Here is a 144,179-nt window from a genome sequence, read left to right on the forward strand (position 1 = left end):
TATACATGATTCTTACATGGTTAAATAAATATAGGAGTTGGAACCCACTTGTTTTGAGCAAGCACTTGGAAATAAAAAATGTGAAGATGCCATGGATGAGGAGATGGTAGCATTGGATGCAAATGCAACATGGCAATTAGTGCCATTACCTAAATAAAATAAGCCAATTAGATGCAAGTGGTTGTATAAGGTTAAGCATAATTTGGATGGAGAAGTGATATAAGGAAATATTGGTTTGCGAAGGGTTATGGCACATATCTATGGGATTGACTATGAGGAGACATCTTGCTAGGAGCTATCATTGTTATATGGTTGCAAGAAAAGAGTTTGGTCTTTACATTAGATGGATGTAAAGAATTATTTCTTGCATGGTGATTTACAAGAAGAAGTATATGTGAAGCAGCCCATCGGGTTATGAGAGTGATGCATACCTAGATTTTATGTGCAGGTTACATAACGCCTTGTATGGCTTGAAGCAAGCACCCAAACATGGTTAAACAGGATTGGGAAGTATCTTGTTAGCATTAGATTTCAAATATCCAATGCGAGATTTTTCACTTTATGTGTAAAAGGAAGATAGAGGAATCATGCCATTAGTAATTTATGTGGATGACTTGATTATCACGAGTGATAGTGATGCTAATATACATGATGTTAGGATGATTTTGAAGTAGAAGTTTGAGATGAAGGATTTGGGTGAGCTCCAGTATTCCTTGCCATATAGAGGTGGTGAGATCACCTCATGGCATTTTGTTATACAATAGCAGTATGGCTTGGACATGTTGTCCAAGTATGGTGTGATAGGTTATACTTTTTTAGTGCCATTGGAGTAGCACACAAAGCGTTTTGCAGATCCAAGTGAGATTTCGGAGAGGATCCCACTATGTATAGGTGTATAGTGGGTAGCTTGATCTACATAACTATTACTAGGCTAGACTTGAGCTATGATATTGGACTTGAGTCAATTTATGCACGTTCCCAAGAAGCTACACTTGGATGTGGCTAGAGTGATTCTTAGGTACATAAAGTCCACCCTTTATTATGGACTCTGCTATGAGGTTAGCATAGAGATACAGCTACATGGGTATCTTGATTGGGTTGGTAGAGTTGCAGACAGGAGATCTACCCCAACATTGGTAGATTTATGTTTCCTTTTGGGAGCGCTTGCTATGAGTTGTAGAAATAAGAAACAACCAACAACTTCCTTATCAAGTTTGGAGGTAGAGTACAGGGACACTGCTATGGCAACTTGTGAGAGGTAACTTGGTTTTAGAAGCTATGGATGAGCCTGTGGGTAGGGCTGCTTATTCATTGTGACAACATGAGTAGCATACATTTTGGCCAATAATCCACTATACCATTATACTAGGACCAAACATATTAAGGTGCATTATTACTTTATGAGAAAGAAGGGCAACGTGATGCAAATCTGGTATATGTCAACATAGAGGATAAGGTGGCTAGCATCTTCACAAAGGCATTGGGTATACAGAGAAGCTCCACATGTTTAGAAACTTACTTGGAGTATAGTGTGTGGAGTTGAGCTCGAGGAGGAGTGTTGAGATATCGAGCTCAACTAGTACTACTACGGACATTGATTGATCAGGTGGCTGTAGCTTACTTGGAGCTTAATTTTGTGTGGAGTTAAGATTGAGGAGGAGTGTTGAGATATCAAGCTCAACTAATACTGCGAGTATTGATTGATCAAGTGGCTAGCATCTTCACAAAGGCATTGGGTATAGAGAAGCTCCATAGGTTTAGAATCTTACTTGGAGTATAGTGTGTGGAGTTGAGAGCTCGAGGAGGAGTGTTGAGATATCAAGCTCAACTAGTGCTATGGACATTAACCCGCCTGGGTGATAGCTTCCACACTTATGCCACTGTCATGGTTGGTGAGACTATGGTGGCTGATATGCCACTAGGTGGACGACATGCTAGCATGGTTGGTGGTTGATATGCCACTAGCATGGCTGGTGAGATTATGGTGGTTGATATGCCATTAGCATGGTTGGTGAGATTATGGTGGTTGATATGCCAAGGTGGACCACAGGCTCTGTAATAGCCATATTTGGATTACTAGAGTATGGCATAGTTATAATACCATCTCATTTAGTTGGGTTCACACTATGGACAGACCATTCTACGTTATAGTAGGAAAGTAATATAGTATGTACTCTTATGTCTTTAGTTTATGGTTATAGAGAAGAAAAGAAGATATAGGAAAATTTAACCATCCATCCCTCTCTTCTGTCTTGCTCTCTCTTATGTGTGTGTGTTTTGCTTTTACAAAGGAACTCAAGATCTCCCTCCCCCCCACATTCCCTTTTACCTCCCCCCCCCTGTGGTCCCCTTTTACCTCCCCCCCGTGGTCCCCCTTGCACATTGAGGTTAAAATAGAGGAAAAATAATAAAATTACTATTAAGAAAATAAAATAAAAGTAAATAAAAAGAATTATTTTTACATTAATTAATTAATAAGAATTATCTATAAAAATATGCAATGGGATATTTATGCATTAGCCTTGGCAAAGGATGTGAAGTGTGCACATTTCGACCAAAGACCTCTAATTGGTCTAACCTTTATCCCTTTTTTTAAATTAATGCATAGACCTTAGTAGAACCTTAAAATTTTAAGAAACTCTCTTGGTGTTTTGAACCTTAGAAAATTAAATATTGAAATAGTCTATTCCCAACTATAGAACAATTGATCAATTTACCTAAATTATGAGGATAAGCTTAGAATAGATTAATTTCTAGAGAGGTGGTTGCAAAGAATACATGTCACAAAGCAATCACAGTCATTAAGTGGACCAAGAGAGTCCTCTAGTAGTGGGTTTGGAGTGGCAAGCTATGTTAGAAAATTAGTCATGCAGGTTTTGAAAGTGCATCACATAAAGGTGAAGATAAAATTGATAAGTCTCTTGGTATGTCTAACATTTCAGTAGGGCATTCATATGTTGATGGAGAGTCTAGTGGTCAGAGGGCAGAGCCTCGATGAGGAGTTTGGGATTCCATCTTCTTTCAGGGCACTTGGTTCAAGAAGGAAGGCTAAGGCAACCATTTGCAAAGACACTAAGGATAGATCCAGGACCACGCAAGTTGGGTGGGGTCAAAAACCATGTTCGTAGATTGATATATAATGGTTATATAGCTCACCATTATGTATACATGGCAAAGGTTGTGCAGGAGGTTGAACCCACATGTTTTGAGAATGTTGTTGGGCATGTATATTGGGAGAAAGCCATGGATAAAGAAATGGGTGCATTGCATGCAAATAAGACATGAGAATTGGTGCCTTTTGCCTGAGGGTAAAAAGGCTATTGGATTTAAGTGGGTCTACAAAGTGAAGCACAACTCAGATGAAAGCATTAGAAGAAACAAGGGAAGATTTGTTTGCCAAAGGTTGTGCTCAGACCTATGGCAATGATCATGGGAGACTTTCAGCCTTGTTTGCAACTTGTTAGAGTTGTTATTAATAGGTGGCTACATCAAAAGGTTGGGTTTTACATTAGATGGATGTAAAGAATGTGTTCTTGCATGGTGAGTTGCAAGAAGAAGTGTATTTGGACCAGTCACTTGGTTATGGGATTTGAATCACCCAAATTATGTGTGCAAGCTACATAAAGCCTTGTATACCTTGAAGTAGGCATCGAGAGCATGGCATGATAAGATTACATGTTTGGTAGCCTTGTATAGGTTGATTCTACAGGTGGACTACACCTACCTAGTCCAATCGAGTTATGGCATACTTATCTTCCAACTCACCTATTTAGTGTGTTCACAGTATGGATCACTTGTAGGTAGTACTCTAGTACTTATATTGGTTTCACTTATCTTTTCTAGACCACTTTTGAGACCAACAAGAAGAAGGGATTCCAGCCTTCCATCTTGGTGTGTCTTATTGTATGAGTGTGTGTGTGCCTGCAAGAGCTCAAGCTCTCTCTCCTCCCCCAATATTTTTATGGATTGAAAGGGGCTAGGTTGAGCCTACTATGGATCTAGTTTAAGAAGAAAAAGAATTAAACATTAGAAAGTGGGCACTCAGGTGGGCTTGAGTTATGGGTACTTCCAAAAACAAAACAAATTTGTGTTTTTAGAATAAGGAAACCTGGGATGAGTAATTTAAGTTGGCAAATCATGAATAAGGATAGAATAATTGCATTTATCAAGGAGTAAAGACATCTTGTTGAGCCCAAAGAAGCAACTCTTGATGTGACCTACTTGTGACAATTGTGAAGGGAATACACATGGATGAATCATTCACCCTTCTTGTATAAGAATTGTTCTAGTTTGATAGTCGAGGAGATGACAAAATAGACAAGCATTAGGGCATGGTGATATGAGGCCCCGAGGAGCGAGTCTCTCTATCCCGCCGCCAGAGTTAGAAGGATAGGGGTCTCACATGGAACAACAACTGACATAAAAACAAGAGCTACAAACCATTGATGATGAAAAACTAGATGAAAAGAGGAAGTAGCTCAGGGAGCATGCTTCACAGTTAGCCTCCTTGCCATAGTAATTCCAAGGGCCCCACCCCAAACCGTCACCTTGTTCTTTTTATCACCAACACTCACTCTCTCTTACAGTATGATATAGACATCAATACGGATATAACAAGGGGAGGTATAGGACTAATACAACAAAATTTAGATAGGGATGTAGACCCCACTATAAGTATGGCTATCCTTAATAATGGTATTTATCTTGATGTAACTATACAACCATGTACACATATATGCCTTGCATCCCATAGGCATCCTTAATTATGGTATTTATCATGATGACTATACAACCATCTACACATGTATGCCATGCATCCCATAGTCCTTAACTTCAGATCTTGGTGTTGACTCCTTATGAACTCCACCATATTAGATGAGAGGGAAGAAATTCTAAAACTGTTTATTCCACCCAACCTCCCATCTACATGTGCTAATTTTGAAACCACCAGTAACAATTTTGCCTTGTTTGGAAGCCTATGATACACATAAATGCTTGCCAAATTATATGGAAGCACTCTGTATCATCTATAGCATTCTAAAGCTCTATCAAAATATATAAACACATCACATCTAGATCAAGCCCTTCTATACCTTGTTTCAAACATGAGGATGGTTGGAAGCCTATGATACTCATAAATGCATGTCAAATTACATGGAAGCACTTTGTATCATCTATAGCATTTTAAAGCTCTATCAAAAAATATATAAACACATCTAGAGAAAGTCCTTCTCTCAGGGTTAAAGTTGTACTTGGGGTTAATTAGTCTTGTTTAGTGGGGTTAGCAGTGGGGTTAGCAGTGGTAGTGGCTTCTTTGATGTTGGCTTGAGCAGTAGAGCTTGGCATCGATGAGATTTGGTGAGGCAATGGGGTATTCACTATGGGGAGAACCCTCTTTTTGGGTGGCATGGTTTTGTGTTGGTCCGTGAGCATAGTGATGGTGGTTAGTGTGGAAGGAAGTGATCGACTTGCGGTCGGTGATTGGATGACAAGGGTTCTTCATCTATCATCAAGATTGTAACTTGGCCAGAGGCCAATTGTAGGGTTGTTGTCCTTGCATCCCACCGGTTGTGTCCCATCCATCCACTCCCTAGAAGGATCTCTTCGCTCATTTTTCATGTAGGCATCACATAAAACTTCCCTTCCAAGGGGTTATTGCCAATGTGAAACAAATTTGTAATTGTGCCTAAAAATTGGACCAATTGTGAAGCAACAGTAGTGACCATGGTCGGGGTGTTCAGTAATGGTGGCCTCTCGAGGGAGTGCCATATGTCATAGGATATTGAATTCTGATTAGCTCTTGTATCAATGAGAGCCAATTTTTGTTTGAAACTCATCGGGGTGGTTATTCCTAACCACAACCACACGGGTTTCACCTCCCAGTCCTCTTCTTTAAGGTCCACTACTTGGGCTATGTTTACCACGACGTTTTTGTCCCTAAGTTTTGCTTGTCGCTCTTTTTCGTTGTGTTGGGCCGTTTCTTTCATTTCCTTGTGCTATTTATTTTGTTGTTTTTTGGCATGAATGGCCCTTAATGTGGTTTTAGTGAGTGGGCCATAGTATCGTTTTAGTTTGCTACCATTGAAATATCCCTCCATCTCGACGCCGTTAAGTGTTTCTATGCACACTACACCCTACAGGGTTGTTTTAGTGACTACTAGGAAAGGTCCTAATCCTCTATATTTAAGTTTCTTTTTGTGGTTTTTCATGCCATAGAGAAGGGCCATATTGCCCTCACTAATTTCCTTATCTTTGAGTTGGTCGTCAAACCACTATTTACACCACTATTTCCTTATCTTTGAGTTGGTCGTCAAACCACTATTTACACCTTAGCTTTTCCACAATCATACTGTACATAGCTAGAAGGCGTGTCTCATCAAGCCTTTCAAGTTTAAAAAGGCGACAAATCAAGAGGTGGCCCATGAGTTTCTCTTGTATCGCAACTCTTAAGTTGGGTACTAAGAACTCTATAGGCATGACCGCTCTTCATTACCATAGGTTAAACTGAAGGGTGTTGCCTTTGTGGTTGTCTTGTATGTTGTGCGATATGCCCAAAGTGCAACGGGTAACTTCTATTCCCAATCATTTCTGCTAGCCTCGGCTATTTTGGTTAGGATGACATAAAGGACTTTATTTGTGCTTTTAGCTTGGCCATTAGGGAGTATTTTCTATGGGTGACTAGGAATTCTTGTAACAAGAATTGTATCACTTCATTGATGAAGTGTGTGCCATTGTGCTCACTAGCTCAAGAGGGCACCCAAAGCGAGTGATCTCATTGATTTATAAAGGAATTTTGATGTGGATATTGCGTCAGCCTAATAGATTGCATTTACGTATTTCAAAATGGGAGAAGTTAAAAAATAGAATAACTTGATGTAGACATCACATTTTTTGAATTTCTTTTATCCACGCCTACCTCTATGCTCTAAGAGTGTGATTGTTAATTTTCATCATTTTTCACTAAGTATATAGGGGTTTATGAATTTTTTCTTCATTTAGAGACCTCTAGATTTTTTAGAATAAGAAAAGTAGGGTTTTTAGTTTAGGGCGATTTTAGTTTACTTTGATTAGATATTGCTTTAGGTTTTTCACTTTTCCTCCTTTGTATAAGGAAAATTCAAATCTATGTTTGTTTTCTTAGTAGCTATGCTCAAAAGCTTTCTTTCCCTCCTAAATCACATCAATGAGTTTATATCTTCTCAATCATGGGGTTTCTTCTCTTCTGAACAGGGAATTGAAGGGTATGTTGATTATTTGGGTGCCATATAGTTGGAACCACATATTCATCTTCCCCTTCAATCATCTTTTTGTTCATTAATCTCTGCAAAAGAATCAAATAACAAGAGAGCAATAGAGGTATGTCCATCTTGTTATCTATTATGTTGTTTTCTTATGGTTTAATTTTGTCTGAGTTATTATGTTTTCTTTTCTGTTTTGACCATCTTATTGTTCTAAATGTAATTTAGTCATATGTGAAATAGAAGATAATAGTTGAGTTTGATGATGTTATTTCTGTGTTATTTGGATTGTTCATTATATTGATTTTCTAAGTGTAACAAGTGTGTGAAATATAATTGTTGATTAATAGTATTTATTTAGTTTTGAAAACAAGAGAGTAAAAGAATCAAAGAACAAGAGAGCAATGGAGGTATGTCCATCTTGTTATCTGTTATGTTGTTTTGTTATGGTTTAATATTGTCTAAGTTATTTTGTTTTCTTTTCTATTTTGACCATCTTATTGTTCTAAATGTGATTTAGTCATGTGTGAAATAGAAGATAATAGTTGAGTTTAAGGATGCTATTTATGTGTTATTTAGATTGTTTATTATTAGTGATTTTTTGAGTGAAACAAGTGTATGAAATATAATTATTGATTAATAGTCATGATTTAGTTTTAGGATATATTGAAGTCTATATATTATGTTCAATAATGTTATTTCTCATTTATGATATTATTTCTGTGTTATTTGGGTGAAACAAGTGTGTTATTTTGATTACAAGTTATGATTTAGTTCTATATTATATTGAAGTTATATTTGGTTAAAGTTGTATTCAATAATGTTATTTTTTGTTAAATTTTTGAGTTGTACACAAATGTATAAAAGCTACTTTTTTGTTAATAGTTGTATTTTGTCCAGAGTTAATTTTTGGTTAATAGCTGTGTCAAATGCTAATTTTAGAATTTTTGAGTTGTACACAAATGTATAAAAGCTACTTTTTTGTTAATAGTTGTATTTTGTCCAAAGTTAATTTTTGGTTAATAGCTGTGTCAAATGCTAATTTTAGGATGTAGGCCAGAACAAGAAGATAGACATTCACTTCCAATTGGAGGTCGAGCATGCACCGCTAGACAAGAGAACGGCAACAAGTAAAAAGTAACCAGAGATAATGTCACAAGACAGAAATGCAGGGAAAAAACATATCAATCTTTGGATTGAGGGGTGTATTTATCCACCTAATCTAATTACCCAAAGACCTCCACAATTTAGTGGGCTTACATCTTTCATTAAGTATGTGTGTGAAGGTAATGCAGGGTTATTGGGATACACTAGGAGGTTAGCAATGCAAGCTCATAGTGTTTACACATCTGTTCAACGCACCATGATGGGCATGGATGCAAGGATTAAGGAGCTCACAAAATAACTAAGTGAAAAAGAGAGAGAGTATCAAAGTCTACAAGATGCGATGCATGTTATGGAAAATGTGGTACATGTTGTCGAGGTAGACAATGCAGAACTGGATGACAAAATGCAGGGTTTGGAGAAGGACAACAAAAAGATGGTATAGCAATGCTTGCAACAAAGATTGTTGTTGTTAGACCCTCAATGAAAACCAAACAAGCACATAAGCATGTGAGGTTGCTTAAACCACTTCATGAGTTGACCAGAGAGAGTGGGCAACATAATTGGCAAGTCTATGCACAATGTGCAAACATGAAGAATATGTTTTCCATCCAAGTGAAGAGGTTGATGATACAATTGCAAAGGTCTTAAACAAAGGTATGGTGGAGTATGCATTGGAAAACCCCAAATTCAAAACCATTGGTGATGATACTGCAAGAGTATGCTTGAAGGAGGTAAGCAATACCTTCATAGCTACATATGCTCAAGGCATATGTGACAAGGTAGGGATTAGCTTCGAATTCTAGGCTATGATGTATAAGCAATTGGATGCAGGGTTTAAGGTTGTTCTTAACAAGAGACGGGTGGTGCCCATCCCTAAACCGTTCCATGTGAAGCAAGCACGAAAAGATCTTAATGCTAAAGTCTTAGACACAATTGGTGAGCCAATGCATTTGGAACATACACAGATGCTTAAGTCTCGATTAAAGGAAATACCCTTCAAATTGCATGTAGACAATAACTTTGTATTGAATGTATGCAAGCTACAAGTAGCAATGGGTGGTAAATTTCTACAACATGTCTGTCGAAGAGTGTAGAGGTAAGCTTCAATTTGTTTTGAAGCTTAATAAGAGTGAAGTCGTTAAGGGCCAAAAGCTTGAACGTGTTAGCTTGACACTAATGAATAGGGCGTTGGATCCCAGCATGAATTCAAAACATCCAAAATATTTCAGTGTGCAATCGAAGAATGAAATATAGTGGCTTGCTGTATTTGAGGCACCAAAGGAGGACCATGAAGTACTTAAGATTTTTTTTAACTTAACAGAGATGCCAGATATTGTACGACGGCAAAACAATGATAAAGTTTTACATGTCGATAGATTTGGTGAATACAAGGTAGAATGGCATCTTGTTGGCGATTTGAAAACATTGAAATGTATGTTTGGTGTTTCAAATTCAACATCAGCTGAGTTCCCTTGCTTATATTATTGCATGCAATCCAAAAAGAAAGGCAAGGATGGGAAGAAACAATGGATTGCAAGGACAGGACAACGTGGTGCTCCAACACGTGACCAGTGTGTTCAAAGGAATGGAATGTTAGTGCCATTAGATCCTAAGTGGGATCCTATTTTAGAAATATCCTTAAGAAGGGTTCACTTTTGCACCTTGCATTGCATAGTAAGGATAATAGTAGAGAAGTTGGTGTTTGAGTACGTGTGTTTTGCCTACAAGATGCAACCTGCTTTAGATGCTGATGCAACATGCAAGAAGGTGGAACAAGTCTTATCTGATGTTGGATTGCACCGGGGCCAAGTAGAAATAAAAAAGGACGAGAAAAAGTAAAAAAAAGTGGAAATTTGCAATGCAAATCGTGTTTTGGGGGAGAGAAGGCTAGTAAATTCTTATCTCCACCACGAGATGAAGATGGTAAGTTGCTTGTAAAACAACCAGAGAAGTACGAAGCATGGAAAAAACTACACATGGCTGTCCCTAATTGGAGCAATGGCGGATGGACGCGGATAGCAAAGGTAAATGTGTGGATTACACTTGATAAATTGGCACCACTTTTACAAAAGATGACATTCAATTCTCATGATGCAAATGCATTTAAAGAGACAGTAAACTTTCATAACTCAATAATAGAGGCATGGACTTCAAATTGTATTACACACTATATGGTCAAAGTGGTCTCCATTTTCATTTTTACAATTAAATTGTGGATGTAATATTTTGAGTTTAATTGTGGATCCTATGTTTTTGAATGCAGCACATACTTGAGGCTCATGGTCCATATTTTCCTGAACAAGGAAGTTTGGCGATATGGTCCACACAAGGCATGGAGCGATCTCATTAGCAAGCTTGATGCAAATTCCAAAAAGCAACGGCACATGGAGGTGGAATCAATGATTCCAGTCCTATGAGATAGTTACTCCAATGGTGGTATAGGAGAATAGAGATAAGATATGAGGACAAATTAATAAAGTCCAAATCCAATGATACAGAAGCTGTTCGTTGGCAGGGCAATATATGAAGTGAGGAAAGCAAGATATGAAAATAGCATGGCCAAAGAACATCATGCAGAATGGTTGACAACCCAAGAGAGAATCGGTAGCAAATGGAAATATCGATAGAATTGTAATTATAAAATAACACTTTATGTTTATGAGAGTATTGGAGCAATCCAATGTTTTAAAGAAATAGGTGTTTGCTAAAGTCAACATGGATAACTTTTTCAAAATAAGTGTTTACTAAAGTCAACATGGATTAACTTTTTGATAGTATTGATATTTTTTTAAAGTAAGTGTCAATAACTTATAGTAAGTTCCATTTATAAATAAAGGCACTTCTTTCATTTCTTTCCATTCCTCCATTTATCTCCATTCCTTCTAGCTTGTGAGTATGGCACGTACTAAGCAAAGAGCAAACAAGATGCCTTCCAAGACACCAGTTCATTCATCCGGATCTAGTGAACGTACTGACACTAACAATGATGAAGATCAAGCTCCTCCCGCTCCTCCAGCTGGAAATGCTCATCCACCTATGCATAAGAAGAGAAGATGGAGACCAGGCACCGCCGCTCTTCGTGAAATTAGAAGGTTCCAGAATAGTCCTGAGTTGATTATACCCAAGGCACCTTTCTCAAGGTTGGTGCGAGAAATACTACAAGATCTACAAAGGGAAAATCACTACAAGTACTTTTCACGACGAGATCAAGCATGTAATGTGGAGTGATGGTCAACCCAAGCGTTGCTTGCTCTTCAAGAGGTGGTTGAAAGTTACTTGGTGGATCTCATGCATGATGGTCAGGTGCTGCTGTTAGCCATCCATGCCCAGCGCATCACACTCAAGCCCTCGGATCTCACTCTTGTTTGTCGGATTTGTAACAATAGTGATGCATTCAACCTTAACCATGACATGGTTTGAAGAGCTGTGTAAATGCTCGTGTATCGTTTTGTGTTTTCATATTTTCCTTCAGTTCTACTCAACTAGTTGTACTTTATGCGATGTACCGGGTTAAAGGATATTTTAAGGTTCCTTGTTTCCAATGTTGTGTATCGGACTTGCCCATTGATTTGAATATTTTAAGTTTTCTTCATTTCTAATGTCAGTGTATATTTTTATATTTTCGTAGAAAAAAATGTGCACGTGCACGTGCATGTGCATGTGCATGTGCATGTGTAGGTGTATATTCTTAAATTTTTCGAGAAAAATTGACGCATGGTGTGTATAGATCATAATGGGCTGAAATTTGTTATGTGCATAGATCATGCGGCTTACATCATGAGCATGCATGTGCATGTGTAAGCAAGTCCATGTGCATGTGCAAGTGCTATTTTATACGATAATATTTTTTTTCTTAGAAAAAATTGATGCATGGTGTGCAATGATCAGAATGGGTTAAAATTTATTCTGTGCATAGATCATATAGTTTACATATCTTAGATAAAATCTCAACTCTATCAAAGGCCTGTAGGGCCCTTGTTCGAAGGCTCGCTTGTAGAGGCCTTCTTTTTTTAATAGCATGTCTATACATGCGAGCCTTCGGACAAGGGCCCTACAGACCTCTGATGGGGTTGATATTTTATCTAGGAGGTGTTTCATGATACTTATATGTACACATAAAATTAGAGCTCATTCTGATAAGGAAAACTATTTTTAAAAATTAAAAAGTATCAAATTTATGTATTGAGCTAATTTAGAAAATATATAAACTTTCATCTATAAGTATGGAAGCAGCCCTCATTTCTCATCTTTCATTTCTCTCTCTCACCTCCAAGAGTATGGCTGGCACTAAGAAAACTTCTAGGAGAGTCTGGCACTAAGCAAACTTCTAGGAGAGTCTGGCCCCCCAAGGTGGGACGTGGAGTATCCCCCGTCCAACTACCACAGTAGCAACATCGCAAGCATAGGTGGAGGCCTAGCATTGTGGCTCTCCGTGAGATTAAGAAATATCAAAAGACGGTGAACCTGCTCATACCGAAGCTCTCCTTCCAACGTCTGGTGTGAGAGATCATGCAGGATCTACAAGATCATTGTGATAAGAGTTTCTGGGTTCACACAGCATCAAGCCCACTACCTACACGGTGGACAGGCAAATCTTTTGAGGCACTCCAAGAGGCTGCGGAGGCATACCTAGTGGACATTTTTGGTGACACGGTGTTTGCAGTTATCCATGTGAAGAGGGTCACCATCAGTGAAAAGGACATGCAGTTGGTGGTGCGACACATGTGACACTCGAGAGATCCTCCGGGCCAGGATCTTTAGTTTTATTTTTGTATATCTTGCATGAATGTAATTTTGAAAAGCTATGTAAAGCTTGACGTATATCTTTAAAAAAAATCTCTTATCTTATGTTACAAATAAGTCTCTTTTAATTTGAGTTTATATAATTTGTTGATTTATATACATCTTTGAATGGATAAAATTTTTATTTGAGTTATGTGTGTAATTTGATTTTATTAACTTGAGTCAACAAATCCATTACAAGACATGTATTAAACAAAAAAACTCTACAACTCAAATTTCCATTCATAGCATAAAAAATTACAAAGTCATCAAAGTTACATAATCATCATAGCTATATCCTAGGCTTCTTACTACTAGGCTCTCCAGACTCCGAAGCCTCCTTGATGGCTAGAATCAAAACATGAAACCCTTCAAGCTCTGTCCTAATGGCGGTGGGATCCTATAGCCCCATAACAATGCCACAGGCCACCACAGAATGTAAAGGCCTTGACCTTTGAGTCGAGAACAAGCAAAGTAACTTTGAGCATCGAAGTAGAACAACTTTTTCCAAACTTGATTTAGTTGGAATAAGTTTGAATGCAGCATCGTTTGTAAGTGCTTTAATCTTCAAAAAGTTCTCCGTATACCCCAGAGAGCAAGTCTTGTGGAAGACTATCAGTACATTGGCAAGTTTGCCAATGTACTCCTTGAGTGCAGAGTCTTGAACCCTTCCTTGGTTAACTACTTCACATGATCCAAACAAATGTGCAAACAAACCAAAATTGTACAAACCAACTTAGATACACATCTCTAGATCCTATGGATGGTTTTATGGCAACATGAACATCGGTTTTTATCTTTACTCTACATGCTTCTAACATGTCTAAGCTAGGATTATACCATTCCTGGCTGGACAACGGTGGTCTCTCCACATCATTCTGAGATTCCAATTCACTTGCACTCTTGTTGTCATGAGATCAAGGCACCTATCTCTGCATATAAAACACTTAGCTTTCCACTAAAACATTCTACATTCTACCATTCATGCAGAGTGGATGGATATAAAGTTGCAAGCAATAAATATGCTTGTATTAAAACTCTATATAATAACCATGGACTCAAAGCACAAGAACACAAAGCACAGAGATATAAACTTACTGTTGGGCTTATGTCTTTCACTGAAGTTATCATGATGCACTCTAATCTCTTTGTGCATATAAACATGTTGAATAAAAGCATGTGTTATTATACTCATACCATTTGTGCGTCTCCTGAACTCTATGATTCTACCTTTCCATTGCTTGTTGGGGTCTATGATATCTTTGAGCTTGACCTTGAAATTGCCACACAAGTACTTGGTCACATTAAAATCCAATTTAACTTACTATACTAATCAGGGATCCAGTTAGCTTCATCATCTCTCTTGTTAAACACCTCCACTGTGTGAATATTATTGATATTCCTCCTCCTTGAAGACATCTAAATTAATAAAGCTAGACTGCATGATTAATAAATATATATGTTAGATTATAAGCAACAAATAAAGATTAAAACAACAAGAAATAAACAGCAACTTACTGCTTTGATTTAAATAACCTTGTTGCTTTGATTTACACAACCTTATTGCTCCTATGAAAATAAACATAAACACATCAAGACAAAACATAAACAAATCCTAAACCTATGATCATTACTCACATTAAGACAAAACATAGACAAACCCTAAACCTATGATCATAAACATAAACATAAACACATCAAGACAAAACATTAACAAATCCTAAACCTATGATCATTACTCACATTAAGACAAAACATAGACAAACCCTAAACCTATGATCATTACTGTTGTGTTTTATGCCACTTGAAATCATAACTGTGCAGAGAAGATTGTAATCAACAAATAAAGAGTAAAACAACAAGAAATAAATAGCAACTTATTGCTCACAACCTTGTTGTTCTTGTGAAAATAAACAGCAACACATCAAGACAAAACATAAACAAATCCTGAACCTATGATCATTACTGTGGTATTTTATGTCACTTCAAATCATTACTATTCAAAGAAGATTGTTAAGCACCAAATAAAGATTAAAACAACAAGAAATAAATAGCAACTTACTACTTTGATTTACACAACCTTGTTGTTGTGAAAATAAATAGCAACACATCAAGATAAAACATAAACAAATCCTAAACCTATGATCATTACTCACATCAAGATAAAACATAAACAAATCTTAAACCTATGATCATTACTCACATCAAAGACCAAACATAGACAAACCCTAAACATATGATAATTACTCTAAGAATTTGATGCCACTTCACATCAAGATAGCTATCTGTGAGATCCCTATTCCCACCGAGCAACGGATTCGGGGTACTAGCAGCGGAAGTAGCACTTCTCGCGCGGGACAAGGGTCCCACACTCGGGGCCTCGCCCACGGATATCCGGACAAGAGACTAATCCGTCGGTTTGTCCAAAACCGAAACCGGAAAAAACTTCCTTTACCCGGAAAGCACGAGCGTTTCCACCAGGATAACTCTTTACTCTAACGTAGTCAAGATCATTACTGATCAAACTGATCTGACTGCACCTTTAACGGTACTTGGTCAATTCAAGGAAGAACTTGCACTTGGATCATTGGGATCAACGCTTTTTTCCCCATCAAGAGGCACAGCCGTTGATTCCTATCCATAGAACAATTTCTATCCGGGATTTACTTCATCTATCGTAATAATAGAAATTAAATCTCGATTTACGGATCCATCAGTCCAGCCTAACCCCATCCGATCCCATGGGTTAGCCAACCGCCCAACCACTATAGTGATGGGATCCAATTTGGAATTTGGTTAGGTTTTGTCCCGGGTACCAAGGAAAAGAGTTCCAAGGCCCCCTAGCCGGAAGTTCATGCAAACATAAAACTAGTCATACCACTTACACACCCAATATGAAATTGCCTTTTTCTTAGCATCAACTAGCTTTAAAACAATCCTTTAATAAAACCATTATGTCACTGATGACAATCCTCAAAGTCTCTGGTTGAATCCTTATTTCCAGTCATTCTTTCATCGGTATACTTATGGCATCATTGGCAACCAAAACGCTCACCACCTGTTCTCTCAGGGGCCTTTTCCATGGTTCGTAGCTCATAGTAACCGGCAATATATTCATATAATAGAATGGAGTCTCCGTGGAAGATCAGCAAGATCAACCCACAGATCCATATAAAAGAGCCATGGACTCATCTGTTGAGGACCAGCAAGGTCAATCAACCAGATCCATGCCCGGTTTCAGAAAACAACTCTTACTCCTTATTCCAATATCTTCCACGACGCACGTGTGGGTATCTTCGGCGACCCAGAGCCCGAGCACCGTATGGTCAGCACCCTCTAGGATCCTTCGCAGGTGACCTAGCGCTTCACTCATAGGCCGCTTCCTTGGTCCCTCATCCACCGTACCGGAAGCTCACCATTTAAATCGAGCCGAGGCTGGTCAAGACCTCGATCGACCTTGCTACGCGAGACGTCCTCCATTGACTCTCCGTCAACAGTTGCAACTTTATCAGTTCAGTCTTCATGATCTTAATCCTCAAGACGGTCAAAATGCTTCTCCAGCATTCTTGACATAAAACAGTCATTTACAAACAGTCACAAATACAGTTTCTATAACGAACTCTTGTCTTTCCATATTATCCACTCTCGGACCACATTACTTATTCCACATTCCATTCAGTGTGTACTCGTTCTCATCCATTCACTCATATAGACTACATTATCTCACATACATCTTCATATTCATTATTCTATATACATATCCATGTTCGTACGTCCACATCATACATCCAATTTCACATTCATACATACGCATCTATATGCATACATCCACATCTACATTCATACATCCATACCTCCATTTCCACATCCACACATCCACATTCATATTCATACATCCACATTCACATGCATACATCCATTTTCACATCCTCATTCATACATCCACATTCACATACATACATCCACATCCGTATCTACATCCATACATCCACATCCACCTCTTCATTCACAATCACATCCATACATCCACATCTACATACATACATCCATTTTCACATCCTCATTCATACATACACATCCACATACATACATACACATCCATACATCCACATCCACATCAACATTCACATTCATACATATACATCTACATGTATACATCCACATCCAATTCATACAACCATATTACACCCATTCTCGTCCTAACACATCCCATATACATCTTAACACATCCTAACTCATCTTAACACATTCTATCACATCTCATACACATCTTATCACATCTTTTTACATCTCATACACCTCTTATCACATCCTCTCACTTTCCATACGCATCTTATCAAATCTTATCACATCTCATACACATCTTATCACATCTTTTTACATCTCATACACCTCTTATCACATCCTATCACTTTTCATACGCATCTTATCAATTCTTATCACATCTCATACACCTTTTATCACATCCTATTACTTTCCATACGCATCTTATCAATTCTTATCACATCTCATACACCTCTTATCACATATTATCACATTTCATATCTTATAAAAAAAAAAAAAGAGAATTCTTATATTTGATATAAGATTTCTCTACACATTTATTTATACATAAATTCCATTTAAGGAGACTAACACTTTCGAAATTAAAATCAATCTTTTATGCATCTTCTTATGCATAAATTTAATTTGGTAGAAAATTACACTTTTAGAATAAAAGAATTTCTCTTATGCATCTAAGTCAAGCATAAAATCCATTTATGAGGAAAATCACACTTTTAGTATAAAAAGAATATCTTTTATGCATACCTATATGCATGAAATCCAATATGATAAAAGTAACACTCTTACAATAAAATAATCAACTTTTATGCATACCTCTATGCATGAAATTCAATTATGATAAAAGTCACACTTTTATAATAAAATAATCAACTTTTATGCATACCTCTATGTATGAAATCCAATATGATAAAAGTAACACTTTTGATATAAAAAATTTTCCTTTATGCATACTTCTATGCATGAAAATTAAAAATGATAAAAGTAACACTTTTGATATAAAAAATTTTCCTTTATGCATACTTCTATGCATGAAAATTAAAAATGATAAAAGTAACACTTTTGATATAAAAAAATTTCCTTTATGCATACTTCTATGCATGAAAATTAAAAATGATAAAAGTAATACTTTTGATATAAAAAATTTTCCTTTATGCATAAAAATTAAAAATGATAAAAGTAACACTTTTGATATAAAAATTTTTCCTTTATGCATACTTCTATGCATGAAAATTAAAAATGATAAAAGTAACACTTTTTATATAAAAATTTATCCATTATGCATACTTCTATGCATGAAAATAAAAATGGTAAAAATAACACTTTTTATATAAAAATTTATCCATTATGCATACTTCTATGCATGAAAATAAAAATGGTAAAAATAACACTTTTGATATAAAAATTTATCCATTATGCATACTTCTATGCATGAAAATAAAAATGGTAAAAATAACACTTTTAAAATTTATCCATTATGCATACTTCTATGCATGAAAATAAAAATGGTAAAAATAACACTTTTGATATAAAAACTTATCCTTTATGCATGATATTAAAATTCAATTTCTCCATGATTATAATGAAATTCTTTCAATTAATCTAGGATGATAATTCCTAGAATATGGTAGGAAGTCCTCTTTTTATGCTTTGAATGAAATTATTTTATGCATAATTTTTATAAAAATTTTGCCATAGCTCCGCTGCTATGACTGATAAATCTCAATTTTTTCTAAGGGATAATACTTATCATTAAGGAAATAATTAAAATGATCTCTAATTGGATTATTAATCCATAATGGATTGAATCATCAATATACATAAACTAAAAGCATAGAAAATAGCCATTAATTTGGCCTCAAGTATAGCTTAATCTTGGGTTAAGGAAAAGCTTTATGAAAAGCTTGATTTGGATTGAGAATGGGTCATGAGTATGACCATTTCTTGAGTGAGAGAGAGAAATTACATAAAAATCATTAGAATTTAAACATAAATGGAAATTAACTTCAATAGCATTTATTAAATTATGTAACTCTTCACTACTATTCACCAATTAACTTCAATAGCATTTAAAAAACCATACCAATTAAGCTTCTCAAGCTTGAGAGGGGTTGAGAAGAGAGAAACATTGAGAAATTATAGAAAAGATCAATATTCACTAATTACCTTACAAATAGCTTGATTCTTTGTTCACGGTAGAGGCCCCCAACCAATCAATTGGTTAAGTATGTTGATGGAGCCACTAATTGGGATTGAAGAAAGAGGGAAGCTCCAAAAACTAGTGAATTATTAAATGAATTCACAGTTCTTGGCTTAGGTGGAGTAGAGTAACGATGCATAAACACTATCTATTTTTCAACAAGGGGGAGGCTTCTATTTATAGGAAAAATTGAGCTCCTAACCAAACAAACTGATTCTAGAATTTTCTAAATCAGTTTGGTCAATATTTGACCATTTTTAGGTCAGTTAAGCTAACTTTTTGGAACTAGACTTGAATGAGGAGAGAGGAGAGATGAAATATCTCAATTTTTATGAGTTTAAAACTCATTCAAGCATGTGAAATATGCACCTCCTTTAAAGAACTCCCCTTCCTTACATATGTGTCATAATGGAATCATTTTAATATTGCTCATAGTTTTTTACTAATAAACCTTGTACATTTTCAACTCTTCATCTTATGTGAAATATGCACCTCCTTTAAAGAATTCCCCTTCCTTACATATGTGTCATAATGGAATCATTTTAATATTGCTCATAGTTTTTTACTAATAAACCTTGTACATTTTCAACTCTTCATCTTATGTGAAATATGCACCTCCTTTAAAGAATTCCCCTTCCTTACATATGTGTCATAATGGAATCATTTTAATATTGCTCATAGTTTTTTACTAATAAACCTTGTACATTTTCAACTCTTCATCTTATGTGAAATATGCACCTCCTTTAAAGAATTCCCCTTCCTTACGTATGTGTCATAATGGAATCATTTTAATATTGCTCATAGTTTTTTACTAATAAACCTTGTACATTTTCAACTCTTCATCTTATGTGAGCATTTACTCATTTTTGGATATCTTCTTTTTACAAATTTGGATTTATCTCTTCCCTACACATGGATTGATGCTATTGGCCCATAGGAACCTTAATTGGACCATAGTCTTAAGATTTCTGAAAATCTAGACCCTTAGACTAAGGTTCTTTATACCTATTTCCAATTAATTCCAATTGCACATTGGAAAATTCTTTTTGAATTTCTGTTTCAGGGGAACTCATCTGAATTATAAGAGATATTTTTCTATCCAAAAATATTCAAAATCTGAATATTCTCTCTCTAGAATAATTTTCCTCTCTCTAGGCTAAAATAGTTAGCAACAGGGTCTTTATATTTCTGAAGAGGGTTGATTACAGGGGAAGATACTAGACATCAAAAAGGGGTTGGGAGAGGAATCTTACATTCTACCCCACTTAAAAAACGCGAGATGTCCTCATCTCGCAACTTGTGATAATTTCGCAAGATTCACGAATATGAGACTTAGAGAAAAAATTTAATCAAGATTAACCACCAAGATAAGTCTTAAAGAGAGCAAGATTCAAAATACGAACAAGATTTAAACTTTATTCATTCTCGGAACTTATACAGTAAAGATAGAGGAACTCTTTACACTTCCATAAGCCCGTCCATCATATGGTCACAAAAGCAGTCCTCACAAGCTGCACAAGTATAAGGTAACTCATCTATGGGAATGATTCTATGGGTTATTGCTGCGCCTATCTCAGTGGTATGAGGTGTTCTAACAAAAGGACCTCTGAGAGGCAAGCCAAAAACGGGGTAAAGGCATATCTTCTCATGAGGAAGAAAACACGCCAGTAAGAAGACCCGCTCAGAAAACCCAAGATGTCTTGATCTCATGACGCAGTAGTATCGAGGACCCAAACCCAAGGCTTCGATAACCATGGCCAAGCGGACATTGTTACGAAAGTGCTGCTGACCCCAGGGTGTTACCCTAGTTATGTCTTGATAGGTCCGCCATTTGGTCTGCGCTACAGAAGTTCCTAGGTGAGGAAAAAGTGAGTGCTCATACTATTCTATAAAATCCTTCTTCACAGACTCACTTGCGTCTTGAAGGTGAGGAATCATTATGGATAAAACTAATTCTTGTTGCCAAGCCATGAAGGAGATTAAGAAAGAAAGGAGATCGATGGGAGTAAGATTACTGTGAACGACAAGTAAAAGTTACGACTTATATAAAGGAAGGAGCTAGCGTAACTTAGAAGCCAACGGTAACTTGCCACTGAAGTTTTACCGTCTTTCCATGATTTGGGTTTGGCATATTTTTCTATAGAAGGCATTTAGAACTTTGAGATGAGGAGATAAAAGAAGTTCGTAAGCTAAATCACCTACTTTCTTTGGTCCACAATATCTGGGAGATAACTTCTTATACTTCCCAAGAGATAAAGAACTTCTTTTGGGCCGTACTCGAATGAAGACCAAAACCTTGATATCCAAAACATCGATTCTCACTTCTGAACTCATTGTTCTGAATCTTAAAACAAGTGGGACTCTTGAGAAGTATTCAGGGAAAAGGTTCTTCCTTTTTTAAACAGAATCTTTCTTTTATTTTAGAGAGAGAATAATTATAAGATCAGAAAGGGAGATTCTTACTCCTGTATACCTCGAAGGCTGGGGGAGAATTTTACATTCTACCCCACTTGAAAAGTGCGAGATGTCCTCATCTCGCAAGGTAGAGGACAACTCTTTTTCTTAAGATCCAATTTATTCTGGGGTTCCTTATATTCTGGTCAACCCAACAGAATACGGGGATAATTATCCCTTATATAGAACTCATCATTAAATAACAATTCATTCAGATCATATCATTCATATCTTTAACACGATAATGGTCCATTAGACTGAAAATTTTCCTTCTGAACATTCCTCCACAGGAATTTTAGTTAAGCAAGTTCTCAATTTGTCATCCCTTAACTTAATCTACCGTCTCAAGTGTTAACAGTAGCAATCTGACAGCACAATCCACTAATCTCATAGTGATTTGCTGAATCATTTTCATCATTTATCACTACAGGGACTCATCCCAATCATCCACATTATGGTTTCGCTCAGCTTATTACATTTCAACCCATTTTCAGGAATCATCAATTTTTCAATCAGAATCCAAATTTCATCAGTTCTCAAACAGAATTAAAAATCATATCAACCACATTCGAAATCATCATCTGGATAGCATTAACGCTTATAATTTCAAGTCTTAGATTTACTCGTATATACTGTCGATAAAGAGCTACAGTTATACCCTCGGTATATACGGATAGTCATGATACTCGAAACTATAAGGTAGATACCATCATGTCTAGGTCTCAAGCAAGTCAGGATTCCATACAATTGCGGTACTTCCAATTGAAGACCCAATTACTAATTTACAAATTTCAATTTGAATTAACAATTTGTATGAATTATATCAAACAATTACAATCTTTTTGTGCGTCTTGATAAACTTTTGACATAATTGGCTCCTCAGTTGATCTTATTGGAGATCTATGACTTAAGTCTGATAAATAGATTTTTCTTTATCTGATCGTCCGTAAAAAAAACATTTGTATATTTATATACAAGTTGCAATAATTACATAGAGTGGCTCGGCTCCAAAATTCAAAATCTCCTCGAGAGACGCATAAGACGACGGTACTGGGCCATAGTCATGCCCTGTTACATAAGTTCTCTAACTGCGAAGGGAGTTATTATTTTCTCCTTAGGGATAAATCGACTAAGGAGTCTATAAATTCGACATGAAAGTCTGAAATTTCGAGGTGTCGAATGATATAGAATGACACCACGCACCATTTTCAGCTTTAACAGGATCATAGTCAATGAGAGATTCTGCCACAGCATTGTACGGCGGTTGCAATGGGGCGTGGACATATTGCCCTGCAAACCACTTATGTTGTATTCTCTCCGCTGGGGTAGGAACATATATAAATCCGCGAAATGGCGTGTGAGTCTTGCTCGGCTTGTTTGAGTTGAAGCGGAAGAGATGAGATGCTCGAAGGCAAATGCAATCATATCTTGAGACTGGGTGAGGTCGGGAATACCAGATAAATGTGGAACTTCCATCTATAAAAACAATTTCTTTGATTAAAATTTCTTCATTAAAGAAGCTTACGGAATGAAAATACATTATGAAAATGCTGTATCTGAATTCTTATTACCAATTTCAGATAAGAATTTAATTATCTTTATTAGCTTTCAAAACCTGCTCTGATACCAACTGTGAGATCCCTATTCCCACCGAGCAACGGATTCGGGGTACTAGCAGCGGAAGTAGCACTTCTCGCGCGGGACAAGGGTCCCACACTCGGGGCCTCGCCCACGGATATCCGGACAAGAGACTAATCCGTCGGTTTGTCCAAAACCGAAACCGAAAAAAACTTCCTTTACCCGGAAAGCACGAGCGATTCCACCAGGATAACTCTTTACTCTAACGTAGTCAAGATCATTACTGATCAAACTGATCTGACTGCACCTTTAACGGTGCTTGGTCAATTCAAGGAAGAACTTGCACTTGGATCATTGGGATCAACGCTTTTTTCCCCATCAAGAGGCACAGCCGTTGATTCCTATCCATAGAACAATTTCTATCCGGGATTTACTTCATCTATCGTAATAATAGAAATTAAATCTCGATTTACGGATCCATCAGTCCAGCCTAACCCCATCCGATCCCATGGGTTAGCCAACCGCCCAACCACTGTAGTGATGGGATCCAATTTGGAATTTGGTTAGGTTTTGTCCCGGGTACCAAGGAAAAGAGTTCCAAGGCCCCCTAGCCGGAAGTTCATGCAAACATAAAACTAGTCATACCACTTACACACCCAATATGAAATTGCCTTTTTCTTAGCATCAACTAGCTTTAAAACAATCCTTTAATAAAACCATTATGTCACTGATGACAATCCTCAAAGTCTCTGGTTGAATCCTTATTTCCAGTCATTCTTTCATCGGTATACTTATGGCATCATTGGCAACCAAAACGCTCACCACCTGTTCTCTCAGGGGCCTTTTCCATGGTTCGTAGCTCATAGTAACCGGCAATATATTCATATAATAGAATGGAGTCTCCGTGGAAGATCAGCAAGATCAACCCACAGATCCATATAAAAGAGCCATGGACTCATCTGTTGAGGACCAGCAAGGTCAATCAACCAGATCCATGCCCGGTTTCAGAAAACAACTCTTACTCCTTATTCCAATATCTTCCACGACGCACGTGTGGGTATCTTCGGCGACCCAGAGCCCGAGCACCGTATGGTCAGCACCCTCTAGGATCCTTCGCAGGTGACCTAGCGCTTCACTCATAGGCCGCTTCCTTGGTCCCTCATCCACCGTACCGGAAGCTCACCATTTAAATCGAGCCGAGGCTGGTCAAGACCTCGATCGACCTTGCTACGCGAGACGTCCTCCATTGACTCTCCGTCAGCAGTTGCAACTTTATCAGTTCAGTCTTCATGACCTTAATCCTCAAGACGGTCAAAATGCTTCTCCAGCATTCTTGACATAAAACAGTCATTTACAAACAGTCACAAATACAGTTTCTATAACGAACTCTTGTCTTTCCATATTATCCACTCTCGGACCACATTACTTATTCCACATTCCATTCAGTGTGTACTCGTTCTCATCCATTCACTCATATAGACTACATTATCTCACATACATCTTCATATTCATTATTCTACATACATATCCATGTTCGTACGTCCACATCATACATCCAATTTCACATTCATACATACGCATCTATATGCATACATCCACATCTACATTCATACATCCATACCTCCATTTCCACATCCACACATCCACATTCATATTCATACATCCACATTCACATGCATACATCCATTTTCACATCCTCATTCATACATCCACATTCACATACATACATCCACATCCGTATCTACATCCATACATCCACATCCACCTCTTCATTCACAATCACATCCATACATCCACATCTACATACATACATCCATTTTCACATCCTCATTCATACATACACATCCACATACATACATACACATCCATACATCCACATCCACATCAACATTCACATTCATACATATACATCTACATGTATACATCCACATCACATTCATACAACCATATTACACCCATTCTCGTCCTAACACATCCCATATACATCTTAACACATCCTAACTCATCTTAACACATTCTATCACATCTCATACACATCTTATCACATCTTTTTACATCTCATACACCTCTTATCACATCCTATCACTTTCCATACGCATCTTATCAAATCTTATCACATCTCATACACATCTTATCACATCTTTTTACATCTCATACACCTCTTATCACATCCTATCACTTTTCATACGCATCTTATCAATTCTTATCACATCTCATACACCTTTTATCACATCCTATTACTTTTCATACGCATCTTATCAATTCTTATCACATCTCATACACCTCTTATCACATATTATCACATTTCATATCTTATAAAAAAAAAAAGAGAATTCTTATATTTGATATAAGATTTCTCTACACATTTATTTATACATAAATTCCATTTAAGGAGACTAACACTTTCGAAATTAAAATCAATCTTTTATGCATCTTCTTATGCATAAATTTAATTTGGTAGAAAATTACACTTTTAGAATAAAAGAATTTCTCTTATGCATCTAAGTCAAGCATAAAATCCATTTATGAGGAAAATCACACTTTTAGTATAAAAAGAATATCTTTTATGCATACCTATATGCATGAAATCCAATATGATAAAAGTAACACTCTTACAATAAAATAATCAACTTTTATGCATACCTCTATGCATGAAATTCAATTATGATAAAAGTCACACTTTTATAATAAAATAATCAACTTTTATGCATACCTCTATGTATGAAATCCAATATGATAAAAGTAACACTTTTGATATAAAAAATTTTCCTTTATGCATACTTCTATGCATGAAAATTAAAAATGATAAAAGTAACACTTTTGATATAAAAAATTTTCCTTTATGCATACTTCTATGCATGAAAATTAAAAATGATAAAAGTAACACTTTTGATATAAAAAAATTTCCTTTATGCATACTTCTATGCATGAAAATTAAAAATGATAAAAGTAATACTTTTGATATAAAAAATTTTCCTTTATGCATAAAAATTAAAAATGATAAAAGTAACACTTTTGATATAAAAATTTTTCCTTTATGCATACTTCTATGCATGAAAATTAAAAATGATAAAAGTAACACTTTTTATATAAAAATTTATCCATTATGCATACTTCTATGCATGAAAATAAAAATGGTAAAAATAACACTTTTTATATAAAAATTTATCCATTATGCATACTTCTATGCATGAAAATAAAAATGGTAAAAATAACACTTTTGATATAAAAATTTATCCATTATGCATACTTCTATGCATGAAAATAAAAATGGTAAAAATAACACTTTTAAAATTTATCCATTATGCATACTTCTATGCATGAAAATAAAAATGATAAAAATAACACTTTTGATATAAAAACTTATCCTTTATGCATGATATTAAAATTCAATTTCTCCATGATTATAATGAAATTCTTTCAATTAATCTAGGATGATAATTCCTAGAATATGGTAGGAAGTCCTCTTTTTATGCTTTGAATGAAATTATTTTATGCATAATTTTTATAAAAATTTTGCCATAGCTCCGCTACTATGACTGATAAATCTCAATTTTTTCTAAGGGATAATACTTATCATTAAGGAAATAATTAAACTGATCTCTAATTGGATTATTAATCCATAATGGATTGAATCATCAATATACATAAACTAAAAGCATAGAAAATAGCCATTAATTTGGCCTCAAGTATAGCTTAATCTTGGGTTAAGGAAAAGCTTTATGAAAAGCTTGATTTGGATTGAGAATGGGTCATGAGTATGACCATTTCTTGAGTGAGAGAGAGAAATTACATAAAAATCATTAGAATTTAAACATAAATGGAAATTAACTTCAATAGCATTTATTAAATTATGTAACTCTTCACTACTATTCACCAATTAACTTCAATAGCATTTAAAAAACCATACCAATTAAGCTTCTCAAGCTTGAGAGGGGTTGAGAAGAGAGAAACATTGAGAAATTATAGAAAAGATCAATATTCACTAATTACCTTACAAATAGCTTGATTCTTTGTTCACGGTAGAGGCCCCCAACCAATCAATTGGTTAAGTATGTTGATGGAGCCACTAATTGGGATTGAAGAAAGAGGGAAGCTCCAAAAACTAGTGAATTATTAAATGAATTCACAGTTCTTGGCTTAGGTGGAGTAGAGTAACGATGCATAAACACTATCTATTTTTCAACAAGGGGGAGGCTTCTATTTATAGGAAAAATTGAGCTCCTAACCAAACAAACTGATTCTAGAATTTTCTAAATCAGTTTGGTCAATATTTGACCATTTTTAGGTCAGTTAAGCTAACTTTTTGGAACTAGACTTGAATGAGGAGAGAGGAGAGATGAAATATCTCAATTTTTATGAGTTTAAAACTCATTCAAGCATGTGAAATATGCACCTCCTTTAAAGAACTCCCCTTCCTTACATATGTGTCATAATGGAATCATTTTAATATTGCTCATAGTTTTTTACTAATAAACCTTGTACATTTTCAACTCTTCATCTTATGTGAAATATGCACCTCCTTTAAAGAATTCCCCTTCCTTACATATGTGTCATAATGGAATCATTTTAATATTGCTCATAGTTTTTTACTAATAAACCTTGTACATTTTCAACTCTTCATCTTATGTGAAATATGCACCTCCTTTAAAGAATTCCCCTTCCTTACATATGTGTCATAATGGAATCATTTTAATATTGCTCATAGTTTTTTACTAATAAACCTTGTACATTTTCAACTCTTCATCTTATGTGAAATATGCACCTCCTTTAAAGAATTCCCCTTCCTTACGTATGTGTCATAATGGAATCATTTTAATATTGCTCATAGTTTTTTACTAATAAACTTTGTACATTTTCAACTCTTCATCTTATGTGAGCATTTACTCATTTTTGGATATCTTCTTTTTACAAATTTGGATTTATCTCTTCCCTACACATGGATTGATGCTATTGGCCCATAGGAACCTTAATTGGACCATAGTCTTAAGATTTCTGAAAATCTAGACCCTTAGACTAAGGTTCTTTATACCTATTTCCAATTAATTCCAATTGCACATTGGAAAATTCTTTTTGAATTTCTGTTTCAGGGGAACTCATCTGAATTATAAGAGATATTTTTCTATCCAAAAATATTCAAAATCTGAATATTCTCTCTCTAGAATAATTTTCCTCTCTCTAGGCTAAAATAGTTAGCAACAGGGTCTTTATATTTCTGAAGAGGGTTGATTACAGGGGAAGATACTAGACATCAAAAAGGGGTTGGGGGAGGAATCTTACATTCTACCCCACTTAAAAAACGCGAGATGTCCTCATCTCGCAACTTGTGATAATTTCGCAAGATTCACGAATATGAGACTTAGAGAAAAATTTTAATCAAGATTAACCACCAAGATAAGTCTTAAAGAGAGCAAGATTCAAAATACGAACAAGATTTAAACTTTATTCATTCTCGGAACTTATACAATAAAGATAGAGGAACTCTTTACACTTCCATAAGCACGTCCATCATATGGTCACAAAAGCAGTCCTCACAAGCTGCACAAGTATAAGGTAACTCATCTATGGGAATGATTCTGTGGGTTATTGCTGCGCCTATCTCAGTGGTATGAGGTGTTCTAACAAAAGGACCTCTGAGAGGCAAGCCAAAAACGGGGTAAAGGCATATCTTCTCATGAGGAAGAAAACACGCCAGTAAGAAGACCCGCTCAGAAAACCCAAGATGTCTTGATCTCATGACGCAGTAGTATCGAGGACCCAAACCCAAGGCTTCGATAACCATGGCCAAGCGGACATTGTTACGAAAGTGCTGCTGACCCCAGGGTGTTACCCTAGTTATGTCTTGATAGGTCCGCCATTTGGTCTGCGCTACAGAAGTTCCTAGGTGAGGAAAAAGTGAGCGCTCATACTGTTCTATAAAATCCTTCTTCACAGACTCACTTGCGTCTTGAAGGTGAGGAATCATTATGGATAAAACTAATTCTTGTTGCCAAGCCATGAAGGAGATTAAGAAAGAAAGGAGATCGATGGGAGTAAGATTACTGTGAACGACAAGTAAAAGTTACGACTTATATAAAGGAAGGAGCTAGCGTAACTTAGAAGCCAACGGTAACTTGCCACTGAAGTTTTACCGTCTTTCCATGATTTGGGTTTGGCATATTTTTCTATAGAAGGCATTTAGAACTTTGAGATGAGGAGATAAAAGTTCGTAAGCTAAATCACCTACTTTCTTTGGTCCACAATATCTGGGAGATAACTTCTTATACTTCCCAAGAGATAAAGAACTTCTTTTGGGCCGTACTCGAATGAAGACCAAAACCTTGATATCCAAAACATCGATTCTCACTTCTGAACTCATTGTTCTGAATCTTAAAACAAGTGGGACTCTTGAGAAGTATTCAGGGAAAAGGTTCTTCCTTTTTTAAACAGAATCTTTCTTTTATTTTAGAGAGAGAATAATTATAAGATCAGAAAGGGAGATTCTTACTCCTGTATACCTCGAAGGCTGGGGGAGAATCTTACATTCTACCCCACTTGAAAAGTGCGAGATGTCCTCATCTCGCAAGGTAGAGGACAACTCTTTTTCTTAAGATCCAATTTATTTTGGGGTTCCTTATATTCTGGTCAACCCAACAGAATACGGGGATAATTATCCCTTATATAGAACTCATCATTAAATAACAATTCATTCAGATCATATCATTCATATCTTTAACACGATAATGGTCCATTAGACTGAAAATTTTCCTTCTGAACATTCCTCCACAGGAATTTTAGTTAAGCAAGTTCTCAATTTGTCATCCCTTAACTTAATCTACCGTCTCAAGTGTTAACAGTAGCAATCTGACAGCACAATCCACTAATCTCATAGTGATTTGCTGAATCATTTTCATCATTTATCACTACAGGGACTCATCCCAATCATCCACATTATGGTTTCGCTCAGCTTATTACATTTCAACCCATTTTCAGGGATCATCATTTTTCAATTAGAATCCAAATTTCATCAGTTCTCAAACAGAATTAAAAATCATATCAACCACATTCGAAATCATCATCTGGATAGCATTAACGCTTATAATTTCAAGTCTTAGATTTACTCGTATATACTGTCGATAAAGAGCTGCAGTTATACCCTCGCTATATACGGATAGTCATGATACTCGAAACTATAAGGTAGATACCATCATGTCTAGGTCTCAAGCAAGTCAGGATTCCATACAATTGCGGTACTTCCAATTGAAGACCCAATTACTAATTTACGAATTTCAATTTGAATTAACAATTTGTATGAATTTAATCAAACAATTACAATCTTTTTGTGCGTCTTGATAAACTTTTGACATAATTGGCTCCTCAGTTGATCTTATTGGAGATCTATGACTTAAGTCTGATAAATAGATTTTTCTTTATCCGATCGTCCGTAAAAAAAACATTTGTATATTTATATACAAGTTGCAATAATTACATAGAGTGGCTCGGCTCCAAAATTCAAAATCTCCTCGAGAGACGCATAAGACGACGGTACTGGGCCATAGTCATGCCCTGTTACATAAGTTCTCTAACTGCGAAGGGAGTTATTATTTTCTCCTTAGGGATAAATCGACTAAGGAGTCTATAAATTCGACATGAAAGTCTGAAATTTCGAGGTGTCGAATGATATAGAATGACACCACGCACCATTTTCAGCTTTAACAGGATCATAGTCAATGAGAGATTCTGCCACAGCATTGTACGGCGGTTGCAATGGGGCGTGGACATATTGCCCTGCAAACCACTTATGTTGTATTCTCTCCGCTGGGGTAGGAACATATATAAATCCGCGAAATGGCGTGTGAGTCTTGCTCGGCTTGTTTGAGTTGAAGCGGAAGAGATGAGATGCTCGAAGGCAAATGCAATCATATCTTGAGACTGGGTGAGGTCGGGAATACCAGATAAATGTGAAACTTCCATCTATAAAAACAATTTCTTTGATTAAAATTTCTTCATTAAAGAAGCTTACGGAATGAAAATACATTATGAAAATGCTGTATCTGAATTCTTATTACCAATTTCAGATAAGAATTTAATTATCTTTATTAGCTTTCAAAACCTGCTCTGATACCAACTGTGAGATCCCTATTCCCACCGAGCAACGGATTCGGGGTACTAGCAGCGGAAGTAGCACTTCTCGCGCGGGACAAGGGTCCCACACTCGGGGCCTCGCCCACGGATATCCGGACAAGAGACTAATCCGTCGGTTTGTCCAAAACCGAAACCGGAAAAAACTTCCTTTACCCGGAAAGCACGAGCGATTCCACCAGGATAACTCTTTACTCTAACGTAGTCAAGATCATTACTGATCAAGATCCATCAGTCCAGCCTAACCCCATCCGATCCCATGGGTTAGCCAACCGCCCAACCACTGTAGTGATGGGATCCAATTTGGAATTTGGTTAGGTTTTGTCCCGGGTACCAAGGAAAAGAGTTCCAAGGCCCCCTAGCCGGAAGTTCATGCAAACATAAAACTAGTCATACCACTTACACACCCAATATGAAATTGCCTTTTTCTTAGCATCAACTAGCTTTAAAACAATCCTTTAATAAAACCATTATGTCACTGATGACAATCCTCAAAGTCTCTGGTTGAATCCTTATTTCCAGTCATTCTTTCATCGGTATACTTATGGCATCATTGGCAACCAAAACGCTCACCACCTGTTCTCTCAGGGGCCTTTTCCATGGTTCCTAGCTCATAGTAACCGGCAATATATTCATATAATAGAATGGAGTCTCCGTGGAAGATCAGCAAGATCAACCCACAGATCCATATAAAAGAGCCATGGACTCATCTGTTGAGGACCAGCAAGGTCAATCAACCAGATCCATGCCCGGTTTCAGAAAACAACTCTTACTCCTTATTCCAATATCTTCCACGACGCACGTGTGGGTATCTTCGGCGACCCAGAGCCCGAGCACCGTATGGTCAGCACCCTCTAGGATCCTTCGCAGGTGACCTAGCGCTTCACTCATAGGCCGCTTCCTTGGTCCCTCATCCACCGTACCGGAAGCTCACCATTTAAATCGAGCCGAGGCTGGTCAAGACCTCGATCGACCTTGCTACGCGAGACGTCCTCCATTGACTCTCCGTCAGCAGTTGCAACTTTATCAGTTCAGTCTTCATGACCTTAATCCTCAAGACGGTCAAAATGCTTCTCCAGCATTCTTGACATAAAACAGTCATTTACAAACAGTCACAAATACAGTTTCTATAACGAACTCTTGTCTTTCCATATTATCCACTCTCGGACCACATTACTTATTCCACATTCCATTCAGTGTGTACTCGTTCTCATCCATTCACTCATATAGACTACATTATCTCACATACATCTTCATATTCATTATTCTACATACATATCCATGTTCGTATGTCCACATCATACATCCAATTTCACATTCATACATACGCATCTATATGCATACATCCACATCTACATTCATACATCCATACCTCCATTTCCACATCCACACATCCACATTCATATTCATACATCCACATTCACATGCATACATCCATTTTCACATCCTCATTCATACATCCACATTCACATACATACATCCACATCCGTATCTACATCCATACATCCACATCCACCTCTTCATTCACAATCACATCCATACATCCACATCTACATACATACATCCATTTTCACATCCTCATTCATACATACACATCCACATACATACATACACATCCATACATCCACATCCACATCAACATTCACATTCATACATATACATCTACATGTATACATCCACATCACATTCATACAACCATATTACACCCATTCTCGTCCTAACACATCCCATATACATCTTAACACATCCTAACTCATCTTAACACATTCTATCACATCTCATACACATCTTATCACATCTTTTTACATCTCATACACCTCTTATCACATCCTATCACTTTCCATACGCATCTTATCAAATCTTATCACATCTCATACACATCTTATTACATCTTTTTACATCTCATACACCTCTTATCACATCCTATCACTTTTCATACGCATCTTATCAATTCTTATCACATCTCATACACCTTTTATCACATCCTATTACTTTCCATACGCATCTTATCAATTCTTATCACATCTCATACACCTCTTATCACATATTATCACATTTCATATCTTATAAAAAAAAAAAGAGAATTCTTATATTTGATATAAGATTTCTCTACACATTTATTTATACATAAATTCCATTTAAGGAGACTAACACTTTCGAAATTAAAATCAATCTTTTATGCATCTTCTTATGCATAAATTTAATTTGGTAGAAAATTACACTTTTAGAATAAAAGAATTTCTCTTATGCATCTAAGTCAAGCATAAAATCCATTTATGAGGAAAATCACACTTTTAGTATAAAAAGAATATCTTTTATGCATACCTATATGCATGAAATCCAATATGATAAAAGTAACACTCTTACAATAAAATAATCAACTTTTATGCATACCTCTATGCATGAAATTCAATTATGATAAAAGTCACACTTTTATAATAAAATAATCAACTTTTATGCATACCTCTATGTATGAAATCCAATATGATAAAAGTAACACTTTTGATATAAAAAATTTTCCTTTATGCATACTTCTATGCATGAAAATTAAAAATGATAAAAGTAACACTTTTGATATAAAAAATTTTCCTTTATGCATACTTCTATGCATGAAAATTAAAAATGATAAAAGTAACACTTTTGATATAAAAAAATTTCCTTTATGCATACTTCTATGCATGAAAATTAAAAATGATAAAAGTAATACTTTTGATATAAAAAATTTTCCTTTATGCATAAAAATTAAAAATGATAAAAGTAACACTTTTGATATAAAAATTTTTCCTTTATGCATACTTCTATGCATGAAAATTAAAAATGATAAAAGTAACACTTTTTATATAAAAATTTATCCATTATGCATACTTCTATGCATGAAAATAAAAATGGTAAAAATAACACTTTTTATATAAAAATTTATCCATTATGCATACTTCTATGCATGAAAATAAAAATGGTAAAAATAACACTTTTGATATAAAAATTTATCCATTATGCATACTTCTATGCATGAAAATAAAAATGGTAAAAATAACACTTTTAAAATTTATCCATTATGCATACTTCTATGCATGAAAATAAAAATGGTAAAAATAACACTTTTGATATAAAAACTTATCCTTTATGCATGATATTAAAATTTAATTTCTCCATAATTATAATGAAATTCTTTCAATTAATCTAGGATGATAATTCCTAGAATATGGTAGGAAGTCCTCTTTTTATGCTTTGAATGAAATTATTTTATGCATAATTTTTATAAAAATTTTGCCATAGCTCCGCTACTATGACTGATAAATCTCAATTTTTTTTAAGGGATAATACTTATCATTAAGGAAATAATTAAACTGATCTCTAATTGGATTATTAATCCATAATGGATTGAATCATCAATATACATAAACTAAAAGCATAGAAAATAGCCATTAATTTGGCCTCAAGTATAGCTTAATCTTGGGTTAAGGAAAAGCTTTATGAAAAGCTTGATTTGGATTGAGAATGGGTCATGAGTATGACCATTTCTTGAGTGAGAGAGAGAAATTACATAAAAATCATTAGAATTTAAACATAAATGGAAATTAACTTCAATAGCATTTATTAAATTATGTAACTCTTCACTACTATTCACCAATTAACTTCAATAGCATTTAAAAAACCATACCAATTAAGCTTCTCAAGCTTGAGAGGGGTTGAGAAGAGAGAAACATTGAGAAATTATAGAAAAGATCAATATTCACTAATTACCTTACAAATAGCTTGATTCTTTGTTCACGGTAGAGGCCCCCAACCAATCAATTGGTTAAGTATGTTGATGGAGCCACTAATTGGGATTGAAGAAAGAGGGAAGCTCCAAAAACTAGTGAATTATTAAATGAATTCACAGTTCTTGGCTTAGGTGGAGTAGAGTAACGATGCATAAACACTATCTATTTTTCAACAAGGGGGAGACTTCTATTTATAGGAAAAATTGAGCTCCTAACCAAACAAACTGATTCTAGAATTTTCTAAATCAGTTTGGTCAATATTTGACCATTTTTAGGTCAGTTAAGCTAACTTTTTGGAACTAGACTTGAATGAGGAGAGAGGAGAGATGAAATATCTCAATTTTTATGAGTTTAAAACTCATTCAAGCATGTGAAATATGCACCTCCTTTAAAGAACTCCCCTTCCTTACATATGTGTCATAATGGAATCATTTTAATATTGCTCATAGTTTTTTACTAATAAACCTTGTACATTTTCAACTCTTCATCTTATGTGAAATATGCACCTCCTTTAAAGAATTCCCCTTCCTTACATATGTGTCATAATGGAATCATTTTAATATTGCTCATAGTTTTTTACTAATAAACCTTGTACATTTTCAACTCTTCATCTTATGTGAAATATGCACCTCCTTTAAAGAATTCCCCTTCCTTACATATGTGTCATAATGGAATCATTTTAATATTGCTCATAGTTTTTTACTAATAAACCTTGTACATTTTCAACTCTTCATCTTATGTGAAATATGCACCTCCTTTAAAGAATTCCCCTTCCTTACGTATGTGTCATAATGGAATCATTTTAATATTGCTCATAGTTTTTTACTAATAAACCTTGTACATTTTCAACTCTTCATCTTATGTGAGCATTTACTCATTTTTGGATATCTTCTTTTTACAAATTTGGATTTATCTCTTCCCTACACATGGATTGATGCTATTGGCCCATAGGAACCTTAATTGGACCATAGTCTTAAGATTTCTGAAAATCTAGACCCTTAGACTAAGGTTCTTTATACCTATTTCCAATTAATTCTAATTGCACATTGGAAAATTCTTTTTGAATTTCTGTTTCAGGGGAACTCATCTGAATTATAAGAGATATTTTTCTATCCAAAAATATTCAAAATCTGAATATTCTCTCTCTAGAATAATTTTCCTCTCTCTAGGCTAAAATAGTTAGCAACAGGGTCTTTATATTTCTGAAGAGGGTTGATTACAGGGGAAGATACTAGACATCAAAAAGGGGTTGGGGGAGGAATCTTACACTATCTGTGGTGCAGAGAAGAGAAAGTTCATGTGAAAAAATTGGCATATAAACAAGATGAAATTTTAGGAGGAGAGAGCTATGGTGGAGAACAACATACCTATAAATTGAAGAAAGAACCAGAGTTACAGAAGATATGGCAAAATTGAATTCCACCAAAAAAAAGGAGAAAAATGAAAAGGTAGTGAAATGCAAAAGGAGGGAAAGTAAAAAGTTAAACATACAAAATGGAAAAAAATGAAATTCGATTTTCAAATTTCCATGTGTTGACCACAAGGTACATCTGACATGAAAGAATAGTTTATGACATGAAATCTAACATTTCTCTATTTTTAAGATATGGGCTCTATTATTTTATTGTCTTAACAGATTTGGGCAAAGATATGACAAAAAGGTCCATGTTACATCGATCTAGAATCCCAGCTCTCTCATTGGTCAGGCCAATCTTTTTTTATTCACTCCTTAAGGGGAAAAATGGAGAGTTCATATTTCTCCTAATGCCTATGAAATCAATGCTCCACTTCTCAAATGGTTGTAAGTACATGACCAGGTTCAGGGACATTCTATCCTTAAATCGTGGAATTGCCACTGTTGGCATTCATCATATCGTTTGATATATTCTGCATCGTTGCCAATTAAGGTGGGCTAACATAGCCCTGCCAATAGGATTTTGTGAGCAGTAATGTCTATTCTGAGAAGTGTCCATCCGCCGCACTTCCAGAGTGGGCCTACTCTAAAAGGAGGACATATTCATCTTCGCGAACACAATGTCTTATGATCCTATCTTTCCCTTGCCTGTAGAGTTGCACTGCAATCAACTGATAAGGAGCATCCTTTTAAATGAGACACCTTGCTTAGTCTTTGTTGAGGCATGGGTTGGTGGGTAGGCCAAGAAAGTGTGTAATTTCCTCTCCCCATTTAGGGATTAAGCATAGCTAGAACAAGGAGTCATCTAGCAGGTCATCATCAACACCCTCCAGTGCTTCACCATTAGGGATGCGTGACATATGGCCGACCAAAACATGTTGTGATCCATTTTGTACAATGATAGTGAATTCAAACTCAAGCAAAATTAGTAGCCATCTGGTAATTCTGTTGGTGGTACAAGGTTTATTTACAAGGTTTATTTACAAGGTAAAGGAGAGCTTGATGGTCTACAAAGAAAATGAACTTAGTTACCCAAAAGATAATGGCAAAACTTTTTAACCGTGTAGACCATGGCTAGCCCCTTCCTCTCTGTGGTGGTATAGTTTCAATCTGCCTCATTAAGTTGGCGACTGGCAAAGCTAATAGGGAAATCCCTATTGTGTTCATCGGGTTAAGCCAGTACACACCCAATTGCAAAGGCAGAGGCATCAATTAGAACGTGAAATATGATGTCTCAATTGGGGGACCTCAAGATGGGAGTGCTTTCGCTTTCTTTAGGGTATTATACGCATGTTTGCACTACTCTATCCATTTAAAAATTATTAGAAGCCCATATAGGGGATGAGTAATGTCAGTGTACATGAAGATTAAACATCGATAATATCTGACATGTCCCATGAAGTGCTAGACTCCTTTGAAATTGGTCGGCGGTGGTTGGCAACTTAAGAATGAGTTGCACCTTGCTATTATCAGTGGAGATTATGTGTTTTGAGATAACATGTCTCAAGATTACGCCGTGTCAAACCCAAAATTGGCATCTAAGAGGATTGAGAGAGATTCAGTAGAGTCGACATTTCTCTAGCACTTTCTGTAAACACTCTAAGTGTGCTTTCTAAGTAGAATTGATACAAAGGTTATCCATGAAGATTTCAAGGAATTTTCGAAGATATTCTTTATAAGCCATGCACATCAGGCATTGGAAGGTGCCTAGGGTGTTGGTCAGCCCAAATGGCATGACACGGTATGCATACATGCCCCATTCAATCGCAAAAAGGTGATATCTTATGTTGATCCTTTGGGTTGATCAACACTTGATTGTATCCAAGAGAATCCATCAAGAAGCTCTAGGGTTCCTTTCCTGCAACTCTCTCGAGCACATGCTCCATAATGGTTAGTTATCTCGTATTGTGGTGGCATTGACCTTTTTGAGGTCTATGCACACTCCCACTTTTCCATTCATTTTAGGCACCATCACTATGGGTGAAACCCATTCTATGTGCTCTATCTCGTAGATGAATCCGGTGTCTATAAATCTTTCAATTTCCTCCTAAACCATCTTGGAGTATTTGGGGTTCATGGGGTACACTCTTTGTTTAACTGGTCTCACTCCCTCTACCATGGGGATGTGGTGTGTTTGGAGGTATGCCTTTCATGTCCGTGTACTTCCATGCGAAGCAATCCTAGAATTCTATGAGAAGAGAGACCATGTCTTTTTCTTCTTCTGCAGAGAAGTCTTCCTCTATATAGATGGGTCTTAGATCCTCATCAAGGCCTACCAAGTTAACTTCTTTAACTTTGGTTGGGCCATCATAAGATATCCTTGGATCTCTATCATGGGTTCTTTGGGCCGTCATATTGTACAAAATAATTGGCCATCTTGAAGGTCTTGAAGTTCTTGAGAACTTGTTTAGTCTCCTCAGCTTTAGTGCTTTCTTCTTCCATCAGTCTTTTGGCATCTTTTTCTGTAAGCGCTAACTTTTGTTGTGTGCTTTGCGCATGGAGTGGCAAAGCTTTTACGGTCAGCAGGTTGGGAATCAATGGGTACCTTTAGTTTGGAGGTGATTGTATTGACTAGAATGTAGATGTTGGCGAGCTCCTTTTGCCACACTTGGCTAAAGTATACATGCGCATCCCGATATCCCCTACATATTTCAGCCAATGTGTTTCCGAATCAATAGAGAAGACATATGTCTCTTTTCTAGAAAAACCATTAGGTTTATGAGTTCCACACGAATGGTTTCCCCATAATGGTTACTCCATATTATCATTCCCAGGCTCATGACTCGTGACTTCAGGCATACACGTTGTGCTTATCATGTAGAGGGACGTGATTTCTTACCCCCCGTGTTGTAGCAAATTGGGTGCCTATGCATCTTGGAAGTATGTCCACGATAGCCAGGATATGCATCCAATTCTCAGAGTCATCCGGCTCTTGGAGGGGTGCGAATTCCACGCTACCCCTCTCCTTGTCAATTGTCTTATGGCATGTTTGGCGAAGGGTTATTGTTACTGAATCCTTTGCAAAGGGTCAGCCACTCATGGGATGGAATTTCCAAGTGCGCAAGTTAACCTTTATTGTTTGGTCTTTCTTCTGGATATAGATATGATCCGTGTCCCAGTCATGGATCATTTTACGTCCTCGGATGAAATTATACAAAATAGGCTATTGGCTAAAGTTCATCACTCATCACGACAAAGGTGTGTCGAAAGCTGGTCCCAAGGATCTTGATCTTCAAATCCCTCAAGAGACCTATGGGCCTTGCAGTGGCTCTATCAGCAAGTTTCATGAGTAAAGTTGTGTCATCCATGGCAAGTGCTCCCCATTTCTCCCAACATTGTTTAGTAACAATGCTCACTCCTGCTCCTCCATCCAGGATGCTGACTTGAAGGCCATTGAAGGTTATGGGCAGTGCTGCATTAAGTTCATCTCCTTCAAAAAATTGCCCTAGTTTGTTGACTCGAATAGTGGTGGCATCAGTGATTCCATTGGGCTCTATGAATCCATCCTCATCTATCTTGTCAAAGCTTCCTAGTTTTGCAGGCTCTTGCATCCCTGCTCCTATGCATCCTTCCATCCAATCCTTCAAATCTTTCTATAGACTCGGGCTGCCTTGGAGTAAGGTACCAATGGGGATTTGGATTTGAGAAGACAGGAAGGAGGAGAGAGCTGCAATGTCTCTAGAAACGAATGCAGATTTCCTAAGAGCTGGATCACCCTTGTCCGTGTTTAGGCTCTTGCAGGTGTAGGGTATTGGAATCTAGACTTCTGTATCTATTCTTTTGGGGCGATCAACTCCCAGGGTTTTAAGATACTTTGCAACCAAGTTTCCCTAGTGGGGGGTATCCATAACTGTTGGTGCTACCACTCGAGGAGGTCTCTCAAAGGGTGCTTGGTCATGGGAACCTATCTTACATTCTTGGGCTTCTTTAGTTGGTCTTGCATTAGGGATCGAGGGGGGCATTCCTCAAGGTATATTGTTTAAGGATCATCCTCCAATTGAGTTTGGCAATCCCTGACTAGCTCTTGAGCCGCCTTTAGCCTTTTCTTCTCTTCAATGGGGTTAGGATATTCGGCTAACTTTTGGGGCAATTGTTTGGGGTCTATTTGTTCTCTAACAAGAGGGGCTAAAGGTAGCACTTTCTCCTCTTCACACGAGGAGGTTGACTCATTGGTGGTAGTTTCGTCCTCAGACCCACTCTTTTATGACCACGTGGCTATCCCCCTTGCCTATCTTCGTGGCCTTCTTCTTTTGTTTGCCAGTGCCTTGTCGTGCGTGCTTGTTTCGGGACTTCCTTATTATGGGCTAGAACTTTTGCATGTCTAGGGTGTCCCTAATTTTTTGAGATCAATGCCTCAACTATAGTAGCGTGAGCCACATGCAGCTCTTCTTCTACTTACCATTCTAGTAACGATATTAAGAGGGACCTTACGGATGAATCCATCTCATACAATTAGCAAATTAATGTTGGTGCTAGGATTAGCTTCATGTATTTTCCCCATTGCGCTAGTTCTTAGTTGGACAGTCCTTGTAAATATGGTCTATTCCACACCCCGTTCATAAGGGACTTAAGGTGGAGGTACTAACAGGAGAACTAGCCATCCCCTTTTTGACCGGACACTCAGCTACTCGTCGTGGTGAGGTCCTACACAATGATAACATTGCATGGGTGGTCATTTGGGCATGTTATTCAAGTCTTGTCCCTGCGAGGTTGGGGTTGCTAGGTACACTTAGGATTTGGGAGGGTGGACTGTTTGATTCAAAGGACTCGAGGGTGGTCCCTTCATCGACTTCCCCTAATCACCTTCTTTGAAGATTTCAATTAAGGTTAACTAACGAATAGGGGTGATTTAAGGTAGTGGGGATTGTGGTGGTAGTACAAGGGATGGTAAAGGGCACTTCGGGTACCCTAAGAATTCCTCTCTGAGAGTCGCTTCATGGTCTGGTTTTTGAGGTGCATTATGTAATGCTGGTGCTGGCAAGGCCAACAGTTGTCTAGGATTTGCTAGCAAGGCTTGGGGTAGGGCTCGGGCTTGAGCGGCTCTTTGAACGTAACAATTTGTGGTTTCATGATTGCCCCATCTTTGGCTATAAGCACAGTGGAGAGTGGGACGGGGTCTCAAATGTGGACACTCCATGCTAGTATGGTTAGCTTGACAAATCGGGCACCATACTAATTCCCTTTTTGGGTAAAGATGGGGTTGGCTAACTCAATCCTGTCCTTGGCCTATTCTCCAATGTTGGGTTATTTGCTGCATCAAGGCTGGTGCCAATTGTTCAACTTGTGTTGTCCTGAGAGGAGGACTCTTTCCCTATCCCTTCAGATCTTGTGCTAGTGGTTTTGAAACATGCCTCAGCAGATGTGCCCTCATGTAGTTCTCGAGAGCGAGTTCCCTTGAAGTTATCCTCGATAGCACTTCTGTAGCATTGCTCAAAGGAGGTGTGGGCTAGAGCGTATAAGGAGTTGTGAAAGGGTATTTCTTCAAGGCCCTCGAGGAACCTCCTAATTAACCTTTCATCAGAGAACTTGTCTCTATCATTATAGCGAACGCCACCAATGCTAAGCAAAGTGGAAGAATCAACAAAATAGGTGTCCACCTCAAACCAGCATCACCATTTAGGACCACATAAAGGCAGTATATGTACCCAGTCAGAAAACAATGGTTCCCAAATTCCAACTTCAAGCCCAAGGATACTATGATAACGACAATGTCTTGTGGGTATCAAGGCAAGACCTGGTTGATATAGTCCGAGATGGATTCCCCATCCTTCTATTTTATGTTGTGCAATTGTTCAATTTGGCTCCATTGGGTTCCTTGCCATGAGTATCCCACTTTGAAAGCCTCTTTCAAGGCTCCAAAGGTGGCCTTATCCTCTACCTTTAGTGATCGAAACAACTACCCAACTTTGCCATCTAGGGTGAGGCCAAAGACACTCACCTTAACCTAGTCATCCACGTGGCCAAATGCCTCACATATCTAATTGAACATTTCTAAATGTGGTATGGGGTCTCCAGTTCCATCAAACTTGGTGATTAACTTAGAAATGTGCTCTAGTTTTTTTCATTCTTGTCTTGGTCCTTGTACGACTGAACTGATGCTGGCAGTGTTATTCAAACAGCCACCCCTCCCTATTTCCATGGCTATCCTCAACATTTTAAGAGTCAATCCTACCATGGCTGGGGCTGGTGCGGGTTGGGGTAGGATAGGTGGGGAAGCTATTGAATCTGTGAACTTTACATTGTTGAACAATCACCATTATGATCTCATCTTCCATAGGCTTATTGATTGGTTATGTGCCTAGAAGCCCCACTACCAATGATCCAAGAATCATCATGTGCTGCAATATTACTTCTCTCATTGTACACTTCTTAAATGGCAATAAAAATCTCTATTTTTGTAACATAATTAATTATTCCTTGGTCTTGAGAGCGTGGGTTGATGTAATCTGCTGGTCAATGATAGTATCTAGAATCAAAACTTCTTCCTCACTTTCAATAAGAGGTGGAGCCTCATACACAAGATGAGTGGGAAGTGATCCTCGAAAAGGTTTAAGTAGACTAACATGAAATGAATTATGAATCTTCCACCAATTAGAAGGTAATTCTAATATGTAAGTAGCATCATTAATGAGTCACCTTAAAAGGTCCATAAAATCTTAGGGTGAGCTTAACAACTTGGAATTTCTCAATGCTCTTAAGTTAACATTTCTCAATTCTCAAAAGTACATAATCTCCAACTTCAAAAGATATAGATTTACGTTTGCAATTTTCTTTCTTAACATATTTCTCTTGTGCATGTGCAATAGAGTCTCTTACATCACACAAAATGTGACTAAAATCATTAGTGAATTGATCAACAGCTTCATTTTTATGGGAAATTCTTGTAGCTGTAAACAAAGTTAAAAGGAGCTTAGGTCAATCTGGGCCCAAGGCCAAGGGATGAAGGGCTAGGGCTAGAAGTAGCTATGCCCATGGACACTTTTAGGTACAGTGTGATTCATCTTTCCCTAATCATAGGCTAATCATCCTAGGCTAGGTTAATCCAAGGCTAAGCTTAGAGGTGAAGACTTGGCCTCGATCCTTGCCATTGGATTAGAAACTTTGGTAATAAGGAGGTGGAAAGACTTGACCGAGAGATCAGCAAAGTAGCACATCATCGACATCCATCATTTAGTATTAGCATGGTTTCAATTTGGCAGTGAATTGGCAAGGTAATGCAATGGTATTTTCATAGTTTCATGTTGAGATTTCGATGCAAAAACAAAGGAGACTATGGCAAAATTTTCTTAAAACTCCATGGCTACACTTGGTGGACAAGGTTTAATGTATTGTATAGTAGTGGATTAATACGTTATTGATTAAGGAAAGCTTATGCATAAGTGCCATGGACAATGGATGCCTTGAATGCATTGAATTGAGGGTTTTCACAATTTAACTATGTTTTGCAAGACCACAAAACCCTAATTCAATCAAAATTGGTTAGGGTTGTTTTATGAGTGTTTGCATAGCCTTTTAGTACTCCCTAAAGGGATACACCTAGAGCCGTCAAGCTCCCAATTTTGGTATCGTTTGCTATCCCAAATGGTAAGGTCAACTACTATGTAAGCAGAAACCCTAATTCAGTCTTAGCCTATTTTGTATCTTGCCCAAGTGTTTACATATTCCGAGAATAATCCCTTAGAGCTTCAAGAAGAGCTATTGAACTCCTTGATTCATTACTATTTGGTTGGTCAATGGACATAGTTGACTTTTTTGAAAGGTCAAAATAGAATATACTTACCGTTTGACTTTGACCAAACTCTTTTGTACATGATGACTAATTATGCAAAGCAGGTTAAAGATGAAATTGACAAGCTGCTCAAGGTGGGATTCATTAAACCTGTACATGAAGCAACATGGCTATCTCCAATTGTAGTAGTTCCCAAGAAAAATGGAAGAATCAGAGTTTGTGTGGATTATAGAAAGCTCAATGCAGCCACCTTCACAGATCCTTTTCCATTACCTTTTGCAGATACTCTGCTAGATTCAGGGCATCAAATGTATAGTTTTCTGGATGGGTTCTCAGGATATAATCAAATCAGGATGCACCCTGAGGATGAACACAAAATAGCCTTCATTACAGAGTGGGGAGCATTTGTGTTCACAGTGATGAGCTTTGGATTAAAAAATGGACCACCAGCTTTCTCAGAGGTGGCAAGTAGAGTGTTTGAGCCCTATTTGTCTTCTTTTATGAGGGTATTTATGGATGATTTCTGTGTGTTTGGATCCAAAGAGATGCATTTGGAGCACTTGAGGAAAGGTTTTGAGAGATGCAGGAAGTATGGTATGTCATTGAATCCATACAAATGTGTAATTGCAGTTAAAAGAGGAGTCTTGTTGGGCCACATAATTTCAGAGGAAGGTATACAGGTGGATCCAAGAAAAATTCAGAGCATCATAAAGTCCACGAGCCCAGTGAATCTGAAGGAAACATCCAGGTTTGTGTGTCAGATCAAGTGGCATAGTAGACATTTAAGATATTTGTCAGATGTATGTGCACCCTTGTCACATTTAACCAAGAAAGGAGTAGAATTCAGGTGGTCAGAGGCCCAAGAAAAGGCATTTCAGACTTTAAAGAAGATGATGGTGGTAGCTCCAATTTTGCAGCCTCTTGATTGGTCTTTACCATTCCATGTATTTGTTGATGCTTTAGACATTGCAGTAGGAGCTGTTCTTATGCAGGCAAAAATCAAGAATTGGTTCAGACTTGTCTACTATGCAAGCAGAATGCTAACTTCAACTGAGAGGAATTACTCAATCAGAGAGAGAAGCTTTGGGCATGGTGTTCTCTTTACAGAAATTTTGACATTATCTCTTGGCTAACAAAGTTTTCTTCCATGTTGACCATCAAGCTCTGTTATTTCTTGTGAAGAAACCACAGTTGATAGGAAGGTTAGCAAGATGGATGTTGTTGTTGCTAGAATTTGACTTTGTGATAGTACATACTCCAGGGAATCAACATGCTGTGGTGGCAGATTATTTAAGAAGCAGACTTGAAAGTAAAGAAGATGCTACAGGAGTTAATGATTATTTCCCTGACTCTGATTTATTTGTTGTTCAGAGCTGGAGCTCTGACTCCTTTTATGATCAAATGTCACTGTTTCTCACTGATGGATTACTACCAGAAGAGATGAGTGTGGATCAGAAAAGGAAGTTTGTGCTGAAAAGCAAGCCATTTTTAGTCATTGCTGGAGCATTATATAGAAAGGGGATAGATCAGATAATAAGAAGATTTGTTCCTGATTTTGAACAAGCGATAGTGGTACAAGAGGCACATGCAGGGTTGTCTGGAGGTCATTTCTTAGGGGAAATAACAGGAAAGAAGATTTTACAATCAGGTCTATGGTGGCCAACAGTTTTGAAGGATGCTCACACATATACCAAGGAATGTTTGGTTTGTCAGCAAGTGGGCCAACCCAATTCTAAAGATAGGATGTCAGACCACCCTGTGCTACCTCTAGATCCATTTCAGAAATGGGGATTAGATTTTGTGGGTCCTATTAAGCCAAAGAGCAAGACAGGTAAGAGTTATGTTCTGGTGGCTACAGATTACTGTACTAAATGGGTGGAAGCAGTGGCTCTCAGAGACAATAAAGCAGCTAGTGTGGCCAAATTCTTGTATAGTAACATCATGACAAGGTTTGGATGTCCCATTGAGCTTGTCAGTGATCAGGGGACACACTTCTTGAATGATGTTATCAGAGAGCTGACTCAAACCCATATGATTTTGCATAAGAAGTCCACTCCCTGTCATCCCCAGGCAAATGGACAGGCTGAGAGTTCAAACAAAATCCTGCTTAAAATCATTAAGAAGATTGTTCAGGACAACAAGTCTGATTGGGATATGAAATTGGACTTAGCTTTATGGTCATTTCGAACAGCTTTTAAAGTAACCACTGGAATGACTCCTTTTAGGCTTGTTTATGGGTTAGAAGCAGTAGTCCCCATGGAGTTTGTCGTGCCTAGCTTGAGAGTTGATGCAGAAAGCAGACTCCCACTCAGAGAGTCTCTGATTTATAGACAACACAATCGAATCAGTTGGAGGAAGACAGAGCAATGAGTGCTTATGTTTCAGAGATCATTCAAAAAAGGAGACAAGCTTGGGTAAATAGGAATGTCAGGTTCAAAGTCTTCAAAGTGGGAGATTGGGTCATGCTTTACAATTCCAAGTTAGGGAAGTTGAGGCTCAGGTACATTGGGCCCTACAGAATTGAAAAAGACTTAGGGCAAGGAACCTTCATGCTTTCAGATGCCTTTGGAACATTGGTACCAAAGGGGGTGAATGGGTTTAGACTTAAGCCATTTGTGGGGACTCCCCCTGTAGTTCAGAGTACATGTTCAGATCAGGGCAGAGTAAAAGATCAGAGAACAGAGGAAATTCAGAGCTTGTGTGTGGATCAGAGTCTGCTTGGATTTTTAAATTTGAACGGTGGGGAATACATTTCGCATGAGTCGACTGTCAATTGGCTCGATTTAACTTTTTGTCTGACATTATTTGTGGCAATGGCCGACGTGATGCATGAGAATCCCTATAAACCCGCACCAGTGAGAGGGGATGGCATGCACGAATTCATCCAGCCCGTTCTAGCAGTGTATGGAAGGGGAGATTGTGAGAGGTGACATCTGCGTTTCAGAGGAGTCCATTTCAGAAGCCTCATTGTGCTGTGTGCTGTGTACCTCATTCTTCTTCTCTTTGTTCTCCTTATTTCCTTGCTCACATGTCCCGTAGTTCTACCACTAGGCCGAACCTTCTTGCTCTGAATACAGTTAGGTAGAGGTTAGCCATGGTGAAGGGTAAGTAAGCTATGCAGCAAGGGCGACCTAAGGCGGAGACCACATCAGTTTGACGGTCCCTGCGAGAGCATTCAGTGTGCCAAGCAAAGAAGTGGAGCAGTGTTTTAGCTCGGATTCTGAAGAGACGGAGCAACAGGAGGAGACTTCTATGAAGGATATTTCTACTGTTGTGGGTAGCCTGATGGAGAACTTTGCACCATTCAAGTACAGCATGGATTTGGAGAATAACGCAAACATTCAGTGGCTTACTTCAATTGGGTTGATCGGGTATGCAAAGTTAGCCTGGGCTGAGTGGCAAGACAATATATATGCTCCCACACAGCTAGCTTTGCTGAGAAAGACAGAGGGAGTACTCAAAGGAGGTACAAGGATAACCCCAGCTCTGATTTCTCAGGTATTTGAGTTACCTTTTAACCCAGGTTTGGAAGCTTTGAATTTAGTTTCTGATGAGGATATGGAGAGAGAATTTGGGAATCTCGTGGGCTCCAGACATTATTATCATTTGAAGATAGTAGAAGCCGCCAGGAAGTAGCAATTGCGATGGTTTATGGAGCGTGTGCTTTTACTCCAGAAGGTTGATTATATGTCAAAAGAATCTTATGCCCCTTTAGCTACAGCAGAGGCAGGAGTAGATGTGGATTGGGCCACTGTGGTACATCAGAGGATTATGATTGAAGTGGGAGAGAAGGATAGAAGGAGAGCTATTTGATTATGACTCTTTTCAAACAGTTATACCTGCAAAGCCTGTGGACCCTAGACTTTCTTCACATACAGTGGCTCTGACTCTGAAGAGGAAACTTAGGGATAGACAGTTGACAGACGAGGAGCAGAAAACAGTAGGGTGTCTTGTGGAGGCAGGATATAGTTTGGAAGAGGCTACAACTTCTGTGTTGCAGTCTGGGATAGATGATGATGATGAACCATTTTTAGGGACAGAAGTCTCTGGGATAGGGCAATCTCCAACTCTTTCTCAAACCAAGTTGGCAAAGAAGATGCAGTTGAGTGAAAAGGAACATGTGGCACGAAGCAACAAAAGATCTGATCTTTTGAAGATGCCTTCGAAGGTGACTCCGTTGGTAGTAAAATCTGGTTCAGAGCAGTCTTGGACTGTCACTACAGAAAATGTGGGAGATACTCTTGTAGTTCTGAGGAAGTTTTGTCTGCAGCAAGTTGAGAAGATTAGGGAATATCAAAGATGCTTCTCAATAGATTGGAACCCTTAGAACAAATGAAGGAGCAAATATTAAGTGAGCATGAAGAACTGTCTGTAGGAGGTGTTCTAGTCTCTGAAGCAGATGTGGGGAGAATCAAATCAGAAATGATCCAACAGGGATCAATGATATGGAAAGAGATCAGAGAAAGAATTGGGAAGTTTGTTTTCAAGCCATATCAGAACCTCAAAGGCGTTGTGAACACAATGGAGCAAGAGGTGAATTTGAAGCACATTGCTCAATTGGAAGCTGAGGTGGTACAGCTTGTAGCTGAAAAGTCCAAATTTCAGAGCAAGGTGGATGAAACAAAGGATATGCTGGAATATAAGACGCCGAGTGGTTTTGCTCTGAAAAGCACAATCAGGCCAGAGGAATCTCATATGATGGGGATAGAAAGTCCAAGTTCTAATCCTTTTAAGCTTGTTAAGTTGAAATCGTCTGCAGGGAAGCTGAAGAAGATTAGAGCCCTTTTTCAGACACAGGAAGAAGGAGCAGGTGCTGCTGAAGGACAAACATCTGGAGCTGTTCAGGAAAAGAGCTCTGATGAGCACGTGGGCTTGCTGATGGGTATGGATAAAGCTTTACCAGATGATGGACCCTGAGACGGTGATCAACATTGCAAAGGAGGTTCAAATGGATGTGGAAGCACAGCAGGAGTAGGCCTTAGAGATTCAGACTGACCAACTGGGTCAGGCATAGTGATGATCGGAATGTTTACCCCACAGTGTTTTTCAACACTAGTAAATTAAAAAAAACAGACAAACACTTGGCATTTTCTTTTTAGGGAAATTTTATTTTGTTCTAGACACTCTCTTTACATGATCAGAGGTCTATTGCAGAAATCAGATTTGTTGGTCAGGGTTGGGTCAAATTTTTGGGAAAAATTTAGCCACCAGGCTGTGCCAAGTGTTAGGGCTTTCTTATGTAATTCTTGGACCTTAGTCAAAGGGCTTGGGGGTTAGTTACGTGTGAATGTACCCTTTGGGATCTGAACTGAGTAGTTATTACCCTGATAGTTGTATCTAGGGATAAGGAGAATGGAACGTTGATTCTGATCGCTAATGAATGAAGGCGAAGTTCTGCTATGTCTTTTGTTCAGTGTTTATTATGTCTTTCTTGATGTTTGTGCAATCATTATGCTGTCGTGTGAATCAGAGTCTATGCTCTGAATGGTGTTGAGGATGTATTAATTATTAATGTCTTGTACAGAACCTTTTAAGGCCATGTACAGTGCCTCAAGTCCCTAAACTCATAGTCCTTGACACACACACTCTCTCTCTATGTGTCCAAGGCTACTACAAGTGCCTGCGACCTTGACTAAAGTGCTCACACATACATCTATCTACCACATGGCCTACCTCATCTGTGGCTCAGAGGTGGTTTTACTTTGTTGGGGCAGGTTACATTGGGTTGTGGGGTCTCTCTCTCTCTCTCTCTCTCTCTCTCTCTCTCTCTCTCTCTCTCTCTCTCTCTCTCTCTCTCAGAGATTTTCACATGGCTCCTCACTCTTTGGAGCCTCACATCTTCTCTTGTCTTCAGTCTTCTTCTCGTGGCAGCTTCTCTTCACGTGTCCGTGTCTTCCTCTTCTTTTAGTCTTCTTGTGGCGGCTTCTCTTCTTCTATCCATGTCTTCCTTCAATGCTTTCTCTAGATCTTCTTCTCGGTGTGGATCCTCTTCTTGGAAAGAGATGTTCTTCTTCTTTCATGGCTGGGGCTATGAGCTTGTCCATCAGCTCATGTGAGCAACATGTTTAAACATTTTGTTGACAGTTCTTTTGGGCTTTTGGTGTTTATCTTGTGTCATTATGCAATGCAAACCCAAATCTATGCGGGAGGTCTTACCTCTTACCTTATTCTGGACAAGGGCAGTGCCTGATCCCATTTTTACACTGATGCAATGTGCCCAATACATAATGCCTATAGCATTCATTCTTATGCACATTCCCAAATGCAACTCTGGCTGTGAATAATCTTGAATTTGAGTGTGATTTGTAGGCATTAACCAAGGGTTAAATGCAAAATGATGATTATCACAAATTTATCTGCATATTTTTACCAGAAATTACATTAAATCAAGGGTAACCAATTTGTATGGAATGGTTGGAGTATCAAACCAGCTCCGAATTACAATTTGTAGTTATAGGGATCTGTATCAAATACCTAATGGTTAATTTAAACCCTAAATTGTACCAAAATACAGTGATTAGCATTGACTAATCATTGATTAGCAAATTAATCCTCTGTTTTGTGTGTAAAAAACAGAGTATGCGAGGAGTCCAGATTTGGGGCCTTAGACTTCAAATGAGCTCAAATGCTTTCAAGGACATCAATAGCAATGAGTCTAGTAGAGGATTAAGCCAATAAACACAAGATTTGACCAAATATTGAATGCTTAATCTTTGTTTTACCAAAGTCACCTGTAGATTTGATGAAGAGCTTGGATCTCACTGTAGACTTAATCAAATTGAATTCTGACTTCACCAACTTGTAGAGCATGCTTGAAAACCCCTGGAGCTATGAGGAATTAGAGCAATTTGATTTCATGAAGTAGAAAATGCAGATTTTCTCCAAAAAAAGGCGCCTGCTAAAATCGCGATTTCTCCTTCGTCCGATGGCGGTTTACTGCATTGTTTCAACTGGCTGGAGCATAAGGTGTTGGCTGTTTGTGGCTAGAAGGGTTTGGCCTAATGTTGAGTGTGCAAGGAGCTAGAGCCCCTCCACCAGCTGGGGGTACAGAGGTGAGTTAAAAAATAACTAAAAATTTGATTAATTTCTAATTATCTACTAATCCTAATTAACTAGATAATGGGCTCATAAACTTGATGGATTCTAGGCATGGCTCTGATACCATGTTGAAATTACAGCAATGTGATGAGCTATGGTGGATCAAATACTAGAATTAACATCATTAATAAAGTGATTAGTAAATCATTAAGACGTGATTAGTGAGTAATTAACGAATAGCTTAATGTAGGCATGGATAATCAAAAACCAGTAAATTCTCATGAGGCCAATGCCTCAATTTATAGAGTTTACATCCAAGCATCAAATCCCACTGATTTCTCCTTGATTCCCTCCACCTCTTTTTCTTGATTCTCTCCACCTCTTCACTTTTCCCAGAATATCTCCCAGAATATCTCCACACTTTCTAAATCTTCTCATGCTACCCTTTATTCTCTCCCAGTAGATTCTTCTCACCTTTTCACAGGTTCTTTCATATTTACACATTCTCTTTTACAGCCTTTAACCAAGGGCTTGTTCCCGCACACACCCTATTCACTTATATATTTCAACAATTATAACTGGATGTAATAGGTAAGTTCCCATAAACGAAGTCCATTGATATTTATTCCCAAGTATCATTAGAGATTGGTGAAAGAAGGGAGAAATGGGGAGACTAGTTTACGTGGAGTCTAGAGACACAAGACGTCATTTACATGGAAGTCTAGACATGGGTGAAGGTCACCATAAAAGCTTGTATGAGTAAGGCTTGATTTATATTGAGTAAAAAGTCATAAAGTGTTATGTACAACTTGGGCTTATAGTTGTCTTATATACTTTTGGCTCCTTTTCACACTTATTAATGTCTTGGCCTCCATATTGGGCCATGCCCAAGGCCCATAGTCCCTTAGCCTTTTATTACAAATCATCCCCACCCATAGGTTTCGTCCTCGAAACCTTATAACATTTAGGCTTCCATATGGGTTGGGTATCCACAAAAAAGTTCTTGGAATCTATATCCACCAAAATTATGTGGAAAAAAATTACTCATGTGAGAATATCCTCAAGTAATTCATGGCTATAAATTGCCAAAATTGCATCTTAAGCATGCAAAAAATAGCCCCAAACTTGCTCTCCACCATGATGGTACCTCCTTTATCAACACTCCCAAATGTAAGCTTCATGATTCCCAAGTATTATGAAGCTCTCTAACAATGATGGTACCTCCTTTATCAACACTCCCAAATGTAAGCTTCATGATTCCCAAGTATTATGAAGCTCTCTAACAATGATTTACAAGAAATTATGGCAAGTAAAATCACTGTTATGCCTCCTCATTTGATCCACAAAATGCACCCATATAATTTTTCATAACCTTCCAAAATTGAGGTAGGTTGCCAAACGAAGCTTCTTCATTGGGTAAACTTCTTTATTTGATAAGGTATTTTGCCAAAGAACGGTTGCATAACACCTTTTCTCTAGTGCCCAACAGCTTTTCCGATACATACTCAATCATATCTTTCTCATTCATTGGAGGTAACTCATCTTGTACTTCCATTATTGGCCCTGGATATGCTTTCAATTGAGAGAAATGAAATGCATCATGTATGCATGTGGTTTCCACTAGCAATAGCTTATAAGCTACTTGCCCAACTCTTCTCTCAATCTTATGTAGACCATAGTACCTATGTACCCTTGAGATATACATATCTTGATTTTGGTATACGTAAAAGCACCCAATCACCCACATTGAATTCCACAAATGTCTTTCGGGCATCATCATATTGCTTCATAATTCTTTGAGCTTTCTTTAGATTGTCCTTACATAGTTATATGAGAGTTTGCATTATTTCCACCTTATCCTTTGCGTTTTGATTTGCAATCTCCTCTTTATTGATCACCACTGGCGTATTCACTTCGTATTGATTTGTGCTATTGTAAGTGAATTCCACCAAAGGTAACCACTCATCCTATGCATTTTGAGTATCATGGAAAAAGTGTCTTAAACATGTCTCCACCCACTTATTGACTCTCTCCATTTTCCTACCTGTTTTTGGGGGATAGGCGGTGTTAGAGAGTCAACTTATTGACTCTCTCCATTTGCCCATTTGTTTCCGGGTGATAGGCGGTGCTAGGAGTTAACTTAGTACCCATGAGCTCAAATAGTGTTCTCCAAAATAAACCCATGAACTTGGTATCTCTATCACTCACAATTTGAGGCATTCCATGCAACTTGAATACAAACTCCACAAATTGCAAGATTGCAACCATAGATGCCGAATGGGTGACCTTGGTAGGAATAATGTGACCTTAGTACCCATGAGCTCAAATAGTGTTCTCCAAAATAAACCCATGAACTTGGTATCTCTATCACTCACAATTTGAGGCATTCCATGCAACTTGAATACAAACTCCACAAATTGCAAGATTGCAACCATAGATGTCGAATGGGTGACCTTGGTAGGAATAACGTGTGCCATCTTTGCCAATTAATCCACCACTACAAACAAGCTGTCCCAACCCGTCCTTGTACTACGAGGAAGTCCCATGATGAAATCTATGGATATATGCGTCCACTTTCCCTTGTGAATAGGTAAGGGCTGAAGCAAACCGCTCGGCTTATGTGTTGGATCCTTGTTTAATTAACATGGCAAACACCTTGTGACATATGCATATCTCTCCACATCCCTTTCCAAAAGAAACTCTTCCTTATCTTGTCAAAGGTTTTGTAGAGACCCAAATGACCTGCCATAGGGGTTGCATGCATTTCCTCCATCACCTTGCTCTTGTATAATGAACTAGATACAAGATAAATCTTGTCCTTATAGTACAAGAGACCATTTTTGAGCTCATAGAGTGAGGCAAATCTTCATGGTTGCCATGCTGTAATTTCTGCACCACTTGTGACACTTCTTCATTTAAGAGATATTCCTCTTAAATGTCCATGACCTAATCTTTATGTAGCTCCGAGATTGCATTCAATGAACAAGCCCACATCTGTGAAAAGAGCATTGACCACTACATTATCTTTTCCCTTTTTATGATGTGTGATCTCAAAATCATTGTTTTGCAAAATAGCCACCCATATTCTTTGCTTTGGTGATAGAAAGTATTTGAGTACCCTACGATCACTTCTCACATAGAAACAACTCCCATAGAGATAATGGTGCCACTTCTTGATTTCATGTAAGGTGACAATCATCTCTTGATCATAGACATGAAATTCCATCTCTTTTCCTTCCAATTTGTGGCTCTCATATGTAATCACCCCATGATTTTTATACAATATGGCCCCAATGCCTCTTCCATATGCATTCGTTCTTATTATGAATGGCTTTGAAAAGTTATGACACACCAAAATAGGGGCTGATGTAAGAATTATTTTGAACTCTTCAAAACTCTTATTTGCAATTGTATCCCAAAAGAATGTTTCCTTCTTGAGCTTGTCTGTCAATGGGGTGAGGCTATATGTGCATACTTCTCAATGAACCTCCTATAAAATTAAGAGAGTCCTAAGAAACCTCTCAATTGTGTTGTATTGGTTGGAATATACCACTTTTTCACACACTCCATGAGACGGGAAGGTACACGGGACCTTGGGAAGCGTGCCAACATAAAAATACAGACGCGAGAGAACACCAAATTGGGTCCCAACTCCCCCCCCCCAAAGCATCCCTGCTTGAGTATTTTTATGGTATTTTATTCCATCAAAAATAGGTTACATGGCTATTTTAGCCCAAGCTTGCTCTACAAGCTTTCTTTTTACAAAAATATCTCAAACACTAGAGCTTGTCCACACACTGTAAATAATTACAACTCTTCTAGCATATGTGCTAGAAATATAACAACGCCATGCACAAGTGTGCATAAATAATTTGTACAAACATTTGGCACATGGTCAACAAAAATAATTCATAAAATAACCTTGTGCCCATTCACACATGGAATAACCTTGTGCACATTCGCACATTCCAATAAGCCGATTTCTGCACACATTAAATCAAGCATATTTTTCTACGATTATTAAGCATAAAAAATATGATAAAACATATACCTGTAGGCAGTCCACCTTCTTGGGATCCAATCTAATGCCATCTTTACCAACTATATGATCAAGTTACTCCACTTCACTAGCCATGAATGTGCACTTTGCTTTCCTTGGCATATAATTGATGTACATGCAGAGCATCCAAAACCAGGTGCACATGCTTCAAGTGCTTTTCTTCACCCTTACTATACACCAAAATGTCATCGGAGAAGACCAACACAAACTTGTAGAGAAAGGGTTGAAGAACTTTGTTCATCAAGGCTTGAAAAGTTGCATAACCCAAACGGAATAACCAAGTAATGATAGAGACTCCTCTCGGTCCTAAATGTCGTCTTGTACTCATCACCACTCTTCATCCTTATTTGGTGGTAGCTGGGCCTCAAGTCGATTTTTGTAAAGAAACGGGCACCCTTCAACTCATCCAAAAGATCATCAATGCGAGTTATTGGATACCTATTCTTGATGGAAGCCTTGTTCAAATCACGGGGTAATCCACACACATTCGAAATGTTCCATCCTTCTTCTTCACAAGTAGCATTGGAGATAGGAGATTGACAAGGCTTCACCCGTCGTATGCCCATCAATTCTTGCACTTGTTTCACCACCTCATCTCTTTCCACTTTGGATAATCTATATGGCGGCTTGTTGATGAGCCTAGCATTAGGCTCAAGCTTTATCCCATGATCAATGTCTCTTTTCAGTGTGGTAAACATTTAGGCATGTTGCATACATCCTTGTATTCATTCAACTTTTGCATGCCCACGAATGAAGGCAGACAAAGCAATGCTTTTCCCCTTCCATGAGAGGAACCACACCTTCTATGAGAGGAAGGTGTGAATTTTGTGTTCTTCCTCAAATAAGTGAGGAAAACATGTGTGAATGGTGGTGTAGGATGGGAATTCCATATGAGCATGTTGCTTTGTTTGATCCAAAGACTCATCTAGGGAACAATGTGTGTATGTTCACTGGGAGTTTGCCCCCCCCACTCCATCATACAGTCTCACATCATAAGTTGTGGGAGCTCAGTCCAACAGTGCTACAACAGATAATTAACTATAGTACTAGCTCTCGCATATATGGGGGCATTCTACAACTATTCCTCTAAAAAGAGAGCAAGCTTATAAGTAGGATCAATTATTGACTTGTAGTGGACATGTCTAGAACCATGTTCTTCTCTTTCCTGTTTGGTAGAGAGAGAGAGAGAGAGAGAGAGAGAGAGAGAGAGAGAGAGAGAGAGAGAGAGAGAGAGAGAGGGCTTAAATTGTAAGGATATGAGAGATTCATGTGAAAGAAAGTAGGAACATGGGTAGAAACTAGGTGGTGGCCATTAAGGAGGAGGGCTAAAAAGCCAAATGATGTCACTTGACAACTAAACATTTCCATACAACTTTCAATAGATACAACTTTAAAATGATGTCACTTGACTACTAAACATTTTCATAAAACTTTCAAACAGATATAACCTCAAGTTGCCTTAGTTTTGATAAATAATAGGCTTTTATGCATTTTTTTTTGGGGAGCGCTTTTACAACCATTCTCTGTTTGCCATATTTATTCAATTTTTGAGAGGAGATGATCTACTTATACTCTTTTCTTACTCTTTACTTTCTACTTTTTCCCATTTGTCCACCTTACACAAGAACCATGAGGCGTGTCATCATCTCATCACTATATGGCCTATTTGTATGCTTGAAAAAAAAAAGAAATAAGACGAAGTAGAAGAGAACACAAATGTGTCCAGCACCCTAAAAGCAAAGTAGAGTGCTCATACACATTATGTGGTCGAATTTTATGTCCACAAAAAGAGAATGTTATAAGACTCATATAGATCACATGGTCTGGATGCATGGATAAGGTGAAAGAAGCCTCTAGCATATTCTTTGAAAATCATGTTGAAAGAGTTTCGGAATGTAGAGTGCCCAAAAAAAAAGTTCAATAAGCCCTTTCGCAATATTGAAAATTTTGTTGCGTGACTTTTTACCACTTTTGTAAAACAATAGGTTGTAAGGTTGTATAGACTAATTAATGAATGTCCATTTTTTCATGTTATGGGAGTACACTACCTAGTAGAATGTTAAACAAACCAAGTACACTACGAGAATGTTAAGAGCATTATTTATATGGGGTAAACAAACCAAGTACACTAGGAGAATGTGTTTTGGGGGGTTCCATCTTTCACATTTGGCCGGTCGGCCGGTCGGCTTTTTTGGCCGGCCCGGCATTTATTTATTCCGCCATAGCCGCAGCTTTCGAGCTTTTTGATCAATTCTTTTAGAGCGCCATCCACCACGCAGGCGAATTTTTCACGTTCATTTCATGCTCCGTTCCGTCCTCGCCAGCTTTTTTGAAGCTCCGCGTCGCCATAGCTGAGTTTCTTGAAAGCTTTGCATCGACATAGCCCAAAGCTTCCATGTTCTTCGAGAGCTTCTTTGCATAGCCATAACCGGAAGGAGAGAGCTTCCCTATCCCTTTTACAGCGAAGAGACGTAGTCTGATCCATTTCTTTTTCCTTTTGTTTCCCTTTCCCATCACCCGATGAGACGAGGCAAAGGGGAACTTCCCTTCTTGGGCTGGCGAAGGTTTGCCCATGTGTTTCTCGCTGCGGTGTTGCTCTGCGTGGTGTTCGTCTCTTTCGAAGTGCCGAAGGTACTGAAGTGGAGCATGAGGCCCATCTCAGAAGTCATAGACAACACCGCTGGAGCTGCACAATTGCGCAGCCACTTCCAAGAGGGCGCACACACCAGGTTAGCACAGGGTGGCCGCATCTCTGACTCTGACCCTGGCCGCATTACATTACCCTACGACACATTGAGGTATCGTCATGAGTGGAAACGTTCCTCGAATCGAAACTCTTTTCATGAGTACGGCCGAATCCTCGGACGCATCAAAGAATTGCGAAATGGAACTCATGTACCCTCTGCATTGGAGAAACTGGCCAATGAGGCATGGCAAGCCGGTTTTCGTGTATGGTCGGACTTGAAGCACAACACATCCACCACAGCGAACCATAGCTCTCCTGCAGCAAGACAGGATACTTGCCCCCACTCCATCTTCTTGTCGCAACAAGAGCTGCAAAACCATGACAATGTAGCCCTGTTGCCATGCGGTCTCATGCTGGGGTCTTCCATCACAGTCGTAGGAACACCCCTCCCCCCCCACCTCGAGCACTTGTCCCAAACTTACAGGGTCAAAGGCCAGCCCATGACAGCAATGGTTTCTCAGTTCATCGTGGAGCTGCAGGGCCTCAAAGTGGTCGACAATGAGGACCCTCCCAGGATTCTGCACGTGAACCCCAGATTGAAGGGTGATTGGAGTGGAAAATCTATCTTTGAAGTGAACACATGCTATCGTGGCCAGTGGGGAACTGCACAACGCTGCAATGGATTGGAGTCTCAGTTCGATGATGACACAGGTGATTGCAGCACCAATTCAGCGGCTCCTTTCTAGACAGGATAGTTTATAAACCTAGAAATGGGTAATCAATCAACCGACTTGTAAGTTCTAATATGCCTTTGATAATCGTGAAGGACACATGCATGTGCATACACACACATGCACAGTCTCTCTCTCGCTCATGCAGGCACTCACACACACTAACATGTGGCCCACATTTGTAGCATGCATTCATTCTCTACCATCAATATTCTATGCTAATGGTAGCACCATCACTTGTTGTGTGCTGTCACATTGCATGTGCATGCGGGCACACAGGCAAGTGGAACATGTGGTTAACATTTTCATAGTATGCCCTTATTCTTTATCATTGATGTCCTTTGCTAATGGTAGCACCCTCACTTGTGGCCTGCTGTGTGTGTTCATGTGTGTGTGGGAGTCTCACCACACAGATATGGTTTACAAACTACTGTAGTATGCCCTGACATCAAGACTCTAAACTTATACTTGTGTGCTCCTGTGTGGTTGGGCTGCCTAATTTGAGGTTTCAGTTAAGTTTTTGGGGTTAAAAGGTGTACATTTGTTCAAGAATGCGTGGATCATCTTTAGGGAATATTAGTTGAATTCAGGTTCTGGTGGTTGGAACTTTGTTTTGCCTTCATCTAAGGTGGAATTCATGTTTCTAAAGAATGCGGGGGTTATGAAGCAGGGAATCATTTGGAAGAGAAGACTGAATTTTAAGTTGGGTTATGGTGTCGACAGTTGATGGCCAACTGAGATGCGAGAAGTGGATTTACGACGATGAGAAGAGCTCAAAGGAGGCCAAGTCAACATGGTGGCTGGATAGGTTAATGGGACACACACAAAAGCCCAGCATAGACTGGCGTTATCCTTTTGTGGAGAATCAGTCCTTTGTTTTTACAATCAGAGCAGGATGGGAGGGCTATCACATGAGTGTGGATGGGAGGCATATAGCCTCTTCCCTGTACAGAACGGTTAGTTGACTACCTGAAATTTGTTAACTTATGCATGATGCATAAAAGAGTGCTTATTGGTATTCTCCACGCAACTTATTGAGTTTATCATGATTCAATGTGTTGCATTAGAGCAGTCCCTTTTACTAAATGCGCCCCCTCCCCCCCCCACACACACACCCAAAACACCTGCCTTGTCCCTCCCTGTCCCTATGCCTCTGTTATAGATGTTTCACAAAACGGTAGAAAATGTCAAAATTAGCTAAATGTTATAATGGGACTCAAAAAGATAGTGCAATGTCTGGGCCACGCCCTTATATAGTTTTACAATGACATGTGGCATCAGCCCATTGGTTCCAATGCTAGGTTCTTGGATCGGCTTTGGATTGGTTGAATTCCCCAGCAATCTGGGGACTCGTCCGCTCGCCCACTGATTGGTCCATTCCACGCACCCCCAGATGCTCTAGAAAGTTTCTGCCTCTTGTCCCAGATCGAGATCAATGGTCCACGCTGCGATGGCCGATGGCATCTGATGACGGCAGACTCTGTTAGCTTCAAGCAGTCCTGTTATGTCACTAGCCATCCGTTTGGACCCGGCAGGTTGCTTCTTACCCGAGTCTCCATGAGTTGTTTGGCTCGTCGGTTTCTTCATTTCCCCAGGGCCACCTTTGTTCTTCATGCAATGATTTCCAATTGCAACAGTTTGTTGGTGATTCCATAAGGCTGTTGCTCAGGCCTTCCAAACCTTCAATTGCAGCACTGAATCTAGTAGTACAGGCTGGGCGCCTCTGCCATCATATGATTGACTTTGTAAATTGGCCAACTCCTCCTCAAGGTCTTCACAACTCTATGTGAGTTAAAAATTCTTTCCCTGGGGTGAGAGGGTTGTCCTTGGGCTTCTTAGGGGTGCCTGTTGGGGTAAAAACTCTGGATATCTTGGCATATTTTATTTCTTTGTCCTGCCCTCTTGGTGCCTCTTCTTTTGAGCTCATCTTCTTTTCCGGCTTCCCTTGAGTGCTGCTTGTCGCTGCTGATGCTCATCCACTGGAGCCACCTCCTCCCAAGCTGCCTGCTCCTGAGCCTCCTGTAGAACCTGTGGTTCCCCCTGTCCGGTATGTTTCATCAGGCTTGGAGCTGTCCTTTGGAATGTACTCTTCGTCATTGTCGTCAGCATCATCATCATTGTCCTCATCCTCTTTAATCTTTAAGTTTCTCCATCTTCATCCTTGTCCTCCTCTTTGTCCTTGGTCTTCTCATACTCTTCTTCTAGTAGTATGATCGCCCGGGCTGCATGTTCTTTGGTTAGGTTTTTGCCATGCTCTGGTCAAAGTTGTGATTAGTGTTGGGTATTTCGGAGCTCGTGTGTGTGTCCATCTTCTGTATGTACCCGTGTTTGTGTACCCACTCGTGTTCGTGTGTGAACTTCCCCCAAAAGGGCTATGTATATGTGTGTATCCACCCTATGTGTATCTGTGACCTTGTTCATATGTATGTGTGTGTGAACACCTGCCTAGGTGTGAACACACCCTTATATCTGGATAAGGTAAGTGTGTGCTATGTGGCATTAGTCTATTGTAGTTTTTTTTTCTTTTTCAAGCCGGGGTCAGAAGCGAACAAGGTCGTTCTGAGACTCGAACAGTAGTAATTCGATTACGTCAAAAGATAAGGTTTACAACCTACAAAAGCATGTACTTGGTGAACATTGCAGAATAATGTTTCATATCATTAATCAACCATCATCGAGTTATGCAACTGTCTCTCTCCTGAGCATCGTTCTCTCTCTCTCTATCTCTCCCTCTCTCTCTATCTCTTCTCCACAGCCATGGAGGATATCTTTCATCCCCCTTAGGGCTGTGTGCTGCTAACCCTAAGGCCTGTGGCCTTCATTTGGTATCAGAGCCTGACATCCTCGCACAGCACGCGGTGCATTAAGTGCTCCTCTCTGCTGTAGTCTGTCATGCTCCAGCAGAGGACTGTCGTGTCCACCTCGCCTGCACCATCACCCGCTGACCAGATACACAAGCGCCCACCAGCAAACTCTGTACTCTGCACTTGCTTCGAGCAAGGACCCACGACCAGCTCTCCGCTTGGCTTCTCTGCACCCACTGTGACCAGTCTCCACGGTGTATCCACTTGACACGTGGCACAAGCCCCCGTGTGCTTGCTCGTGTACTGTGGCCAGCAGAAGCAGCTTACATAGCTGCATCTTCCCGCCAAGTGCATCTGCTCTCCCCTGCTGCTGACAGTGGCCTGGCGCATTTTACCTCGACGCCCCGTTCATCAACATCGTTAGCTTCACCCACGTGTACCAGTAGCACGTCAACTACATCAGCACCAAATCAGGGTTTTCAGAATTCGGGGCTTTTACAAATTAAGGTGGCCTTTCGAAATTAGGGAAAAACTATCTAATTGAAGCCTCAACAAGTTTAAAAATTTGGGTCTTTTCCAACATTCGGCCAGATTTGGCAAAATTGAAGCCTCCCATAGCGCATTCACCCCCCATAGTGCCATGGGTGAAGCAATAGTGTGAAAGCGGCGCCAGAAGCGACCTGTCTAAACTTCCAAAAATAATTAGTAATTTTCTGTGTTGTGCTTCCCGCGTGTGTTCTTGCCTTTATTATTTTTTGTTTATTTGTGTGTCATGGGTTCTCTACCCAGGATGTCCCCCAAAACGAGATGTAATAGTCTCAGTGTGTGTTTTTCTGCCTTAATGTTATAAAAGGCTTCGTGTTTCAATTATCCCAGTTAGGAACCAGGGGGGTGATTGAAGTATTGGCCTTGCTGCCTCGATTGCATTATGTGATTGGAGGGCTATCATGACACGGGAGGTGTGCATGATAGCCCTAACCCTAAGGCGTGCGGCCTTCAATTAGATCTTCTTGCATGCTCCTGACCATTTTGTCAGCGTCGTCATCATCGTCATCATCATCATCATCGTTATTGTAACTCGCAGCGGTGCCCTAGGGCCTTTGACACACTTGTTGATACCATCAATGCATATTAAAACATTTAAACATGGCCACAGCCTTAACACATATCCATCATTTCTTTGCATAAAACATAAAGGTGGACAAAACATCCACAAATGCTGAAAATGGAGCTTGCACGTGTGACACCGCATAGAGGCTGGAATGGGCCGACCCCCCCTTTGGAGTATTTTATCACCCAAGGAGAATACAGATTTAAAAAGTTTTATTTAATCAATTGAATTGTAAAATTGAATTCTGAATTTGTTACAAAATTTTACGAGAAAAGCTTTGAGGGCCTTACTCTCCCCACGGGAGATGCCGGATTATCCATATACAAATGCCATAACACAGCCCAACATGAGGCAACCAAGCCGGAACATAGGCTGTAGAAATGCTGAGCCAACAACATAATCCATATACCTCCGTGTGGGTACTGATTCTTCCCCAAAAACCACGGGTCTTCATGCAATAGAGTTGGTACAGCAAGTACAACTCTCCATTCAGTCGGTACAGCAAGTACAATGGCTGGTACAGCAAGTACAGTGGCTGGTACAGCAGGGACAGTGGCTGGTACAACCGGTATGGTGGCTGGTACAATAGGTACAGCAACTACAAATGTTGGTATAGCATGTGCAATGACTAGTACAGCAGGTACAGTGGCTGGTACATCAAGTACAGAAGTTGGTACAACCGGTACAATGGGTGGTACAGCAAGTACAACAAGCACAAGGATTGGTATAGCCAGTACAATGGCTGGTACAGCAGGTACAAAGGTTGGTACAACAAGTACAATGGCTAGAAATCATAATAAATGATTAAATACCCTTGCTTTCAGTATTTCTTCGCGATGGAAGACAGTCCCCAATAGCCGGTATTCTTCATGGGCAGTCTTCAAGAGAGAGAGAGAGAGAGTAGCTATCATTAGGGCAGCTTGTAATGGTGGTAGAGGCTAGTGTGTAACAAGAGAGTCTCTATTAATGAAGAGAGAGGACTCCAATTTATAGATTTGGGCCTCCCATGAGCTAAAATGGCAAGAGAAGGCTACAATGACAAGTGGAGAGCCACACAATAGCTGAAGTGACAAGTGTGAGGCCACTTGTCTCACTTTGATCCACTTTCTAACAAGTGTTAGGCCACTTGTCTCACTTTGGTCCACTTTCTTGCCACATGTCCCAATCTAAGAGATGGGTCCTTCCATAAACTTTATCTCTAAAAATATCCCAACTGGTAGACATTCTGTCATAGGCACTTTGCCAACTCTTGGTATCTGCTCAATTCTAGATGTAATGACGCGAACAGAATTTCCATCGGAGTCGGGCCAAAAATAACAACTCTCCTAAATTTTAGGAGTGTGGTCCTTTGTATTCTAGGATAATCCCCCATTCCCAAAGCTTGTACTTTCCAAATATTTAGACATCCTGGAGTCCACTAGACCCCTTTCATACTGGGAAATGTCCAGGTTGGTGACACCCTCCCCAACTTCTTAAAAGTTGTCCGCGACTTTAAGCTTCAAGCCATATATTCAAGATATAATCATGTCCCATCGAGTGGGCGAGATGAGACAGTCTCAAAAATCCAATATAAGTGAAGAATCCATGTCTCAAAGAAATGGATGAGACTAAATAAGTCTCCATAATACCAATATCAAAATCATGTCCCAAAATAAATGGGCGAGAATTCCATGGAAGATATGCTAGACACGGGCACAAGAGCCAATTGTGTCTCATAGACCAATATCAATGAGATAATCATATGCCAATGAAAATCACCAACTAGGTGCTATGACATTTAAATAAGTGCCATGCACAAGAAACTAGTGCCTCGCACAGAAACATGTGCTATGCACACAAACTGGTGCCATTCAGGAGCACAAACCATGGTGACAGAAAAGCTGGTTCTCCATAGTTCTAGCAATCCTTTCTCCCAATCCCAACAGTTCCCATGTTCTCCCATACAATCCCAAGTGTGATCAACAAGCATGGTGTGGAAACAATGAAACACTCACTGAAAAGATCAACGATGTGGCTTTCAGACTAGCATTACCCAATCATCGGAAGATTCACAATGCTTTTCATATGAGTCTCCTAAGAGCTTATAAGGGTCCCAAACCTTTGGAACCAATGAACAAGGATCCACCAGAAGTTAAAGAGTTAGAGGAAGTTCTTCAGCTAGAGCAGATTGTCTTTCATAAGGAAAGATGTGGATCGCATGGCAATTTTCTTGTTAAGTACAAGAATTATTCGGCTATGGATGCCAAGTGGGTGGATGGAACTTCTTTGCGGAGTATCCACAGGTTTTATAGGCATATCAGGAAGCTTTTCAGTTGAGGACAACTAATTAGAAGCTGAGGGAATGCCACCGGCCTTTGTATTTTGACATCCAAGGAAGTCGGGGAGAAGGTGTGCCAAAGACGGAGATCCCATAAGGTAGTCCACGATGCTAGTACGTCCTGAGTGAGGGAAGGAGGTGAGGGCGTTGGAGGAGGTCCATCGTCGGGACATCCCGTTATAGATAACGAGACCATGTGCAGCTCCCAACTCTAAGAAATATGTCCCATACACCGTGACCTCCTCACGGTCTTGTGATGATCTCTGCAGCCCTGTGTTAGTGATGTCCAGCTCTTGTAGTCTGATAGGGTTGTCCAGATTGAGTAGTGGGATGTGCTGACTCCCTGTCGTGGTGTTGAAGTCTCTGAGCAAGAGGACTTCCCCCAGTAGCTGTGAGAACTCCATAATATCCCCAAATAATGGTAAGTACGGTGACTGCCCATGCTGTGCGGTGTTCAATGTTACCATCTACCTTACACTTGACTCTCCTAGGCCACACATAGTACTGATTAGGGAGCTTCATGATCGTGGTGGAGCATCCAAGATGCTGATGGCGGCAGATCTCTGCCTTGACGATGGCGTCCGCTGTGCAGCCACGTCGTTCACAGTTCAGCTGAATGATGCTGTCACCTTGCTTCACAACAAAACACCAGAACCATGGAACAAGATTACGCTAGAGGAGCACACTGACCTACTTCAACAAACCAGAATCTGCCACCGTCTCCGCGGACTAACAAGATGGGGCTGAGGGAGGCAGCCAAACGCCTGGTACCTGCGGATGCAGAGCTAGTGTGGAAACCTACTTACCATGCCAAGGAGCTGATCAAGCTATGGGAACGAATGAATGACATTCTGTTCCAACTCCTCATTAACAGGTTGGTACCACCCGACCTCAAATACGACATTGTGCAGTCCTATACTTCAACTAAGGTTAAATGGGGGGAGCAATAGACAAGACTGTGACATTAGAGCAACATAACAACTGTGCAGAGAATGGTAGCTTAGTTTGCACAGCTGACTGTTTTTAACAGTAATGGGAAATAGGTGTCAATATTGCAATGAAAAAAGCCTTTGCAAGAAAGACTGTCAATTTCACAGATGCAAGGAAGAATGACAGTGGTGCCATTCTCAAGGCCTTCCATCATCTTGAAGGGGAGAATGGCACCACCACTGTCATTCTCTCTTACATTCAAGGAAGAATGGTAGTGGTGCCGTTCTCAAGGCCTCCCATCACCTTGAAGGGGAGAATAGCACCACTGACATTCTCCCTTAAATTCAAGGAAGAATGGCAGTGGTGCCATTCTCAAGACCTCCCATCACCTTGAAGGAGAGAATGGCACCAATGCCATTCTCCCTTACAGCAGTGAAGGAAGAATGGTAGTGGTGGCATTCTCAAGGCATGCCATCTACTTGATTGTAAAGGATAATGGCAATGGTGTCATTCTTTGCTTCAATAAAGGTGAGAGAGGCCTTGAGAATGGCACCACTGCACTTATTCCTTGAATGTAATGGAGAATGGTAGTGGTTCCATTCACCTCTTAAAGGTGATGGGATGACTTGATAATGGCAAGCCTCAATATTGGGCCATTGTGTTGTAGTATTTTTTTAGTGGTATCCCATGGTGGTATCCCATGGTATTGTAGTATTTTTTTAGTGGTATCCCATGGTGCCAAGTCCACACACAAGCCATCTCCTAACCATGCAAACACATGACAGGTGGAAGAAGGCATGGGGACAGGGACCTTAAGGTTTGCTTAAGAAAAAGCATCAGTCTTGGTCACAAAGCAAGAAAAATCAAAGAGTCAAACTAGGTTGACCGCAAGCCAAGGGCACCACTGGCAAGAGGAGACTGAGCCGGACCAAAAAGCTAAAAGTCACTTTTTCAAAAAGCAGCTCTAGGGCTGAAAAGCAAGGCCCTGAAGTTAGAAAAGCAAAGTTAAAGAACTTTGACAAAAGTGAGTAGTATTTTATTATAAAGTGGAAAGCAAAGGGAAAAAGGCAAAAGCAAAAGCTTGGTTAAGCTTTTGGCAAAAAGAAGAGCCCTCTTCAAGTATAGAAAGGCTTGAACCTCTCTTGTAGCTTCATGAAGGAGATCGTGGAGTGTGTGTGTGGGCGTCATTATGATCATGGACAGCTTCTTCTTCGCCATCAACACCTCCAACTTGCTTTTCAAATGTACGGTCAACCCTAGACTTGTATGGGCATATGCATGGGTGATACGGATGCGTGTATGGAGGTGTATGGACATGTGCGGAGTTGTACGGGCATGTGTGGAGCTGTATGGAGTGAAAATTTCAAAAACCCTAAAATTGCTCCAAAAACCCTAAAAACTACTTTTTTGGAGGTTTTTATCGCTCGAAAACCATTAAAACAAGTTTTATATTGAAAGTGCTTTTACATGGTTTTCTTCATCAGGAGTTGTGAAGATTACTCATGGGATGAGCGAGTGATTCTTGGATTTGGAACTTGGACTTGGGATTTGGACTTGGAACTCGGACTTGGAATTTGGACTTGAATTTGGATTTGGATCTGGATTTGGACTTTGACTTGGACCTGGATTTGGACTTGGACTTGGATTTGGATCTGGTACTAGCGCAGTGAGAGATTCTTGTGCGTCATCCTCATGGTGTGCTCGGCATCAGAGATCTTGTGCCTCGACACCGACTTCGACTTAGGCATTCTACATCGGCATATTTCATTGTTGTATTGATCTTGGCCAGCGTGCTCGTGGATTGTTCTTGAATAAGTTCCTGAAAGGGGGCGGGGCGTGTTCCCCGCTCAATGTGGTCTACTGTGCAAGATCCCTATTCCCTTCTCTCTCTTTCTCTCCCCTCTCTCTATATCATTATATCTTGGACACGTGGTTGAATCTGTCACGGCACACCCCGCTAGGCTTACAACGTAAGGGGAGTGGTGTGGTGCAAAATAACAGATAGCAATGTGGATGATTCTGTCACTACTAAGTTGTAGCCGCACCCAAAGATACCGTGCATCCTCATCCTTTTGAATGATGCTGAGAATCTGTCGGAGATGGAATCTTAAAAGGAGACCTACCCCTCCGGAGCCACATACTCCTCTTGATGTGCAGGTGTCTCACCTCAAAAAACTGACTGCTATGTATGGTAAGCCCCTCTCAACACTCTGATGAGTCTTTGTATAGAAAATGACATCCCTACCTGTGAGAATCTCGCTCCAATGTCTTGGATTCAACCATAGGGTGCCATTGCAGTTCCATACTGCTAACCTATTTGGTCTCATAGACCCCGTGTCCCTATTTGGGATGGCACTTAGTGATAATGACCCTACCATCTGTGTAGATAGCCCACTTGCTTGCTCTACGGGCCGCATGAACTGTCACCATCGCCTCACGCCGGTGTGCCACCTGTGGTGGGGTGAGGTCATCACCCATGTACACCTCTCCCATCTTCTAAGAAGGCATGTTTGCTGGTGGCATCAGGGAATCTGATGATGAGGAGCCGGTCTCGTGTCATATCCTTGCCTGCCCTCCGTGTATCTGCAAAGGGGGGGCGATCCCGTCCACTTCCATCATCTGGCAAAGCGTCATGGCATCCTCCTTGGGGGAAGCCCCCACGTGTAGCCCCCTGCACTTGCACATGGAGGGCGTTATCCTTCCTGCGTTTCTCCTCCTCAAGAGTCTCATCTATGATGCTCTGTGGGGGTTTGTGCTTCTTCACCACCTCCACCCAATCTTTCTTGGTGGTCTGCAGTTTTTCCCGCAACTTATCACTCGCAGCCTTCAGCTGCTTCAAGTCCGTCCTTAGACCCTCCTGAATATTCAGTGAATCAGTTGTCCTTCCTCCATTGTATGGTCCTTGACCATAGCCTTTAGAGCTTCCACATCTGCCCGGAGTTCCCCTATCACTGGGGCAGCCTCTGGCATTTCCTATTGTTGCATCTGGGTCTCTTTCAACATGCAAATCTCGTCCTCCTGGTGGTTCACATTTGCTGCCAATTCTTCGATCTTGTTATTCTTGCCCTGTATCTCCTTGCCTCCGGAGGCCTTCCAACTATTTTTCATGTTGCTTCAGGACCCTGTCCAGCACCTTCTTCTGTTCACCCAACGCCTTCTTGGTGTTGTCCTCCATTGTCTCGATGTATGCCTCCTGGTCCTGTAGGTTCATTGTGGCTATTTCCCCCTACTTGCTGCCTTGGGGACAAGTGAGCTGGATGGGGTGTGCACAGGTGTAGCAAAGGCACAATAGCACGGGTGGGTGGGGTGCGCACAGGCGCAGGAAGGACAAAGCAACACGGGTGGGTGCAGCACAATAGCGCAGCAAGAGCAGAGGGGGTCACCAGCACACAATGTGAACAAAGGGGGCACGAAGGTGGTCACGCCATCTGCTGGAAATGCGGAGAGAGAAATGAAATGTTATATTAACGTCTTCAAAAGGCCATAATGACCTATGAGACCAAAAAGTTACATCATGGTGGATCTGATACAATGTCTGGATAAAAAACCAAAAAATGAAAAATAAAGATGATACTACTGGCACCTAGAAAATGAAACTGAAACTGGAAGGTAAACAGAAACCCTTATAGGGTGTGAATATAGTGAGGGGGGGGGGGGTACGCTATGGAGGTGAGTGGAGTACAGTGAGGGGATACAATATCATGTGGGACGGGGGGGTACACTATGGAGGTGCCTCCATCTCATAATATGTGCTGCATCGGACGCTCGCAGATCTCCTCAATATCCTCTGAGGTCAGCACCGTGACTAGGTGTCCCGGATGTCTCGCAAGAATAATCCGAATCCGCCGCTGCAACCTCCGTCTATGCTGGGATGCCCTCCTTCGTAGTCGTGGGTGTCTGGACCACCCAAGCTCTGAGAGAGAGAGAGACAGAGAGAAACTTTTATTAATGTCTTCAAAAGACCACTAGGATCTATGAGACAAAAAAGGTGTTACAAAGTATCCAAGTGTTACATTGATCCTAGTAAAACATAAAAATAAAACACTCGAAAAAGACTACTAGCTACAAATACAAGTAGCATCCTCAACAATACATCATCAGGAATACAATAGCACGATGACCCAAGGTCCAAGGAACATCAAGCTAGGTGGCTGGTGGAGAGGTCTCATCATCATCCTTAGGAACTGTGTAAAGGGCATCAATGTCCACATGTCCTGTATGGGCATCCCTGTATCGCTGGAGCATCTCCTAGACTTGGAGCTGACGGGCGGAGCGCCTATGCGGCCCAGTAGGTCTTGGGCTCCTAGCTTGCTACATCTGAACCGCCTGGTCTACGGTAACCTCGGGGAAACAGAGAGGCTCTTGTGTGCATTGTCCGACTCGTCTGAGAGGTGGGGGGTCTTGGGTGAGTTCCTCTCTCAGGCCGTGGTGAGAGGCTTCTTGGATGTGGGAGAAAAAGCTCGTGATCCGAGGCTGCTAGGTGTCTGTCCCCGGACACAGTCGGCGTGATCCAAGCAGTTGGTCTGTGTGTCTATGCAACTCCAAAAGGTAGAGCCCAAGACAATGCTGATCTGGATAGTCAATGACTCTGGATAATGGCCCAAAACCCTCTCTGAACAGACAGTGAAATCTCCCACGTATCTCATAATACACCGGGCATCTGCAAACATACTGCTCCTCAGTCTCCGCCTCCAGGGAACAGAGTGTGCATATGCGGTCCACTCTATCAATACGCTCAGCTCTCCGTGTCTCCACTCTAAGCCTGCGTGAAGAGACCCGGATCTGCCCTATAGCTATCCTCATTGCATGTGTCATATGTCGGAATAGGTACCCAGGCTTCTGAATGAAGCCATCAGTTGTGAGCCGTAGGAAAACCTCTCTATAGAGTTGCATCTTGGTCCCAAGATGCTTGGGTGCCTGCCATGTGATACGGGTCTCCAATTGTGAGAGGTCAGCTCGTATGAGGCGGTTGATCTCCTGACGTGTGAGAGGCAAGAGGGGGGCATCCAAGCTATAGTTTAAGGGTGGAAGGCGGTCAATATGGAAACCATGTATCTGGAACCATCTCGACAGGGGGCAGAAGGGAGGGATCACAAAAGAAGGAATGGGGGAAATCAGGGGAACTGGAGGAAGGGTGGGGAGGGGGGACCCGGGGGGGAGTAGGGGGGAACCCCTGCACCGGAAACTTGGGAAGAACCAGAGACTTAGAGACTGAAACTGGCATGTCCTAGGCACGGCCCACCTCCTGATCCAGAGATAAATGCTTGTAAATGGTTATGAGTAGGCACCCTTATCTCGGGGGACACACCTGCCTGATGATTTGGTTGATGGCGCCCTAGCAAAGGCTGGCGGTGGCATCCACGGGGCCGTCTTGTTGGTCGCCACCGGTGAGCATCCTCCCCGCGCATCTTGGTGCCGGGCTGGGAAGGGGGGTGGTCCCAAGCTCTTGTGGCCTCTGCCCTCATTGGGGGAGGCTGGGGGGAGGACGTCCTTGACGGGCCTGGCAGCGTGGGCAGACACAAGCAAGGTGCGCCATCTGCCTACAAACGAAGCACTGGCTAGGGAGTCCTGAAAACTCTACCTGCTGAAGCAGCGGGGCCGCCTGCAGGTTATATTTGGACATTATTATCAATAAGTTATGGTTGGCAGCCAAATCAAGCCTAAAGGCCAGCCAACCAGCCCAAATGTGGACTCTTTTATTATATTTGGACTTTATTATTAATAAGTTACAGTTTGCAGCCAACCAACCTTAATGGCCAGCCAACCAGCCCATAATGCACTAAAATAGGAAAGCGCCCCATTCTAGGGTTTGCTTTTGCATTCATTGTAAGTTACATTCATGTCAATGCATAGTTGATTAAGTCAAATCTCTCGTCTACTGTGTCTGTTAAGCATCTTTGTGATTAATTGTGCTAATTTCATCTTAAGTCTTCGGCTGTTAGTAACCATGCCACACTTGCGGCCAGAAGATTTCAAGCTTAGAGACTTGTTTGAGACTAATTGATTACCAATAACCATATTTAGTGGTGCATTTGCTGTTGTTGTGACTGTTCAGAGATTTGATCTTTGAACAGTTCCGTAACCACATTTGGTGGTGTATTTGCTGTTGTTGGGACTGTTCAGTTTGATTTTTCACATTCAGAGATTAGAGTCGAGAGTCCAAAGTCTAGACATTGTTACATTTGTGATGCTTTATTCTCCATTATGCAGCATGCAGCATGCAGCATGCCTTGGCATTTGCCATGGATCTTGGATGATGGACCATATTTATGTTTCATGCACTTGTAGGTTGTTTTACTTAAAAACATATTTACTTAAAAGTCATTCTTTTTGCAGCACCTTTACATATTGGCATGCACAAAAATTGCTTCAAAAAAAACCAGGCTAGAACAGGATTTTTTGGACTCCTTTATCGTATGAAACATGTGAAGTGTTTTTTGAAAAATAAAAACAATATGAAACGCTCAGTGGCCATGTTTTTTGATTTGCTATGGCAGAGCTCTTATACCTGGGGGAGAAATGGTTGAGCAACTTGAGCTGTTTGTATGCTCTTAACATGGCGCTTTTAAGCTATGATGAGAAGGTAGATGGCAAATGTAGTGAACCCCCTTCCTGCTGTAGACTAGAGAAGCTATTGTTCTTGTAGTGTGAAAGAATGCTGAGAGCTAGACTTTCACTAGAGAAGCTATTGTTCTTGTAGTGTGAAAGAATGCTGAGAGCTAGACTTTCAAGCATAGATCCCCACTTTATTTGCCTTGTACATGTATGAGAACGTTAACCTTAATCAGGCTAAAATTGGCCTCATATTTAACCTGTTTAGAAAGAAATAATCAAGAGCCAAAGAGCTTTGACACCTAGAACTCTATGTATGATGTCTTATGCCACCTCTTTTTCCATGGGTGAGGGCAAGACTGATACACAATAATGCATCTGATTGGCTCATACAAGAATAAGATTAACACCTTAGAAAACTTAAATGTCTAACAGAATTACCTATAAGAGTTATGTTGAAGATGATTGAAGACATTCATGCTTATGGTACCGAGTTGTATAGTGCACTTCATGTTTTTCTTCTAACAGCTGCAGCACACTTGTGTTCTCTAATTCTATTTATAGCTCATTTAGAAATGCTGAATCCCACTTTGTAAAGGTAGTTTGTTCTTTGACTCTTACTACTTTTGTAATTGCAGGGTTTTGCTTTGGAGGATGCTACAGGGTTGGCTGTGAAGGGTGACCTTGAAGTGCACTCCGTGCTGGCTACTTCTCTCCCTTTGTCACATCCAATTCTATCACCTGAGGCAACCCTTGAAATGCATGCCAAATGGAAGGCACCTCCTCTACCAAGAGGATCAGTCGATTTTTTTATAGGAATTTTGTCAGCAAGCAATCACTTTGCCGAGAGAATGGCAATAAGGAAGACGTGGTTGCAGTCAAAGTTGATTCAAACTTCAAAAGTGGTGGCACGCTTTTTTGTAGCTTTGGTAAATGGATTTTTAAACAGAAGATGGCATGGATCTTTATTGTTGAGTTTGTATGGTTAGCTCTTAGAGAAGGAAAGAAAGAAAGAAAGTTATATTAAACGTCTTTAAAAGACCATAAGGAAGACGTGGTTGCAGTCAAAGTTGATTCAAACTTCAAAAGTGGTGGCACGCTTTTTTGTAGCTTTGGTAAATGGATTTTTAAACAGAAGATGGCATGGATCTTTATTGTTGAGTTTGTATGGTTAGCTCTTAGAGAAGGAAAGAAAGAAAGAAAGTTATATTAAACGTCTTTAAAAGACCATAAGGTCTATGAGACATAAGGGATTTTACAAAGATTACGTGTTACAAAAACCTGGTAAATAGACAAAAAAGACAAAATAATGTTGCCTAGCTAAAGCCCCGGGGCTTTGGGCCTTGGGGCATGTGTACATCATGTAGCTGGTGTGTCCATGCCATCCACATCTACATCTATGAGTGAGACACAGCTCGCTCCCCCTTTAGAGTTCCAGTGTGTGAGAGCATCTGATCCTTGCCATCTCGATAAGCCATTGTATATGACCAACCCATGTGCACTCCCGAGCATGAGAAAATGCCTGCCATAATCTGTAATCTCCCCCTCATCCTGTGCTGATCTCTGCAACCCTACATCCTCTGCCGTGATCTCCCGGTACATAGCCTCTTGAGTATCATACAGCTCTGACTGCTCTGTGCCTGTACGTGCATTAAAGTCTCCCAATAGTAATATGTCTCCCATGCTGGCAAACCTCATGATATCATCATATAGTGGTATATAGGGCGACTCTCCTGATGGTGCAAACCTAGAGTGGGCTGGGGGAAAGTAGCATACCGCCACATATAGCTCGCAGAGCCCCTCTCTGCATATTCGGACCCACATGTACCTCGCATTTGCATCTCTGTGTACCACATGTATTTTGTCACGAATCTCCTCCCTGTAAAGTATTGCCACTCCTCCAAATCCTCTGGTACCTCCCATTGTGCGTGGCTGAGGGCGGAAAACTGATTCCCATCTATAACCCCGTCCATCAGGAAGCCTCTTGTTTGTGCACTGATGGGTCTCTGTATACATAGCAATATCACTGTGTCTGAAAGTATTCTGCATCTGTTCTAAGGGCTCCATTGCAATTCCACACCGTGAATTGCAAGGTCTCATAGGCCGCGCACCGTCAAGCGGGCCTCCTCTCCGTAATGATGACTCGGCCATCTCTGTATACCGCCCATTTCCCCTCTTTCCTTGCCTCAAGCACATGCGGCATGTGTTTCTTCCGGTGTGCTATCTGTGCCGGTGTAAGGTCCTCATCCAAATAAATCTTTTCCCTCTTAAGGGCCATCCTTTTGGAGAGGAAGGCCGCCTTCTTCTCCAAGTCACCAAACCTGATGATCAATATCTTCGCCCTAGTTTCATCTCTGCCTACTCGCCATGCTCCGGTAATGGGTACATCAGTGGCTCCAATTTTTGTTGCAAGAGCTTTTGCATCCTCTTCGGGATTTCCCTTATCTTCCCACACAACTACACGTACATGTAAGGCACGTGCCCGTCTCTTGGCTTCCTCTTCCAATGTAGCATTCATCACCTCTACTTTATTGACTAGTGTATCCTCCTATTTTTTTACTCCTTCAATCCATGGGTTGACTTCCTCAATTTGTTTCTTTGTGGCACTGGCAATTTCAGCCCATGAATGCATTTCCTTCTCACCTGCAGTCACTTTTGCCTTACATGATTCCAAAGTGTTTTGCATTTCTGTGATGTCTTTTTTGCGGTCAGCCATACATGTCTTCAAAGTGCCTTCGTACGATGCAACTACTGTGCCAATCTCTCGGAGCACGTCATCCTTCCATTTCTCCATCTCTCTTTTCATTTCCGTGTGCATCAAGGCTTGGGCTAATTCCATCTCAACCCATACTTGGGCTTGCATTTCTCCCTTCAATTGGACATATATCTCTTCCTTCAGCGTTTCGTGTATCACTTTTCTTTGGGCATGCATTTGCTCGGTCCATTCCTTTTCAAGCTCCTGTCGCATGGTGTTCATCTCTGTCCTTATGTGAAGCTGTATCTCCTCATAAAGGGCCTCATCTCGTTGGGCCATCTTCGTAATCCTTCGTGAGCCAGGGGACATGATTCCTTCCCTCAGTCTTCTGCGGTAGGCATTTGGTGCCTTCGTGGGGGTGTGAAAGGTTGTCTCACCATCCTGTTTCCCCTCCAGGGGTTGAGACATGTTTTCCCCTACTAGTTGCTGCCTTGGGGGCTTGAGCAAGCGTGGTTGGGAAAAGGGAGGCGACCTGCGCACAGGGCAGCGACTACAGAGGTGCGCACGGAGGCGGGCAGAGGCGTGCATGTGGGTGCGCATAGAGCAGAGGCGCACAGGTCATCTGAGAGAGAGAGAGAGAGAGAGAGAGAGAGAGAGAGAGAGAGAGAGAGAGAGAGAATGTTGCACGACTCAAAATAGTACTTGATCAAAATAGTACGTGGAGAGAGAGAGAAATGAAATGATATATTAACGTCCTCAAAAGGCCAAAATGACCTATGAGACCAAAAAGGTTACAACAATTGGTGGATCTGATACAATGTCTGTGTAAGAAAAGCTAAAACAACTAAAAAACTAACTGAAATTGAAACAACAACTATGAGGAAAAGTAAGGTACTAGGAGCTCCTAATGGATAACATCTGGGAAGGAAAACTCGAGCAACAAAGGTAAGCATCATATACATCACTATCCAAAGATGTCTCTCATCGGTCGATGGCGGATATCCTCAATGTCCTCCATGGTGAGTACTCTGACTGGACGTCTCCCATGCCGTGCTAGTATGGTCCTGATCCTTTGTTGTAGTCCCCGTCGGTGTTGGCATGGGCCTCTCATCTTGGGGCGAGTGGACCGCCCCAGCTCTATAGCCCGATCAATCAGTGTACCTCTGGTGCGGCTATACTCTGGGGCTAGCTGCAATGCCTGCTGGCCTGACTGCTCAATCTCTGGTCGAAAGAAGTTTGTAATCTGCCTCTGTAGGTGTCTCTCCCTCTCTGATCCCCTCCCTCTCAAGAGACCCTCTCTATGTCTACGCAGCTCCAGCAAGTATAATCCGAGGCATCTCTGATCCTGGTATCTAATGACTCTAGAAAGTGGTCCGAAACCCCCTATGAACAGGCAGTGAAAACGGCCTCATATCTCATAATATACTGGACAGTGACATATGTAATGTAACTCTGTCTCTGGCTCCATCTGGCACAGCTGACAAATCCTAGCCTCAGCTGGTACTCCTCTGAATCTGCCAGTCTCAATCTCTAGCTGGTGTGAGGATGTGCGCATCTGACCAATAGCACACCGTATCCCATGAGAAAGATGAGTATCCATGTAGCTGGGTCTAATCACAAACCCATCCTCCGTGAGTTGGAGAAGATGATCTCTATAGAAAGCCATCTTCGTACCAAGCTCGTGTGTCGGCTGTATCCATGTCCTCCTAGTGTCCAGCTGAGTCAAGTCCTGCCTGATAAGTCTAGTAATCTCTGCCCGTGTGAGAGAGAGGGAGGGTGCATCCAGGGAGTACTGAAATGGAGGTAGCCTCTCCATACATACTAAAGCCATGCAGTTGGAACCAAGCTGTCATCTGTGCGTACCAACATGATCCGTCTCCCTGTGATGCCAACTGTCGTGAAGACTCTAGGGCTAAGCGAGCATATCTGTCTCTAGGGAGAGCCCAAGTGCTATGTATAAAGGAGACTGATCGAGTGAGTACCTCTACTACCAATGGGGGGGCAGCCATCTCTGCACGGATAATATCATGTGGTACGGAGGCCTTGACCCTAATCATCCGGGAAATCATAGAAACCAAGGGCCTCTCCATGCATCTCCATCCATCAGTGCTACCAGCTCGGCTGTGGTGATCCACTGAGGGTCCCCATATTTCCACTCCATACAGCATGGCTGAAGTGACCAAAGTGTCAAAGAGCTAGAGCTTTGCTCGAGGTTCCTGAAACTGAACCTGCGAACACATCCTCTCTAGTCTCCCCAATGCTACATAAGCTCTGGTCAATCTGGTCTCCGCTGCTCTCCTCAAGGAAAATAGTGGGCCACTAAAAACCACACCAAGGTAAGTATATGCATCTGTATACTCCACTGTCTCCTGACCATATGTAAAGGTGGGTACTGACCTCCTAACCCACTGTGGTTTTACCAAGGTTAACAGACAATCCACTGTCCTGTGCAAACGTGTGCAATGCATCCAAATGACGCTTCATCCCCTCTGGAGAATCTGAGATCAGCACAATATCATTAGCATACAATAACAGCGGAATCCATTTCCCTGCTAGCTATGCTCCTCTGTCACCCTCCCGCTCTACATAGTCTGAAACCTCATCCACATACATCCCAAATAAGGTGGGAGAAAGGGGGCAGCCTTGTTTCACACCAATAGTGGAGTGAACCATCTTAGATATACCCTGAGTAGTACGTACCTGCCCCACAACTGTCCTGTATAAAGCCATGATTCCCCAAATCAGCTCTGTGGGCACTCCCATCTCCTGTAGTCTGCGCATCAGTCTGGCTCTCGGTACTATGTCAAAAGCTTTGCGGAAATCCACAAAGCAACAATAAATCCTCCTGCCATATAATCTGCCCTCCTCAATAATAGCTCTGAGTGTTAAGATATGGTCAAGAGTGGAGAAACCTCTCCTGAACCCTGCCTGCCCTGATGCACGTATGCTCTCTCTCTCTGCCCATTTACTCTAACTCTTGCTCAAGAATAGATGCATATAATCTAGCCAATGTGTGACCAATCATGATGGTACGATAATTCCAAGGAAGCATGGGATCCCCTGACTTGAAGATAGGCACAATCGTGGACATATTCCAAGTCTCAAGAAAACCCTCACACATGGCTCGGTTAAACATCATAGCAATAAGCTCTGCAAGAATATCTCTGGCATGAATAAAGTGCTCTGCTACCAAACCATCATGATCATATGCTCTCCTAGTCCTCATCCTGTCAATAGCTTTCCTTACCATCTCAGTAGTAAAGAAAGCACATGTCTCTGGGCATGGCTCCGATGGGTCTGGCAGGGGCGGCTGTCCTGGTGCTGTGTACAGGGATGCTGCATACTCACCCCAAATCTCTGTGGAGGTAATGGCTGGTGATGGTGAATGCTCATGGAATAGTCTCCATGCCTCGCTTGAGTCCCGACTCATAAATAACTGATACAAATCCCTCTCTAACTGAGCAAGATAAGCCCTCTTCTTCCGTCGCACTAGGTGCCGGAAGGTAATCCGTGACTGTCTGTGAGTGGTAACACCCATGAGCACCTCTCTCTGTAATCTGATCCTCATCTCTCTGCACTCCTCATCATACGAGCTGTTCTGGGACATGTTCCCAGATCGTCTCCGTGTAGGCTGACTATGGGGATATGCCTCTGATGCTGCAGCATGAAGCGTCTCTATCAATATCTAAGTGAGCTTATCTAATGGCTGTCCCGGCTCCTCGGCACATAAGCGTCTGTATATCTCATCCGTGTACACGGTGTCAGTCTCCCTCGTAAAGGTATAACGAGTGTGTGTGGAGACCTGTCCCAATGGAGCGGTGCTGAACTGAAATGTGAGAGTGAAGGACAAGATAGCATGATCCACTGCTATTCCAACCGGCCTAGTGCCTACCATAAAATCCTGAAAAGAGGGAATGAGACTGGGCTGAGCCATAACATAGTCCACTATACTAGCACCATGCCGATGTGGAAAGCTAGTGAAACTGCCCGCTGTCGAGAATCTTTGTAGGCCAATCAGGATGGCCAATCCATGTGCAGTCCCCATGTCTATCCAATACCGCCCATACACTGTATGTTCCTCATCCTGTGAGAGTCTAGATAGGCCCATATCCCTAACATCAAGCTCCCTCAACATCTCCTGTGAGGTATCATAAAATACTGTCTGGTTATGGGCGGTCCTGGCATTGAAGTCCCCCAGGAGAATGATGTCACCATCCCTGGAGAACTCCCAAATGTCATCATCCAAAATAGAAAAGGGAGACTGCCCGCTAGGTGATGCATACACTGTTTTCCCTTTCTCGGTGACTTCGATCCATTTCTCCGCCTCGTCCATCTTCTTTTGTGTCTTTGTGATCACCTCCACCCATGAAGATGTCCTCTCTTTATGTTGCTCCTCCTCCTCTCGAATGATCCTCATTTGTTCCTTGATGGTATTCAGCTCTTCAATAAAGGAGGGCTGAAATTTTCCATCCTCAAGCTTGCCTTTTGAAGTGGCTTCCAACTCCTTTTTGAGGGCTGAGATTTCAGCCGCTTGACTTTTAGCATGCAATTTGGCCTCCACTAGTTCCTCCTTTAAGGCTGAAATCTGAGCCTCTTGTTTGGATGTTCTCTCTTCGAGCTCTTGGATTTTGTTGAAATGAAATGATATATTAACGTCTCTAAGAGGCCATAGTGGCCTATGAGACCAAAGCTGAGAGTACATCTGAAGTTGGTGTCTCATCAAAGAGAACAACTAAATGAGACTAGAAAGTACAATAAACTGATTGTCCTACAGTTATAAGAACAGAAGTGTAAGACTCCGAGATGATACTGAGTAGAAAATACTGGAAAATACTGAAAAATGTATATCAGGTAGATCCATGTATGCTGATCAGTTGAAGTGTTGCCCTCTCCTTAGATCAAGTATCTCCGCCATGGGGCTGTGTAGAATGGAGAGAGAGCGAGAGCGAGAGAGAGAGAGAGAGAGAGAGAGAGAGAGAGAGAGAGAGAGAGAGAGAGAGAGAAATGAAATGAAATGAAATGTTATATTAACGTCTTCAAAAGGCCATAATGACCTATGAGACCAAAAGTTACATCATGGTGGATCTGATACAATGTCTGGATTTTAAAAAAAAAAACCCAAAAAATGAAAAATAAAGATGATACTACAGGCACCTAGAAAATGAAACTGGAAATGGAAGGTAAACAGAAACCCTTATAGGGTGTGAATATAGTGAGGGGGGGGGGGGGGGGGTACGCTATGGAGGTGAGTGGAATATAGTGAGGGGATACAATATCATGTGGGACGGAGGGGTACACTATGGAGGTGCCTCCATCTCATAATATGTGCTGCATCGGACGCTGGCGGATCTCCTCAATATCCTCCATGGTGAGTACTCTGACTGGACGTCTCCCATGCCGTGCTAGTATGGTCCTGATCCTCTGTTGTAGTCTCCGCCGGTGTTGAGATGGGCCTCTCATCTTGGGGCGCCTGGACCGCCCCAGCTCTATAGCCCGATCAATCAGTGTACCTCTGGTGCGGCTGTACTCTGGGGCTAGCTGCAATGCCTGCTGACCTGACTGCTCAATCTCTGGTCGAAAGAAGTCTGTAATCTGCCTCTGTAGGTGTCTCTCCCTCTCTGATCCCCTCCCTCTCAGGAGACCCTCTCTATGTCTACGCAGCTCCAGCAAGTACAATCCAAGGCATCTCTGATCCTGGTATCTCATGACTCTAGAAAGTGGTCCAAAGCCCTCTCTGAACAGGCAGTGGAAACGGCCTCGTATCTCATAATATACTGGACAGTGACATATGTAATGTAACTCTGTCTCTGGCTCCATCTGGCACAGCTGACAAATCCTAGCCTCAGCTGGTACTCCTCTGAATCTGCCAATCTCAATCTCTAGCTGGTGTGAGGATGTGCGCATCTGACCAATAGCACACCGTACCCCATGAGAAAGATGAGTATCCATGTAGCTGGGTCTAATCACAAACCCATCCTCCGTGAGCTGGAGAAGATGATCTCTATAGAAAGCCATCTTCGTACCAAGCTCGTGTGTCGGCTGTATCCATGTCCTCCTAGTGTCCAGCTGAGTCAAGTCCTGCCTGATAAGCCTGGTAATCTCTGCCCGTGTGAGAGAGAGGGAGGGTGCATCCAGGGAGTACTGAAATGGAGGTAGCCTGTCCATACTAAAGCCATGCAGTTGGAACCAATCTGTCATCTGTGCATACCAACATGATCCGTCTCCCTGTGATGCCAACTGTCGTGAAGACTCCAGGGCTAAGCGAGCATATCTATCTCTAGGGAGAGCCCAAGTGCTATGTATAAAGGAGACTGATCGAGTGAGTGCCTCTACTACCAATGGGGGGGCAGCCATCTCTGCACGGATAATATCATGTGGTACGGAGGCCTTGGCCCTAATCATCCAGGAAATCATAGAAACCAAGGGCCTCTCCATACGTCTCCATCCATCAGTGCTACCAGCTCGGCTGTGGTGATCCACTGAGGGTCCCCATATCTCCACTCCATACAGCATGGTTGAAGTGACCAAAGTGTCAAAGAGCCAGAGCTTTGTTCGAGGTTCCTGAAACTGAACCTGAGAGAGAGAGAGAGAGAGAGAGAGAGAGAGAGAGAGAGAGAGAGAAATCAAATGTTATATTAACGTCTTCAAAAGGCCAAAGTGACCTATGAGACCAAAGTTACAACCATGTGACATCTGATACACTATCTGGAAAAGAAAAGAAGGAACTGAAGGTAAGTATCTAGCCCTACAATACATCAGTAGGGAGCATCCGGAAGCAGCAACTAGGGAGAGTGGGAAGCTAATGCTACTCGTCAAAATGGGGTACATGAGTACATGGATACATGAATACATGAATATGGGGGAGTGCAAAAGTGACAGTGAGTACAACAGTATATGGTTGGAGTGGTAGAGAGAAAGAAACAAAGAACGAAAGATATATTAAGCGTCTACTAAAGACCCAATGGGCCTATGAGACCAAAGTGATACAATAATGTCCATGGCATATCTCATCATGGAATGGAAAATAAAATAGAAACAAAACAATTCTTTCTCATTGAGGTGATACAAAACAAAGCTATCTCGTTGAGAGAGAGAGAGAGAGAGAGAGAGAGAGAGAGAGAGAGATTTTATTTTTTTTTCCGAGAAAAGATCCTTTCATTAGTTGTATAAAAATGCCCGTAGGGCTACAAAAGATCCTCTCTACTCATAAGAAAACAGAGCAGAGAACAAAGCAAGGCAGCCAGGGAGACTCTCCCTAGGTGCTGAAAAATACAAGAATCAGTACAAAGAACTGAGAGGCTATATCATACAATAGGAGGGGGGAAAAGCCAAACAGGTGGCCTGTAGTGCCAACGGGGGGACCCCACGTGTAGGGTATAGAAGGGGCCGCTGCGCCAAGTGGTGTGAAAGGCCTGGCACCGCAAGATCGCCTCATCCGAGTCGCCCCGGATGCGGTCGTACTGTCCTCGCAGGGTGTGGATGAGCTCCTGCTAGATAGCCCGAACAGTCTCTGCTGGTGGCTCCAGTCTCCCCTCAAAGGCCCTGAAACACCGGGCCCTCCAGGTGAACCATATGGTGAGGCTGCTGAGGAGCTCCCATCGTAGATCCCTCTCCTGTGTCCAGCCGGCGGACGAGAAGTCCGGTGAAGGAACAAGGCGAGGCTGGCCCCTAATGAATCTGATGGCCTGGCTGTCCTGCTCCGTCTCATAGCCCATAGCAGGCCCTGACGAAGTCGACCAAGCAGCAGCACCCCACGTATACATCCCCTCTGGGGAGCGAGGGGGGCCAGAATGCGCAGCATCCGCAGAAAGACCGCTGGAGACAAGCCAGGTGCCAACTGCAGCGGCACCCCACGTATACATCCCCTCTGGGGAGCGAGGGGGGCCAAAATGCGCAGCATCCGCAGAAAGGCCCTGACGAAGTCGACCAAGCAGCGGCACCCCACGTATACATCCCCTCTGGGGAGCGAGGGGGGCCAGAATGCGCAGCATCCGCAGAAAGACCGCTGTAGACAAGCCAGGTGCCAACTGCAGAACCCCTGTGGGCGACCAGCCACTGGAAAGTCGAGATCCTGCGTGCCTGCCGACTAGCCCAGAGCCTGGTTCAAAAGTCCTCCAGGAACTCCGGTGAGAGTCCTTGAAGCCACCAGTGTCCCGATGCAGTTGGAGAGACCATCCTCCTCGCCGTCAAAATATGTCGCCCCAACCGAACAATATACTAGAAAAAGGTGATCTCTGTGGCCTCAAGGGATGCATAAGGATCATGCCACTCGTACTCGCCAGGGTCCCACTGGAGCCGGGCCAAGGGGCGCGCTGCATATGCCCATATACACCAATCAGAGTCCACATCTGTAGGGTCTGGGTCAATATGCCACTTCTGAGAAGCGGCGGCCACCACCCGTATCTTGTGAAAGATGCACTCTGCAACCAAAGGCGACTCCACCTCCACTCTCTGAAGTCTGCCCTCATCCTGGATCTCATAGTAGAGGCATCTGCCATCCTCAGTGCAAGCTCTGACAGCAATCAGGATCTCCAACTGAGTAAAGGCTCCCATCCACCGTGGGGCCACGGGCTCAAGAGGCGTGAACCACTCCTCTGTGAGTGCCTCCTGAATGTCATCCCTCATAATCAACCCCCCTCTGAAGTGACCCAGCCTCTCCACCTGGATCTCCTCTGGGAGACTGCAGAAGGCCTGCCAGTCTCCAAAACTGCGTGCTGGGCCTGCCGCCAGTGGTTCCCAGGCTAGACGAGGCCGAGAACCCAGCATATGACCCTGCTCTGTGCGAACCGCTGGGCTCCAGATGAGCGGCTGTCTGGCCCGCTCCTCATCACAAGAAGGAGGTCTCTAAGAGAGCCCCGGTCTCAGCAGCTCCCAAGCTTTCAGGATGCTCAAGGCAAATCTGTCCTCCCATCCTCTACTAAGGCTTGTCCTCCTCATCTCTGTGAAGATCCATCGTATCTCTGGTGCCCAAGTGCCCCCTGTTGGGGGAGCTCGAGCCTGCAGCAGCCGATGCAAAAGAAGCTCTTTCCAAGGCTCAGCACCTGGAAGCAGCCCCCGAACAATAAGCTTCCCCAATAAGGCTCTACTCTGATCAACTGGATCTATAATGCCCAAGCCTCCCTGGGCCAACGGAAGTGTAATAACTGCCCAAGCAACCTTTGCCCTGGCTGGCTGACCATCCCGCCCAGACCAAAGAAAGTTCCTGGTCAGCCTCTGTACCTGGCTGATACAAGAGCTTGAGAAGATCCAGCAAGACGTAATGTACCACATGGTCGCTAAAAGCACCTGATTTGCCACCACCACCCTCCCAGCCAAGGATAGCCGAGCTGTACTCCAATACAAAAGCTTCTTCCGAATGCTCAGAAGAAGCGGGGCAATCAGCTGCTCAGGTGACAAATCTAGTCCAATCTGGCATCCCAAATATCGCACTGCTGTGCCAGGAGGAATCCATCTAAAACCCGGGTCTGGTCTCCATGCCGGAGTGGGAGCGCTACTGATCCAAAAGGCCACTGTCTTGCGCCAATTGATCAATGCTCCCGAAGCTGCACTAAAAACCTGGAGGGACTACTCTAACTGCTGAAGATTGGCCTCCTGGCCATGCAAAAATAAACCCGTGTCATCAGCAAACTCAGCATCGAGCAGGTCCTCCTCCCTGATTGGGAGCTGGAGTCCTCTCAAACCAACCTCCTCTGCCGTCAGATACATGCTCATAGCCTCCGCAAAGAAGAGAAAAAGAAACGAGGCGAGAGGACACCCCTGGCGGACTGATCTGGTCAACTCAAAACTCGGCCCCCTTCCTCCTGTAATCAGCACCTGGCTACGAGCTGTGGAATATAGAGCCGCCACCCCTCGAATCCAACCTGGCTCAAAGCCCAGGCGAAGCATAGTGCCCTCTAAGAAACCCCAATCGACTCTATCGTATGCCTTCTCAAAATCGAGAAGCATCACGACCAAGTCCTCACCAAGAAATCTAGCTCGGGCCGTCGCCTCCCAGAAGGTGAAAATGTTGTCAAGGATACTACGCTCCTTGACGAATCCTGTCTGGGTAGCATGAATCAACTCCCCCAGGAAGGGCTGGATCCTCAAACTCAAGGCCTTTGCCAAGACCTTGTAGACAGTATTGAGGATCGTAATAGGCCTCCAATGCCGGATATCATCTGATACTCCCCCCCCCTTGGGGATAAGAAAGATCAAGCCCTCTGTAAAGCTCTGTGGCATCACCCCAGTGTCCAAAACATACTGAAAGCCCCTGCGGAGGCCTGGTCCCAAAAGGTCCCAATAGCGCATAAAAAAGGCAGGCGTCAATTCGTCCTCCCCTGGGCAACTATGGCACGGAAGGACCCTCAAGGCCTCAGCAAGTTCAACCTCTGAGAGAGGCTCACCCAGAACTGTACGCATACGATCTGTGACCCTCCTCTGCACATGGGCCCACACAGTCTATCTGCAAGCATCCCGAGCCTCAGTGGCTGGCTCCGCTGAGAGCAAGTCTCTATAGAACCCAGTGGCTATGGCTCTGATCTCCTCTGGCTCAGTAGCTACTGAGCCATCCGGCCTCCCAAGCTGGCGGACTCCTGCTCGAGCATGGCGGGGCCCAGTAATCTCAAAAAACTCCTCAGTCACTCTATCACCAAGCTGCGTCCACTGAGAGGCCTGGCGATGATAGTAAAACTCATGTCTATGCTCCTCTGCCTCTCTAACCTCCTGGCGTGCCTGGCTCAGCTGGGACGCCACCCACTCACATGTAGGCTGCTGCTCCTGAAGGCGCTGAAGCGAAGCAAGGCTACGTCTCAGCTGACGCTCCCTCTCGCGGGCCTCTCCTAGCCCTGTCAAGGCTGCAGCGTGCAAAAAAGAGCTGAGCTCGATGAGTCCCTGGGCACACTGGCCTGCTGCATCCTGGTCCGCCTGACTATCATGCCATATCCTCTCAATGTCCTCAGCGAGACTAGGATCTGTAAGTACCCTCTCTGGGATCCTCAACTGCAAGCTGGTCTCCCGTGTCCTCTCCTCAAGAGTCAAAATAACTGGCGCATGGTCTGAAAAAGAGGTGCCAGCGAGAATGCCAACGGAGCCCCCTCGCTCCCCTAACCTGTCGCCCACATAAAAGCGATCAATCCGTGATAGATTAGTCCCTCCCTGCCGGCGATCCGACCTAGAGAAACTAAGACTGTCCTGAGAGCGGGAGAAGGCCTCATGCTGCCATGCATCAGTGATCCTCAGTGTCATGCAAAATCGCTCCCAAGCTGCAAGCTCCGTACCGTGCACTGTAACATGACTGCCTCCCACCCTATCGGCCGGGTCCTCAAGCATGTTGAAGTCTCCCCCGACACACCAATGTGCGGCCTCTGGCAATGCATCCATAACTTGGGTCCAGAACTCTGCTCTGGCACTGGCATGGTTGGGCGCATAGACATTGAGCACGCCAAAGAGCTCATCATGCGTCCTCAGAATGACATACTGTGCTCTACCAGGCACAATGATCCCGCGATCCACAATGGCCTGTCGCCATACATCCGCAATGACCATACATACTCCTCCCTGCCCACCCAAAGGGCCAAATCCTGCAGACCAAAAGGTGTCCCATCTACCAGGCATCACCGAACCATATCTCCGGATCCTACTCTCACCCAAATGGTGCTCCTGCATCAACAGAATATCAATACTGCCCCCAACCAGGCATCTCTGAAGCTCTTGCCTCAAGCAACGACGATAACGTATATAATGTGCGCCGCGAAGGCCCTGTACATTCCATGAGATGATCCTCATGGATGACCTGCTGAGGTGGATGCTCTCTCAGCCGTACGACGGGCCTTTGCAAGCGGCTTGGATGGAGAATAGTCCCCATCCGAGCGGCTACGAATCTGTCCACCCGGTGTACTGCAAGAATCTCGGATCAAGCGCCAGTGGCTGTGTCCCATGGCGACTGCCTCCCGCTCTGACAGAGCACCCTCGTGTATACATACATATCCAGGGTCGCGTGCTAAGTCTGCCACAATGCGAACGACCAAATGTCGAATCCCTGAGGCATCCACACTCCCGGGATCAATGAAAAAATGAGCCAACTCCCATAGTCGGCCTATCACATCTGTCACCTCCAGATCGCTCACATGGTGAGAAAACTCAACTGCCTGAGTCTTCAAAGTGCTAAGGGCGAGCTCCAGGGTCCACTCCCGGTCACAAGGGCCACAGAGAGGAAATGAGAAGGCCACCGCTGAATCAAGTGCCTCCTCCCCGCGGGCCCGAGGTATCACTACATGAACTCGGATGGGTGCTGGCTCATGGGGGCCCTCTGCTCCAAAAAGCCGTGTGAAGGAGTAATCAGAAGCCTCCGAGCGCTGTCTAGTGTCGAGACGACTCAGCCGACTGCGGATAGAAGATATCCGTGAAGCCCGAATCGGCATGGTAAGTCTCCTCTGCGGTGCTCGAGCAAGGTCGGTGCTCAGAGCCCTCTGGACTGCAGGTGAATGCCAGGGGACTGCCAGGGCCTCCCGAGGAGCTGAGGCGAGCGGGAGGGGGAGGAGGGGGGGAAAGGGGGTGGGGAAGGAGCCGCTGCCGAAACCGGAACGGGGACTGGAGGAGGCGAAGGAGGAAGCGAGGCGGGACGGGGGGACGGGGGGGTGGGGGCGAAGGAGGGGGTGCTGGCATCTCCTGGTCCTCAGTCGGCGCTGGGGTCTCCTCCTAGAGGGGAGCAAAGTTGTTCCTCACACGGGAACCCAGTGATGCTGAGTCTGTGGCTGCTGTTGCATCGGTCTCTGGGTGTGCTGCTGGGGCTGTCTCCCTCGGCGGCGCCCCTGTCCAGGCTGCTACTCCGAGGTCTTTGTGGGCTGAGCAGGTGTCCCGGAGGTTGCCTGCCGAGCCGCATCTGTGGGCGGGCCATCAGGGGCCTGCTGCTGCGGTGCAGGTCGGGGTCTCCTGCGAGGGCAGGCCTTGGCCAGGTGGCCGACCTGTCTGCAAATAAAGCAGTGGTTCGGGAGCCCTGAGAACTCCACTCTCTGATCAATCCATCCCCCCCCTATCCTAGGTAGCTGAATGACCTTCGGAAGGGAGGAGATGTCAGGAACCAAGACTCTGACCGAAGGTAGCCCAGCTGCTCTAGCCACCACTGAGGCTGCAGTGGGGCCAGTCTCGAGCACCGAGCCCACCAGTGCTCCTAGCCTCGAAAGGAGCGGAAGGTATTCGCGGCGGAGTCCAGGGAAGCAAACAGTAACATGGAAAAGGCGCTCTCCTTGCTCGGCCGCTGGGGGGTCAAAGCCATGCTACCAAGGTCTGAAGAATGCCCGAGCGCCCCTGATGTCAAGGGGACTCATGGCAAGGACCTGGGCCACACTCTGGGAAGTCTCGAACTCGATCTGGTAGTGTCCACGGCCCAGAAGCTGAACGTCTAGGATCTTGCCCACGTCTGCAAGAAGGCGGGCCTGAAGAAGATTCCGTATCTCCCCTCTGCTGGGGCGAGTGCCGACTATACGGCAGATGGTGGAATGTGCCTGGAGGCGTTCCACCTCTGCGGCGAGGCTCGCTTCCTCTTCTGAAGAAACAGAAAGCCTGATGGGGGTATCCTCAGGGGCGGTCGAGGGGGCTGCAGAAGAGTCCCTCTGAGGTGGGGCGGGAGGAGCCTCCATCAGAGTCTGAAGCTGTGGCGAAGGCGGAGCGAATGCGATACCTGCAAGAACCGAGCTGCACACGAAGGGCGGAAAGGGCAGGCCGAAGGATTTTTAAAAAAAAGGAAAAAAAAAAAGAAAAACCCCCAGGGGGCGGAAAAACCAGCAAGAAGGGAAGGGGCGGGGGTTGGGATAATGCGGCAAAGAATAAAAACCCCCTGGTGGGGGAGGGCAGCACGAAAGGAGAGGCGGGGGGAGAGGGAGGGCTGGCGGAGGGGGGGGACGGGGGGGCGCTGACGAGGGGAGGGGGGCGCGATGGCGAGCTGAAGGGGGGCGGGCGCTTCAGCGCGAGAGAGGGCGAGAAGGCGAGATGAAGGGGGGGGTGCGATGGCGAGATGAAGGGGGGGCGCATAAGCAATGGCAGGCCGGGGGGCGCGGGGGGGGGGGGGGGGGGGGGGGGGGGGGCGCGAGGGAGGGAAGGCGAGGGGCGAGCAGGCAGCGCGAGGGCGAGCAGGGGTGAAGGCGGGAGCTTTAGCGAGCTGTTGTTAAGAAAGAAAGATTTTATTAACGTCTTCCAAAAGACCGAACTCGGCCTATGAGACAAATCGGTGTACCTGTATGGGGTATCCTCTGTCATCCCAACAAAATGAAAAAGTACTGAACTAAAAAGCTGAATCTGGGTGTGCAATAAGTACAGTGAGTGGGGGAGGGGATGGAGCTCTACTACTAGGAGAATGCAAAGCTATATGCATGGAGTATACAATCATGATATGCAACCTAGCTAGCTCCATCCTGTACCATACTGGGGGTATAAAATGGTATACATCAATGAAGGGGGTGTCCACAGCTCCCTGAAGAACATGCCTGGGTCTGCTCTGAAGCGAGCCAGTCGCTCCGCACCCTCTCTGTGAAACTGAGCTCTGATCTCTGTCATCTCTCTCTGGTATAGGCGTGGTGTCCGAAAGCCAGGTGTCCTCTGTCTCCTACGGGCTCTGAGTGGCTCTGCTCTCTGGAGAGTAATTCGCTACCGTGTAGGGGCTGGGAGTGGGATGGATCTCTGAAAAAATGTAGTAATCTGTGTCTGTCGTCCCCCCTCTGGAGCTGTCTGAGCCTGTAATGATGTCTCTCTATGACGTTGTATGTCTAGAATGAATCTCCCCAGTATGCGCTGGTCTTCTGCCTCAAAGATCTGGCATAGGGAATGTGGCTCTCTGAATAAAATGAGAGAGAGAGAGAGAGAGAGAGAGAGAGAGAGAGAGAGAACTCAGCAACACGTTTATGCTCTCATCTAGGGTTTCGTTTTGCTGTTTTTGTACTGTTTTAGGGTTTCTTTTTGCACTGTTTTAGGGTTTCGTTTTGCTGTTTTTCTGCTGTTTTAAGGTTTCGTTTCGCTGTACACTGCTGTTTTAGGGTTCTGTTTAGCTGTAAATTGCCGTTTTAGGGCTTTCAATTGCTGTTTTCAGCTGTCTTAGTGTTTTGCACTGCTGTTTTAGGGTTTTTGACTGCTGTTTTAGGGTTTCTTCTAGCTGATTTAAGGTTTTGTTCTGATGTTTTAGGGTTCTGGACTGCTGTTTTAGGCTGCTTTACTGCTGTTTTAGGGTTTTGCCTACAGCAATCTTTCTGTTTTTTTTTTTTTTTGGGGGGAAAAATGATCCTTCTATTAGTTAATGAGAAGACGCCATAAGGCTACAAAGCTCACCTCACAAGGAGGGATAATATATACAGTGAACACCGGAGCTCCACCCCCGTGGCTGGCCGCTCTCTGGGGGGGGCTACCTAGTAGTACATGCGGGAGGTGAGAAGAGCCAAACTGGAGGCCTGTAGTGCCAAGTGACATCCTCGCCCCTCGTGGTGAGGAAAGGGCCAGGCTGCCAAGTGCGGAGGAACGCCTTGCGGCGATCTCTCATGCGATCCGAGTCGCCCTGAAGTTTCCCCCATGAAGTTTCCCCCAGTGTCCTCTCAAGGTGTGAATGATGTCCACCCACCAGAGAGCCTGTATGACCTCCGCCGGTGGAATCGCCTGGCGGTCTATGGCCTCCCTGCATCGGGCTCTCCATATGTGCCAAGCCGTCATGCTGTTGATCATCTCCCATCTATGCCCGTCCCCCTCCTGGGAGACTGCCGAAGAGAAGTCTGGCGTCGGAACCACCGCCATCGCCCTGTCAGAGACCTGGATGGTCACACTGCCAGGGACGTCCTCGTATCCAAGGGACGGGCCGCTGTCCGTGGCCCAAGCCACCGCACCCCACGTCACCATCATCTCACCTGGCGAGCCTGCAAAAACCATCCTGAGAGCGCGCTGCCAGACCTGCTGTGCCTGTGGGCAATCCCATAAGCAATGCCGCTGCGACTCCTGTGCATGGCCGCACCGAGGGCAAGACGCTGGGTGTCTGCCAAAAGCTAGCCAAGCTCCCACAGCCAGTCCTCTATGCGCTGTAAGCCAGAGAAAAAGCGTCACCTTCCGGGGCCGGAAGCTGTCCCAAAGGCGCTGCCAGAAGTCCCTAAGGAAGGTAGGGGAGAGCCCCTGTCGCCGCCAATGCTCGGCCGCCGCCGGGGTGCCCTCTATCCTATGCCTCTGGATCCGCCGCCCCAGCCTCGTTGTGTACTGAAAAAAGGGGGTGCCTAGGCTGGTAGGGGCCGAATAGGGATCTCGCCAAAGCCACTCGCCTGGATCCCACTGAAGGCGAATAAGAGGCATGCTGTCCCAAGCCCAAAATCTCCAAGAATAGTCCTCCCCTATCGAGGCCGGTGAGGGGTCTACATGCCACTGTCTCTGATGAAAGCCGACCACCCGCACCCTCTGAAAGATACAACCCTGGAACTCATCCAAATCTAGTCGGGTCCTCTGAAGCTGGCCTCCCTCTCCCACCTCGAAGGTGAGTGGGGCGACTCTCTCTCTGCTGAGCCGCAGACCGCTAGAAGGATCTCATGCCGAGTAAAGACGCCCATCCACTGTGGAGGTGGAGGGTCCTGTACTGGAGTCCGCCACTCCCAGGGGATGGCCGCCTCAATGTCCTGCCTCATCAACTCTCTGCCCCTCATCCCGCTGAGTCTCCTCTCCTGAACCTCTAGAGGCAGCTGCTGAAAACATATCCAGTCGTCTAAGGACTGGGCTGGGCCGGAGCTCAACAGGCCCCACGACACATGAGATCGCGATCCAACCATATGACCACTGGGAAGTCGGATCAAGGGGTTCCAGATCAATGGCTGCCTCAGGCGCTCCTCATCCGTGCCCGGGGGAGTCTGGAAGAGTGACGGCCTCAGATGCTCCCAGGCCCTCAGAAGGCTAGCTGCAAAACGCTCCTCGAAACCAAGGCCCACTCCTTTGGATCGCTGCTCTGTAAAGATCCACCTGATGCTGGGGTCCAGGGGCCGCTAAGAGAAGGAGTGCGGCTGAGAATCCTGGAAACAAGAAACTCCTTCCACGGCTCAGCGCCTGGTAGGAGGCCACGAACCACCAACTTGCCAAGCAAAGCTCGGCTCTGACAAATAGGATCAACTATGCCCAGGCCGCCTCTCTCCCTCGGCTGAGTGATCACAGCCCATGCCACCTTGGCCTTGGCGGGCCACCCGTCGCCACCGGACCAAAGAAAGTGTAGCAAGCAGAACCTGGTTGGCCACAACCACTCGGCCAGCCAGAGATAAACGAGCGGTACTCCAATACAGAAGCTTCTTCCGAATGCTCAGAAGAAGGGGGGCTATCTGCTGCTCCGGAGAGATGTCAATGCCCACATAGCATCCCAAATAGCGCACTGTAGTGCCGGGGGCCAGCCACTGAAACCCATCAACTGGCCTCCAAGTCGGGGGGGGGGGGTACAGAACTGACCCACAACCCACACGACTTGTGCCAGTTGATCAAAGCGCCCGAAGCTCTGCAAAACCTGTCCATGGCTGAGGCGAAGCGGCGGATCTTCTCCTCCCCTCCCTGAAGATAGACAGCAGTGTCATCCGCAAACTCCGAGTCTAGGAGCTCCTCCGAGGTGCGGATGGGGAGCTGGAGGCCCCGCAAACCTGTATCCTGTGCCATCAAGAAAGTGCTCATGGCCTCCGCCACAAAAAGAAAAAGAAAGGGCGCCAAGGGGCACCCCTGCCGCACCGAGCGCGAGAGCTGGAACCTCTCTCCGCGCACGCCCTGTATCAGCACTTGGCTATGAGCCGATGTGTAGAGTGCAGAGACCCCACGGCGGATCCACTGAGGGGGGAAGCCCATCCTCTCCATAGTGCCTTCCAAGAAGGCCCAGTCCACCCGATCATATGCCTTCTCGAAGTCGAGAAGGAGCACTGCCAGATCCTCCTGCCGAAATCTAGCCAAAGCCGTAGCCTCCCAGAAAGAGAAGATGTTATCCAGGATGCTCCTATCCTGGATGAAGCCTGTCTGCGTGGAGTGGATGATGTCCGGAAGGTGAGGCTGAAGCCGCCTGCTGATCGCCTTAGCTAGGACCTTGTAGGCCGTGCCTAGCAAGGTAATCGGTCTCCACTGTCTAATCTCCAGTCTGTCTCCTCCCTCTTTGGGGGTCAAGTGAATCAACCCCTCTGCCATGCTGTCCGGCATGTCTCCCGACTCCATGATCTCCTGGAATGCCAATCTGAAACCCCTATGCAAGAGACCCCAGTACCTCTGGAAGAAAGCCACTGAGAGACCGTCCTCTCCTGGGCATTTGCCCCAAGGAAGTGCCTGAGCAAGCTTGCTGTTTTAGACTTTCGTTCTGCTTTTTTTTGAGTTTCCCCGAGAGAGAGAGAGAGAGAGAGAGAGAGAGAGAGAGAGAGAGAGAGAGAGAGAGAATGGAGGCTGCCCAAGAGGTTCAGCAGGTGCGAGATGTGGTCTTTTCTGAGGCTTCGGATAGAATCGGCATGGTTGTTAGCAAGAGATCAATTTATGATTCTGTTGGTGATGAGGACTACAAGAGGCAAAGGACAAGTCCTGTTGAGGACTCTCAAGTAGTGAAGGATTCGTCACAACCCTCGAGTGCAGAACCACAGGTTGACTTGGCTTTGATGCTCGATGCAGGAAATAAGTTGTAGGATTGTGTGGTAGCAAATCAGGGGAGGGTTGCATCTGTCCCTCCGGAGGTGTGGCCGAGGTTACCTTGGCGACTCCTCTCTTGCTTAAGCAGCTTGCTGATTTTCATGATAGGGCGATGGTGTTTTTCTTCACTGGCCGCTTGCCTCTCATGGGTCGGTTTAGGGCTTGGTTGTCAGACATGTTGCATGCAGATGTGGTTGAGGACATCTTTGATGGGCCACGAGGATTTTATGAGGTTACGTGAGGCCCGGGATGCGGTGTTGCAACATGTGCCGTTATTTTTGGATGGTCAGTTGGTTCATGTGGTCCCTTGGAGGCCATTGGCTGATTACAGAGATATTCTTCAGCAAGCGTGTCCAATTTGGGTGGAGGTCATTGATTTTCCTCCGATGTATTGGAGGTTGCTCCCGAATTTGCTGGAGGTGTTGGTGGAACCTCAGGTTACGTCTCGTAATGGTAAACGAGTATGTATTTTTTGGGACACTGGGAAACAGAGACATGCACATTTAAAAGTGTGCTGAGGGCATGGAGCCCGTGATGTATGAGTTAAAATGGGGGTCATTTGCAGGTCATTGTTTTCACTGCGGGCAGATGGGTCGTTTTATTTCTGAGTGCCCAAAAGTTGTAGAGGTCTCCCTTGAGACTGGGCAAGGTCAGGAGACACAGGTTTCTCAGGCCCCTCAGAAGGTGGTGATGAAGGGTAAGGAACACGCCCCAGTTTCTTCGGATCAAAATGGTGTTATGGAACCTCAGGTGTTGTCATCGGAGGGGCAATGGGTGGACGTGAAGAGAAAGGGGCAAAACTAGCAAGCACATTGTCCACAATTTGACGCGAGGCCCCGGGGTGCTTTGTTGCGAGGGCGACAACCTGAGTTGTGGACTTACAGTCGTAGGCCTCAAGGTTCTTATGGTAGAGAGGGTCAGCAGGGCCGCAGAGTGATACCTTCAAGTGGGCATACACAAAGGTCTGGGGCAGCTTTCTTGCTGCATCAGTCTCAGGTCAATAAAGAGAATCAATCTTCTCTGTCGTTGGCTTTTGATGCGAAAGGGGGAATGATCTCTCCTTGGGATGGGAATTACCCTTTGACTCGTGCTCTCGCTAGTTGCAAGATCCCTCTTCGTCTCGGATGGCAGGCGAAATGGGTGCAGAGATGTTGAATGCCGTTTATGCACTTATGGATAGACAACAGTTGGGTGGCAGTGTTTTGACAAAAGGGGGACTCCAAATGGACCCCTCAAAGCTTGACTCGCTTTCATGAAAATTGTACAATGGAACGTGAAGGGAGTGTTGTGGCACACTGTGTTTTCACAGAATTGGGATGTGCTTTGTGCTGTGGAGCATAAACTGCATAGATTGGTGGGCCAATCTTATGTGTACAAAGATTTTCATGTGTTTTGTAGTGGGCATGCAGTTACATAATCAGGTGTGACGTTTGCAATTCGCTCTAAGTTTCAGCCATCTTTGGTGATGCAGGACATACATGGTCGCTTTGTAGTCGTGGAAATTGTCTTTGAGGATGAGCCATTGTGGTTGGTGGGGATATATGCTCCCAATAATGTAAGGGCTCGTCGTGCCCTTTGGGAAGAGCTTACTCACTTGTGTATCTCTTCGCCACACTCGGTTATGGATGATCCCGAGAGGCTGGTTTGGGATGAATTCGAAGCGGTAGTTTTGAAACAGGACATGTGGTCATGGTTGCATCCTCATGACTCGGAGTATACTTTTCATTCTCAATAGCACGTTCAATCTTGGGCCAGACTGGATAGAATGTATGTGTCACATCATGATCTTTTCTTGCCCGAAATCATCGCTATGACCGTGGAGAGACAACATGTGCTCTCAGATTACCTCTGGTTTTGGAATTGTTGAACCATCTTGTGGATGCTTATAGGAGAATGTTGGGAAAGCTACTGTTGCGTTTTAATCAATCCTTTTTGGATCATGAAGTTTTTCATGTGTTTATGTTGCAGGTGGTGCAACACTTTGCAGACAGGGTCAAGGTAGATGGAATGGGGGCTTGGCAGGTGTTTTGTGGTAATTTGCAAAAGCTTGCATGTCAATATGGAATTGCCAATGCTTCAGCGCAGCGTGCTTATTTGTAGGAGGTGCAAGCTCTCTTGAATGCCTTGCAATCCCTAGCTCTGTCTAGCCAGAGAAGTGACGAGCTTGATGGTGCGATCTCTTGGTTGGGTCACGACAGACATTATGTGAAATTCAAGCTCTTGGCAAGGCTTGGTGCTTTGCTGGATGATAATTGCCAAACCCATAAGTTTTATGCGCACTTGCATCAGAAATATGCAAGGGAGAATATTGTGCATTTACAAGATCGGCAAGGGGTTATTATTACTAACCTGGCTGGGGTGGTCAACATTTGTATGGACTACTACAGGGACGTTTTGGGACCCCCGCAAGTGGATTCGGCTGAGGTTATGGCAGCCCGGGACTCGTTGTTTTCAGCAAGTTAGGAATCAGGTCTCTCCCAATTTGGCAGTTGATTTGGATGCACCGATTATGGAGGGGGAGGTGGAAGCTGTGTTGCTTCATTTGCCTTGGGGAAAAAGTCCGGGTTGGGATGGCCGCATGAATGAACTTTTCACAAAGTTTGCTGAGGATTTGAAAGTACCTTTGACAGCTATTTGTCAGGAGGTATGGAGTTTAGGTTTCATGCCTTCGGATTGGAAGATTGGGCTGCTCCGTCTCTTGCCCAAGGTGCCTTCTCCTGTTCATTTGAGGCAATGGAGGCGGATCAGTCTTATGGGAGCCATGTATAAGATATTCACAAAGGTGCTGGCTAATCGTTTACAAAGGGTTCTTCCGTCTCTTGTTCACCCTTGCCAATATGGCTTTATCAAAGACCGGGATATCCTGCATAATATTCTTAATGTGCAAATAGGCATTGATTATGCAAAAGCCATGAAGCAGGAGCTGGTAATGGTGCAGCTCGACTTGGAAAAAGCTTTTGATCATGTTAGTTGGTCTTTCCTGTCGCACCTTATGACAACTTTGGGTTTTGGGCCTCAGATGTCCAATCTGATTTACACGATTAGTAGCGGGGCGGAAGCCCATGTTCTGCTAAATGGTGGGGTGACTCAGGGTGATGGCTTGACTCGGTCTTTGCGGCAAGGATTCCCTCTTAGTCCACTGTTTTTTGCTATTGTCACACACCCCATACTTTCCTTGCTAGATAAGATGGCTAAAGATGGCCAAATTTTGGGTCTGCATTTGCCGAGTGGTCAACAATTCGTGGGTCAAGCCCTTGCGGATGACTCTCACGTTCTTGAGGGCTGACAGAAGGAATGTTGCTTGCGCTATGAAGACTTGGGATCTGTTTGCTCACGCTTCGGGTTTGTGCATTAACATTGAGAAGTCCGCCTTGCTTAGTTGCATGGAATCGGATTTGGCTACCTTGGGATGGCAAGGAAGACTAGTCCCTAGAGGTTGTATTACGCGGCATTTGGGCTACCCTGTGGGTGTTGATGTATCGGCCAGGGAATTGCTGAATTGGATGGTCACCCGTATTCATGATAAGTTTTTGTACTGGATGTCAGGGCGGCCTCTACATGTCCGCCTTAAAGTGGCCCAGTCTATTATGATACCAATGGTCTCTTTTTTCCTTCCTTTGATACCATGGAGTAAGAAGTCATTGGGTGAGTTAATGCAGCCTGTGTGATTTATGTTGTGGAAAAAGTAGGGTGATAGGGCTGGACAGACTTGGGTCTCTTGGATGCATATTACCACACCTAAGAGATTAGGGGGAGGAGCTCTGTTGGATGTGCACATTCATCTTTTGGCTCACCATTGGTCCTTGTTTCAAGACTTCCGTCTTTAGACGCAGTCTTGGGTATAGATGGCCCGCAAACTTATTACAAAAGTGGGTATTCATCAAGGTAAGACAAGAATTGCTACATCATGGTGGGAAATTTTGAATGGGGCACAGACGGTCAGGGTGCCTGCTTCCAAGTTGCTTTCACATTTGCTGATTTCTTGGCAAGAAGTCTTATCGCATACTCGTTGGAATCCACCACAGAATAGGCTTCATGCAAACTCCTTGCAGAGAGAGCCTTTTGTTACCACACGGATTGTGACTTGGCCAAGGAGGGATGATTCCCGCAAGTAGCTGAACTGTATGGCTAGGTTGCGCTTGGTGCGGTGGCTGATGCATTGATACCGAGGCGGGGCCGGGTTTTCTCTTTCCGTCGGATTCATCAACATTTCGGGTTCCCAGGTTTTATAGTTCACTGTGGAGTGTGATTAAGGAGAAATTAGATTCGTTTGGGAATATTCCGGCCCTCGAGGCTGCTACACCATGGGCTGATTGGATGCTTAAAAAACTTGGCGATCTTATGCTAGTGTCTGCTAACCAAGTCTACCATTTGTTGGTTGAGGATAAGAGGTGGGTTACTAAAAAAGCCAACAAAGTCTGGCAGGTAGCTCTCGAAGACGCTCGTGGTGGAAGCATACATTGATGGGTGTTTGGCGTTCCAAGATCCCTTTTCAAGGGAAAGTCTTTGTTTGGTGGGTGTTGGTGGGAGGTTTGCCTACAGGGGATCAATTTTGCAGGAGGAAGCTTGCAGCAGGACTTGGTGTTTTCTGCACCACTTGCCCAAAGAGTAGCCACCATTTATTTATGCATTGCCTAGTTGCTAAACGTGTTTGGGATTTTGTTTCCCGAGCTTGGTGGTCCATTGCGCACACATTTTTCGGTCAAGATTGGGTTTTCGGCAATCTTCTAGGTGCAATAGTGGAGGCTGTACTTGTGGATTTGTTTCATTTCTTTAGGTGGATTGGCTTGTGGCACATTTGGCTCACCCGAAATGCATTCATCTTCGATGGCCAATCAGGTATACAAGGCCATATTGGACGAATTCGGGGCTTGTTGTTGTGACAGCTTTCGGCCACGGCTTCCGCGCATGTGATAGGCCGAGAGTAGGCCGCTTCTTGGATTCGGATCGTCCACACAGTTCCATTGCGTGCATAGTTGATAGAGGGTTTTTCCCCGGTGGCATCGTCACTGGTCGGGAAAATGTATCAGTTGTCTGGACTGTCTACTGTCTACTATTTTTGTCCCCCCTCCCCCCTTTTTCTGAGTTTGTTTGTGTTCTAGCCTAGCTGTTGACCATGAGGCCTGTGTACATTACCTTTGCAGAATACTACGTTCTTACCATTACAAAGAAAAAGAAAAAAAGAGAGAGGCTGATTCCTTGCTCATTTTTCAGCATGCAAGCATGGATGTTGATATGCAGCTGAAAAAAGAAGTTGCTTTTTATGGGGACATGATTATAGTACCATTTGTGGACCGATATGAGCTGCTAGTGCTGAAAACTGTTGCCATATGTGAGTATGCAGTAAGAACATAGCAAACTCTAGAACACTTTTTGTCTCAATGCTGATTGGGATTTGGGAGTATTGCATCTGACCGAATTATGTCAACTCTTGTCTATACAGATCAGGAACACTTCTTCCAAATACATCATGAAGTGTGATGATGACAATTTTGTAAGAGTGGAAACTGTTGTACACATGAGGTTAAGGCAACAGGTCACGAACATGGACTTTACATGGGGAACATCAATTTGGATCACAAACCTTTATGATTAGGCAAATGGGCAGTGACGTTTGAGGTAAGTGGACAAGGTTTTGGTTTTAAGCTTGCAAGTATAATCTCTGCAGTGGCCACTAAGTTCGTTGTAAGCATACACATACATTCACACCAGGGGTATATTTCATAAATTGAGTGACAACCATTATATACAACACTGGTTTTATTTGTGGTTATGATGTGTAAACTTGGGGTATATCCTCTTTGTCTTTTGTATACCCCTTCTTTAGGTGTTTTAATTAGGGGGTTTATTAAAGGTCAGGTGATAGGGTAGGTTCCCCCAGATAGAATCTCCTACCAAGTTGAAACTTGTTTGGATAATCATGACAGGAATGGCCGGAGGAGGATTATCCACCGTATGCAAACGGACCCGGATATATCATTACAAGGGATATTGCAGCCTTTGTTGTTTCACAACACATGAACAACACACTCAGGGTATGCCTTCATACTTGCATGGTTCGTGTAGAACGATTCCCTTTTATGTTCTATGAGGTGAGATCTCTTTCAGCCCTCAGGTTGTTTTGATCTCCAAGTGGTTTTTAATGTTTGGTCTGCAGCTATTCAAGATGGAAGATGTCAGCATGGGCATGTGGGTTGTCCAGTACAATCTTTGGCACCAAGTCCACTATGAGCACAGTTGGAAGTTTTGTCAGTTTGGATGCATCGAGGACTACTATACAGCACATTACCAGTCACCACGGCAGATGTTTTGTATGTGGGAGAAGTTATCACAAGGGAAAGTGGAGTGTTGCAATATGAGAAGACTTATTTGAGCCATTTGTTCTACCTTCGAAAATCTTCCCTTTTTTGGATGCCATGTTGTCTTCATACTAATATAAGATGCTCTCTCACAGTTCATGTGGCTGCATATGTACTTGGGACCTCTTTCGTACCTTCATGCGGCTGTGTATATGAACTGTTGGCAGGTGGTGGGATGCATACCTCCAATGTTCCAAAGCTAAGAACTGAGCAAAGTAAGCGTCATTGATAGTGGTATCTGGAGTTGCTTATGCTCGGCCATCTCATCAGCTCATTGATGATGTTGAGACGTTGTTTCTCCTGTTTTAGATAGTCCCTGTTGGGCCATTCCTTGTATCATCCCCTAGATCCTACACATTGCCTCGAAGGTTGTACACTATCTTTATACAGCTGCATTCCAGCCCCTCAAAGAGCTGCATTCCTTGTATCATCCCCTAGATGCTACACATTGCCTCGAAGGTTTACACTATCTTTATACAGCTGCATTCCAGCCCCTCAAAGAGAAGAGAAGTCACTAGCACCTTGGAAAATCAAGGTTGAATTGCTACAAGACAAGGAACAATGATACAAAGATAAAAAGTAAAGGGATAAAATGAAGACAGTTATGGAAATTAAGCCCACGTGAATGTTTATTGGTTCTGAAATGTTTGGCTTTTGATATCAATATTGTTTGAGCTTTCACCAGTACAAGCCACTTTTCCAATCTATTGATGAGACTTTGAGAAACGATGTGAATTTTTGCGAGTCTGCTGTCTTGTTCAACAGCTATATATCTTGTGGGTTGATAATTGGTTGGAACACCGACAGGTCAAGGGTGGAGAGTAGCCATGCTGTGCATGCAAATTGCAATCACATTTGCAGGAATTAACATTCTTGAAGATGCCACATGATTCAACAATTTCGAGGAAGCTGCTGTGGTTGAGAGTGGTAGAAGCATTTGATTAGTTCTAATCTAATTAGACTTTGTACCATTGAGTGTGCAGCCGAGCCAAGCATCATCAAAAAGCATGCCACGTAAGCAGCTGAGTCGGCACCCTATGCAAGCACTAAGTCAGCGTGTGGTTATGTATATGGTCTAGTCTCTTGCTCACTCAATCCACGCCCTGTGGGTAACATCTGCCATAAGCCATTTTTGATAGCTGTGTTCAAATTTGTGGAAGTGTTTTATAAACATTGTATTATAGGGGTTGCAGTGCAGTGAGAGATGACATGTGAAATTGTAATGTGAGCGTACCATCATTCATTCACATCCTGTGAGGCCATATACATAGATGATATGAAAGCAAGCCATGTAAGTGCTGCCTGCCTGCTGGGGTGTCTCTTAGCCTTAATATGCATGTAACCAATTGAATGAGGCGTTTGTGTGAGGGGGGTGTGGTACAAACTGAGATTGAATGATTTGGCGTGTGAGGTTCCAGACAAGTTGCGAGGCGACATGACATCCTCAACGACCATGCGGCCGGTTGAAATGAAGCATTCGTAGTAAGGGCACGGGCTCCAAACATTGCTAGTACAATATTGTGTGGTCTGAGTGTGTGCTGCATACGAGTCCTGGGGCGTCATGGCTTATAGCCTCTCTTCTTGACACATTAATGCAGGTCTAACTAGCGAGCCTTCAGAGTTTTTTCATATGTATAGTACACATGAGAACTGTCTCTAACCCAACCATCTATCACCTTATCTCCTTATACCCTTAATTCTTCTTTGTCACATGCCCACTGTTTTTAAAATCTCCTTCTACCCTTGAATCTCTTTATCACATCCAGTTGATCTTAATCTCATCCACTTTCATTGAAAAATCCATAGGAATTTTATGCAGGCTTTGCCTCTAGCTTGTGAGTCTTCTATTTTCTTTTCCTTTTCCTTCGCCAATTGGTTTCAGTGCAAATCAACCTTCACTTTGCGAGCTACGATAATCATTTTATGAGAGATATGAGTGCATAGGCTTTGCAAGTAAGTGTAGTCTTCAATGTCTGGACAATGGCATCCTCAAAGGTGAAGGTGCCTTTCTTTTTGGGGGTAGTTCCCTGTAGTTCATATTCAAACTCATGAGCTTGGGTTTGGATTCGAGCCAACGTCTGACTTGGGTAGGGCAATTCCTATCCTGAAATTCGTTGGGTATATAGAGTTTTTAGTGGGTGCGCTAGATGGCAAGTCCCACTCCTTTGGGAGTACTTGGTTGCCATCGTGCCCAGCTCATGGGTCTTCCGGGCAATGCCTTAAGTAGCGAAACCACCTCTGAGACTGGAGGCGATGAAGCTAATGACGAAAGCATTTCTCTGTTCGAGTCTCAGATCGAGCTTGCTTGTCTTTGACCCCGGCTCGAAAAACAAAAACTTGGTTTTGGAGAGGCCAATTTTCGAGTCCCTCATGTTCGAGTAATCATGCCTAAAGTAGTATCAGTCCTCAAAGGTGAGTTCTCTTGAAGAGTAAGGGTCCTCAATGGCATACTATCAATTATGACAACTCATGAATTTGTAAGATATGCCTTTTGAAATTAACCGCCTTGCCTTCATTTCTAAGGGTATACTTTACTCCAGCTTCCCTTCTTTTTAAATGGACCTACTCCCCTTAAAAAAGAAACAAAATAGGACTCGAGCCCTTGTTAGTAAGACCAGCTCTTCTACCACTAGGCTAAATAACCCTATTATGCACCCTTACATATTACATGCTTTCTACCACTAGGCTAGATAACCCTTTTATATAAGCTTTCTTTTGCTTGCTACCTTTAATAGTACAGGCTTTATTTATTCCTAGGCAACTCTTTTTTGAGGTTTTTCTATGCTGCATTGATTTTACGATGGGGTGGTTTTCTTAGTAACAGTAATTTCATCGTAGCATACATAAACCGGACGGAAGCAATTTGACAGTTCCTATTATTGGAAGATTGGGCAATAACTATGTATAAAACCCCTAACTTCAGTAGTCCATATCCATGCAGTAGTGTTAGCTAGGCCGTATATGTGACACTTTGATTTGTTGAAATGGTTGTGTTATTTGGTTCTGAGTTCACACTAGGTGGTGCTGTCCATAACCAACAAAGATGCCTCCCATTGCCCACATAGCAACCTTGTCATCTCTCTCTCTCTCTCTCTCTCTCTCTCTCAAACACACACACACACACACACACACACACACTTTTTAAGTAAAAAACCCAATTTTCTATTACCAAGGAGGATATACTTAAGAGAGAAGTCATCCATGAAAGAAAGCAGAAACAGTAGAAAAAGACCTCAAACTGTCGGGTATCAATAGCCTCTAGCTATCGACAGTCATGTAGGGACTAGTGAAGACTGGCACGAAAGAAAGCATAAGCATTCAGAGAAGGCTATCCAAACATAAGACGGTTCTTAGTCTTCCAAATAGTCTAGAGTGCCTAGTATCTCATTCCCCCCCCCCGCCCCCCCCCACACACACACACACGTGCTATCAGGGAGAATTTATCTCAAAGTATCACCAAGTGACACTCTTCCCAAATGTATTTACAACAAATAGAACAGAGCTCCTTCTATCTCATGCAGCTTTAGTTCAGGTACATTCTTTAAGGTTGCTACAATGTTTTCATATTCACCTTTGTCCACACTCTTCAGAAGCACTGTTAGTGCCTCATCATCTTCTACCTTTTTGCCAATGGCTGCCAGTTGTTGCTTAATGCTTTTATATTTGTTCGTGTGTGATTAAAGATTCACTTTCCTTCATATCCAGTTTGTAGAATTGCATTAACACATTTATCTTTGAATTTTTTGCTTGAGTGCCAAATAATTTATTTAGTTCATCCCATGCATCTTTTGCCCATTGTATCCCTGTGATGTGATGAATGATTTCATCATTTAAACTGAGTGCGATAAGTCCTAATGCTTTCTCATTCCTGCTCTTCCACTCATTTTTCCCACTCACCTCTGGGCATTCATCTCTTCCCTCACAACTAGCCCCCACAGATTTTTCCTCATGAGCAGATACATGGTTTTTGTTTGCCATGTATAAAATTGCTCCCCATTAAATTTGGCTATCTCTTTTGCCGTGCTGATGATGTGAAGGGGGTCTTACCTTCTGATCCAATTTCAACATTCAAGGGCAGTATCTACCCTTTTATAACTCAATCTAGTATAAAATTGCTCCCCATTAAATTTGGCTATCTCTTTTGCCGTGCTGATGATGTGAAGGGGGTCTTACCTTCTGATCCAATTTCAACATTCAAGGGCAGTGTCTACCCTTTTATAACTCAATCTAGTATTTAGGTGATTATTACAACAGATTTATCAGCATAAATCAGAAATTACATAAAACCAAGGGTAACAAATCTGTACTGAATGGTTGGAGTATCAAACCATCTCTAAATTGCAATCTAAAGTTAGAAGGATCTGTATCAGATACCCAATGGTTAATTTGAACCCTCAATTGCACCAAAATACAGTGATTAGTGCTGATTAATCATCACTAATTAGCAAAATAATCCTCTATTTTGTGTGCAAAAAAATAGAGTATGCGAGGAGTCGAGATGATCTGGGGCCTTAGAGTTCAAATGAGCTCAACTCCTTTCAAAGGCATCAATAGCAGTTAGTCTAGTAGAGGATTAAGCGAAGAAAAACAAGATTTGACCAAACATTGAATGCTTAATCTCTGTTTTACCAAAGTCATTTGATGTAGAGCTTGGATCTCACTGTAGACTTGATGAAATCAAAAACTATCTTCACGAGCTTGTAGAGCACCCTTGAAAACCCTTGGGGCCAAGAGGAATTAGACCAATGTCTTCTTTCGAGGAGTAGATCTACAATTTTCTTCCAGAAATAGGCGCTTCAAAAAATGTAAAAATCAGCAGCATCTCTGGTGGTTTAGTGATTTGACTTGACTGGCTTATGCGTAGGGAGTATGGCTACATGTGGCTTAAGAGGTTTTGGGTCAATGTTATGTGTGAAGGGAGAGAGAGCTCCTCCACCAGATGGGGGTACACAGGCTAATTGAAAAAGAGCTAAAAATTTGAATTTTTTTATAATCCTAATTAACTAGGTGATTAGCAAGATAATGGGCTCATAAATTTGATGGATTCTAAGCTAGGCTCTGATACCATGTTAAATTTGCAGCAATGTGATGAGCTATGGTGGATCAAATGCTAGAATCAACATCATTAACAAAGATATTAGATGATAATTAAGATGAGATTAGTGAGCAATTAACTGATAGCTTAATGTAGGCATGGATAATCAAAAACCAGCAAATTCTCATTAGGCCAATGCCTTAATTTACAGAGTTTACATCCAAGCATCTAATCCCACTAATCTCTCCTTGATTCACTCCACCTCTTGCTAAGGGCTTGTTCCCGCACACACCCTCTTCACTTGTATATTTCAACAATGATGACTGTCACTTCAATGAATCAAATGAAGAACTGAGAATCTTCATCTCATTCTGATGATTAAATCTACATTCCTCTGGATCCTTCTCTCTCTTCTCTCCCATTATTAACATCTCTTAGTGTCCCCACTAACAAAAATCACATGTAACCTTGCCGATGATTGCCAACAACAAATTGAGCCAAAAAGGGGAGGGAAAAAAAGGGCTCACACAAATATAAAAATGCAATCATTCGCAAAAGCCCCCCACCCTGTTAGGAATTCCCAATACACCACTAACCTCTTCATTCATTAACTAGCTTTTCTTATTCCTTCCGGAGGAACAAAGACCATTGAACATCATTCAACATCAAAGCCATCGGCAAAGCTTGTTCATTCTCCCCACACAAAGGTCTTCAACGCGATTGAGGGGAATGTTAATCCAATTCAAGGATTAACAAGAGCTACGTCCTTGTTTAGACTTTTAACTAAAGCTTTATTACAAAGTTTAAAGTTATCATTTATGTTATTATAACGTACAAGTAAAATGAAAAACTCATGTGGAGTTTTCTAGTCTAGGAGTGGAGGATGGAGTGTTTCTAATGTGCTTATTATGTGTTTAGATGCCCTATAAAATAAAAAACCACATAAATTATTCAATCTAATACAAATTGAATCTTAAACACAATCTCTATTAAAATTAAAAACTTGCTTCTTCATGCATACCAAGCATGGAATTCAAGAAACATGTCTTACTTTTCTTGATATCAATTATAATTACACTCCAATGGATCCTACAAAATAGAGAAAAGGAAAAACAATTGATAGAGATGTATAAAAGGACAAAAAACAAAGTAAAACATATTTAAAATAAAATACTTACATTTCATTATAAGGTACAAGGAATTCAAGAAACATGTCTTACTTTTCTTGATATCAATTATAATTACACTCCAATGGATCCTACAAAATAGAGAAAAGGAAAAACAATTGATAGAGATGTATAAAAGGACAAAAAACAAAGTAAAACATATTTAAAATAAAATACTTACATTTCATTATAAGGTACAATTACATATTGCACCTTTTCAATGTCGTGCTATATTAAGATACTAGCAAAATCTTTCACATGAACAACAAGTTGTCCAAGTACATTCTTTAAATCCTGTAGATTCTTCTCTTCAAGGTCCCATTAGCTCATCTCCCATTATTCTTTCTTCATCAATCCTCCTTTCTTCACTAGAAGCCAAATGTTCTTTTCCCTTCTCAATCTTTAATTAATTTGCAGTCCTAGTATCCCTATCATGCATAATATCCTCAACCTTAATACTTGCATTCTTGGGTTTTCTAGCTGGTGGGACATTCAAGATATTGAATGTCCTAGGGTCACTCAATGGTATAAGATGCAATAACTTCTCAAATTTGTATCTTATTAGCCCGCATGTGTGCATGTCTTTGTCCATAAGAGTGACCCTATGTGCATGGGTAGAACAAATGTAACCATCAATAAAAAAGTCTATAAAGAAGTCTTCTGCAGCCTCTTGAAGGGCACATATTGCATTGCCGGCCCATCTCATCCTAAGCTTCCATTCATCACAAATTTTTTCTCGTTGATCTTATGTAGGTAAGCTTAGGTATGAGTAACTCGGCATGTTTCTGGGCTTTTCTTATCTCTCCCAAGGCATTCACATGCATGTTAATTCTCTTTTTCAACTTTTGCTTTAACAATGTGTTTTCACTAGCTGCTTTATCTGCAAACCCTAGACTTGGTCCAATCCTTGCTATTTTCTTTGTTCTAGCCATCTCAGGCATGTCAATCAAACACAGAATCAAATATAACTTCATTTAAGAGATTGCATCATTTTGGATTCAGACATGCAAGGTAGAACATGATATGTACATACTATATGTTCAAACATGCAGGGTAGAACATTCTTATATACAGGCGATTTAACTGGCTAGAGGCCACTATGGGGGGCTGGTGGAAGAAAAAAGCATTGTATAGGCAATTTAACTGGCTAGAAACAGGTGTGGACTGGTGGGAGGAACAAGCATTGTACATGCAATTTGACTAGACAGAGAGTGGCGTGGGTTGGTGGGAGGCACAAGCAAAAATGAAAAGACGGCGTGATATACGATAACGCATGTTACCGAATCATCCTATTTGGGCGCCATCTTTCTTGCTGTGTTGATGAGCTACTGGCTGGCATTTCACTCATATATGTGCTATTGGCTGGTTGTGCAAATCATATCCCTCCCCTAAAAAGTTAGCGAGATTTGAAACATTACACACTAAAGGTTGAGTTACAACACTGGGTAAGAGACATACCCTATTACAATGATTTAGAAGAATTTCATGGGGTTTCTTTCGTCTTGGGAAGCCTCTTGGGTGTTGAGAGATATAATCGTGGTGTTGTGTGTATGAGAGAAAGCACCCTAGAGGTGCAAGATATTGTGTGTGTGTGTGTATGTGAGAAAGCACCCTAGAGGTGCAAGATATTGTGGTGAGATAGGAATGCCACATGTAATATTGCATGGTGTGTGAGAGTTGACCAAAAGAAGTGGAAAAGGAGTTGCCACATGGATGATGACATGTAAAGTGGGATAAGGCTAGAGAGCCTATATCATTGTATGGTTCATTGTGATATGCAATACAAGGGAATAGTGTTGAGTGTGCAATCTCTCTCTCTCTCTCTCTCTAGTCATGGAGTTTTTAGTGTGGTTTAATCCACCTTAATCTTATGCTTAATCTATGTCCTTCACCATGATCAATCCCATTTCTAGAATCTTAACATGGTATCAGAGCCAAATGGGCTGTTGATCATGGTTATTTATGTATATTTGTGAGTGTTTGTTTGATTAAGCATATTTTATGATTTAGCCTTATTATTAAGAAAAATTTTAGCACACTCATTATCATTTGGTTGCATTGAGAGAGATTTAAAGGTGCCCATAGGAGATGGAGATTTTGGAGTTGCTCATGAAGCTGAAAACCAGACATTGGAAGTGTCTTGAAGCTATCAAAGAAGAGCTATGCAACAAGGAGGTTGCAATGAAGCTGCCATTGAAGTCTCAAGTGGAGATTTCTCATTGTGGAGATGACAAATGGTGTTGTCATCATCAAAGAAGCCGTCTACAAAGCTGAAAATGCAGATTTCAGCATTATGAAGGCTATGGAGTCTTCATAAACAACAAAGAAGCTGTCAAGGAGATAATGGTCTCATGAAAGGTTGGTCTTGTGAAGTTTTGCCTCAGATTTTGGTTGATTTTGAGCATGGAAAAAATGCTTGTCTAAGAAGGGACAAGCGGTTATGGGCTTGGAAGAAGTCCATGGTTGAGCACATTGGAAAGAGTGATGCTCATGGTTTTGCTCATAGAAGATGGGCAATGTTTGGTGGAAGCTTTTGGAGTTTTCACATTGGTTTGCACCTTGGTTTCTTGAGAGAAACCAAAATGAAAAGCACCCTTGAATGGATGCATGCATTGAAGGAAAAGCATGCTGATTTGGAGGCCATGAAGGCTATGTCAATGGTCATGGAAGACCTCAACTTGGAGGTCTTGGAGAGGCAAAGTAGCAATGGGAGAGCATGCGTGTTTGAAGCTCATTATGAAGCTCATAGTAGCCAAAGTGGTGGTTATAAGAACCCCATGGAAGAAGGTTTATTGTAGAAGCAAGTAGCTACAAGAAGTAGCAGCACAATAGAGAGGCAGCAAATTTTTGGTCGCAAACTAGCAAAGAAATTGAAGACGCAGAAGCTTGCTACTATGGAAGCTTTGGCAACATCTAGTGCAAGCATCGTAAGTAGCAAGGGACAACTTCCATGTGCAACTGAGCAAGAGGCCTTTGGCCATTAGCTGGAAACGCTCGCCTGCATCAACACCACCATCCACAAGGTGGACAGAGTAGAGGGAATGCAAGAAAACAGCAAAAACGCAATGGCAGTAGCACTAGAACAGTTGAAGAAATGAAGAAAGCACAGAGGAGAAGACTGGTACAGCTGGTAGTGGTTGGCATTACCGTAAAAGGCATTGCAGTTGCCAAGGAGAAGGCAGCTATGCAGTTAGTAGCCATGCAGCGTATGGAGCAGAGAGCTGTGCTGAAAGTACAGCCAAGGGACAGAAAGTGGAGGCTCCATTGGCTGAGGGTGCCGTGAAGATCTAGCTAAAGAGAAAAGCGTAGCGAACAGCAAGAGGAGTAACGGCTGGGCAGCTGGAGAAGAGGAAGGGCGATAACAGCCAGAGAGAGAAGCAGGCGAAAGGAAGAAGACCGCCATAGCTGTTGTGCAGAACAGGTCGAGAGGAAGGAGAAGAAGATGACCTGACACATGCAGCGAATTCGGCTCACAGCAGGCGCATTCAATTTGGGCTCGTCACAGCGTTCACAGCAAGCGTTCACATTCAGGATCTTTTTTTTGAAAAAAAATATATAATAATGTCACCCTTATTTGGCAGTAAGGGTTTATTCACACACACCAATTTTCAAAGCTTTTTAAGAAAATGTTCACATACACATTGAGGGTCCCCTGCCCGGTTGTGACCAAAATGGATTGTATAACTTTTATTTTTCACCCAAAAATGATGATGGACAAATCGTCCCCACGAGCATGCGTGCTCAAAACAGAATTTTTTGTAATCATTCATGGTATGAGGGTAACCTACCCGAGCTCACCGAGAAGCTCAAAATGGTTGTCGTGTGATGTGTGCATGAGCGATGCACGTGTGAGGTGCATGCGCAGGGGTTGGTTCCCACCCGAACTTCCATGTTCAAATTGGACTCAGTGGTTCCGCTGTGAGCGATGAGTCGGCTCAAAATGGACTAGGTGTCTAAGATGGTAGACACGGGCACACATGTTTGGTTAATGGACACTCCAATGTATCATTGAGGGGGAGTGTTGAGAGGTAGCGATTGTGGTTGTGCAATGCTACATTGATATGGGTGATGGATGATGGGTGAGTTGTGGAACACCTCGATTAAGAGGGGGTGTTGAGAGATATAATCGTGGTGTTGTGTGTATGAGAGAAAGCACCCTAGAGGTGCAAGATATTGTGTGTATGTGTGTATGTGAGAAAGCACCCTAGAGGTGCAAGATATTGTGGTGAGATAGGAATGCCACATGTAATATTGCATGGTGTGTGTGAGTTGACCAAAAGAAGTGGAAATGGAGTTGCCACATGGATGATGACATGTAAAGTGGGATAAGGCTAGAGAGCCTATATCATTGTATGGTTCATTGTGATATGCAATACAAGGGAATAGTGTTGAGTGTGCAATCTCTCTCTCTCTCTCTAGTCATGGAGATTTTAGTGTGGTTTAATCCACCTTAATCTTATGCTTAATCTATGTCCTTCACCATGATCAATCCCATTTCTAGAATCTTAACATTGGGAACCCAATCTTCAGCCAAATTTCCTACTTTTCCACCATAGTAGTAACATGTGACTTTGTTCCTAGTTCCTTGATTGGTCCTTGATGTGCAGAAACAGGTGTAGGCTGGTGGGAGGAACAAGTATTGTACAAGAAATTTGACTGGATAGAGAGTGGTGTGGGCTGGTGGGAGGCACATGAAAAAATTGGAAAGACGGCGTGATATACGATAACGCATGTTATTAGATCGTCCTAGTAGTTGCATCATCTTTCCTGCCCACATTGGTGGGCTATTAGCTGGCATTTCACTCATATATGTGCTATTGGCTAGTTGTGCAAATCCTATCCCTCCCCTGCAAAGTTGGCCAGAATTGAAACATTACACACTAGAGGTTGAGTTACCCTATTATAATGATTTAGAAGAATTTCATAGGGTTTCTTGCTTCTTGGGAAGCCTCTTGGGAATCCAATCTTCAGCTAAATCTCCTACTTTCCCACCATAGTAGTAACATGTGACTTTGCTCCTAGTTCCTTGATTGGTCCTTGATGTGTAGTAGGACAGATTTAACACTTACCTTCACTTAGTGAGCGACAAGTAGGCCAGAAATAAGGTTATACCTAGAGGGCTTGATTTTAATGCAAAATGAGCTACAAGTAAGCCATATTTTACGCTTTACCTTCACTTAGTGAGCTACAAGTAGGCTAGAAACAAGGTTATACCTAGAGAGCTGATTTTGATCCAAAACCTCACAATTTCTTCTTGGTTGTAAAATCCTTAGCTATTAAAAGGTTAGCTTCTATTGTGTGCTCCTAAGCTACACCTTTCCAGGGTTATTTACTCCACCAAAGAGATGGGTTCAAGTAATGAAGGTCATCCTGTGAGACAGAGGAAACACCAGCAAAGTGACTTTTTGACTTTCTACAGCTTGCAAGTGCACAAAATTTATAAGATTTCGATAGGGAATCTTTCAATGTAAGATTTGAAGTGAGTTCAATGATTGATCACGTCAAGGAGTATTATGAAGAGGAAATGCAAGATTTCTTTGCATTGACACATGATAGTGCAATTCCTATTGAAGGTGTGAGGTTTGATCATCTTAGCATGTTGTCACAGACATCTTCAAAAAAGGGCAAATTGTAGAAAAAGTATGACCTACTTCCTGATCATGTGAAAGTCACTATGGAGCATTGCAAATTACATAGTGCAAGCTTCTTCAGCCACCATCATGTGGCTTTCCTTTCTATCTACATGTAAAATCAAGAATTGAGGATGTTGAAAAGAGCATTCTTGACAGTTCGAGTGTCTAGCCTGTAACATTTCTAGGGGACATTCAAAATCAAGAAGAAATTCGGTGACAATTTCATCGGTGCACGTAAGGCTATAGAAATGTGAATAAGAAAGTTTGAAGAACAAGAAGATACTCTTCCCACAGAGTAAGAATTTTTAGCTATTCAAGAGAGCATGGTAATCTCTAATATGGAAAGGGAGCAACCAAAGATTCCATGCTCAGAAGATGAGATGCCTCCACAAGGTTCAATTGACTTGTAGGAGAATAGGCGACTTGTTGACGGCAATGAGGACAAAAATGTATTTATAAGAAGAAATACACAACATTTTTTTAAAATATTTTTATTGTTGTAAAGTAAATTTTTTCTTTAGCTTGAGATAGCATATGAAGATGGATTACTTGGTCAAGGTGGAAGTAAAAGAAAATTTTATTGGCAGATATTGAGCCCTCAGCCCCACTATATTTCAAGGATACCTCTAGGCGTGCTGATCATTTACCACTGAAAATATTCAGATGATCCATGCATTCCATTGATGGACTTAGGATATGGAAGGATACAGCACAACGCAGAAAAGATAATGCTGTGATAGACAAGGAGGAAGCTATATGTATTTTTGGATATGCACTAGGGCTGTGGACATTGAGGGCAAGGTATTTTCTGTGTTATGCAGCATATGCAAAGGCAGTTCTTGATTTGAATACCCATGCTCTTGGAGGCTATCAACACCAAAAGCTATTAAGGTATATAGAGGAAAACTACCTAAAGAAGACAAGGCTAAACAATTATCCGAAGACGAGGGCAAATAGCTACCCAAAGAAAGCCCCGAAAAGGAGGGGAGTCTCTTCCTCAGCCTGAATAATGAATAAGCTTTACTCAATCCCCTGTAATCATTCCCTATTTTTTAATACAAGAAAATATCATTTTTCCTTGTTTTTGCCTAGAGAGATAAAAAATTCTAGAGAGAGGTAATTCAATATTGAGATATTTTTGGATAAATAAATTCTCCTAATGTCAAAAATATATTTCTTTGAAATAGAAGTTCAAAATAAATTCTCTAAGGTACATTAGGAACTATTAAAAATTATTTAAAAGACCTTAGCCTAAGGGTCAAGATTTTTTGAAATCTTTGGATTATGGTCCAATTAAGGTTCCTATGGGCCAATAAGATTAATCCAAGTGTTGGGATGAGATAAATCCAATGAATAAAATAAAATACCCAAAAATGAGTAAATGCTCACATAAGATGAAGAGTTGACTGAGTACAAGGTTTATTAGTTAAAAACTATGAGATATTACTTAAAAAATGAGATATTTTGGAATAATGATACATTTTTGACACCTTGGTAAGGAGGGGGGAGACTTTAAGGTAGGTGCCTATTTCACATATGTGGATGAGTTTTTAATTAAATAATAATAAGATATTTTTATCTCTCCTCTCTCCTAAATCAAACTAGATCAAAATGGGAGCTAAACTGGTCCAAATTCAGCCAAAAAGAACCTAAAAAATTCTAGAACTTAGTTGGACTCAGTTAGTGGCCTCCCTCACCTATAAATAGACCCTCATTCTTTTGTATTCTCATATGTGAACTAGACCATGCCAGTATTACATTAAAATAAGCATATTTTCTATTATCCCTTTAAAATCCTCTACATTTTGGAGAGATTGGAGCTTCTCTTGCTCTTCAACCGTCCTTGGAGCTTTCCTCTCAACACACTAACCAATTGATTGGTTGGGGACTTCTTCTAAGATAGAGAAGCAAGAAAATCAAGAGGTAAGATGTAATTTCATGGTTTTTTCTCTAATATTCTCAATGTTTTCACTTCTCAACCCCTCTCAAGCTTGAGAAGTTTCAAATGGATGGCTTTTCAATGCAAATTAAGCTTTCTAAAGAATTCTAATGATTAATCACAAAAAGTTTACATTTATGCCTAATTAAGATGCTTTTTATGTATATCTCTCTCTCCCCAAAAGAATGGTCATTCCTAGGACCAACTCTTATTCAAATGATGCTTCTCATTGATAAATTCTCAATTCAAAGATCAAACTCTATGCTAGTTAAGCTAGAGGTTAGAAAATGGCCTTTTTTAATGCTTTTATACTAATAAAATTATGATTAATTCCATAAATTAGATTTAGGCCCAAATGATAGTTACTCTATCATAATCGTATTACTAAGTCTTATTCTTTTAAAAAATATTAAAAATTATCAGTAATAGCAGCGGAGCTATGGTAAAATTTTGGAAAATTAATACATAAATCATTTTTATGCATAATGTGAAATTCCTACCATATTCTAGGATTAGTCACCCTATGCTAAAGAATAATTTTCATTACATTCATGGAAAACTAATTTTTAGTGTTTATACTTAAATAATTAATTAGAGAAAAAGAGAAACTTTTAGTAATTTCATTTTTATGCAAAAAGAGAAATTCCCATGATAATGGAGATCTATGTATTTCAATGGGGAAAGAGAAAATTTGGTATATTAAAATAATGAATATTTTTATTTAAAATTAAAGAGAAATTTTAGATAAATTATTTTATGCATGAACAAATTTAAATGATTAAAGAGAAATTTCCATCATATTTGGAATTCAATTATTTAAATGGTAAAAGTGGAATTCTTATCATATTTAAATTAATGGATATTTTTATTTAATTTTAAAGAGAAATTTGAGTTAAATTTATTTTTATGCATGAGAAAACTTAAATGATAAAGGAGGAATTCCCATCATAATTGGAATTCAATCATTTAAATGGTAAAAGTGGAATTCCTTGTATAGTTGGAATAATGCATATTTTTATTTAATTTAAAGAGAAATTTTAGATAAATTCATTTTATGATAAAAGAGAAATTCCCATGACAATTGAAATCCAATCATTAAATGAGGAAAAGAGGAATTTTAAGCTTATTTAAAAAAATGGATAGTTGTATTTAGTTAAAAGAAGAAGTTTTATGATATTTAGGTAGAGAAAGATTTGAATTAATTTTTGGTGACAAAAGAGGAATTTTCACCATAATTCCACCTAGGGAATTAAGGTTGAGAAATTGTGTGGTAGAAAGAATATCTTTAGATATTTTATGTGCTTAAATCACCAAATTGGTATTTACCCAAAAATTAGATTAAATGGAAGAAGAGTATTTTCATTAAATGGAAGAAGAGTATTTTCATTAAAATCTGATATTCTCATATAAAACCAATTCTTAATCTATTATGGTTAAGAAGGAATGAAATTCACAAAATTGGAATTTCCTCATGGTTGGAAGTTCAGTAGATGTTTATCTAGAAAATCCTTAGAATCAAAAGCTAGAACCAAACCGAATGATTTTGATTAGACCACGACTATGAGAGGGACGGTCAGTGAACTACTTGTCCATCTCTCAATCTGAATCAAGCAAAATCTTTGTGGTGACCAATTCCAGTTCTTAATACAAAGAATAGACTATCGTTGAATTAACTAGTTTTTCCTTGACCGAAATCACCAAGAATCTAGTTCGACAGTCAGTCAAATGATGGGTAGATTACTTGATGAGAGATCAAGGATTCTCATTATGAAATTATGGATTAAGGAAAAAGGGTTTTGTGGAACCAATCTCAAACCGGGAATTTTACTTGCATAGAATCTTTGTTTTCATTTAAAGGATTGTTTTACACCAGAATGCTGGAGGAAGCATTTGGCATGTGTTTTACCAAGAGGAGGTTCGTTGCAACAGCTGGCGAGGAGTCATAAAGGGATGTCGCTCACGGGGCAAAGCCTGCCGAGGTCTTGACCAGCCTAAGTATGGTTAAAATGGTGCACTTTCGGTACGATGGGCGAGGACCGACGAAGCGGTCCCTAAGTGAAGTGCTAGGATACCTAAATAGGATCCTAGAGGGTTTTGACCAGGTGATCACGGGCTTGCGGTTGTTAGGACACCCATGCGTGCATCGAGAAAGATTCGGATGGACTAAGAAGAATGACTTTTGGTGAATCAAATTTTGGATATTGGATCTCGTTGGTTGGCCAATTGGTCTTCAACGGAGAGTCCAGATGACATATTTTGTAATACAATGGATTCAATATTTTGGAGGATTATGATCATAGCAATACTATGATTTTTCATTGAAGGATTGTTTTTAAAGACAGCCGAATCTGTTATAAATGGCAATTTCATATTGGTGGTATGCCTACCTTAATTTTTGCATAAAACGCCGGCTAGGGGGCCTGGGAACTCTTTTCCCCGGTACTACCCGGGCAAAACATAACCAAATCCTTATAAAGGAATCCCACCAATACAGCGGTCCAGGTAGTTGGCTAACCCATGGGCTAGATCGGGGGATTCCTGCGATACCATTAAGATAAGACTAGTTGCGTTAGTTAGATTAAGTCCTGAGAAGACCCTTGTTCCGTGGGAGGGAATCAGTGGCTGTGCCGAGGAAAAAAGCGGTGATTCTATGGACCAAGTGCAAGTCTCTTCTTTGATCTGACCATGGGACTTCAGGTTCAGTCGGATCAGTTGGAATAGTTAAGACTTTGACCGTTAGATTAATTCTCTCGTTCGAAGATTTTCCCTGGAGGAATCGCCCGTGCCTTCCGGGCGAGGGAAGTTTTTCCAGGTTTGGTTTCGGAGGAACCACCGGACTAGTCTCTTGTCCGGACATCCGTGGGCGAGGCCCCGAGTGTGGATCCCTGCCTCACGCCAGAGGTTGACGCTGCTTCCGCCGCCAGCACCCTCGGAGGGGGCACGGGGCATCGCGGCGGAGGGGGCGGGGATCTCACAGTCTCTTTGACTTTTTCTCCTTCTCAATCACCATCTTGCATAAAGATACACTTCATTTAGCATAATGAGTGTTTATAATATATTGATGTTAATAATAGTGGTTGTTCATGTGTTGTATAAACTAACTTTATTTTAAATAATTTCATTGTATCGTTGCATTTGCCTTTATTAGAATGCGTTGAAAAGCTCTCGTAGTGCATTTTTTTTCCCGCCACCATGTCGAGTTGTACAAAAATAGTTGATACATGCGGCGGCGTAGTGTGATTTTTCCATGCCTTGAGTATTCCATGTAGGAAGAGGCCCTTAGTTCCTCACAAAGTATGGGCCATGTGTAAACAAAATATGCTTCACATATAAGAAAACATATTAATAATCATTTTATATTATATTAATTAGTCAATGTACGAATTACACGAAGCAAAAACTCTTACTAGGTAGAAGGTTATGTCCTTGTTCCCCCCCAAGGAGCTACAATTGTTTCCACAAGCGTCTTGATTATTGTTTCAAACTCACTTTCATTTCGCCTTGAGTTGTTTGCTTATGTCATTAGGAATTTTTTGGACCCAAAGAGGGCCTCTTAGATTAACTTTTGATTAGGAATGGACCAATAGGAGGAGGGCTGGGTGCACATTTTTGACTTCTTTGACCCTAGGGGGCCTAGGCTTTGGTTTACTAATGGGGCCTAATTACTACTCTTGTCCCCCTACCTCCTGAGCCCAAACCCAAATTAGAGGTCCCCCCACCTAGAATTGTGTAGATTAAAAACCCTAAAAATTTAAAAAATTTTACTTTTTTTCCCAAAAGTGTGTTTTTCCTCTCAAACTTCCCCCCAACATACTCTAGGTTTGGAAAGCTCATTTTGAACCTCTTTCTTCCTCTTTTAAGCTCTCCATTGTTGCAGAAACTCCATACCTCTCAAGCTCTCCCTCCTTGTGTCAAGCTCCCTCAGTCTCAAGCTCCCTCTCCCTCTTTTTTCCTTTTCTAAGCTCTCCATGGATTCATCTACCTAATTGTGACAGAGCAGAATGTTTATCACCCATAGTCATCATCTACAAGAAGAATGGGAAGCTCAAAGTCTGTATAGACTAGAGAAAGCTGAATGCCTCCACCATATCGGATCCATTTCCTCTACCATAGATTCACTACTGGATGCTATAGTAGGACATGAGATATACTCATTTCTAGATGAATTCAGTGGGTATACAACCATGTGCGTATGGCTCCAAAGGATAAGGAGAAAACAGCCTTTGTAACTAAATGGGGGGATTTCACCTTCAATGTGATGACCTTCGGACGGAAGAATGCTCCAGCCACGTTTCAGAGAATGGTGCAAGAAATATTCTATGAATATTTGACCACCGAGGGGTTTTGGCCTACTCTTAGATGCACACATAGAATAGACATGCATGTTGTTGTACCAACTATAAGTTTCTATGCACACATACATTTTTTCATGTAGTGCATACTCGTAGCCTCTATACACATGTTTGCATCTATGATACATGCGTACACACACACACACACACACACACACACACATGCACATGAGAATAAGAATATCATTGAATAAGAAATGATACCTAAAGATATTAAAACTTGATGAAGCAGCCCAAATCTTGACTTGTTTATTATGCTTGGCTCAATTGACTTATATACATGTTTCAAAAAAAGAAAATTGCTTTTCTCCAAAAAAACTAAATTATGCTTTCCGATTTTACAATCGCTACCAAAATACAATTAGAATAGGGCTTGTTTCTAAGCTCTACATGAGTTTTTTTTCTTTAACACTCCCCCTCAAGCTTAAGTTGAGATGTTGTTCATGTCTTTAACTCCAAGTAGTCTTTGAAAAGTTTTCAAACTTCTCTCCTTCCAATGCATTTGTGAAGATATCCATAATTTGATCTTCATTCTTCACAAACCTTCGATCAATTTGACCTTGTAGCACTTTTTCGCAAACCTTAGATCAACTTGACCTTGTAGCACTTTTTCTCTTACAAAGTGATGAAATATCCATCCTTGATTTTCTCCTAATGCAATGATGGTTCTTACCATTGCCATCTTTGAAAAGGGTGAGAAAGTTCATAGTTTTGTGCATTTCCTTTGGCAACAAGTCTTGCCTTGAACCTGTTTGTACACTTCCATCCGAGTTGTATAAACCCATTTGCATCTAATGAACTTCATCTCATCTTTGTATGGCATGAGATCCCAAGTTTGATTCTCTTGAAGAGCATCATTCCCTTCATCCATAGCTACTTTCTACTCATGCCTTTGTAAAACATACTCAAACCTTTTTTGTTCTTCCAATGTCACCTTTGTCATCATATAAGCATAATGTTTGACCATAAAAGAGTCACAGGTCAACCTTTGAACTAAATGCCTTACCCTTGTAGACCTTTGAGGTTAAATTTCTTCAACATCTTCACTCCCTTGAGGAATCACATCTTGAGTACTACTAGTGCTTAGCTCACTAGTGATGGTGTGAAGACCTCCTTTTCATGGATATACCTTGTTCTCTTTTTCTTCTTTGTGTAAAGGTTGAAACTCACTTGGCTCAATGATTTCTTCATGCTTGTCGTACCGTCCAACATTGGTAGACATCAATGCCAAAATGAACATCTTTGCTAACATACATTTTCTTATGTCTAGGGTCATAGTATTTGTAGACATCAATTGAACACACATTTCGAAGATTTTGGCTCACGCTTTGTTCGTATCTCATTTGGCATATGTGGATAACATAAGCATCCAAATACTTTCAAGTGTGCCACATTAGGCTTTTGTTGTAAACTTCTCTTTTGGAGTTATGTTTGGATCAATCAATGTTGGAGATCGATTAATCAAGAAAACCACATAATTACATGCCTCTGCCCAATAATGGTCTTGCATGTTTTTCTCATATAACATGTCTCTTGCCGTCTTAGCAATATGCTGATTCTTCCTTTTTTCCACTTCATTCCTTTGTGGTGTGTTTCTTGGAGTCTACTATGCCTTTTGATACCTTATTGCTCTAGGTTTTTGTCAAATTCCCATGACATATACTCCAATGCCACTTCTCAAGATTTTGAGCTTGAGACCACTTTGCTTTTCCATTTCTACTTTGAATTGTTAAAACAAAAGCTTCAGTTTTAGCTTTCATAAAATATAACCAAACCTTTCTTGAACAATATCTTGCTCCTCCCAATGGTTTGTGTTTGAGTTGGTGGACCCCAAACATCCATATGTTTGTTGAAAGGATTTCTTGATGACTTTGCTTTTTCACATGGTTCACATAATCCAAAAAATTTGAGAGTTGATAATCCCTTTACCAAACCTTTGTAAGTTATCTCTTTCAATAGAGAGATACTTATGTGACCAAGTCTTTTGTGCCAAACTTCAACCTGTGACATAGACTGCTAGAGTCTTGCACAACACACCCATTTGGATTCACCACATTACTTGCATATTTTGCTCTACAATCTGTCCAACTTACACCAAGTTCTTTTTTGTAATGGTTGGAACATAAAGAACATTGCTCAAATGCTTTGGGAATCTCCAAAGGTATGCTCCCAATGTGAGTATCAAGGTATGGTATATCATCTCAAGTGGATACACTCGTCTTCTCTTGTCTTGAGAGGCAAACAAGTCTTCTCTTCTAATCATGTGATTTGTACATGTGAAGTCTATGTACCATTTATGTTTTTCCAATGACTCCACCATTGATTGATGATTCAGCCCAGATCCTGCGTGTCCTTTGGTAAGCTTAGCTACGGTGGCCTTCAATTCTTCTTGAATAACATCCGTGTTGTCTGCCTCCTGCCTTTCTTCTTCCTAGGCTTCCACGCTTGGGCATCTAAATCTTGACTGGATTCTGTTTCTGAGGTGTCTTCACTGTGATCCAAGTCAGAAATCTCTCCTTCCTTCTTTTTTCTTTTGTCAGATCCTTTCTTTTTCTTCTTGAGGTCATTGCTTATCTACTTCATTATCCTTTTGCGGCTCTGGTTGCTCGTACTACCAGTTGTTCAAAGGTATGGGTCTCCAAATCATAATAGGCTACGGCCATTTGGAGCTTCTCCCTCAATCCTCTCATAAACCATTGCCTCAACGTGGCTGTTGTTATAGGTTTATTTGGCATACCAGCTCTGGTTTTCTTTCAACCTAGTGTTGTTGTAAAGTACTCTATCTTCTGTGGTAATGGGGCTCTCGTGGCCAAAAAGGTGGTCTTGAAGGTGTGAAGACATGAGCATCTAGATCCAATTCACTCTTGCCCTAAAATTTGGGTATTTCAAAGACATCCTTCCCATAGCTATACTAGTTCTTCTCCTTCTTGGTCTCCCTACCTCCTGTTTTGAAGCTCCTGGTGTTCTTTCTCTCCCTCTTGATTTCTCAGAGGTTCTTGATTCCGTCACTCTTGATCTTGCTGGCATGAAATACCTTCTGAAAATCTTTTTGGATGATGCGGTTGCCCTTCACTTCCTAAGGCCTCTGACTGCCTACGGCGGTACCGCATTACCCTGCTTGAACTTTCTTCATTATCCATGTAGTGTCCATTGCACTCCTATGATTCCAACACCATGACGTGCACACTTCCTCTCATGATCTACCCTAAAAACTAGCTCCTCTATGTCAGAAGTGTTCAAGGAGAACATGCATTTCATGCACAACCCGATTCAAGGTTCCTATGACGAACTAACCTCTAACTTCCTACTCCCCATATTTGAAAAGATACAGGGGAGAAGAGAGCTTGAGCTCTTGCAAGCACACACACACTCACAAAACCCTAATAGAGAACACACAAGGTGAGAGGCTGAAAATCTTCTTCTTCACTCAACACTCAACACACCATATACAAAGATAAAAGTACACACATATTAAAAGGTACTCAACCAAATACATACTAGGGTTCTCTATAGTGTTGTAAGGTTCCCCCTTGAATCCTTGATGTTCTTTAAGGCCAAATATAGGGTAAGGTTAAATAAGCACCATTTTGACATTATACCCATGGCAATTATGAATAAGTAGACATGACAATTTGATACACATTTCTTGATGAACAACCCCAAAGGCATGAGGTAGGGGAGGATGGACCATTAATTTCCATGAGCTTTGATCATTTCTTAACGTGCATCTTGCAATTGTGGTTTGACTAGTCCTTAATGTTGAATCATGAGAGACAATGAGAGTAATGTGTGTGTGTGTGTGTGTGTGTGTGTGTGTGTGTGTGTGTGTGTGAGAGAGAGAGAGAGAGAGAGAGAGAAATGAAATGATATATTAACATCTCTAAGAGGCCATAGTGGCCTATGAAACCAAAACTAAGAGTACATCTGAAGTTGGTGTCTCATCAAAGAGAACAACTAAATGAGACTAAAAAGTACAATAAACTAATTGTCCTATAGTTATATGAACAGAACTATAAGACTCCGAGATGATACTGAGTAGAAAATACTGGAAAATACTGAAAAATGTATATCATGTAGGTCCATGTATGCTAATCAGTTGAAGTGATGCCCTCTCTTTAGATCAAGTATCTCTGCCATGGGGCTGTCTAGAATGGAGAGGTCATAGAAGCGAGGTAGGCACCTCCGATGCTGAGCAATAATGGCTCTGATCTAGCGATGATGAGGATGTCGTGGTCGGGATCCTGGTGGGCATGGCCAACGAGCACGACGTAAGATAACTGCTCTATCAGTGGTTGGTGACTCCCTGCTAGGAGCGTGGTTGGTGCCGTGATGGCCCAATGGAGGAGGTATCAGGAGGTGTGTGGGCTCGGTTGCTGGTTCTGGGTGTGCCGAAGAAATCTGTCAGGGTCCTCTATCTAGGTACATCATGGCTCGGCCTCCTATCTGCCAAGAGGGTCTCTTTGTGTCTCCTGAGCTCAAGTAGAAACAATCCCAGGCATCTCTGATCCTCAAACTCCATGACCCTACATAACGGCCCAAAACCCTTTCGAAAGAGGCAAGTGATATCTCCCTTGGATCTCATAATAGACTATACATCGGCAAATGTAGTGTTCCTCTATCTCTACCTCCTAGTAGCATAGGTGACAAATGTGATCATCCAAGATCTGATGCACATATCGCCCTATCTCAATCCGTAGTAGCTGGTGTGATGAGGTCCGGATCTATCCAATTGCACAACATATCCCATGTGATAGGTGTACATCCATGTACGTCGGGCGGGTGATAAAAATCATCCGATGATGAGAGGTGTAGAAAATGGCTCTTGTAATGAGCCATTTTCATGCCCAAGGGCTCAAGGGGGCTAGTCCATGTCCTCTTTGAAAAGATGCAGGGGAGAAGAGAGCTTGAGCTCTTGCAAGCACACACACACTCACAAAACCCTAATAGAGAACACACAAGGTGAGAGGCTGAAAATCTTCTTCTTCTTCACTCAACACTCAACACACCATATACAAAGATAAGAGCACTCACATATGAAAGGTACTCAACCAAATATATAATAGGGTTCTCTATAGTGTGAACCCAACTAAATGAGCTGGCGCTATAACTATGCCAGTCTCTAGAATGGTTGTCACACAGCCATCCCACTGACCGCATATCACCCATGATCTCACCAACCATGCCAGTGGTGTAAGTGTGGGGCCTATCCCCCAGGCGGGTCATCAGTGTCCACCGCCTCACTAGATGAGCTCAATATCTCAACACTCCCCTCGAGCTCAACTCCATCTCATGTACACCAAGCAAAGCCCTAAATCTGCAGAGCTTCTCTGTACCCAATGCTTTGGTGAAGATGTCAGCTACCTGATCCTGTGTGTTGACATAAACAAGGCCAACATCTCTTACCAAGACCTTCTCTCTGACAAAATGGTAGTGGACCTCTATATGCTTTGTACGAGCATGAAAAACTGGGTTCGTGGCCAACTATATACTGCTAATGTTGTAACACAAAATGACAACTTGTCTATCCACTAATAGACCCAAATCTGTAAGTAGCTTTCTCAACCAAGCTACCTCACATGCTGCCATAGCAGCTCCTCTGTACTCGGCCTCTATGTACTGGTGGGATAGAGAAACCGTAGGCTGCTTCTTGCTGCTCCAAGTCACAGCAGCACTCCCCAAGGAAAACATGAAGCCACTAGTAGATCTTCTATCTGATATACTACCAGCCCAATCAGCATCTGTGTACCCATGTACACATATCTCTGTCCCAGTTTCATAAAACAGTCCACAATGCAAGTAGACCTCACATACCTCTGTATGCATCTCAATGCATCCAAGTGTGGCTTTCGAGGAACTGCATAAACTAACTCACCAACCCAATAGCATAGCTCAAATCTGGCCTGGTGATCGTCATGTAGATCAAGCTTCCTACTATGCACCTATACATAGTAGGATCCTCCAAAATCTCTCCTGAATCTGCACTCAGCTTGCCATTCTGATCCAATGGCACTGAGATAGGCTTACAACCTGTCATCCTATACTTGGACAACATGTCCAAGCCATACTGTCTCTGCAATAATCCAATACCATGTGGTGACCTAATCACCTCAATGCCCAAGAAATATATGAGCTCCCCCAAATCCTTCATCTCAAACTTCTGTCTAAGCAAGATCTTTACATCAAAGATCTCTGCATCATGGTCCCCCGTAATGATCAAGTCATCTACATAGATGACAACAAGCACAACCCCTCTATGACTGTGTCTCACATATAGCGAGAAATCTGCATTGGCTACATGAAAGCCAATAGTGACAAGATATTCAGAAATCTTATCAGACCATGCTCTTGGTGCTTGTTTTAAGCCATACAAGGCTTTCTTCAACCTGCAAACATGCTCGGGGTGACACATCCTCATAACCAGGTGGCTGTAACATATACACTTCTTCCTGTAAATCCCCATGCAAGAATGCATTCTTTACATCCATTTGATGTAAAGACCATTGCTTTGATGTAGACACTGCTATCACAACTCTCATTGTTGCCATCTTGGCAACTGGGCTGAAAGTTTCCTCATAATCAATGCCATATGTCTATGCATATCCTTTGGCTACCAATCTAGCCTTGTACCTGCTTATGCTTCCATCACTATTATGTTTTACTTTGTACACCCACTTGCATCCAATGGCTTTCTTGCCTTCACACAAATGCACTAAATCCCAAGTCTCATTTCCATATAGTGCATCCATCTCCTCATCCATAACTGTCTCCCAACACACATTTCCAACATCCTCATCAATGCATGTGGGCTCTACAACCTGTACAACCTTTGCCATGTATGCATAGTGATGTGCCACATAACCCCATCATAGGTAAACCTCTGCACAGGGTTCTTCACTCTCCCATATCTTCGCAGCTTTGCATTCACGGCTTCCATAGCCTTCTTTACACCAGGTGTTCTCATAGTTAGGATCCCAAGCTCCTCATCAAGGCTCATCTTTGAGCCACTAGCAACATGAGAATGCCTTGCAGAAATGTCAAGCATACTAAGGGGCTCAACCACTTTCTCTTTGCCTTTATGTGATGTACTAATCACATTTGCAGGACTGGTATTATAACGCAACCTGCCACTCCATGGTCTATCAACTGAACCACTAGATGAGGACTCTCCTAGTCCACTCAAAGATTGTGATTGCTGACTTGCATTTTGTGCAACCACATTTCCACTCACATCAACCCCAACAGCTTCTTTTTTAGCAACATACCATCTGCTCATCTCATCAAAAACAACATCCCTGCTTACCCTCAACTCACGTGTAGCAGGGTTATAACACCTGTATCCCTTTTGCTCAAGGGAATATCCAATAAACACACATTTTTTAGCTTTTGGATCCAGCTTAGTTTTGAGCTCATCTGGCACATGCACATATGCAATGTATCCAAAAACTTTCAGATGAGACAAATCAAGTTTTCTGCCAGTAAACCTCTCCTCTAGAGTTACATCATGTATGGCTACAGTTGGAGTCCTGTTCATGATGTAAACTGCTATAGAAACAGTCTCAGCCCAATAGCTATACGACATATTCTTCTCTTCCATCAATGCTCGCGTAATCTCAGCAATATGCTTGTTTTTCCGCTCAGCAACTCCATTTTGCTGCGGAGTGTATCTGCATGTAAACTGTCTCCAAATACCATTTTTCTTCAAAAATTCAGAGCTCGTTGGAGAAATATTCTCCCCCTCCATCTGACCTTAGGCACTTTACATATTTCCTTGTTTGCTTTTCAACCATAACTCTGAAATTCTGAAAGTGAGTGAATACCTCACTCTTCTCCTTCATGAAGTATACCCACACTTTCCTTGTGTGGTCATCAATAAATGTCACATAATACCTGCAGCCTCCCATAGACATGGTCTTCGTACATCTGAATGCACAACATCTAGTGCATTTCTACTCACATTTCTGTTACGTGGAAATACATGCTTTGTTTGCTTTCCAAATTGGCATGCTTCACATATTTTCTGCATACCTTCACTTTAAACTTTGGCAGTCCTGTCACAATTCCTTTAGTCTGCATAGACTTCATTCTCTGCATATTCACATGTCCAATTCTTTTATGCCAAATGTCTGTGTTTGCAACAATTCTTGAACCATTTGCAAACATCGCAGCACTCACTTCATGCATGTTTACATTCAATGTAAACATTCTGCCCACTCTGTTGCCTTTTGCAACCAACCTGCACTTGTCTTTAAAGTCTTCAACATAACAACCACCATCAGGGTTAAACCGAACCTGCAAACCCTGCTCAATCATCTGGCCAACTGAAACCAGATTCTTTGTTATGTTTGAAACATGAAGTACATCCTGCAAGGTACTTCACTTTGCCATCCTACATAGACAATGGCACATCTCTAACATGGGCAATTGGATGAGCAGTGTCATCCCCTGTTTCCACAAAACTTGGTCTTTCAAGGTTTTTCATCTCCTTGAACCACTCCCCATGACTTGTCATATGGTTCGAAGCACCTAAATCAATGTACCATACATCATCTTTATGTGCTGCTTCTACATTTTCAGACATGGCATTAACGACATGCTACATAACAAACAACCTTTCATTATCCTCATTGTTTCTGCTCGAGGATGCATAGTTGTTTTGTTGCAATTTTCCATTTTGTGTGAGCTTGCTTCTTATAACAATCTGCCTACACATGTCTAGGCTTACCACAATAAAAGCATCCACGTGTATCATTATACTGCCTTTGCCAATTTCCATGACCTCTTTGACTCCCCCTGCCTCTAAATTGGCCTCTTCCACCTGCGTGTTGTTATTGTTGTTGTGAATTTTGGGTCTGTTGTTGTTACTGCTCTGCTGGCCATAATTCTGATTACCTGTTCAGCCACCTCCTTGACCGCGTCCACGGCCTCCTCTACCTCGTCCTCTTCCTGAACTTATGTAGAAGGCCTGTTGCTCTGAACTGTTTTTGTTTTGTGAAGACTGTTGGTCTTCACCCAAGCTCTTCTCTTCTATAATCAACATAGACGCCAAATCTGTGAAATTGGGAATGTTTTCCCGAGTCTGAATAAACATCTTGAACGCCTTGTATTGTGGCCCGAGACCACGTAGACAGACTTCCACCTTATCATCATCATCTACTGAAACACCAATAGATGCAAGGGATTCCACAATACCCTTTATCTTCAATGCATAGTCATTCACAGACATACTCTTTTTCTCCATAGTATGAAGTTCATTCTTCAACTGTATCTTTCGTGCCTTGGTATTTGTTTCATAGAGTTTTACCAAGGTGTCCCACGCCTCCTTGGGGGACTTGGCATCCTGTATGTGCCCAATCATGGTGTCCTGTATACTGATAGAGAGCCAATACATAACTTTTTTGGCTCCTTGGTTCCGATCCTTAAACTCTTTCACATCTATAGCAGTCGGATTGATCTCTGGTATCTCCAGTGCCTCTTTATGCTCACCTTCTATGTAGTCCCAATAACCCTTTCCCATAAGGAAATTCGTCAACCTGAACCTCCAAGCATGGAAGTTGTTCTTATCAAGCTTCTCAGCAACAATCTGGTTTATGCCATCATTTAAAATCTTGCCAGACACACAAACTGTTGTATTTCCTGCAACGGTACTATACTACACTCAAATGTCACAACCAGTGACCTCAATGTGCATACATACACCTAATGGCAACTGTTGACCTCCTTGCAGTACACACAGTGTCTGCATAGTCAATCTGTCTTCCTACAGTTCTTAAAACAGAGTTCTTTGCAGAGAATCGATGACTTACCCGCAATGCTCGAAATCGCCTGCTTTCTAAAAAACGGAGGTTGAGATGCGCCCAAAACGCATTTTTGGCCCAAAAATTTCGTCCGATATAGGACAATATAGTTGCCCTATAGCTTTACTCCTGCGAAGAAAGCTTCTCAATCAGAGATCGTTTTTCGGTGCCTCCTGTAGAGCTCCCGACAGGGTGTAGTCGCCAACACAAATTGGGAAGAGTGGTTGAAGCTCTTACCCTCGTACCACTTCCTGTGCTTCTCTTGCTTGCAGCTCAGCCCTTAGCATGAACCAGGCTCTGATACCATGAAAAGATGCAGGGGAGAAGAGAGCTTGAGCTCTTGCAAGCACACACACACTCACAAAATCCTAACAGAGAACACACAAGGTGAGAGGCTGAAAATCTTCTACTTCTTCACTCAACACTTAACACACCATATACAAAGATAAGAGCACTCACATATGAAAGGTACTCAACCAAATACATAATAGGGTTCTCTATAGTATGAACCCAACTAAATGAGCTGGCGCTATAACTATGCTAGTCTCTAGAATGGCTATCACACAGCCTATCATCCCACTGGCTGCATATCACCCATGATCTCACCAACCATGCCAGTGGTGTAAGTGTGGGGCCTATCCCCTAGGCGGCGGGTCATCAGTGTCCACTGCCTCACTAGATGAGCTCGATATCTCAACTCTCTGTGTCCACTTTGATGATATCCATCCTGATCACATAGTTTTGCTCTGAGCGGGTGTGAGACCCAAAAATGGACAGTCTAGACTGTACTGAAAGGGTGGTAGTGCCTCTATCCGCAAACCATGTAGGTCAAACCATGATCTCATCTAAGCGTACCAATAATGAGTATCTCCATCCTCTGCCAACTGTATGGATGAGGTCAATTCCAATCGGGAGTACCTCTACTGAGGGAGCTCCCATAGCCGCTGTAAAAAGATAACAGCCTAGAATAGGGCCTCGGTTACTATTGGTGGGCACCTAGCTCAAAAAATCTCATGTGGTACTGATGATTTGCTCCAAATCATGCGGGAAATCATCATAATCAATGGTCTCTCCATTTGCCTCCATCCCTCATGTGTCCCTTCTCTGAGATCTGTGATGTATACTGGGCCCCCAAATTGGAGCTCCATACAGGAGGGTCAGTGTGACAAGTGTATCAAATAGCCACAATTTGGTGCGTGGCTCCTGAAACTATATGTGTGCACACTGCCTCTCAAGTGCCCTCGAGCTAATCTAGCTGTTGTTGCTGACTCCTTCAAGGAGAAACGCGGTCCTGTGAAAGTAACTCCCAAGTAGACATATGACCTAACGTACTCTACCGGCTCCCCTCGAAAAGTGAACTGAGGCTCTGATCTTGTCACCCATGCCTGTGTGTTTTCCCAAGGTTCACTGTCAGATCTCTATCCGCACAGAAAGCCTGTAATGCATCAAGGTGTCTCCGTAATACCTCCGGAGAGCCTGAGATTAGAACAATATCATCAGCATATAACAAGATGGGTATCAACACCCCTGCTAGGCATGCCCTTGGGCCTCCCAATTTGTCTACATAATCAGAGACCGCATCAATGTATAGTCCAAAGAGGGTGGGCAATAGCCGGGCATCCCTGCTTCACCCCTATTGTGCTAGTCACCCTATCAGATAGTCCACCTGGAACTCGGACTCTGCCTCTCACAGAGACTCATACAAAGCATATATCCCCCACTGCATATCCTCGGGTACCTCCATGTCATGAAATCTGTGCATAAGCCTGGCATGTGGTACGGTATCGAAGGCTTTGCGGAAGTCCACAAAGCAGTAGTATATCCTTCTCTTCTGTGCCCTCCCTCTTCAATAAATGCCCAAAGTGTCAATATGTGATCCAAGGTAGTAAATCCTCTCCTGAATCTAGCCTGTCCATGTGCTCGATGACCATGCCTCTCTGCCCATCAGCTTCGACTCCAATATAGAACCATATAATTTGGCCAAGTAATGACCAATCATGATCATCCAGTAGTTTCCTGGTACCATGGGGTCCCCACTCTTAAAGAGTGGTACAATGATATGCTCTGTCCAGCTTGTCGAGAAACCCTCACAAATGGCAAGATTAAACACATGTACGATGAGCAGAGCCAAAGTGTCTCGTGCATATGAGAAGTGCTCTCCAACTAGCCCATCATGATCCTATGCCTTTCCATTCTGTAACCTGTTTATCGCATCATCTAGCACCATCCTCATAGTAAAAAGGTGCTGCTAGCCAGTCTAGCTCCCAGTGTGGAGGGGGGGTGGGGGGCTGTCCTGGTGCATCATATAGCTCTATAGCATAAGTATGCCATGCCTCGGGTGCAGTAATCAGAGTACCAGTTGTGTCTCTCCTGAAACATCTTCCATGCCCTCTTGCTGTCCTTCCCCAAGAAGAGTTGGTAGATCTCCTCCTCTAGCTTAGCCAGATAGGCTCGTTTCTTCCTCCTCACAAGGCGCCGAAAGATCATCCTGGCCTGTCTATGCGTGTGAGACCTAATGGCAATCTCAGTCTATAGCTGTGCTCGTGTCTCACGACACTCATCATCATACCAACAACTGTTCTGTGGGGCATTGCTGCGGGGGTGGGTGGAAGGGATCATAGTGCAAGGAAACGCATATGAGGCGGATGCATGTAGTACACCTGCCAAACCTCTTGTGATCTCATCCAGAGGGCTATGCAGGTCTAAAGCAAACAAGCCATCAGAGAGAGTTACCATCTCCATAAGCCGAATACGACCTACGAGACCTATACCTTTAGGCATGGCATTGCATATACAAAAGCAGCGTTATCCTTTGCAAATCTGTAATACATATACATAACCCATCTTCTTGAGCTCTCTCTTATGTTGAGTGACATTGATCAAAGTAATCTTTGATGCATTTACTCCCATCAATGTAATGCTCCGTTCACACCATGCATAAACTCCATAAAGCCTTGCTTCAAATTCATAGTGAAAGAACTAAGACTTTAGAGCCAATCACACCTAAGAACCATGTCGATGGGCCCATATCAAGAACAAGCAAATCAGGTTTGCATGTATACTCCTTCGAGAGCTCCAAACTTACATTTTGACACATCATTGTGCAATCCATTATAGCCCCATTTGCCACTTGAACTTCATGAAAAGTTGCCAAAGGCATGGGCTGTAATTTGAAATCGCATAATGACTTCTTGTTCACAAAACTATGTGTACTTCCACTATCCACCAAAACATGAGCCACTCTACCATTGACATTGGCCTTAAACCTCAAAGTGATTGCACCATTGCATCTCGCATAAGAATCCTGCAACAAGGTACACAAAGTTGGCTTCAAGCTTGCATCCCCAAAAGTACATATAGGTATCCCATCATCATACTCGCCACCGGGATCAAAAGGAAATTCTACCTCAAGCACATCATCATCATCACTTTCCAAGCATTCATTGAAATCACCAAAGTCTCGTTATCATCTTCATGATCATCTACAATAATGTCCTTGGTTAAGGCCATGTTGATGGTGATATTTTTAGCTTTGCAAGTTTTGAAGTGCTCCTTATTCCACTTCTCACCACATTTGTAGCAAAGCCCCTTACTCCTCAACTTATTAATACGGTCCTCCTTCATAAACTTTCTTTTGTTAACACCACCATTGGGTGGCTTTCCATCCCCACTTGAAACTTTAGAAGGATTTGGCCCAAATCTAAAATTTGGCTTGGCACCACCACCATAGACAATTGGATATCTAGGAATGGTGAGAGTGGAAGAAGCATCTCTTACAAACTTCCCAAAAGTTAGGGCATTCAAATCAGCCCTACTGCAACTTCTTGTTAGCCCTCTATATGCATATTTATCTTCATATATCTCAGCATACATAATAGCTTCTTGCCTTTGTGCTCTTACATCCACCCCAATGGTTGGTTTGAGACCCTTGATGTATTTAAGCATCTTAAACTTCTCACTAATTTAAATACATCCACATGAAGAATAAGCTTCAAAAACTTATGTGTGTAGTCCTTGACTTTGCCAACAAACCCTTGCTCCAAGTCGTCCCACTCACCAATCAACTTGTCATTCCTTAACTTGGAAGTAAAGGCGTTTTGCATGGCATCCTTAAAAGCATCCCATGTGGTAATCTCATAGCCATTTTAATCCTTAAAAGCATCCCATGTGGTAATCTCATAGCCATTATCATGCAAATGTCGCCACTGTTGAAATTAGGGCATTGTGATGAGCTATGGTGGATCAAACACTAGAATCAACATCATTAACAAAGTGATTAGAAAATAACTAAGACGTAATTAGTGAGTAATTAGCAAATAGCTTAATGTAGGCATGGATAATCAAAAACCAGCAAATTCTCATTAGGGCAATGCCTCAATTTATAGAGTTTACATCAAGCGTCAAATCCCACTGATTTCTCCATGATTCACTCCACCTCTTTTCCCTGATTCTCTCCACCTCTTCACTTTTCCCAGAATATCTCCCAGAATATCTCCAAAATCTTCTCATGCTACCCTTCATTCTCTCCTAGTAGATTCTTCTCACCTTTTCACAGGTTCTTTCACATTTACATCTTCTCTTTTACAGCCTCCAACCAAGGGCTTGTTCCCGCACACACCCTATTCACTTGTATATTTCAACACCTCCCCTCAAGTGAATACTCTCTAGTACACCTAGACCCTATACCAAGTTTCCCTCCTTACTTGATAGTCCGCGACCAGTGTCTACACCTCCCCTCAAGTTAACTTAGCACACTTGGACCCTGTACCAAGTTTTTCTCTTACTTGATAGCCCGCGACCAGTGCCTCAAGTCCCTAAACTCCATAGTCCCTGACACTCTCTCTCTCTCTATGTGTCCAAGGCTTACTATAGTTGCCCGCGACCTTGACTAAAGTGCTCACACATACATCTATCTACCACGTGGCCTACATCATCGGCGGTGGCTCAGAGGTGGTTTTACTTTGTTGGGGCAGGTTACATTGGGTTGTGGGGTCTCTCTCTCTCTCTCTCTCTCTCTCTCTCTCTCTCTCTCTCTCACACAGAGATTTTCACATGGCTCCTCACTCTTTGGAGCCTCACATCTTCTCTTCTCTTCAGTCTTCTTGTCGTGGCAGCTTCTCTCCACGCGTCCATGTCTTTCTCTACTTTCAGTCTTCTTGGGGCAGCTTCTCTTCTTGTGGTAGCTTCTCTTCTCGTGTCCATGTCTTCCTTCAATTCTTCCTTTAGATCTTCTTCTCGGTGTGGATCTTCCTCTTGGAAGGAGATGTTCTTCTTCTTTCATGGCTCGGGCCATGAGCTTGTCCGTCAGGTCTTCTTGCTCCATGTGAGCAACATGTTTCAATATTTTGCTGACAGTTCCTTTGGGCTTTTAATGTTTATCTTGTGTCATTATGCAATGCAAACCCAAATTTATGCGGGAGGTCTTACCTCTTACCTTATTCTGGACAAGGACAGTGTCTAATCCCATATTTACACTGATGTAATGTGCCCAATACATAATGCGTATAGCATTCATTCTTATGCACATTCCCAAATGCAACTCTGGCTGTGAATAATCTTTAATTTGAGTGAGATTTACAGGCATTAACCAAGGGTTAAATGTAAAATGATGATTATCACAAATTTATCAGCACAATTTTCCCAGAAATTACATGAAATCAAGGGTAACCAATTTGTACGGAATGGTTGGAGTATCAAACCAACTCCGAATTGCAATCTAAAGTTGGTTAATTTTAACCCTCAATTGTACCAAAATACAATGATTAGCACTGATTAGCAAATTAATCCACTATTTTGTGTACAAAAAACAGAGCATGCTTGGAGTCCAGATCTGGTGCCTTAGACTTCAAATGGGCTCAAATGCTTTCAAAGGCATCAATAGCAATGAGTCTAGTAGAGGATTAAGCCAATAAACACAAGATTTGACCAAATATTGAAAGCTTAATCTCTGTTTTACCAAAGTCACCTCTTGCAGATTTGATGAAGAGCTTGGATCTCACTGTAGACTTTGCATTTAATCCACCATAGCTCATCACATTGCTGCAAATTTAACAGTCCTCTGGCAAGCTTGGCTAGGGTGGCCTTCAATTCTTCTTGAAGAACATCCGCTGCCTGCTTCCTGCCTTTCTTCTTCCTAGGCTTCCGTGCTTCGGCATCTAAATCTTAAGTGGATTCTGATACCAAGGTGTCTTCACTGGGATCCAAGTCAAAAATCTCTTCTTCCTTCTTTTTTCTTTTGTCAGGTCCTTTCTTTTTCTTCTTGGGGTATTTGCTTGTCTGCTTCAATATCCCTTTGGCTTTGGTTGCTCCTGCTACCAGTCATTCAAAGGTGACATTAGGACATTTTGGAGGTCATTTGTAGGGCCTTGTAAGAAAATCGTTTTGATTCTTATTTTCTCTCTAGAAAAAATCTTGAAATGTTAAAATAAAGAGAACGTAAGAGTCATAAAAGTGTACTCTCTGAGAGCCAGAGAGGTAAATCTTCTCCTAGGCAACCGTCATAAAGTTCATTGGAATCTTCTTTGAATTTATACATTTGAAATTGCAAGAATAAAGTTAGTTTAGGAGGATGTTATTGCACGGAAGACAGTTTGGAGTGAATGAGAACCTTTATCTCCAATTTCAAAAGACAAATACAAGCCTTGTCTCACCATAGCGAGACATATTCTTTCACTCTGCCTCATATCCAACTTACTCATTTTTAGAACACTTCAATGGAGAACAACCATGTACACTCATTCTATTGAAGAGTCTAATCATGAAAGCATTAAGAGAAAGTACCATTTGCACATTGATCTAGAGAGTGAGTATGCGCCCTTTCAAAAATGCAGAAGTGGTCAACTATTGCTCTCATCAGATGTCAAACATCATATGAGGTTTTCGGGGAAACAACACATAGATCTTTGGTGTTATGGCTCCATCTATCCTATTGACCCCGTACTACTTCACATCCTATGTTTTCAAATCCCACAACTCTCTTGCATTTTTCAGGTGATGGAGCCAGAGGCTTACTAGGATATTGCAAGACAATTTCTTACATGCAAGAAAGAGAGAGGCATTATTCACAACATTTAGCAACTGAGCTTCTTGGCTTGTCTACTGAATGTAAGACACATAAAGTTAGATTGGAAGAACAAGAGTGTCAAATCAACAAACTAAGAAGTAACCTCCGTAAATACGAAGAAAAAGACACAAGCAGATTGGACCGCGCATACGGAGAAGAAAGCTCAAAAACGTCGAGATCATGAGGCCCAGTTCTGGAGGCCTGAAGAAGAGAATCCAAGTTCTAGAGGCCTGAAGAAGAGAATCCAAGCCATAAGGTAAGATTGCACTCAATGCATTCCCATTCACATGTCTTTTATATTAGCAGCAAATTAATATTATTTTATTTGCAAGGCTGCTTTGTGATTTACATGTTCTCTATGTTAGTAATGCGTAGTGTTGTATTTTTAGGGTTGTCATACATCCGGATAAAGAGAATATCAATCCCAATATTAATCCAGCAAAGTAATTGAAACCATTAGTAACATCAAGAAGGGCATGAGAAATGATAAAGGAGAATAAGTTCAAGGTGGTTCAACGAGATATAGTGGATGAATTTGTATCCAACAACACAGTTTTGGCTGCGGATATTCAATCCACCATGGATTCAAGTGGTGTCAGCCGTAAGGGTTATAGTGCCATCCAGAAGTGAGTGTCATCAGTCCTTGAGGCCAAAGGCAATAAAGCAAAGCTACTTCTAACACCTACAAAAGTTTGGAGACATAGGGAGGATTTAAACACAAAACAGCTTCACTATGTTGGTCACTCATACCACATTGTAGGAGAGTTTAAGGGAGAAGGTGGAAGCATATTCTACAATGAACACAACAATATATTCATGGACTTGGAGCTCTTGCAAAAGAGAATGGTAGAGTTCTATGTTATTACATTTGAGGAGACAGGAGGTGTACTTCAATTTGTCATCAAGCTTGATGAGTGCGAGATTATCAAGGAGAAAAAGATAGAAAGGGTCACAATAACACTTATAAGTACGGCTCTTTCTAATTGCCATAGGGATGATCCAAAGTATTTTAGCGTACAGTCTGAGACAAACATCTGGTGGCTAGGTTCATTTCAAGAAAGAGGACCATGGATCCTTGTTTTGGGTATTTCATCATACACATATCCCCAATCTCATCAAAGAACTGATGAATGTAACCAGGATGCTCCATGTAGAGAAAAAGGGGGGCTTTCAAGTTGAATGGCATCTTGCGGGTGACTTGAAGAATCTCAAGTGCTTATTTAATTGTAGCAAAGGGGCCAATGCAAAGTCTCCATGCCTTTACTGCATGGACTCGGCAAGGGTGATGGACTCTAAGTGGTGGAGACGACCACCGAATAGACAAATTCTGGATGAGAACTTTAAACCAGTGTTCGAGATTCCTCTTTCCAATGTGACAACCGAATAGACAAATTCTGGATGAGAACTTTAAACCAGTGTTTGAGATTCCTCTTTCCAAGGGTGATGGACTCTAAGTGGTGGAGACGACCACCGAATAGACAAATTCTGGATGAGAACTTTAAACCAGTGTTTGAGATTCCTCTTTCTAATGTGCATATATGCAACTTCATGCTTTGTGTCGTATCAGAGAGAAACTGGTATATCTCTACATTGGCTTTGCTTGGAAGATCAAGAATAGAGTAGAGAGGAAAGAAGCCATCCGTGCATTGGAGAAGGTGCTATCTAAAATTGGACTACATGGAGGCAATGTCCAGATTCTGAAGGACACTAAAAAGTCATCTAATGAAAAGGAGGTTCCAATGAAGCCCTCTATTGGAGGTGTTAGGCAAGAAGATTTCTTTTCAAGCCAATGAATAATTAGCAACACAAACCCACAGAGTTAGGAAAGCAATATACAACAACCTATACAGGTAGAATCGAATACCAATAGTGGAAAAAGCTACATAATACAGTGAAAGACTATGAAGGTGCTTCAAGGAATGTCAAAGAAGATGTTTGGCATTCAATTGGATACTCTGTTCCAAATGTGTGAGAAAGTCAACTACTCCCAGCAAGACAAAAAGAGATTTCAAGACAACTTACAAACATTCAAAAAAGTATTCAGAGCTGCTTGGGCCGACACCAACATTACACACTACATGGTATGTTTCTAGCTTACTCTTGTTTCCTAGCCCTAGATACAACTTACATTGTATATTTTCTTATGGAGCATATTCTCTACAACCACATGCCTTACTTTATCAACAAGTATGAAGATCCTAGCATTTGGAACACACAAGGACTTGAAAAACCACACTATATGGCACGAAACGCATATTTCAGGCACACACAACATGGTGGTGGAAAAAGTAAGGCAAACAACCTACAAGAAGTGTTTCAATGGTTCTATAGAAGGATACTGCAACACAACTACACAAAAAAGAATAATTGAAGTCATCCAAACTAATGCAGACACTCAGAGATATGGAAAGGAAGAGTTTGAAGCATTCCAAAGCATTTAGAAACTCAGATGTCATACAAGCACAAAACAAATGGAGAGAACAAAAGATTTTTGTTAATCATGAACAGATAGATGTAATATATATGAACAAGACTAATACCCTGGATCCCCAAAAGTTTGAATAAAAACCATAATTTTCAAAGAAATCTGAATTTACAAGACAAGGAAAAGAGACATGCAATCCAATGCTTTTGCATCAACTAAAAACATGTACGGGTGTAGGAAAGCATGGAGGAGATGAATCTTGAAGACATTTTGCCAAAATGCAAAGTGAAACCCTAATCAAAATAGGCGTAGCCCATTTTTCCATTAGGAGAGAAAATGTAGTGCTAATCAACATCATACTATGCATTGTAAGCCATCAATCATGAAAAGATAGGAAAGAAAGCTTAAGGGGCTGTGAAGGTTAGGGCATGAAGAATGGCCTAAAACACATGCGACAATGAAGTTTGCACAGTCATGGAGGCTCCAGTAGTAGGTGGCACAAATTTTGAGCATTGAAGCACCCAAACGTTGCCAAAGAATATCATGATGCCTTCTCAAGCTTCTATGATGAACAAAATAGCTCCAAATCTTCCCTAGAACCAAAAACGTGAAGAGGGAAGATGGAGAAGAGAATATGTAGGTCCACACCTCCAAACTTTTCCCACCCTAATCAAATGTTGTTCCAAACTATGCTCGGTCATCAAAATTCCTCCAATTTGATGCAATTGTTTTTTTTACCAAAATAGGCTCAAATCTTGACCAAGCTCCATGATTCTCATGCCCATGAATCCATGTATGATCGGCTTGAACATGAAACAAGATTTTAAAATTTTTTTGGAGAAATTTCAAGAAAGTCAAGACGATAAAGAAAATAAGAGAAATTTATCAAAGACAAAGCTCTGATACTACCAATGCAAGAAGGGACAGACGGGGAGACTCGTTTACATGCAGTCTAGAGACACGAGACATTGTTTATCTGGAAGTCTAAACATGGATGAAGGTCACTATGAAAGCTTGCAAGAGAAAGGCTTGATTGATATTGAGAAAAAAGTCATAGTGTTATGTACAACTTGGGCTTATATACTTTTGGTCCCTTTTCGCACTTACTAATATCTTGGCCCTCCACATTGGGCCATGCCCAAGGCCCATAGTCCCTTAGCACTTTATTACAATTAGTGGAGGTGTGAGGGTCATACCTTTATAGCTTTTATTTTTTTGACAAATAAAACATTTAGCCACAAACTTTTCTACATCTTGTTTAAGATAAGGCCAAAAGAACTCTCTACACACTAATTGCAAAAAGTACAGGAAAAACACCTCTATGACCCATGTATGGTGGTTGATGCATTTCCTCAAATACAAACTGTATGAAAGGTTGAGTAACACGCAATCTCTTCTGAAAGAAGTAACCATCATGACATGAGTAATCACCAATATGGTTCCAATTATTATCTCTAAGCTTAGTCCAAACTTTTGAGCAATTAGGGTTGTGCTCATAGGAATCAAGGATTCACTCTCAATTATTTAGATGTTAACTCTGGATAAATGAAGCCCATTTGATATAGTGGTCAGAAATTAAGGGTTTAGTCAATAAATGACAAAGGCCTTGTTGGTCAGTTTTGATTAAAAATTCGGATCCCATTAAATAATGTTCTCAAACTATCAAAGCATGAACAAGAGCAGCTAATTCCTTGTCATATGTACTATAATTTCTTTCTTTTGGTTTAAGCTTATGACTCTCATAGGCAATGGTGTGTCCATCCTGCATGAGAACACTACCAAAACCTTGCCCACTTGTATTTGTAACTACTACAAAGAATGGTCGTTGAAAATCCGGTAGTGTAAGAACTGGTGCATGAGTCAAAGCTTTCTTAAGCTTAGAAAAGGAATGCTCCTATCTACTAGTCTAGTCAAAGTGTCTAGCGTTCTTAAGCAGCTCGATTAAAGGATATGCAATATATGTAGAATTTCTAACGAGCTTCCTATAGTAGCTGTACAAGCCAATAAAATATTGAAGTTCGTGAATATCACACGGTTGAGGCTAATTCATTCGATCTTTTAAAGGTCTACTCGAATTCCATCAATATATACAATATATCCTAAGTATTCAATTTCCTCTTGAAAGAAATTTATCTTATCAGGATTGACATAGAGCTGGTCAAGCATGTCAACTTGATAAGGAACTTTACATGGCAGAGAGCTTCGAGGGATTATCTCAATTTTATGATCTTCTCAACGAGATTTACGTAAACCAAGAGGTAGGTCATCCATAAAACACTCATAGAACTTAGAAATAAAAGGATCATGAGACACGTTTAGTTTAGTTTAGAGTCAGCTTCCTCTTTAATGCAAGTATACTTTGTTCTTGAAATGTAGCTTTCACTTTATGACTAGAGTGTGATACGGAAATGAAATCATGAAAACTACCATCATCATGCAAAATCGAAATTTTCTTTCCTTTTATTTTTCCTTGAATTCTCAACAAAGCATGAATAGGAGCCTTACCTTTATTTAAATAGTTAGGATTAGAAATATCCTCTTTCTTGAGTGAGTCATCGTCGTCATTTTCAACCATGTTGACACAAGCCATAAGTGTGGAGTTATTTTTCTTTTCTAGATAGTGTAGTGCAATGTGCTCCTCTTTGTTGTGACATTAGAAACGCTTGATGATATGATTCTTCAGCTTGCTCGAGGGTTTGTTGTTAATATCTTTCTGAATATCTCCTTTGGCCACATCTTTACCCTTGTGCATCCTGGATTTATCAAAATTGCTCGAAGGAAAAGAGGGTTTAGAATACTTTGCATAAGAATTATCATGTATTCTAGAATCTCCAGAAGTAGAATGCATTCAAAATTGAGAGTAAGATCCATAGCAAAACTGAGATAATGAGAATGAAACATATTAACATTTTTCCTAAATAATTGGCTTGAGATCGGTAATAAATTTCCTTCTTTGATCTTCTCAATTACTTGAACTTGCAATAGAATATCCCAAAATTTGTTGATGTAAGCTTAGATATTCTCTTTCTCCACTTGGGGTAGAGTATCCCATCATTGGAGCTTTAGCCTTGTATTGTGAAGGAAGAAAATGTTTCTTTAAAAGTTTTTAGAATTCTTTTCATGTACTAGGTCAATGCTTGCCTTGCTTAATCACATTTCACCATAAGGCAGCACTTTTAATCAAATGATTGCAAGCACTTTTAATCAAATGATTGCAAGCACATTTAATCTTGTCTTTTTTTTGCCTAAAAAGTAATCATCTAGTTGATTGAGCCATGCAATAAGCACACAAGAATCTTTCTTTCCATCATAATTTTGGAAAGTGATTGCCTTCTAGCTAATCTATGAGTCTTTTTGAGAACTCTGGGCAGGCAATGTAGACTCAATAGTGCATCTACTATGATCACTTCTCTCTTCACTCATCAGAATCAGAAAAATCACATTTTCACTTAGAACACTTAAAATGGCACTCTAACTTGTGCCTATAATCATGCTCATTTGCTATTTGCTATTGAAGTGCAACAATTTGCTCTTGCAAGCATTGTGGGTTGTGCAGGTAAATTGGCCATTTTGTGCAAACATATAAATATATTACGAAAGTGGAATAAATCATTTGCAGATAATTAAATAAAGCACACAAATTGACTTAGCTTAATACTCCCAAGATGGATTACATTCATGTTGAATCTGAACAAAAACTTTTTATCGAAGGTTAAACTTAAGTCTTGTTTCACATAATAATTTCGACGGGGTTTGTGCAGGTATTTACGAGCTTGAGTGTAGATCGAAGTATGGTCGAATCAATTTTTGCACTTTTCCCACTACTTGAAAACTTCAATTCTGGTCCCAAAAACTTAATTAAAAAAATTTCAAATTTTTTGAAGTTTATTTGGGATTTTTTGGGTTGAACTTTTGAGTATCCACCCAAAATTTAAAGCAACACATTTGACCACCAAAAACTCAAAAATTGAGATTTTGAGCCTTTTAAAGCCTTTTTTGGGCTTTTTAGAGTATGCAGGCTTGATTGTAATTAAACTTTTTCTTCCAATAGTAGGCGCCTTTTAAAAAATGTGATGAAGGAAGAATGGAAGTTACCTACAACCCTTCAATTGATGGAGAAGATGAAATAGCATGATTTGATGAGACTCAGGCGGTTTTGAAGTTTCCTTTGCTTGCTAATCACTTCTATGGTGCTCGATTAAGAAGAGGGTTAAGGGATTGAGATATGGTTTTGGTTTTTTTGACTTTGCGAAGATGGTTTTCCACTTTCCTCTTCCCTTTAGATATTTCCCAATGGTCACAAATACCTCTAGCTTTCAACCTTTGCCTTTAGCCTTCAATCTCTTCCACAAATTGACCTAGCCCGAGCTTTGATACCACTCCACTGACACAAGGATCCCCATCTAGGAATTTGAGAAAATGATTTCTCAAGCAAAATAATTATTCAACCATTCAACTTAAGTTATTACAATAAATTCAACATAAACCAAACTTTAAAAATTAACATATGAAAATACTTATGCAATCTTCTCCCCCTCATGTGTGTGGCCTATTCCCACACATGAGTATTTTGAGCATTAAATTGCCAATAATAGGCCATAGCCTCCAAAAATACAAAAGTTATGTTTTTTCTTGCACGGCACTCTCTCTTTACCAAATATAGAGAGCTCTTAAATATTACTTGGGGCCAGGGAAAAGCTTTTAAGCTTTACAAAATAGCAAGTTTATGCTTCAAGTCTAAGCTTGTAGAAATAGCACAATCTAGCACATATATACAAAGCTTGTCCAAAATTATGAACGCCTTTGAAAAATAATAATTTGTGTGCTTCTGTCTCAATCTTCCAAGTCCACACCTATATAAAATATCCAACAAAAAATTGGTAAACCATTATTTCATAGGTGCACAAACCATCACCACACACATGTTTATCAGAGGAATCACCCTACCATACAAACCAAGTGCAATAAACAAAGGAAGCCACAAGTATAAATCAATGTGTACCAAATGTATTAATACGTCAATATGCACCAAATGTATTAATATTTGTAATGGCATCACCCACGATATAACATAACTTGACATGAGGCAAGGACAATCCATGCATCCCCGAAATATCTAAGAGGGCAGAATAATAATTTTAAGAGGGTTTAAAATACATTCTCGTAACACTCATTAACAATATATGCAACCTTAGAAGTAGGTCCATCAATGTCCATGTTAAAGTAATGTTAATGGAATGGTCAAAGGTGTTGTCAACAAATATGCAACCTTAGAAGTAGGTTCGTAGACGTCCATGCTAAAGTAACATTTCACATGCCACTTAAAAAAGAGTCATGTATGACCCACCACATTATATTGTAAGGAGTCTAAACATGCAAAGAAAATGTCTTGAGAATCTTAAACTAATTTAAGCCTTAACAAGTAAATGCTCATAAAAAACATGCAAACCAAGGAGTGCAAATAATTTAGTGTCGATAATTGCATCAAGTCCTTACCCTACAATATTAAACATGTCTTGAACGAGTGCATGCATGTTTAGTATATAAGAGTCTTACAATCATATCTTCTTAGAGCCATGATAATTCATGCAAACATCATCAACATTGCATGGCTATAAAGTGCAACTTTTCTTCTAGGGTTGAGTTTTAGCTTGTGGGATTAGTCTTTTTCCTTTTTCTTGTGCTCCACTTTTTAGGCTTTGGCAAATCTTGAGCACGTCGACCTTAACATGGGCATTGGTTGCACATTTATTGTAGATAGAGATGCGCTCTCATAATGCCTAGTTGTAGAAAGACCAATGATTAGTGTATAGTTTCTCAGTGAAATAGAGGGATCCCAATTGAAATCGTAGTTAAAGGGTAGAATTTTGTGTAGTATACTTACAATCCCATCATGTACTTCTAAGCTCCCTCTTAAAATTAATGACTTTAGTGGAATTGCTAATGCATTACAATGTGATTTGCTAGGTCCTCGAGGCTAGGAAAGGTGAGTTCCATGGGATGCATGTTACATGATGAGGAGTGGACATTTGAAGGCCACAAAGTCGATATATCATACTTATATGTAATATCATTCAATGAAGCTATAATAATACATTGGATACATGGTAATGAGCCATAGTGCCACCACATAAATCTTCAATTTTCATGTTACACAAGCTAATTTGATAAGGTTCATCTCTCTCTTTCTCTCTCTCATGCTAAGTAAGTGAATGGGCCAAAATGAGCTACTTAGTAGTAGTAGTAGTAGTAGTAGTGGTAGTAGTAGTAGTGCTGTAAAAAAAAAATGCTAAGAAGGAACACACACTCTTCATCCCGTGAGGGGGAGGGGGAATGAACGCAGTCTCGACTTCCCAATGTGGAAAAAGGAGAAAGGTGGCAACTCACCCCCATTACCAACAGTGGAGAAAAGTCTCCAC

General features: G+C 41.6%; 1 protein-coding gene and 1 long non-coding RNA gene across 5 annotated transcripts; one reads left to right on the forward strand and one right to left on the reverse strand.

Moving 5' to 3' along the window:
- Positions 1-57,762: 57,762 nt before the first annotated feature.
- On the forward strand, positions 57,763-100,964 carry LOC147634312 (hydroxyproline O-galactosyltransferase GALT6-like). 4 transcript variants are annotated; one of them, XM_086805449.1, is made up of 7 exons: positions 57,763-58,944; positions 59,688-59,920; positions 73,317-73,607; positions 99,209-99,337; positions 99,438-99,613; positions 99,922-100,029; positions 100,152-100,964. In XM_086805449.1, the coding sequence occupies exons 1-5, from the start codon at positions 58,068-58,070 to the stop codon at positions 99,588-99,590; spliced, it is 1,683 nt and encodes a 560-aa protein (XP_086661575.1). In that variant the 5' UTR covers positions 57,763-58,067; the 3' UTR covers positions 99,591-99,613; positions 99,922-100,029; positions 100,152-100,964. The 4 variants fall into 4 exon arrangements, with proteins under 4 accessions (XP_086661575.1, XP_086661577.1, XP_086661576.1 ...); XM_086805451.1 differs by having other exon boundaries at positions 99,209-99,326; XM_086805450.1 differs by having other exon boundaries at positions 73,317-73,580.
- LOC147634313 (uncharacterized) lies at positions 69,732-71,908 on the reverse strand. Its single transcript, XR_015266997.1, has 2 exons — positions 71,435-71,908; positions 69,732-70,039 (listed from the first exon to the last, which is right to left on the reverse strand). It is a non-coding gene; the product is annotated as an uncharacterized LOC147634313 (long non-coding RNA).
- Positions 100,965-144,179: the final 43,215 nt, after the last annotated feature.

Source organism: Cibotium barometz, chromosome 11 (genome assembly GCF_041138505.1).
Source record: "Cibotium barometz isolate CiBa-2024 chromosome 11, ASM4113850v1, whole genome shotgun sequence".
Lineage (NCBI taxonomy): Eukaryota > Viridiplantae > Streptophyta > Polypodiopsida > Cyatheales > Cibotiaceae > Cibotium > Cibotium barometz.

Coding starts and splice junctions, on each gene's coding strand:
- LOC147634312 (XM_086805449.1), top strand. CDS start 58,068: ATGAGACGAGGCAAAGGGGAACTTCCCTTCTTGGGCTGGCGAAGGTTT. Junction 59,921..73,316: donor CCTCTTCCCTGTACAGAACG/GTTAGTTGACTA, acceptor TTGTAATTGCAG/GGTTTTGCTTTGGAGGATGC. Junction 73,608..99,208: donor CACGCTTTTTTGTAGCTTTG/GTAAATGGATTT, acceptor CTCATTTTTCAG/CATGCAAGCATGGATGTTGA.